At 41.4% G+C, this 122,920-nt stretch overlaps 3 protein-coding genes across 9 annotated transcripts; 1 reads left to right on the top strand and 2 right to left on the bottom strand.

Moving 5' to 3' along the window:
• Positions 1-5,873: 5,873 nt before the first annotated feature.
• Positions 5,874-36,905, bottom strand: LOC138739055 (basic helix-loop-helix domain-containing protein USF3). 2 transcript variants are annotated; one of them, XM_069890461.1, is made up of 6 exons: positions 36,464-36,905; positions 29,518-29,584; positions 25,053-25,081; positions 18,956-19,038; positions 18,407-18,503; positions 5,874-18,098 (listed from the first exon to the last, which is right to left on the bottom strand). In XM_069890461.1, the coding sequence occupies exons 2-6, from the start codon at positions 29,562-29,564 to the stop codon at positions 12,151-12,153; spliced, it is 6,204 nt and encodes a 2,067-aa protein (XP_069746562.1). In that variant the 5' UTR covers positions 29,565-29,584; positions 36,464-36,905; the 3' UTR covers positions 5,874-12,150. The 2 variants fall into 2 exon arrangements, with proteins under 2 accessions (XP_069746562.1, XP_069746563.1); XM_069890462.1 differs by having other exon boundaries at positions 29,518-29,581.
• Positions 36,906-39,803: 2,898 nt separating this feature from the next.
• On the bottom strand, positions 39,804-76,705 carry naa50 (N-alpha-acetyltransferase 50, NatE catalytic subunit). 4 transcript variants are annotated; one of them, XM_069890457.1, is made up of 5 exons: positions 76,081-76,705; positions 62,352-62,488; positions 46,899-47,018; positions 43,317-43,383; positions 39,804-40,456 (listed from the first exon to the last, which is right to left on the bottom strand). In XM_069890457.1, the coding sequence occupies exons 1-5, from the start codon at positions 76,155-76,157 to the stop codon at positions 40,285-40,287; spliced, it is 573 nt and encodes a 190-aa protein (XP_069746558.1). In that variant the 5' UTR covers positions 76,158-76,705; the 3' UTR covers positions 39,804-40,284. The 4 variants fall into 4 exon arrangements, with proteins under 4 accessions (XP_069746558.1, XP_069746559.1, XP_069746560.1 ...); XM_069890458.1 differs by having other exon boundaries at positions 62,352-62,485; XM_069890459.1 differs by lacking the exon at positions 76,081-76,705 and adding an exon at positions 75,950-76,074.
• A 484-nt stretch (positions 76,706-77,189) lies between these two features.
• atp6v1ab (ATPase H+ transporting V1 subunit Ab) lies at positions 77,190-118,737 on the top strand. Of its 3 annotated transcripts, none has more exons than XR_011341972.1 (15): positions 77,190-77,291; positions 96,191-96,278; positions 96,678-96,806; positions 99,780-99,994; positions 103,153-103,290; positions 103,670-103,821; positions 104,369-104,531; positions 105,150-105,258; positions 107,821-107,943; positions 108,559-108,673; positions 110,693-110,756; positions 111,279-111,482; positions 112,740-112,834; positions 114,365-114,462; positions 115,966-116,053. XR_011341972.1 is itself a non-coding variant. In XM_069890454.1 (15 exons), the coding sequence occupies exons 2-15, from the start codon at positions 96,197-96,199 to the stop codon at positions 116,056-116,058; spliced, it is 1,854 nt and encodes a 617-aa protein (XP_069746555.1). In that variant the 5' UTR covers positions 77,190-77,291; positions 96,191-96,196; the 3' UTR covers positions 116,059-118,737. The 3 variants fall into 3 exon arrangements, 2 of the variants coding, with proteins under 2 accessions (XP_069746555.1, XP_069746556.1); XM_069890454.1 differs by having other exon boundaries at positions 114,291-114,462; positions 115,966-118,737; XM_069890455.1 differs by lacking the exon at positions 77,190-77,291 and adding an exon at positions 90,095-90,116 and having other exon boundaries at positions 114,291-114,462; positions 115,966-118,737.
• Positions 118,738-122,920: the final 4,183 nt, after the last annotated feature.

The following is a 122,920-nucleotide window of genomic DNA, read 5'->3' as shown; positions in this document are numbered from 1 at the left end:
TGAAACATTTTTCATAAATGAATGTATGGAAGATTAATTTCCTGAAACTTTGCATTAGCTATGAGTCATTTCTCCAGCACAGAAACAGCCCCCCTTGACCAAACTGGTTCCATTGGCCTGTGTTTGGCCCATATCCTTCTAAACCTTTCCTTTTCACATACTTGTGGCGGCTCGCCACAAGGCAGGCGAACCGGTCCCACTTATAAGCCACGCGGCAGGGCAGCTGGCCAAAATGGCACCGTCGGGGGTTTCCCTTCCTTCCAGCACAGGGCACAGAAACCCGCGCTGGGGGACCACGTGATGCCCGGGTGACGTCAGCACCCTCCATCGTGGTTCTCAGCCAGGTCCAGGCTGGGAGTATAAGTGCAGCCCCAGCAGCCTGCAATATAGTCTGCTCACTGAGTTCAACTCGTCTGGTTGTGTGTGTTATTGCAGGAGCAGTGTGGCTGCTAAATATTATTTTGAACATAACAATTGCCCCTGCCTCTACCAGCTCATTCCATCCACCCACCACCTGTGTGAAGAAGTGCCCTCTGGTCTCTTTCCCCTCTCATCTGACATCTACACCTTCTAATTTTAGACTAGAACCATAGACAGGGAAAAAGGCTTTGACTATGGTTTAATGAAGAAAGCAGACAAATTCTTGAGAATCAGAGAAATCTATACAAATTTAAACGCTGATCTAGTTTTGTGCTGAACCTGGTAAAAAAAACTTTATCACATCCACTATTAGAACCAGAAATCAATGTTTTGGGTCAAATTCATCAGAGAGATTAACAAAGGGATCTTGGATTATAAGTACACAGGTAGACAGGGTAGCCTTCATTAGCTGAGTACAAGGATTGGTGTGTCATGTCACCAAACATTGGTTAGGCCACCACTGGAGTATTGTACACAATTCCAGTCACTACACTCCAGGAAGAGTACAACTCATATGAAGAAGGCGCGGAAAAGATCATCTGGATTGGTGGCATTGAGTAATGAGGAGAGATTGGATGGTCTGGCCTTTTTTTTAAATTTAAACAGAGGTTGAAGGGAGACAATATAGGGGCATATAAAATTGTGAAAGGTTAGCCAGAGAATGTTTCCTATGGTAGATGTGTCTAAAAGTAAATGGCATAAGTTTGAAGTGAGAGGCAGGAGTTAAAGAAGTTTATTTTATTGAAATACAGCATGGTAACAGGTCATGTGCTCATGTCACCCATGTGACCAATCAATCTACTAACCCATACATCTTTGGAACATGGGAAGATGAAAGCTCACACAGGTCAAAGGAAGAACATACAAACTCCTTACAGACAGTGGCAGATTTGACCCCAAGACGCTGGTGTTGTAATAGCATTGAGCTCACTGCTACACTAACCAGGTTAGTTTTACTTTCTTTTTGCACTCAGAATGTGGTTAGTCAGAGAAGGTGGTGAAGGCAGGAGCAACATTTGAGGCACCTGCACAGGTTCTTGAATGAGCAGGGCTTAGAGGAAAATGGAATTTATGCAAGTAAGTGGGCTTGGTGGTCAGCGTGAATTCGATGGGCCAAAGGGCCTATGCTGTTCAACTCTGAGCCTATGACTGGATAACAGACTGCTATTTCATAAATATTTGAAAAGATCATGAAGGCATGAAGACAAGCAGCCACATTCAAGTACTAAAAGACTTGTGTTTGTGTTAATGAAGTGTTGTCACGATTGCAAGGTTGGTGATGTCAACGTGTACAAGAAAAGTACCACCAGCACCAATATGATCTATAACTGAGCGAGGCTTTTTGGGGGCTGAATTTCAGTGTAGCATTTGGGAGAGGTGCTCTCTCTGTGCAATAAAGGTTTAATAGATCTCAAAGGTGATGTCAACTTGTCCTGAGAGAAAGCAGCAGTTATGCAAATGATGGACCAACATATCCTATAATGAAGTGAAACATGAAAGACTGCAGATCCTGAGATCATTGCACAAGCGCAGAGATGCTGGAGGAACTCAGCCAGCCTTACAGCGTCCTTAGGGTTAAAGATATATTACCAATGTTTCGGGGTTGAACCTTTCCTCAAGGTATGAGTGAAAAAAGATGTGTCTGAATTCAAGGCTGGGCAAAGAAAGAGGGAAGAATGGGAGGGGGAGGAGTGCAAAACCACAGACAAAGGGTGTTAATTGGATGTGATAAGTGGGAAACTGAGAATTGATTTTGGCTCTGTGAAAGGAGACAGAAAGGGGCAGAGCGAGAGGAATAGAGATGGGGAAGAAGATGGTGGGGGGGGGGTGTTTAAGGGAAAGCGGAGGTCAGGTTTTAATGCCATCTGGTTGGATGGTGCCCAGACAGAAGATTAGTTGTTCCTCCTCTGATTTGCTTCTTCTGCAAACACATCAACTCCTACAGCTACCCTGAGTACACGTCTTCACACTCTGTCCCCTATAAGGATTCCATTTCTCAATCCCTGTCTCCATCACATCTCCTCCTAGGATGAGGTCTTCCGTGCTAGATCATTCCTCATCATTCAATGTGGCATCCCTTCTACCACCAGCAACATTGCCCTCACCTTCATTTCCTCCATTACCCGCACATCTGCCTTGGCCCCCACGCGCAACAAGGACAGGATTCCCCTTGCCCTCACCTACTACCCAACAAGCCTCTGCATCCAACATATCCTTCTCTGTAATTTCCACCACCATTTCCTATGTTCCCTCTCCACCTCCACAGAGACCACTCCCTCCGTGACTCTGTCATTCACTCCCCCCTCCCCACCAATCATCCCCTTGGCACCTCCCTCTGTGACCATAGAAAATGCTCCATTTGTGCCCGTACTTCCTCCCTTACCGTCATCTGGGGCCCCAAGCACCCTCTCAAATGAAGCAACACTTCACATGAATCTGCAGAGGTCATCTACTGCATCTGTTATACTCCCGTTGTGGTCTCCTCTACAATGTAGAGACTGGCTACGTGCTGGGAGATCACTTTGCTGTACACCACGAGTCTGTCTGCTGCAATAGCATTGATCTCCCAGTGGCCACCCATTTCAATTCCCCACCCTATTCCCTCGCTGACATATCTGTCCATGGTCTCATGCACTGTCAGACTGAGACCACCCACAAATTGGAGGAATTGAGAAATAACACCTCATCTTCCATCTGGGCACCTTCCAACTGGATGGCATTAACATCCACCCACCCCCCCCCCCCCCCCCACCACCATCTTCTTTTCCATCTCCTTTCTTCTGGCTGTCTCCTCTCTCTCTCTCTCATTTCTCTTCCTCCCCGTCTCCTTTCATAGAGCCACAATCAATTCTCACCTTTTGTCTGTTGCCTATACTCCTCCCTCTCCCATTCTTTAATTCAGATGCCTGTCTTTTCTCACTCATACCTTAAGGAAGGGCTCAGGCCTGAAACGTCAGTGATAGTTTATTTCTTATGGATGCTACGGGACTGACTGAGTTCCTCCAGCATCTGTGTTTACTTTCCGCATGGGGAACTTTTCCCCAGAATGGAAACAAACATATGTTGCCATCTAGTGCTCACTCAGTAAAACTTCAACTCAATGAAAGGTTGTCAAACAGGAAATAATCAACACCAAAATTTCCTGAGCGAGACAATGGCAATTTACACTGAAGACTTTGAAGTCGCCAAATACATTATTTTTTTTCTAGGAATAATACAGTAAAAATTAGAAACTTACCCATTTCCTTAGTTTCCATTTTTATGCTTTATGATATCAGACTCCTGCATGAACCTCAACATGGTAAATGATTCTTCCTGTGCACTGTACCAACTGATTTCTCTCTCTCGATGTATGAAATCTCTATTGGTTTGCTCGCAAAACAACCTCAACCACTCAATCTTGGTATACGACAATAAACTCGAACTTGATGCTGTCTTGCTTATAAACTATTTGCAATTAATATTGAGTTTAATTCATTAAAGTATGCCAAGGTGCAACAATGCAGCAGGGCAAGTCAAAAACTGAGCTGTGTTGTAATTGAAGGCATTAGATAGGTGACCAAGAAATTACTTTAAAAAAAATGAAACCCTAAGAGGTACAGTACAGGGAGGAAATCCAGGTCTTGGTAGCTGTTGATATAGAATAGATGGTAATGCTGATATCCCAGACTGGAGAAGCAGAAAATGCAGTCATAAAGTCATCTACACTGCAATTCATCCTGGTATCACTAAGATACATCTGGAAATACCAACTCTAAAGATAACTTTATCTGGTGTAATGGCAATGCTACAGCTGGTGAAGACCTGTGGAGAGCAGGGACGAGAGACACATTGCTCCCTGGCATGGTCCAACTGCCCAGTCTGACTGTCATCAGCTCTGTGCAGGCTTTAAGCAGTCTGTTAAAGGAGCTGACGATGGTTTTATTTAAAAACCTGCAACCGCGGGGGTCAGAAACCAAGATGGCGGTGCTTATGATTGGCAGTAGCCACGAGGAGTTGAAGAGTCCAGGGTAGCTCCCCCTGCCCAGTTTGAGAAGCAGAGGAGACAATACACATGATGGTGACCATGGATGGCAGCGGACCCATGAGGAGTTCTGTGGCTGAGGAAGACACAGGCAGCAGGCTGAAGGTGACTCGACATGTGGAAACCAAGCAGGCTGCAGGACGCTGGAGACTGTGGTCAGTCACACCAGGCTGCAGACGACTGGAGATGCGAGAGGGTGCTAAAGGGATCCTAATCATGTCAGAGGTTCGGATGGATCTGGAGCTGAGTTGCCGATGGTTTGGACTGGAGTCTGTGGAGGCTGCAGGAGGAGACCCCATGGCTGCTCAGTGACTCTTGCTTCTTTTTCCATGACTGTAGGTGGCGCCCAGCATTTGCTGCTGATGGCAAATCTGTCTGCCTTAAGGAATACCAAAGGCTATTTTGTGTAATATTACACTATTTTATTACATGACAATAAAGGAATCTTGAATCACAGCTGTTACCCTCTAATGACTCTCAGAAGCAGGGTGTGGGGAGAGGGATAATGATCTGGCATTTGGTCCTCTTCAGGCGAAGGCAAAAAGACAGCTCAATGCTGCTCTTTTAAGTGATGAGCAAAGGTTCAGATAGCTGTGGGATGAACGCGATCTCAATCTCTCCAACCTCCCCAGATCACCACATGACTGCAGTCCTCCTCTTCCCTATCAACTGCCCTCAACTCCTTTCTTTGACCGAGCTTTTGGATCATCCTCACATGGCTTGGCATTGATGCCTTGGGATTAAACAAGAAAGTGCATGGATGCTGGGGTCGAGTTCAATGTGCAAACCTGCTGGAAAAACTCAGCATCCATAGGAAGTAAAGGATAGCCTGGCCTTTCGTCAGGTATGTCTGGGACTATGTAGGTAATGAAGTCCAAGCTCTTATTCACTTTAATTGAATGGTTCAGAAGTTGCTTCCAGCTCTATGTAATATGCTTGTCAATGTGAATAGCCCCATCCTTAAGGAAATTGCCTTGCAATTTGTCAGTTCTATATCATCCCTATGCATCTGATATTTGGAATGTGATACTGTTGGATAGCTAGTGGCCTATTTGGAATGTGATACTGTTGAATAGCTAGTGGCCACGGTGACCATTCATGCTTCCAACACAGATGGTGTTCATTCTGTTTGCCACCATCACTTCCAGTGTTGTTCATGCCCAGGTAACCTTGAGGCACTGACCATCAACATGCTTATGGATCTCTGCAAGTAGTGGACAGTGCAAGGAAAAACATGTATACCTCAGAACTGGTGGAACAACAGAACATTCCAGGATGTGGTTAGTTATTATTCGATGTAGATGAACATTGGCATTAAAAAAAAGGAAAATTCCATTTTCTTTCTAAAATCTAAATTTGTCTATTATTGACAGTAAACATCCAGACAGCAGATATCCATTCAAATTCTGAGACATCAGTGATAATGCACTTTTATAACCAAATTCAAATGTTTATTCACAAATATTTACAAAAACATTAGAAAATTTCCCCATAAAATCAACATAAATCGCATACATACAGAATCAAGTTTTAGAAATATTTAAATATATTCACAACCTGATTGACATGGAGGTTAGAGTGGTTACCATCTATTAAACATGGCAGGGCCCTCAGTGTTGTAGACACCAAAGACCAGAAAGGGTAACAGGCATTGTGTACACCAACCACTCTAATAAAAATGTCACTGTACAATTGTGCAAGTGTCAATTCAGTTCAACTCAAAAACAAATCCCGACACAATTTCCTGACTTCTCTTTGAACTCACATTGGTAATGTTTTAAATCTTTTAACCAAAGTTAATCATTTTTAAAAGGAAAAGACCGTAGTTGCTGGCAATTCCTGTCTTGTAAAGATCGTGAGGGACAAATAAAAGCCCCTTGATGCAGGCTTTATTGAAACATTCTCCTGCCTGAACAGCACAATAAAAAAATTTAAAGGTCACAAAAACATCTGCTAAAAAAATATATTTTTGAATGTTAAACCCATCTTATAGCTCTGAATATTTTGTAAGCACCAAATAGCTCAAATTTAATGCAAACCTTAGATTTAGGTTATAGTCTATTCTTACAGCATTGTTTTCAATTAGTTTTGTTTCTTTCAGATCAGTGTAGGTATTCATGGCACAATCGATCACCTTTCTATTGCTATTATGAGCAAGTGACAGTGGAATATCAAAACTTGCTTAAACAGTTCAATGACAAAAATCCTTCACAGAAAACTTTTGAAGGGACAAGGAGGAGATTTTGAACTGAAGGAAAACAACTCAGAATAGATGCTTTTGCAATTCTCACGTGTTAAACTATAAGCTTGCATTGGCACAACCAGTACTGCAATGAAAAGTGTAGACTTGACCATTATCATTTGGATCATAGGTACTGAACATTTCTCACTGGCCACATCTATTCAGAAATGCTGGTAGCTGATAAGTAAAAATATACAAAAGCGAGAACCAGAATGATGGTGATATTGCAAATCTAAAAAATGTGGGTAGTCCAAATCCAATTCAGCAGGAGTTATATTCAAGGACACAGAGTCACAGAAACCAGTAATACAGGTTATTTATCTACACCAGTTCTTGGAGAAAAAGTCATTCTTGAACAATCTTCTGTCTATAGACCACAAGCTGGTAAAACTGTTTAGAACCAGGAGAGCGAGTGCTATCCTTTAACTTCTCATCATCCCAACTGCAAACAATATTTGGTGGTCAGATGACAGAAACATTTGCCTTTTGGGTCTTGAGGTGAGATGGGATTAGTCCCTCTTTCTATTGGACGATGACATTCAAACAGGAAAACTAAAAGAGGCGGAGGGTAGATCAGCAATAAAATGTTCTTGGTAGACTAGATTGACGCATATTCCACCACCACTGCTGCACCTGACCAATACTGATGTTGGGTGCCCCGGATAGAGAGTGATGCCTCCCCGACAAGAAGATCTTTCAACTCGGACAACAATTATTAAAAAAAACTATTTAAAGGTAGTCTCCTTAGACTAATATTTGATTATATCTGGACATCATTAACTCAGTCACAGCATTATTACTTCAGCCGTCGGGGGTGTTGGTTCAAATTAGATGGAAACATTGGAATTTACACGACCTTTAATAGAAATAGCATAATACTGTTTATCTTTAAAATGTTATATATAGTGATGAGATTGTCATTCAGAATGGAAATTTCACCGACAATTCATTTGGTGAGTCTTATGCATAAAATGTACATGTCAGTATCTTCACTCAACATAATTCTGGAGAAATTCCCAGCTTTGATCAAGAAATATTTGCTGTGGCTATTGTATCTTCTATTTTCTGGGTCAATTGAGTTTTGTTTTGCTGTAGAACATGTGATACTCAAAGTATTATCATACAAAAACTCTATGTATAAAAGACAGCTTAAAAATTGCAGCTTAAACATTATTTCTGGTCCTTATTCTGTTCTCATTGGCAACATTTAAGCCTAATGACATCTTTCCTTGCTTCGAGAAAAGGTGCCCCAATATCTGGAAGGAAATTATTGCAAGCATTCTGACCCTTATTATCTGTGCATGTTTAAAGGAGAAAAGCCCAAAGGTGTGTTGGGTTCTAGAGGGGTGCCACACTGGAAACTGTGTTTGAAGAGAGATTAAGGTTTTGTCCAAGATACAGCCCTTAAAGAAGTGCAAATTGTTCGAGGTGGATGTTATAGAAACAAGGCCAGTAAAGGCTCCGCTCGCCATCAGGCAAGACAAGACAGACACATAACAGAAGACCATAAGCAGAGGACCAAAAGCTACACAAAGCCAGCCTGAAGCAGGTGAATAAAAACTAAGAATGGATGTAAAATGAGGATTGTAATCATTTTTAAGAACAAAGCCAAAGAGGGTATTCTGGTTCAATTGTCCAAAGGGAGCAATCAATGTTAGTAGAGACTATTAATCCTAAGGACATGAATGTTGTGAAATTCTGCAAAGGGGTGTTACAGGTTTAAAGTTATCAAATTCATATGAATGTAGTTGAGAAACAATTTCCACTGGCAGGGGTTCTAATAATCAGAAGGTACAGATTTTAAGATTCAGTGGGAATTGGGGGGGAAGGGGTGTTGCACCTGGAACATGATTCCAGATGCACTTTCAAAAGACAATGAAGGGAACATTGAACTCAGCCACTAGGAAAGGCCAGGAAGCAAGTCTAATTGGAGAGTTCTTCCAAAATGTTGGCAGAGTCACAATGACCTAAACAGTCTCTTTCTATGCAATGTCAAAACAATATTTTATCAGTGAGCATGAGGCAAGTTTTTCACCTCGTAGTGACCATTTTAGAAAAGGTTTGCTTTTCTTCTTTGTCACTTTCTTTTAGATTAGTAGGCATGCAAAGCTAGTTACTGATTCACTGTCAGATGTTTTATATGAATTTCAACCCCTCCCCCCCTTCAAATTCATGAGAGGAATAGATCAGGTGAAAGTCTTATGGCCAGAGTAGCGGAATTGGTAACCAGCGAACATAGATTGGGCGGGGAGGGGGTGGGGGGGAGGGAAGCAATTTAATAGGATTCTGAGGGTATTCCTCCACCTCCCCACCAGAGTGGAGGGATTATGGAATAAGTTGTCTGAGTTGGTTGAGGCAGGTACTATTGCAATGTTTCAGAAACATTGGACAGATACAGGGAGAGAATGGGCTTAGAATGGGCCAAGGTTACGCAGGTGGGGCTAGTCTGGGTGGGAGATTTTGGCCAGTGTGGGCAAGTTGGGTCAAAGGCCTTTTTCCACTATGATTCATAGGCCACCCAAATCCCAGTACATGTCACCTTGGGACTTGAAATTCCTGAGTGTAATTCAGTTAACATTAAAAGCTAAAGGTTCCTTCAATGTCACGAAAAACTACATTTAGAATGCAACATACATGAAATTCTTTAACCTTTGTCCACTTAAAGCCAGACAGAGTTGCTACCTTGTCCAGCACCCCTCACAGCACCTGGTGATCCTAGGCGGTCTCCCCTCCAAGTACCGACTAGTCCTTTACTTGCTTAGCTTCCGAGATCAGACCATCCCAGGCGTATTCAAGCTATTAGGTGCATTAGAAAAGGGTTCCTCCTGTTCCATCTTTTATTACAAATTACTATCTTCCCAATGGCCATATGAGATAAAGTTCAGGTCAAGAGGCTAGAGGATTAAGATTTGAGGAAGGGCAAGAAAATTACTCTCATGGAAGGATGGGGTGAGAGGTACGCATGCAACAAAGAAGCTGCTTTAAATGCAGGGGGTGACGAGGGACGAGTTTTAGGTTTTATTAACAAGTTGATTACCAATAGGACCTTTGGTAATCTTTTGATATCTACAATATTAATGCCCGATTTTGCAGATTTGAGAATGGTGTAATTTACAGTTAAACAGACTGAGTGGCAGCTCCTCAGCTTATTTGTCAGTTTAACAAGGCAAAATTTCTTTTTTTAGGAGCTCACATAACCTCACCTCAAACTACCATCAACAGATAAATAGTCATTGCAATGGAATTAATGCCAAATTTTAGTACAGTAAAATTAAGTTTACAGGAAAGCCTTATCCATATGCAACAGGAACAAAATGTCACTATTTCACTTCAGGAAAAATGCATTTTAAATGGTAAATTTTATTACATTGGTTCCATCAGTCAAGATGCATTTTGTTTTAGTTGATTCCAAGTTTCCCAGCAAGACTCAATGGAACCATAAACTTTCTCTCGCACTTGCTCATTTACCCAACAGGTAGCTTATATTGGTACACAAAGCAGTCAAGAGTTCTAAAATGAATGGGCGGCTCAGTTAGCGCAATGCTGTTAGAGCATCAGCAACTTGGGTTCAAATCCGGCGCTGTCCGTAAGGAGTTAGTGTCTACAAGGATTTCCTCCGGGTGGTCCAGTTTCCTCCCACCCTTCTAAACACACTGGGGTTGTAGGTTAATTGGGTGGGATGGGCCCGTGGGCCGAAAAGGCCCGTTACCGTGCTGTATGTCTAAATAAATAAAATAAATAAAGGGAAATGCAGGAGTGAGTGTACGTGAAAAAAATGTCTAAATTGACTTGATTCACAAATACCTGTGTAGAAGATTAAACTAGTTGCTGCTATTACATTTTTTAATTAAATTACTAATTTTTTTTAATTAGTGGGGATTGAAACTGTAGATTAAATGTATTAATGAAGAATCTCTGGTTTGCATATTTTGTTCAAAAGCAATAAAACTGGGTGATAGGTTTACTGTCACAAACTTCAACTTTTGTAGCACTGAGCTAATTTCTTTATGTACAATGTTGATGAATAGAAGCTTTCCTGAATTTTTAATCACAACATTTCAAGGCTAAACACAGCCCAAAATATTTGTTACCCTTTACTTCCTATCGATGCTGAGTTTCCTGCACTTTTGTGTATTTTGCTACAATCCCAGCATCTGCAGACTTCCCTGCTGTAATCCTAGTCTAGCATTCAAAGCATCAAATCCAATGCTTTTATTCGTACTGAATTCCTCCAACACTTTGTTTGGTTTTAAGTTGTGTTGGAACACTGCAGAAACTAGTAATCAGTGCCACACGTCTTCCCCATATCAAGAAGTACAGTTGCTGCTCCAACAGAGGTGAAGAAAGAACACACTAATTTATTATGCACTCTGCTCCAAGGAATTAGGTGTACAAGGTACCACATATATCCCAAAATTAGGAACACCCAATCAGAGCCAGGCTCAAGTGGTCGTACCTCCTGGCATTGCTGCATGCACTGCCTCAAATTGTAAAGTAACAGTGAGCCATGCTGATAAAAGCTGATGTTTATAGATAGTTGTGACTACAAAAGGCATTTTAACTTAAATGTTAAATGATCAGTCAGACAAATTTCAACCAGGTTCCTGTAGAGAGTGGGGGGGGGGGGGGGGGGTGGGGGGGGGAGGAAGAGGGCTACTTCCCATTAAAACACAGAATATATTAAATATATATTACAACAAGGCAAGCTAAAATACATGTATATGGAAATTAACTAGATATTTTTTATTTAAATATTTTATACAACATGCAAAATTAGGCCTTCATCCATGAAATAAACACCACATGACCCATTGCTTCTCCTTTGCCTAATAATGGGGAGCACCTGGGGGAAATGGAGGGTGTCAAATTATCCACTTTACTCAGGCAAATTTGATTTGGTTGGCATAATTCTTGAAGGGATTTACCCCACTGAGAAAGGGATTGTAATAAATCGGGGAATCAAAGAAAATATGGAACCCTCAGTTCAATATCTATTCTTGCTCCTGTATTGATAAGCAAAGAGCCAACCTGTAGGTGGAACAAAACTACAAACCTGTTCCTTGCTCCAAACATCAAACCCAACTAATATTGTTGCTGAAACAATCCAATTTCCCTCTTCACCTATTTACACTTTAATCATTCAGACCTACAAATGATTTGAACCATTAAAGTGCAACATACATCAGGAATACAAGGTGTTAATCAGTCTGCAATTTCTAGGTCTTTGCTACCAGCATGGGGGTACTTTGGTACATTGTTGAAGTTGGGAGCCAGTAACCTGGCGCTGACACCCATGACAATCCCTCACACACATCCCTACAGCCCAGTGATCTTTCCATCACCAGAACCACACAGCATCTTGTACATTTGGAAGGATCTGCTGCTTTCGGAAGGACTCCTGGGCTGCACCGACTGCAAGATGGCTCCTACAGCTGGGAGGAGGAGCAGAGTCTAGCAGCTGGTTTTACACGGCCGAGCTGCCGTCGTGGCCGAGGATGTGGCTTATGTTGTGTGCCGATCTATTGGAGTGCTGCTTGGAAACTTCGTTGAGGGCGGGGTTGGTTAAAGGCAACAAAGGTGACATGGGCATCCCCGGTGTGTCAGCCGTCAGGGGCGCGGCGGCGATCTCGGGGAATAGGGCAGTCAGGTTGAAGTTAGACAGGTGCGGCGTGATGCTGGAGCTGTTGGCCATGGGCCTTGTCGGGATATCGGGGAGGAGGGGGAAACTGGGCTGTGGGAAGCCAACTGGCCGGGGCGGCGAAAGGATGGAGCCGAAAGGGTTGCTGGCTTTCTCCGTGCTGGGGCTGGTGAAGATCTGATTGGAGAAGTAGGGAATGGAGAGGTCATTGGAGAGGTTGGGGTGAGCCGGCGAGTAGGGCGGGTAGAAGGAAGGCAGCGGGTTCTGCGGCTCCACGGGGAGGAGGGTGGGCGTCCGGTTTGTGCCCGGCTGCGTTACCGGAGGGATGAAGGGGGTGTTAGCGTTGAGGGGCGGGTTCATGGTTCCCTCGGCGATGAAGGGAAAGCCAAAGCTCTGGGACAGCGAGTGCTGCTCGGTGGGGAGGTTCTCGTTCGGCACTTGCTGGCTGTCGGCGCCGAAGCGCACGATGCTGGAGGTGCGAGTGGTGCTGACTTGCTGCCTGGCGAGGATCATCCCACCGCCCGTGGACAGCGGCAGCTGCAGGCTGCGCTCCGACGCCTCGACGCTGCGGTGGCTCCCCGAGCGCGCCCGCTCACTCTGACGAAGCTTGCTAGGCTGGGTCGGGTGCCGGGCTCTCTGGCCAACCGTGGAACTGTGCTGCAGGGTGTGACCACGCTCGGCACCGTGCGCCAGCACCGGCCTCACCCCTCCGTGCATGTTAGAGATGTGCGAATTACCGTGACACTTGTTGCCTTGGCTCTCGTTCATCCTCAGCGGGGCTTTCTGTGCCGCCGCCACGTTGGGGCTGCCGTTTCTGCTCTGGATGTCGGGCACCGAGGACGGGTTGGGGTAGGAGATGCTTCTGGGTCCGAGCGCGCCCAGGCTCAGCTCACAGTTGTCCCGACTCTGCACCTCGCCGTCCCGTCGGATATGCACTGCTTCTCTGACCGGCGCGCAGGGGTATTCAATGCTGGCGCCCGGCGCGCATTGCGAGCTCCTGGCGTGCTCCGGCCCCGGCCTCTGTCCACCGCCCAGTTGCTCGCCCAGTGGAGGGGGCAGGAGGCTTTGCATAAAAGTCTGGTGGCAAGAGCCCTCATTGTCTCTCAGCGACGCGCCGCCCGCCGTCGACATCCCTTGCATGGGGAGGTAAGGCAGACGAGCCTGTCGGTCTACGCCGGCGCCCTGAGCAAACCTGAAGCCGTGGCCTTGGATTCCCCTGTGAGTCATCTCGCTGCCCCGGGAGGACTGCACATCAAAGTTACCGACTGGCGGTGCGGACACGCCGGCCTTAAATGGAGGGCAGTCAGGCAATGCTGACACGTCAGTAGTCATGCAGTGGTCAAGCGGGAGCTTGGGCTGCAGGCCATGCACGGACAAAGGTTTGTTCATGGATAAGTCGAGGTAAGTCCGCAGCTCAGACTGCTCCAGACTGGCCCTCGGGCTCTGCAAGGCCATGCGGGACTCCGCGCTGGACGACTTCCCGATGAGCGCTTCTGCCGAGTAGCTGGAAATGCGGTTCCTCTCCTGGCGGTGGGGAGCGCATTGCATGTCGGAGGGTCGCGACACTGAGCTGGCTTTGGAAACCATCTGTTGCTCCAGCGATCTGGAGGTCAGCAACCTCTGGATGCGAGCGTGTCCGCCCATCTGCTCCGAGGATACGCCGGGCCCCTGGCCGCTCCTCCCGTTGTCCTGGTGTAGGAGATCCGGGCCGTGGAGACCTTGCGTTAGGTGGTTCCTGCCGGCCGCCGAGCTCTCGCACCTCTTCTCTGGGTGCACATTGCCGAAGTGCGGGTGCGGGAGAGGCTGCTGCTGCAGCAGCTGCTGGCCGCCTTTGTGGCGGGCCTGCCCGCCGCCCGCCGGGTGTTGCTTGTGTTGTAGGGGTAGCGAGGGCGCCTGGCCTGCACGCACCAAGCCTCGCTTCTTCTGCAGTTGCGCATCTTGCTGGGCGGTGCGGGACTGTGGCGCTCCCGGACCCTGGGCTGGCGCCGGGCCCTCCACGTGGGGCATCTGGTGCTGCAGCTGGCGTTCGCGGAGCTGACCCTGGGGGTGTTTGTAGTAGGAGTGTCCGTGTGCCAGCGGGACGCCATTGGTCTGCGCCATCCCATGCTGCTGCATTAATGGTGTCGCCGGCTCCTGGAAGCGCGTTGGGCCGCCGCAATGAGCTTCGGCTACTCTCAGTGTGTCCACGGGGCCGGGCCCCAGGAAGTTGGCTGGCGCGAACAAGGCGCCCAGGCTTTCGCTATGGCCTGCGCTGGCTGCCGGCGCCAAGGAACTGGAAGACGTGAATGGCCGGTCGCGCTCGCACTGATGGTCGGGCAAGGTACTGGCCACGGCCGGCTTCCCATCAAGGCACTGCTTCTGCCTCTTGGCGGTGGAGATCAAGTGGTCGGCCGGCCCGTTGCGCTTCGTGGCATCCTTGCGAACGTCGGAGTTCGGCTTCAAAGTGAGGCCATTCTGCGGCTCAACCATAGTGGGGAAGTCACCCGACAGACCGGCCTGCTCCTGGAATGTAGTCGATGCGCTCGGTAGGTCGGCCGCAAGCTGGCAACCGTGACCCTGGTTGATCACCGCTGGGGTGGTTGTAGGAAGAGGGGGGCACACCAGCGTCGCGCTGGTCCGTTCGCGGGCGCTGCTCCGGCCGCTCACTGTCGCCAGCCCCTGATCTGGGGCAAGATTGGTCACCGCCTCCTGCACGTTCGCACTGCCGCCTTCCACTCCGGGGCCGGTGTCTGGTTGCAGACTCGGACACGGCTCCTTTTCCCCGCACGGTGTCTTCTGGTATTTGGTTCCAGCGTCGCATCCCGCCGTCTCCGGACTTGCGCCCTTGCCCGGGCTCTCCTGCTCGAAAATGGCCCTGGCAGCGAGGGCCACGATGTCGCCGTGCTCAGTCAGCCCGCAGGCGTTGAAGGCGCCGTCTTGCCGCGTACTGTCTGGCAACAGAGAGGCCACCGAGAAGCCGCGACTACTGGCCGAGCTGGTGGACATGGGTGACTCGGTCTGTCGCTGGGCACTGAGAGGGGTTGCCTCGGGCTCCGGGGGGCACAGCTCGGACTCTCCGCTGCTCGGTCTGGCCTCCGGTTGTGACTGGCCGGGCGATTCCGGGAGCACGGCCGTCCCCTGACCGCCTGTCTTTCCCTCCGTCCACTTGCTGGCTTCGGCGCATACCTGACGCTGAGCCGCTGCCAGAGATTCCAACTGTTGGGAGACGCGGGGGATGCCAGGAGTAGCACAGGGAGCGGGTTCCTCCGGCAAACCCTCCGAGACGCTGTCCTTACCCGTCTCCGCCTCTCCTGGTCCTTGCGGGACTGCGATCGGAATGCTCGCCTCGTCTCCGACCAGGTTCACCCGTGGCAAGGAAGCCGTCGATGCTGCGGATGGCGCCGGCGTTTCGTTCGCTTCTGCCAGAGATTCTGGGCAGAGCGGTGCCGCTTCGGAGGCAGGCGGAGCTGGCGCCCCGGCAGGGAGTTTGGGGGCTGTTTTTTCAGGTGACTCGGTAGCAGTGGTCACTGCGGACGGCAGCTGGGACAAGGACGAGTGCTGAGATGCCAACAGCCCATCTGCTGGAGACACCTGCTCAGCTGACAGCAACTGGTATGGACTGCCCTGATTAGTTCTGGCCGAGTGGCTGCAAGTGGTGGCTGACCGTGGTTTGTGTCCTGGCCCAGTGGCCTTCCTGGATAGCCCTTGCTTTGAAGACAGCTTCTTCTGTGTTTTCTTGGGTTTGGGGGTGAGTGGAGCCAGGTGGGGAGGTTTGAGCGGTAACAGGTTGCTTGTATGGCTGGCGCAAGACTGGCCGGTGCAGTTAGGGCTGCTAACTGTGGTGGATGGGGTGCGGATAACCTGGCCACTGGAGGTCGAGGGACTGGTCGTCTGGGAACATTCCAGGGGCAAAGCTCTGGGTACTGCCATCTTGGAGACACTCTGACTGAGGCTGGTGAGGGCACCAAATGTATTGAGGGCCACATTAGTATTGGGATCTGCACTGGTAGTGGGCTGGATAATGTGCATGCCTCCGCCTTGCTTCACTGGCTGAAGGGCGAAGAGCTGGCCATTGACTGAGATGGTCTGCTGTTGATGGGTGGCAGTCTGCCAGCTGGAGACAGGCGGAGGCACAGGCCGAGGCAGGATGTGCACCAGGTGCTTCCCTCCCACCATCTGAGCACTGGGTACCACACTGCATGCCCCCTGACCGGCGTCCAGGGTGGGGGCAGCCCTGCTGCTGGCTTGAGCAGAGACCACAGAGACTGCGTTCTGACTGGCCGCCTGTATGATGACGATCTGCTGCCCTTGTGCCTGACTGTTCACGGCCCCTCTCACCACCCCCGAGGAGCTGGGATTAGCTGGCTGCAGGATAATCAGCTTCTGGCTGTTTGGGGAAGAAGGGTCAGCTGTCCCTGAGGGATGACCCATTTGAATCACCTGTAAGGGGGGGATCAGAGATACCACCTTGGCAGCAGGTGGTGCTGGGACACATGGCTGGGCTAGAATGGGCTGCAGGGGGTGAGGATGTGTGGAGGTCTGGAGACCAACAGGCAGCTGTTGGCTGAGCTGCCTGTAGGCAGAGCAGGGCACCCTAGAAGCCGAAGGAACGGCAGCCAGATGATTAACTGGCTGTCCAGCATCGGAAGTGGACAAGCTGTTTCTGGAGTTGACGTTTTCACTGAGCATGGTGGGCAAAACACTGCAGCTCACCTGGCTAACAGGATGCACAGTGTTGCCTGCCAACTGCAACGTAGTCCATGTGGTCCGTGTGTTACCTGCGAATGTCATGCATGTAAGAGCACCGAGGTTACTCAAGTCAGATGAACAAGCTTTGGTGGACAGCGGGCAGGGCACAGTCCACGAGCTGGCCGCAGGACCAGACAACATCAGGCTGCTGTTATACATCGTTCCAGCTTCGAAGGTTGGTGGCAAACTGCGTGCCAACATGGGCAGATTTTGGCAAGCGCTTACCGCCATCACGTTCTGCAGGCTTTGGGAAGTTGGGCACCTTGCTGACTTCGACTCAGAACTCTGGCTGCTGGTTATTTCCTGTGTCATCCCACTGGGACACTCCATGCCTGTGCACATCGTCCCCATCTGCTGCAGGTGCAATGGCAAAGCAAGGCAAGTGCTTGAAGAAACTCCAGGAACATTGGGCATAGGACATCCACCAGCAGCTTCAGAGATGCTCTGTCTGATTCTGGCTTGGGAACATTCCATCACAATTTGTGCAGAGGTGCTTGTGGGACAGGCTGCAGGAGTTGATGCACAGCTGCTCAGGGGACACTGAAGAAGAACTGGACCAGAGCTGTTGATGGAGACATTCAGCATACTTTGTACCGTGCTCATGGTGGTGGTGGTGCATGAAGTAGGGTTCAAAGATGTTTCAGCTGCAGGGAGGCATTCAGGAATTTCCTGCTGAGATATCGGTGTCTGAAGAGGAACCCCATTTGCCACTGGGCCGATATCAGGCAGTGCCATTGGCATCATTATATCAAGACATGTTTCTTGAGCAGTATTCTTCAGGGTATTCAGAATTAGCTCTGGTGAACGCTGTACTGTGGCCTGCTGGCAATTCCCATTCAGTTGGTTTCCATTTGTGTACATGAGTACATCATCCTGTGTTTGGTTGGGAGAAATCATGGTGACTTTGGTACTCTTAAATTTCCTCTTCCAGTGAATCGTAGGGTCATCGTGCAGGCAGATATCATTAGCTTTTAGTAATTCCATAAAGCGATCATTTTCTTTCTGTAGATCATCCAACTGCCTTCGTAGACGGACGATTTCTTCCCCTGCAGAACAAGACAAATAAATCAGCCCTACAACTACTTGAGCATCTGTGTGGCTCCAATGATACCAATAAGGTGAAGGACTAGTGATGGTTTCCAGGCCACAACAAGCAATGATATGCTGCCAAAAATTGGTATAATTCTTCTCAATATAATCAATATAAGATAGAACAAAGGCAATGAAGAGAGAAAAGTTATTCAGAGGCAGTAAATTTTTTACGGTGATTGCTGAGAAGTTTTACCTAGGTTGTATGAGCTCTCATCTTTTATAAATAGCAATGAAAATCATTGCACAATAATTATATGCTCACCTTGTTCTTTGGTTCCTCCATTCAAAAGAATTTCATCATTCTGTCTCTTCAGCTCTGAAATGTACTTGTATGCTTGATCTAGTATCATGTTTTTACTCTACGTACAAAAGAAATATGTAATTTAACAAAAAACCTGTTCTTTAGTATTTTTAAAGGCAGTGAGTGCAAGGGAACATGGACTGTGAAATGGCAAGGAAACAGGAGAGAAATTTCTGAATGCAAATACATATCAATTATAGCTAGTATACTATTGCACAAATGAATGAAAATGACTGTTGGAGTTATGCTTTATCTTTCGAGGCCACTTCCTGTATCAGCAATGTTAGGACTTTATTTGGGTGAATTCTCACATTATTTATCTAGTTCCATCCAGTATAACTCAAGAATAGGAACAGTGAAGAAATGTATCAGCATCTGCAATTATATGGGGAATGTTAATGTTTGGATTGATTCATAGGTGTGTCCTCATTGGATGCAAAGTTTCATTATCTATCTTATCTGTTAAATGTTCAAATCCAAAGAGATGTAAAAAAATTACAACAGTTTTACCTGTTTCAAAGCAGGAGAGCATGGAATAAGTTCTCCAATTTTGTTTATTCCAGAGTTAATCTTCTTCTTTCGATGTCTTTCCACTAGAAACATCAGAATTTTTCTTAAGAAAATTAAATGAGCTCGATTTTGAATACTTACTTTTTACATTTCTTAACTTTCCTTAGTGATCCAGTAACATAGCTAGAGTTCAGTTTATAAATATTGTGCTGGGATAGTTGGAAGTATATTCACATTATTCCAAGGTCCATCAAAATAAAAATGCTATGTTCTGTCCATTCACTCAAAAACTGACCATTATATAACCACCCTCCCCAATGGGTGATCAAATGCAATTCTCACACAGCTGATACAATTTTCCCCAGCTCTATAGCTGCTGTAGTATCTCTCAGTTTAAAGGTAGAAGTTTCTCTAATTTCTTGAGACACAGGGAAAGGTTATGCCTTAACTTCAGTAATTCAGCAAAGACAATGATTTTACTCTCTCATTGGGGAGCATCTATATGTTCTGGATCACTCATTTTATAAACAGCACAAAGTACAAAAAAAAATAATCAGTAAAAAAGGACAGAAGTGTGAATCTGCAGCAACACTTTGCTGGAGGAGCTCAATCAGTGGCAGAAAAAGAATGGTGGACAATTTGACAAATCTTTCATCAGGACCCTTCTTTTCCCTGACCAATCCATCAACACTGTTCTGGACAGAAGCAAATACTCTAAGGTTCAAACTAATGATACAGGATATTGAATTTGACTGTTATTACATTATATGTCATAAAGTGACCCAGAATTTTCAGTCACTGGTATAGTAACTGTTTCTCATTAAGGGAGAGGATGGAATAAATCAAGCAATCTCCTTGAAGAGAATTTGCCCTTTTCCATTGTCTGCCTCTATTAGTTATCAGTTCACTAGGATTCCTGATTCCCAGCATCTGTTAAATCATCAACAACTAAATAAAAAATAAAGAGCTGGAAATACTCAGTAGGTCAGGTAACACCCGAAAGGAGAGAAAAGAGTCAATATTTCAGGTGAAAGATCCTCTCTCAGAACTGAAAAATGAGAAAACGGCATTTTTCAAATGCAGAGAGATAGAGGGAGGAGTGACAATCAGAATGTCAATTCAGTGTCAGGAGAGGAAGACGATTTGTCTCAAGGAATGTCAATAAAGATAAATACGAGCACAGAAAGAGGAAAAATCTAACTGGAATATAGAACACAGCAGCCATTAGAAATCTAAAATAAAAAAAAAGAATGATGGTAGCATCCAGCAATCAGGCAGAAGCTGCGGAAATAAAAGTTGAGATGATGTTACAAGTGGATGATCTTGTATCAGAGATAATAATCAGAAGTCAGCTGACCAGTCAATCATACAAAACATTTTCTGTAGGCAGAGAACTACTAAACACTTCATAGAATCAGGTTTTTGGCCCAACTTGTACATAGTGACCAAGGTGATCCTATTTCCCTGTGTTTTTTCCATATCCATCTAAACTTTTCATATCCACATATCTGTCCAATGTTTCTTGAAATATTGTTCTCTTCCACGATTTTTTGATAACTTGTTCCAGGTACCACTGTATGAAAAATATGTTCTTCAGAACCTCTAAAACTTTTTATCTCTCATCTTAAGCCCATGCCCATGCTCTCTAGGTTTAGGCTTCCCAATGCTGGGAGAAGAAACTATGACCATCCACTCAACTTATGTCTCTTATAAACCTCTTTCAGGTCACCCCTCAGCTTCCTTCACTCAAGGGAAAACAGTCATAGGCTGCTCAATTTCTCCTTATGACTCAAGCTCTCCAGTTCAAACAACATCTTGTAAATCTTCTGTGAACCCTCTCTATCTTAGACAGATCCATCCTATTGTGTGGCAAACAAATCTGCATACAATATTCCAACTGTAATCTAACCAAAGTTGCACAACTCCAAAATAATATCCTAACTCCTTACTCAAGACTGATAAAGGCAAGCATGTTGTAGGCCATCTTCATCACCCTGTCAACCAGTGTGTTAGGTCTCTCTCTGTTTAATAACACTCCTCATTTACAGTTTCTATCCTGGTTCAACTTCATAAATTGCATCATACTTGCCCGAGTGAAATTCCATCAACGTTCCTTTGCCCACTACACTAAATGATAAACATCCTGTGGTAACCTTAAAGAACCTTTTTTTAACATATTTAAAATCACATAACATAACATTAGTCACGACATACTAATACAGACAGAATGTGATTAGTCATTTATATATAAACCCTCCACCCAACCAACCCACTAATACCCTCCCTCCTCTCCTCCCCACCTACAAAGAAAAAGGAGATCATCATCTGCTACAGTCACATTTAAACTTTTTTGGCTGCAAAAACGGTGGCAAGTGGATAGAGAGATCAAATTCTAACATCAATAGTTTTCAAATAAGGGCTCCAAACTTTAGTAAAGAAAAAATATTTATCTCTTAAATTATATGTAATCTTTTCTGAAGGAATACAGGCTTTCATTTCATTATGCCATCTTTTCATACCTAAAACTGAGTCAGATTTCCATGTAATAGCTAAATACTTTTTAGAAACAGCCAGAGAAAAATGCAAAAATTCAATTTGGTACATGGTCAATCTTAATCTTAAAGCTACCGACTTAATATCTCCTAATAAAAACAACACTGGATCAAAAGGTAAATTTACTTTTAATATCTGTTCCAAAAATGATTTAATTTGCAACCAAAAGCTTTTAACCTTAGGACATGTCCATGTCGAATGAAAAAAAAAGCACCTACTTCTTGGTCACATCTAAAACATAAATCTGAAGAACTAAGTTGAACATTTATCAATTTATACAGTCAAATACAATTGATGTAAAAAAGCAACAACCTTTTTAAATGCCCATTACACCATCAATTTTGGTGACTTCTGCAATCACACTACTTACCAATCACACTACTTACATTCTCACCCAAATCATTTAAATGTATGACAAATAACAAGGACCCAGCATTGATCTCTCTTACACACCACAGGTTCACTACCTTTCAGTTTCCTACCACTAAACCCCACAAATGCATGACAACAGATCGAACAAACTTCACCATTACAGTTCCTCAACATGATAGAAAGTCTCAAGATCTTTCACAAGCATAAAATCAGCAAGTTTTAAGGACAGTCAAGAAAAGTAAAACAAGGCTGACGGTTTCAGAAAGGAACCCTAGATTGCCAACTGAGGCAATGGCCATCAATTATACACATGGATTCTCAATCAAACAAATTTGGAACAATGCAGAGATTTGCTAATTAAAAGGCTGAATGTATTTACAAAGATAGACCTCCACCACAATCTGCTGGAGGTCAAGTAGCATCAATGGGAGAAAAAGAATGGTTGGTTTTGGGCCTGAATTCTTCATCAAGACTGGCAATACAGAGAGAGAAACTAGTACAAAGACAACAGGATGGAAGTAGTGGGAGAGGATATCAGTGTAGGATTGGTGGGCCAGGGAGAGGTGAAGCATGAGCCAGTAGATTAGCAGTTTCCAGACAAAGGGAGCGAGATGCAAGAAAAACAAAGGGGTCAGGTGGAGGAAGATGTGTCATACAGGGTGTAGAAATTAGCGTGATGTTATTACAATGCCAGTGACCCGAGTTCGAATCCAGAGCTGTCTGTAAGAAGTTTGTATGTTCTCCCCATGTCTGCATGGGTTTTCCCCGGGTGCTCCACTTTCTTCCCACCCTCCAAAACAAACAGGGTTGTAGGTTAATTAGAATGTAAGTGGGTAGCACACCCAATGATACTAAAATAAATGCCAGAATCAGTTTCTACCATGCTGTAAATAAAATTAAAAATTTAAGACCAGTGCTGGAATCTGATAAGAAGGTAACAATGGTAATAAAGAGCAGCCATTTTCAAACTTTTTTTGGCTATAGCCCTTTAAGACTCTGCTCAAAGTTTATGGGCCCCCTTCACTGTGAAGCAATCAAGTTTTGATTTCTTCCATACTTCTCTCCTACCGACGACATTAAAAAAAATTAAACTTATGTTGCCCGAGGAGAAAACAAGGCTTTTAGCACATTAGGAGTGGTGCCAGTCACTCCAATGACAATGCTCATGAGTATGAATGGGACTTGGGTTCAAATCCCAAGATCTCTGTAAGGAGTTTGTGCATTCTCCCAGTTTTACATGGGTTTTCCCCAGGGCTCTGGTTTCCTCCCACTGATCAAAACATACCAGGGGTGTAGGTTAATTGGATGTAAATTGGGCAGCACAGACTTGTGCACCTGGTACTGTGCTGTATGTCTAATCTTTTTTTTAATTTAATTGAGCGCATGCTCTGGCTAGTTAAGCAATCTGCATATGGTGGGATGGATCTCAGATGCAGGAGGAGGAGAATGAGAGTGTTAGGTGGTGGTGAGCCAATGAGAAGGTCAGAGGAGTTTGGGTGGGTGGTGTTTAAGTTGTTGAAAAATGCAGTGTGTGTCTGAACAGAATAAAGAAAGTCAATTCCATTTTGCATTTTGATACAAGTGAGTGTATTCTTTAATCCAATGTGGAAATGGGGTGGAAGGATGTGTGTCACCGATGACCAAAATTGCTCGCCATTATGAGTGGGCTCCTCCAATCAGTAGGTCTTAAAGGTCAGCAGGTGGTTGGCATTTAGCTGAACAGCAAGACCTATGGAATGCAGGTTCTTTCCCACACCTGAATTTCACCAGAACTGAAGGTCAGGAAGAAACAAAATTCTTTGCACTTCATTAGGGGCATTGTCACAACAGTTACCCAACATGGTGATTCACTGACCACCAGTGGCAGATCTTTGCCATCTCAGCAGGCCTCGGCTGCTGAAATCTCTGAGGAGCAGCTCAGCAAGATCATCAGGTTAAACAATGGAGGGCGACTCAGGAGAGTGGCATCAGGTGTCTCCAGCTATCCTAAAGAACTTCCAATTAGACAAAAGCCCCAAGAACCAGTTACATCAATAAATGCCAATGGCCCATTGAAAGTGATGGACTGCGAATTTTAAAATTGAATCATTACTTAGCCAAGAGCAATGAAGATCAGCCAGCATTGGGCACAAGTTAAAGTCTTGGGCAAGAGAAGAAACTTTTTAAAATGTACTTGCTTTCCCATGTTATTGCTTCCAAATATTTGCTGTATGTACTGATTTAAAGAAAACAAAATAATACATACAGTATGCTATACTCCTTCTGCACCAGTTACATTGCTGGCTATAAAGTGAAGTGCCTGAGAAGTATTTATGGATGAAATTACAGGTATTAGGCAGGCAATTCCTCACCAACAACAATGTGATATTGACATTGATAGGGACATATAGAGTATATAGACTAATCACCAAGTGAACCTCAGCTCTTTGCAATAGTTCCAAAGGATGTTCTGTAATACCCAAGGGGACAGAGATTCAATTCAGTGTCTCATGTAATGTTTTCATTTGCTATTCTGTATCAAGAGTGGTGGTTTGGTCTTGATAACATGTTTTCTTCCCCCATTCCTGCACTTCCCTTCACCATTCCCTCCTTCATGTTGAGGTATACAAGCTCTTTCAGCTTTGTGGTCAGTAGCCTTGTCAACACATTAATATCAGCAACTTCTACATAGAGAGCTGCCGATGAAGACACACCTTCCCACTCTATGGTGCTGTTCATAATAACTCCTAATGATATTTTTAACTTTACAATAGATAGCATAAATCAATATAATGTTCATAATGGGAGAGCTATGGGTTAATAGAATTGCTTACAAAAACACTGGTGATGAGAAAATGAGCCGGACAGATCTTCCAATAATTTTCTTTCCCCATCACTAATTACACATCACAATAGCTTCTGTGCTGATTTCTAGTTCCTTGTTCTTGGTTTAGCCTGGTATCCAACTTCACTGATTAAGAGTGATGCATAATGCATTGGTAGACTTGGAACATTACACAAGGCATTTCAGGTGCATACATTGCAAAGCACATCAACAGAGAACAAGTTATGAAATCGTGACACCCACCGCAGGATGCCTGCAGCCACAACCTTGCTCAAACTCTCGACATGGACCAAAACCAGCTTCAGGGTTCCCAATTACTCTAAAATTCAAAAATTAACAAGTACTTACCTGCATTGTGAGTTTCTCGATTTTTCTTCCTATGTACAAGAGAGAAACAAACAATTCAGGCATTCTTTATAAGTAGAAATAACATACAGAGACAATTATTCCATCCAAGTGTATCTTTACCCAACCTTAATCACCCGAGGGGAAGGGATGGAAGTATTCAAACATTGTGTTGTGGGAAGGATTTCAATCTAGCAATGACTAGATGGTGTACACTTGGAGGAGAAGCTGCAGCTTTTCCCATGCACCTCCAGCACTTGGCCTTGGTGATACAGCTCATGAGCATGCACATGTGGTTTTTGGAGATGATACCCAGCCACCGTGTGGTGAAAAGGCTGATGGGGTGCCAATAAACCAGGCTGTTTTATCTTGGATGGCACTTAGCTTCTTGAAAGCTCCAGGTGCTGCTTTTGGCAGGTGAAGAGTATTCCATTACACTCCTGATTTATATCTAATGAGTGGTGGTGAGGTCTTGGGATATCAGATGAATTACTTGCCACAGAACATCCAAGTTTGGACTTACTCTCACAGCAATTTTATTTATGTGCTGATCCACTCAAGTTTCTGTTCAATAGAGACCCCCATAGTATTGATGGTAGAGGAGTCAGCAACAGTAATAGTATTGAACCTCCACATTAGATTCTCTTGTTAGAGATTGTCACTGCCTGGCATTCTTCAGCACCAACATTGCTCGTCTTATGTTTACCTTGTTGACATTAGTCATTCGTCTGTGATATTACCTCTCAGCTCAACTATTTTTTCCTTTCCTCTCTGGGAGGGAGGAACATGCCAAGCTTATTCACATGCCAACCAGCTGGGCACATCTTTCCCCTCTCCATTTTGCAACTCCTACATTCCTTTATCTATATTTTCATTCTTTTACTGCTAATATTCACTCATTGACCAGATAACCATGATTACCCCTTATGCCTGTGGTCACCCCAATTTTACCCTATCAATCATTCCCTCTGCTACTCTTTCTGCAGGTCAAAAGGCTTCTTTTCTCTCCTTTTCACTTCTGATGAAGTCTGCGACCTAAAATATTTACTGTTTCTTTTCCCACTGATGCGGCCTGACCTGCTCAGTTTTTACAGCATTTTCAGGGAATCATAAAATAATACAACGGAGAAATTTGGCCCAACTCATCATCGCCAACCTCGATGTCTATCTCTCTCATCCAATTTGCCTACATTAGGCCCACATCCCTCCATCCCTGTCCAAACACCTTTTTAAATGCTGCCTCTATCATTTCCTCTGACAGCTCATGTTCTCAAAAAACTTAACCCTCAGAACTTCTTTACATTTTTTTCCCTTTCACCACTATGCCCTCTACTTCTAGGTTCCCTACCCTGAGAAAAAGACTGACTATCCATGTTATTTGTGCCCTGCATAATTTTATAATTTTATGCTCGGAAAGATCACTCCTCAGCCTCCAGTGAGAATAAACCCAACCTGTCTACCCTCTCCTTATAACTACAATCCATCACTGAAGGCAACATTCTGGTGAATCTCTTCTGTGCTCCTGGTATTCCTACTACAATGTTCCTGTATGTAATGTCTGGAATAAACAATACTCCAAGAGTGGTCCAACCAATGTTTTGTACAGCTGCAACATGACATCCCAACTCAAGCTGAAAGCAAGCGTATCAAATGTTTTCTCTACTACACTATCCACCTGTATTGCCACTTTCAGGAGCTATGGATTTGCACTCCAAGATCTTTGAACATCAAAGTCCTTGCCATCTGATTAGGGCCTAACAGGATTTGATTTCCAAAGTCATGTCAAGTACCATCACTCTGCCCAAAATTACAACCCCATTATATTCTTAGATATCTTTGCAATCTATAACTCCACAAAATTTTGTGTAATCTGCAAACATGTGCAACAGACCATCTGTATTCTCATCAAATTCATTTATACCCATTACAAACAACAAAACCCCCAGCAATGATCCTGTACTACACCACTTATTGCAGACATTCAATCAAAAAAAAAACCACTCTCTCCAACACTCCCATCTGCCTATCACCCAGCCAAATTTTGAGCCAATTTGTCAAAATGCCTCTGATCCCCTTTGAACCTTCTGGACCAGTCTACCATGTATTTTGCCAAAAGTCTCACTGAAGTCACTGTATACCAATCTGTTCAAACTCAGCAGAAGTAGCAACATTGATGGGGAAGTTGAGGGAGGGGGGTGGTGGGTGGTGTGGAGCAAGAAATATTTGATGTTTTGATTTAAGACCCTGCATCAGGATTGGGAATGGAAAGAGAAGATCTCAGTATAAAGATGAAATGGAAAGGGCCAAGTCAGGTGCAAGGAGGTGATATTGGTCCTATAAGATGTGATGGTTGGACAGATGGTGCCAGGTGAAGAAGGAATGGAGAGCCAGGTGAATGATAGGTGGAAGTGAGAGAAAAAATAATGGAATCGAGAGAAGGGATGGAGAGAATGAAGGTGCAGTCAGCTCTGGGGCGATATGGGAACATAAAGCCTACCAGCTTTTGAATCAGGTAAGTAAGGCAGATAATAATAGGAACCATTTGGGGAGAGGTGGGCTAATACAACCAGATGGAGATATTCAGTGGGGTAACTCTGAGGGTAGTAGGTGGATGGAACCAGGAAGGAAAAGGGATGAAAATGGATGATAGAGGGCTAGAGACAGGTTGTGGGAAATGGTACAAAAATAGGAAGACCACAGGTGGAAAGGAAAGAGAGAAAAGAATAAAAGAGGTGTGAAAATGGAAAATTCAATGCTCAGGTTGAATATGAAGTATTATGCATTACACTGGCAACAGAGATGATCAAGGATTGACAGGCTGTGTGGGAATGGGAAGGAGAACTGAAATGGCATGGAAACAAGAGGTCAGGATGACCATTACTGACCGAACACAGGTGCTTTGCAAGTTGGCCACCTTGTCTGCATTTGGTTTCACCAACATAGTGGAGGCCACATCAAGAGCACAGAGTCACGTAGACGAGGTCGGAGAAGGTGTACATAAATCACTACCTCAATTGGAAGAGCTGCTTAGCTTGCTGAATGGTGAAAATATAAGAGATGCAAGAAGAAGTGTTGTACCTCCTGTGGTGGCTGGAGTAAGTGCTAGCAGTCAGAGAGGGGTGGATAGGGAGTGATGAACGCACCCAGGAGTCATGCAGGAAGAAGTTACTGCAGAAACTGGAAAGAGTGGGGAGGGAACAATGTGGCTAGTGGTGGGATCCCATTGTAGCTGGTAGAAGTGATGATAACTAAGGCAGGTGCGAAGGCTAGTAGGGTCAAAGGTTACAGCCATGCGAACCTTATCTGTGTTTCATTTGGGCGGTGGGGGTGCGGGGGCTGAAGTCCACGAAATGTGAGTCTAGGCTCCATCGACCATATGGTACATACCACATTACTATGTTGCCTCTATCAATGTTCTTACTTACTCAAAAAGCTGGATCAGATTTGTGAAACATTATCTCACCTGCACAAGATCATATTGGCTGGCTCCTAATCGGTCACTGCCTTTCCAAGTGAACACAAATCATACCCATCAGAATTTTGTCCAACAACTTCCCTACCAAACCTGTAAGGCTTACCAGTCTGCAGTATCTAGACTTTCCCACTTTATGAATAAGGAGACTATGTCTACTACCCCCCAATGTCCTGGTATCTCACTCATCACCAATAAAGATCCAAAAATCTCTGACGCAGTTGGACAAATTAGACCCCCAACAATCTCAATTCCAAATGAGGGTGGCATAGTTGGTGTCATGGTTAGTGCACCGCCTTTACAGCGCCAGTGATCAGGATATGGGTTCAAATTTCACGCTGTCCATAAGGAGTTGATATGTTCTCCCCATGTCTGCGTTGGTATTCCCCTGTGGGGGAGGGGGAGGCAGTCTGATTTCCTCCCACTGTTCAAAACTATCAGGATTGTAGCTTAATTCGATGTAAATTGGGTGGCATGGACGTGGCTGAAAGGGCCTGTTACCATGCTGCATATCTAAATTAAATCTCCTCCCTTCTACTTCTCTTGGTATTCAGGGAGAGATTCCATTCAGCTCTGAGTATTTATCCACCCCAATGTGCTCCATTATTTCTAATATTTAAACCTTTTGGTCTTGTTTGGTAAACAACTTGGATTTTGAAATGATGAACAACATCCAATTGCAAGTTTTCAAGCTCACAAACTAACCAAGTAAAAACGTGCATCTCTGCCTCCTGAAGGTATTCCTAAAATACATTCTAAATAAAACATCCAACAATATCAATCATTGGAAATAGACACACTTATCACATTAATGTAGTGAATCTGAAGAACCTTTCAATGGCATGGTCATTCTGGAAGGGGTAGCACTAAAGATGTACTTTACTAGGACGAGAGGACAAAAGAAGCTCAACCCCCATTAAGCTTCTGACTTCAAGGGATGCATTTGAATCAGAAATAATCACCTTGTACATTTGCTTAAAGTCAATCCACACTTACCTGTGAGTTCTGCGCAATGGTGTCTGATTTTCTGTCATTTCTGGCATTGTGACTGATGACTGTACTTCTTCCACCATAGCAAATAGATTACAAAAAATAGAAGGTGTATATTATTATAAACTGGAACTAGGGCTGACATCAAACAAGGTCTGGATTTATTTGAATTTACACTGTTCTGCATCAATTTCCAATCTACTGATAGTCACTAGCAAGATTGACAAATGTGAAATGATCACAGGAACAAGGTAGTGGATAGTGCTGTACTAGTTAGCCAAGTGTCCCATAAATGTTTGGGTCAGAACTTGTTGGTGAGTTTAACAGAACTGGTGTCGCTGATCATTTTTTGATGAGGAAGACATTTCCCCAAGTCTGAAAGGCCAACAGTTTTTGGGTGATCCATTCTGAAATGCAGTTCATTCTCAACTGGTTTCAGGAAAAAATTCCATTTACATTTTAATTGCCCATTAAACTCACACAAGGATCCTTTTAGAAGAAATTCATGCTGCTGCCAAGTCACTCACCTCACCAGCCCAGAAAGGGAACAGAAACCATACAATCACATTCAACGTAGACAATTCATATCAATGTTAGAATTTTAATACATTTTAGCATTTTGCTTCTTAACTCTTAACTTTTTTTTGCCTCTCTTACATTCTGTATTTGTCTAATTAATCCAAATTAACTATATCCATCATCCAATTATACTTTCTCAAACTTTACAATTTATTCTTCCAGGAGAGACAAATTCAGTGACTCCTGATAGCCCACTAATGCTCCCATGCCATTATACGTCACACTTGCATTAAAAGCCAGAAGGGGTAAAACACAGGAATCCATTGACACATGATTAAGTGAAAAAACACACAAATGCTGGAGAAACTCAGCAGGTCAAACGGTGCCTTTTATGTAGCAAAGGTGAAGATACATAACGTTTCGGGCTTGAGCCTTCATCAAGGTGTGGGGAATCATGAAAAATATCTGAACAAAAGGGGGAAGGGAGGGGGGTGGGAGATGATAGGTGGAGAAGGGGGGAATACTGCAGGGGGGGGAAGAAGAGTCTGGGCTAGGTGGAGAGAGAAAGGAAGTAGGAATTGGAATAACTAGTTGGGGGGGAAGGAAGTTGATTAATGGAATGCAGTGAACTCAATGTTCATGCCCTCGGGATGGAGAGTGCTCAGACAAAAAATGAGGTGTTCCTTCACTCTGCAGGTGGACAGGGTGGGGTAGTGTGAAAGGCCATGGACAGTGTGACTCTGTGGTTAATGTCTGCCAAGCTGCCTGTCTCCCCTCTGGCAAGCCTTGCTGTACTAACATTGGCTGTACATTATCTCTACTGTTAAGGACGCTCCCCTTGGGTATAACTGTGTATGCACCTATTGTCTTTCATTAAATCCAAAGGGAGTAAGTATAAGACAGCGAAGCGGAGTGGGAAGTTAGAGGATTGGGAAACCTTCAAAGAGCATCAGAGGGTAATTAAGAAAGTCATAAGAGAGGGGAAAATGAAGTACGAGAGGAAATTAGTAAATAATATAATGGAGGAAAGCAAAAGCTTTTTTAAATATGTGAAGAGGAAGAAATTGGTTCGGTCTAAAATTGGTCCATTAAGAATGGAAAAGGGTGGAATAATTACCGGAAACAAGGAGATGGCTGAGGAATTTAATAAATACTTTGCAACTGTCTTCACCAAGGAGGATATAGGTTATGGTCAGTTAGGGGGTAGTGGTCATGCGGTATCAAGAGACTTGGGGAACTTTCCTGGGGAAGTAGGGGATCTAATGGATATCCGGATCCAGAAGCAGGAGGTTGTGAGTAAATTGTTGGGACTGAGGGCTGATAAATCCCCAGGGCCTGATGGGCTGCATCCCAGGGTGCTTAAAGAAGTTGCTATGGAAATTGTGGAGGCACTGGTCGACATTTTCCAAAGTTCCATAGATTCGGGGGAGATCCCTGAGGATTGGAGAGTGGCTGATGTGGTGCCGATTTTTAAGAAGGGAGTCTTTAAAACGGGAAATTATAGACCGGTCAGCCTGACGTCAGTGGTGGGGAAGATATTGGAATCTATCATAAAAGGAGTAATAGCAGAACACTTAGGCAGAAATAATAGTATAAGGGCTAGTCAGCATGGATTCCTTAAGGGTAAGTCATGCTTGACTAACCTTCTGGAATTTTTTGAGGATGTGACAAAGAGGCAGTGGATGTGGCGTATTTGGACTTCCAGAAGACCTTTGATAAGGTACCGCACGGGAGACTACTGGGCAAGATCAGGGAGCATGGTATTGGAGGTAAGGTGCTGACATGGATAGGAAATTGGTTAAAAAATAGGGTGGAGTAAGCAGGTCTTTTTCAGGATGGCAGGATGTGACGAGTGGAGTGCCGCAGGGATCGGTATTGGGTCCTCAGTTGTTTGTAATTTATGTAAATTATTTGGATGAGGGGATTATTAATAACATGAGCAAATTTGCAGATGACACTAAACTGGGTGGCGGTGTGGGGTGTGAGGAGGATGTCAGGAAAATGCAGAGGGACTTGGACAGGTTGGGGGAGTGGGCTGCTGAATGGAAGATGACGTTCAATGTGAGCAAATGTGAGGTTATCCATTTTGGGGGCAATAATAGGAAAGCTGAGTATTATTTAAATGGAGACAAGCTAGGGAGTGGGGAGGTGCAAATGGATCTGGGTGTACTTGTTCACTGGTCACTGAAGGCTAACATGCAGGTTCAGAAAGCTGTGAAGAAGGCAAATGGCATGATGGCTTTCATAAAGAGGGGATTGGAGTATAGGAACAGAGACGCCCTTCTGCAGTTGTACAGGGCCCTGGTGAGACCCCACCTGGAGTATTGCGTCCAGTTCTGGTCTCCAATTTTGAGGAAGGACATACTAGCTATAGAGGGTGTGCAGCGCAGATTTACAAGGTTAGTTCCAGAGATGGCGGGGTTGACATATGCTGAAAGGCTAGAAAGACTGGACTTGTATCCGATTGAGTTTAGAAGGATGAGGGGGGGGACATGATTGAGGTATACAAGATTATCAAGGGGATAGACAGGGTGAAGTCGGATTACTTGTTCCCAATGATGGGGGAGACGAGGACTAGAGGGCATAGTTTAAGAATACAAGGTAGGCCCTTTAGGACGGAGATGAAAAAACATTTTTTTACCCAGAGAAGTGTGAATCTGTGGAATGCTCTGCCACAGAGGGTGGTAGAGGCAGATTTGCTAAATATGTTCAAAAGAGAGTTAGATAAGACTCTAGTGGGCAAAGGAGTTAAGGGTTATGGGGATAAGGCTGGAAAAGGGTACTGATAGTAGTGATCAGCCATGATCTGTAAAATGGCGGTGCTGGCTCGACAGGCCAAAGGGCCTACTCCAGCTCCTATTGTCTATTATTGTACCATGAGTTTCTGCTAATAAAAGCCATGATTATTGTTTGACCACATCGTTTTTGTCTACTTCACCAACTGGCACTTCAGACTCAGAATTGAAATGGTTGGCTACAGGGAGGTTGCTTTTGTTGCGGAGAGGTGGTGTTGGGTGAAGCGATCTCCTTATCTGCAACCGCTCTCTCCGATGTAGAGTAGCCACAGAAGGTGCGGATGCAGTAAATTAGTTATTTGGAGGTACAGGTGAAGTGTTGCTTCACCTGAAAGGACTGTTTAGGACCTCAGACCATGGTGAGGTAGGAGGTGTGGATGCAGGTATTACACCTCCTACGACCACAGTGAAAGGGGCTTGGGGGTGGTAATTGGTGTGAAGAGTGCACAAGGGAGTCATGGAGGGAGTGGTCCCTATGAAAGGCTGAGAGGGGAGAAGAAAAAATGTGTCTGGTGGTGGGGTCCTGTAGTAAGTGCCGGAAATTCCAGCGGATAATGTGTTGAATGCGGAGGCTGTTGGGGTGGTAGGTGAGGATAAAAGGGATTCTGTGTTTGTTGCGTCTGGAGGCAGAGGGGGACAGGGCAGATAAGCAGGAAATGGAGATGCGGGTGAGGGCTGAGTTGATGGTGGTGGAGGGGAAGCCACATTTGTGGGAGAAGGCAGATATTTCAGAAGATTTAGACTAGAAGACCTCATGTAATGTAGGCAAATAGGACTGGCTCAGGAAGACAACTGGGAGGCCTAAGCCTAAGGGTACGTTGGGTACCCTTTATTCTCCATGGATGCTGTGTGACCCGCTTAGTTTCTCCAGCACATGTATTGCACTTGATCCCACCATCTGCACATTTTCTTGCTTTAACCCCATCAAATCCATCCTGATTCTCCTCCACAGAAAATTTACAGTGGTCAATTAATCTGCCAATCAGCACATCTTGCAGATGCAAATGGAAACTGGAGTAACCCAGGGAAACCATGTAATTGCAAAGAATGTGAAAATTCCACGTGGAGAGCATAAGAATCACCTCTGTGATTAGTTCACATTCAAGTTCCAGATTGTCACATTCACTGAGGTGTAGTGAGAAAGTTTGTTTTGCAAACAGTCCAGCCAGCCAATCCATACATGGTCCCACAGGAAAAAAAAAACATAGTACATAATGCAGTTACAGATAGAGACTAGTTGGAATGGAGCAAAGGCAACTTTATTTTTCTGGTGAGAGGTTTGTTCAAGGGTCTGATAACTGGGAAAGAAACTGTATTGCATTCTGGTTGTGCGTCACCTCAGACTTGTAAATTTTCTTCCCAACAGGTGAAGGCTGAAGAGAGTGTAGCCAGATTAGAATGAGAGTCTATATATGTTGACTGCTTTTCTGAGGCAACATGAAGTCTAGATGGATTTGATGGAAGGGAAGGAATTTTGTGTGATAGTCTAAGCAGCATTCACAGCTTTTTACAATTTCTTGCAGATTGAACAGAGCACACAGTACCACACAGTGATGCATGATGACCGATTACTTTCAATGGTGCATCTGCAGAGGTTGTTGAAGGACACAGGTGACATGTCAAATTTCTTCAGGCTTCTGGTGCACTTTCTTGGCCATTGCATCACATGACTAGACCAGGTCAAGCCATTGGCAATATTTACTCCTAGGAACTTAAAGCCATCTATCATCTTGGATGGGGAACAAACTCCTTCTGCCATTCCTTTGCATACTTTTCCATTGATCTGTCCTCTCATTACCTTAGACAGCATCTTTCACAATCCACCATACAAACTGTGGTCTCATCCACAAACTTACCAATCATTCCATGAACCTTCTCAACCAAACTCCTAACATGTACGACAAATACCTAGAGGACTGCAGAATGCCACTGGTGATAGGCCTTCAATCTGAAAAACAACCATCACCATCCCCCTCTGATTCCTACCACGAGCCAATTTTTTATTCAATTGACAGTTCCTATGTGATCCAACTTTCTGGACCATTCTATCTGTGGAACCGGCTAAATTCTATATTGACAATATCTTCCATCCTGCTTCATCAATATTCTTGCTCACCTCTTCATAAAAGTGAGTCAAATCCATGGGTCACAATTTTCCACATGCAAAACCATGTTGACTCTCCCTCATCAGTTCTTGCCTTTCCAAATGTCAGTAGATCATACCCCTCCAGAAACTTTCTCACCACTGATATTAGGGTTCCTGGCCTCTACTTCTTAAGCTTGATGTTGGAGTCTTTCTTGAACAAAGATACAATGTTAGCCATTCCCACAGTACCTCACGTGTGGCGAATAAAGATAGAAACATTTCTGCCAGGCCTCTATCAATTTCTTTCCTTAGTTCCCACAATATCCTAGGTATATTTGGTCAGGCCTCAGGAAATTATCTGGTTTTATGCATCTCAAGACCGCCAACACCTTCCCTTTCAAAATGATGGCAAGTTTCCAAAACCTATCCACAATAATTGCAGACAAGAAATATTCATTTTCCATGTGTCCACGCATAGACAGTCACACTGACCCTACTGGAACACATTGTCTCCTCAGTTATCCTTTTGTTCTCATAGAACCTTTAGGGATTCTTCTTTAACATGTGTGACAAGGGTGTTGAATAGCCTCTTTTAGTTTCACAAGTTGCTCCCACCCTCCCCCCTCCCTAGTTAGACTCTCTATCTATTGCTTGAGAAAACTTTCATGGAAACACAAATTTCACTCCAGCAAAGTTCTTAGCACCACAATAGATCATGAAGACATTAATACAAATTACAACAATGATAGAGTCATCATTCTGAAATATTCACTCTTTTTTAACCCACAGATGCTACCCAACCAGCTGAGCAATTGCAGAACCATCTACTTTTATTATATTTATAAAACACTTGGGAGTAAAGTATCTCAAGGTACTTCAATAAAGGCAATTATCAGAGAAAATCTGATAGCAAGCCATATGGAGAGATTAAGAGGAGGCGAATACCTAGTGAGACTGATGGATGTTAAGGTGCTTTGTAAAACATACAAGGATGGAAGAGAGGGCCATAGATTAGGTTCCTAAAAACTGAAAGCACAGTGGTCACTGGAAGAGTGAAGAACACAAACACGAGAAAAAAAACTCACATTTCTACTGTATCTTCCTCTTCCCTTTCAGAACATCCCAAAGCTATTTGCAGTCAATATCATTGGCCTTACAGAAATTGCAAGTTAACTTACAGATAGAAGCAAACACATCCATTTCAGTGAAATAAATACACACACAACAGCATAGACACACAAAGCGATTAAGAGACAAATATTAACCAGGTTCTATATAACAGTTCCTTGAAAATTGCAAGGCAACCTTTCACACATGCTCGTGGAAGCAGACAGACCACCGTTCAACGTTTCACCTAAAAGACAGCACGTCTAACAAGACAGTAAAGTGCCCAACTGTGGAGAGAGGCTTACATCCATATTATTCTTTCTTGTAAGAAAGAGTTACTCACGCCACTTGGCCAAAACATAACTGGGTAAATGTTTTAGACAGAGCAGGTGGTGTGAGAGGTGACTCCCCCGTCCGCTGCCCTCAACAATGGACTAAGCCTTACCTCAGGGTACGGTGGGCAAAGAGTCCGGTGCTGCAGCCTCCCAGCTGGTCGTCGGTGCCCACATTGCCTCGCTCTCTCGGGGAAGGTGGGCACTGGGGTAATGCAAGAGAGGGGCTCAGAGTCCAGAGCTGGCCAGGCCAGGATCTTGGTCTCTCAGCCTCCAGCTGATCACTGACACCCCAAAGACAAGTGCCCTCGGCCTCAACCCTGCCCAGCCCAGCCCGAGGCCCCACCGTCAAGAGTATGGGGTGAAAGGGATGGTCAGAGGCTCCGGGGCGCTGGGCTGGGCGGGGTGAGAGGGGAGGCTCTTACTTCCAAACGGCCGCAACTTCTAACTTCTTGTCGGGGTTTGGCCCAGGCCTTTCCCTCCCCCTCCCAAAATAAAATCAGGCCCCAGTACAGCCTAACATGCTATCCGCCGTTGTCATGGCGATCGAGCCTATCGCCAAGCCGGCTGCGATGTTCGTGAACCAATGGGTGGGAGCCGCGGGTCAAGTTCGGTTGAGAGAGCCGGAAGTGTTTGCGCGAGAAGGGGCGGAGCGATGGCGACGCATATTTGATTGACAGCTTGGTCCCAGCGCCGGCTCAAGGACGAATGAGAAGGCGGGGCGTGGAATTGACTGACAGCAGAAAGGAGCGAGGCTTGGATCAGGTATTGCTACTCCCGAAGGACGTTCGGATCCTGCCTGCAGCTGCCGGCGGACGGGAGATTTAAGACGCGCTAATAGCTTGATGCACAAGGTGAAAAGTCACTTTTTTTTCGTCAAGGGAATAAGTCTAAAACTACGATATATTTAAGGTGAGAGGGAACTCGAAGAGAGGGCGATAACTATTTGGATGAGGCAGGTATAATGACATAGTTTAAAACTTATGAAAGGGAAAGAAGAATTTTGGTCACATACAGACAATTAGGGCTAACAATATATTTATCTCCTATGGATACTGCAAGGCCGGCTGAGTTCCTCCAGCATTGTTTTTACTAACTCAACTGAGCAACTTGGTCAGCATGGACAGATATTGGGCCAAAGGACACATTTTCATTCACTACAACTGTGACTCCGAGTTTACAGTTTCAAAACTCACCCAGTCGTAGCAGAGAATAAATCGAAGGTAACTCAAGAATATAGGTGTAGGACACTCAGCTCCATTAAGCCTGCCGCCCCCCACCCCCCACCCCCCAAAAAAAATTCAGTCTCCTTGGCTGATCTAAGCTTTCTCTAGCAGTTCCCTGACCACCAATCTCTTCAATATTTATTTTAAATTTAGACGTTCAGCACAGTAACAGTCCATTTCGACCCACAAGTCTATGCCATCCAATTAACCTACACCCAAAAGGTAGGTGGAAACCGGAGCCCCGGGAGGAAACCCACGGAGACACAGGGAGAATGTAGACAGCGCGGGATTCGAACCCTTGCCCTGATCACTGGCACCGTAAACCATGCCATCCCTCTCACCACCTTAAATAAATCTACATATCTGGCCTCAACCACCATCCAGGGTAGACAATTCACACTCTAGAGGAAGGTAACAAAAAGAGAAAGATTTCATGAATTCTGAAATCTACATCTTCAAAAATGCCAGTGAAGCAGATTCAAAAGAAAGGAACTATTGGTGAGCTCCATGAAGTATGAATGTGAGGTTGCCTGTTTCCCCTAACACTGGTGGACCTAGAGAGGTTGGTAACCTGACATGTGATGACTGTGCGACTAGCAGCTTGTAGTGGCCCCGAACATTTTTAACATCTCGTTTGCAACCAGTCTTATGCTATTGTCTATCTGAAAAATTAATTGTATGTAGTACTGTTTTTGTTAAGCAGTTTTTGTAACATCACTGTGGGCTCCGGAACTTTGCATCGTTTTAATTCTGTGGCCCTTTGTGTGAAAGGGACAGTAAAGGCTAACTGACTGACTAAAACACACTTTCATTCAATACAGAAAGAGTAGGAAAGTGGTAGTGAGCTGAATGGTCACCTTTATAGCTATTTGAAACCAGGGCATGCAAGATGTGATCCCAATTTGATACTTAAAATGTGCCAACAGGTAATAGATAAATTCAGAAAAAAATCTCAATAGCAATCATGAGCTAAAAACTGAAAAGTGAATCCACCCGTGCCTACCAGATCATTCAGATTGTTTTTATCTTTTACCTTAATTCAAGTGTCAAGCATTAACCCTGTATCCCTAATCCCATTAATGTAGAGAAAGCTACTGACTTGGCCTTGAATATTTTCAGCAACTGGAGATATAAAGCCCAAAGGTTTATTACTCTCTGGGCAAAGAAATTTTTCTCAACTTAGTCCTGAAAGCTAACTCCTTGTTTTAAAACTGATTTCTGGTTCCATATTCTGTCCAGAGGAAATATGTACAGAATTTTTACAGGGTAAATACAGTACCTATCAATGGGATCACTTTCATTCTCAAAAGCATAGCTCAGTCCCTCCTCATGACAACCCCAACCAGTTTAGAAATAAATCTAGTGAATACTACTGCACTCTCTCTATCAAATATTCTTTCACTGGGATTCAGTATTCCATATTATTCTATGGTGTGGTCTCAAAGACTCATCTTAGGTTACACTTTTGCTCTTGTTTCAAAATCGTTCTTGCCAAGGTCCAACTTTCAGTTGGTCTTCCAAAAGATGAGAAGGCAAGATTGAAGAGAACAAATGCAATGGGACTAGAGATCTTGCTGATTCTGGATATTGGCCACCACAGCAGTAGCAAATCCCATACCACCACATTAGCATATGAAGTTAAAAGGAAAACCAATAGCATTCATGCTCAGCCACATGTCGAACACAAAACATAACATGTTGTTAACAAGTTTCACCAAAAAAAATCAATGATGCTTTCAAATAAACACAGCCACTAACTATATGACCTTAACTGTTATTATTTTATGCACATTCTCAATAGTTGTCATTCCTTGTACTTTTGCAAGACTTTCTTTATTCAAGATTTTAAATGGACAGAATTTTACTCGCATTTTGGCACAACCTTAAATTATTTAAACTCTAGCCCATTTCTCCCTCATTCAAGGTCAGAAGCTATTCAGCTATACAAGCGAGTTATCTTGAATTCTTATTAATTTAACTGTTTCCCACTGACCTGTTTCCTAAATCCACGTTGAGTATTTTACAGATAAAACATTTCATCTTATTAACTCTCCAGGCACAATATTGCCTGCAGCCATAGCAGAGGTTTAGGTTTTGTGACACAGATGTTAAACATCAGACACTGAGGTAAGCACATGAGCACACTGACAATACTATTAGAGCAGGATGCAACATAGCTCTAACCAACAAATTGAAGACCAACCACAACAGAAGATCTAGTCTCATCTTTAAAATTGAAATATTTATTCCACGAAATGAAAAGTGGGAGATACAACTCCAATAGGCACAAATAAGTTTGCAAGACAGTTAGTTCTTGAAAGTACCAATTAAACTTTTATGGAAAAATTAACTATGCATGAACAGGTCTTTTTTGTTTTTAAATACAAAATCAGATCACTTATTTGCACGTTTGAATTGGGAAAACCAAAATTGTTCCACCAAGGACCTAGTAAAGTAATAATAATACGACCAAACCCCATGCTTTGATTACAGTTCTGCCAGATGGGTTGCTTGTCTCAGATACATTAATTCTAACTGGTGAAGATACAGAATGCTTTATGCAGGAATAATTTTGAGTGGTTTCTGGTTAATGTGGTAAGACTATTGCCACAAGGCGTTGCAGAGAATTGGCTCCTCTCGATGCTCACCCTCCAGCGATCTGTACAGACTTTTTTTTTGGCAACAAACGTGCAAGCTCAGCCACAATTTCATTTCTGACATTCCACACTCTGGGATGGAGCAATGTATTTGAGGGTTTTCTGCAAAACATGTGCATCAGCTGGCTCTATCCTCTTGTAGTAGTTCTTTTTAGTTTCTATTATTCCAAAGCCAAATTTTCTGTAGAATTCAATTGCTGATTCATTGCTGATCTGAACGTGCCTAGAAAGGTTAAGCACATTAGTTTTAGAAACATTTCAGTAAAAAGATTAATCATTAACTCCACATCAAAATACTTTCTTCTAACTCAGCTGCTTTGTTGCATTCTATGCCTCAATTACAGCTCTGCTTTTCCATCAGATTGTCAGTTCAAGAATGAGACTCGAGACAAATCAGTGCTCCAACAGTGCAGTACTCCTGCAGGACTGCAGAAGGCCCCATGTATTCTCTCAAACTGACAGCAGGGTAGTTCTGCCATATCTAAAGCAGCATTTCTACCCCAATTATACAAATGATCTGGCCATTTATTTTATTACCATGTGTGGTAGTTTGCTGTGCATAAATTGGCGGCTGCATTTCCTTCATTAACTGTACTTCAAAAAAATTCGAGAGAAGCTGGAAATACTTAAAAATAAGGTAGAAACTACAGGTGCTCAAATTCGGAGCAGAAATAGCCTCTCAAACTGCTGGAGAATGAGGTGGAGATCCTATACCATTTCTGAAGCGGGGTCTCTGCCAGAAACATTGACAAATTCCTCCCCCATTCCAACAGATGCGTTTGGCCTTCTGAGTTCTTCAAGCAGTCTTTGTTGGTCTCAAAAACTTGCACTTTAGGATGTCCCCAGATCAAGTTCTTTCCAATTTAAAAATGTTTATAGAATGTGGGCAAAATCAGTTTTATTTCCATTTTGCCAAATTCACAGTCACCCAAGTTCTGAAGAACTTTCTATGCCTCTGCTGGTCATTTCAGAAAGTATACACAAAGATGCAGGCCTGAGCAAAGATGGCACATTCTCTTCCAACCTAAATCCACCAAATGGGTCAACTAAAAAAGTTCAACCAGTTCCGTAGCCAAAATACCAAGAGACTCATTCAATACGAAGTTTCCAATGATGAAAATAAATTGAGTGACATCTCCATTTTGAGAAATACAATTGCTTCTTTATCTGATGGTCTTTTGTGCACATCAGGGTTAGTATGAGGTCAAAGTTGTTCAAACAATGTCCATACTAAACTGGTTAGGTGTGACTATACCACTATGCGTCAGACAGAAGTCACTTTATTTTCAGTTTGGATCAGGACACTAAGCTCTAGCAGGGTTCAGATCATGTTAAATCCTAGAGGATTCCCACAGCTACACCAACACCAATCAAGAGTGCACTTATTTAATTGACACCTCCAGGTGCAGGGTGCTGCAAGCAACTGGCTCAAAATTAAGCAACAGTCTTGTACCCAGGTTTATGGAAATGAAAGCTCCGATGGTTACAAGCTGTCCAAAATATTACTCACCCACTTCCCAATTAAAAATGCACTTGTTACTATTTAAGTTGTTTTCATTCACATTAGCAGATATCAGATTTTTTTCTGGAAAATCTGAAATCTGCTACTGTGAATGTTATCACCAAATTGGGTGTGTTATTTCTGCCTGATGTGATCCTCTCCCACATATTGTTTTTCTTCATGTCCCTGAAATGGAACCCTTTCAAAACTAGGGGACTTCCTCCCTCCCTCGCTATGGAGACCCACAGGAAATTCAGATGCTGGAATCTGAGGCTAAACCCCCTGCATTGGAGGAATTCAGTGGGTCAATCAGCTCAGGGAGTTTGTTGACATTCATTATCTGTTTACAGTTCTTTGTTTACATGTTTACAGGGTTTTTTTGCACTACCAATTAATTGTAATTCTGGCATGTCTTCAAGAAAAAGAATCTCAGGATTGTGTGATGACATGGATGTACTCTTACAAAAAATCTGAATCTGAATTTATCCACTCCAAACACACAGCACTACACTCTCTTTACACTAATCTCAACCCCGTCACCAAATCTGCAGACAAGTGTGGTGCCATTGTAGTTTGACGAACTGATCTTTACTTCATCTAGTTTTCAAATACCTTTTCATATCTACCCTTCGACAATGACCCCAGCAATGAACACCCACACTGTCACAGATCTCAACACACATTATCTCCCCTCCACAACTTCCAAACCTGATCACATCCCACCCCACGCTTCCCACTTCTACCTATTGCCAAAGATCCACAAGCAGGCCTGCACTGATAGCCCCATTGTTTCCCCACTGAACTTATCTCCTCTTATCTTGACTCCATCATTCTTCCCCTTGTCAAGTCGGTTCCCACCTATATCCAGGATACCTCCCTCCTATGCCCTTCATCACTTTGACAACTTCCGACTCCCTGGTCTCCACTGTCTCTTCTTCATGGATGTCCAGTCTTTGTGCAACTCCATCCCCATCAGCAAGGTCTCAGAGCCCTTCACTTCCTGGAACAACATTCTGACCATTTTACCTCCACCAACACATTCATCACCCTGAATAATTTCACTTTCAATGCCTCTCATTTCCTTCAAATCAAAGATATAGCATGGGGACTTGCATGGGTCCCAGCTACGTATGCCTTTTAGTGAGCTATGTGGAACATGTCTTTGTTCTGAACCTACCCCCGCTCTTCCCCCAACTACTCAACCACAGCACCCGTGAAGAACTTTTCAAATTCATCAACTTTGTTCTTAGCCTCTTACCCAATCTGAAATGATTTTCTTGGCTTTCCCTTTAACAGCTGCCAATCTTCTGCCTCGCCCCAAATCACAGGGCTCCTGTCCTGCTCCTCCCACCCTGTCCCCTTTGCATTGGCTTTTCTCCTGTGTTCCTAATCTCGGTAAAGGGCTGAGCATTCTTTTCCTCCCATAGATGCTGCTTGATTACCTTTTTATTCTGAACATGTAGTAGCAATATTTGCTGAATTGCCAGTAGGCTCATACAATCTTAGACTACAACCATCCTGAAATTCATAGGGACATTGTGTGCTGAGAATGAATTGCTTTAATTAAACAGAAGACACTTACAGATAAATATTGTCAAAGGTTCCATCCTTTTCACAGATATTTAACACATGATTCAGCATTTTTGTCCCTAAAAAGAGGAAAAGGAATAAATGTCAAGCACAACACTTATCTGAAATCACAGATAGTCAGTAACTCAGCAGCTACCCAAAAGGTACCAGGTGTAATGATGCTGTTGAACTGTCAAGGGAGATTGGATGTTCCAATTTTAGTTGCATTCCATGAAAAATCTGATAGACATTTCGAAGCTCTTGATTTTCTAACAGATGTGATCTTTTTTTTTTAAGTTGACAAATGTCACAAAAACATTTAAATTATTTTAAGAATAATTTTAAGACTTTCAAGCTGGACATTATCAAAATGATATCTTTGGAGCTGTAATAATGTACAAAGGCTGTGAACCTTTCAAAGTTCCTCAGCTTCTAAATAGTGAGATGATTTTCAATGTACAATTCAGCAAAACAATTTGACCTTGGAAATCTACCGGAACAAAATTCCAGCTACCAACATCAAGTAGCCAAATTTTTCCTTTCTTCAAAGCAACAAAATACACACCACCATGTCACAACAAAGCAGTTTGCTAGGTTATCATCCCATCTGATCACACAATTTAATCTTTCTTAATCCAATGGCATGGACATTTTGTTAATGCATAGAACAGTGGAGCAGGAACAAGCCCTTCAGTCCACACCAGTGTCTGCATGGGTTTTCCCCAGGGTCTTCAGTTTCTTCCCACCCTCCAAAATGTAACAGGGATTGTAGGTTAATTGGGGTGTACTTTGGGTGTAGGTCAATTGGGTGCACTTGTGGGCCAAAAGGGCGTTAATATCCTGTACGTTCAGCATTTTTTTTTAAATTAAAAATTAAGCAACTGGAAAATACAATTATCCAGCATCTACCATTCCCCTTCTGTGCCAGATACCAGTGGTTTTACTGTACTTGAAAAGTGTTGTCTGCTATCAAGAAACCTCAACCACGACTATCGTAGTAAAAGACAAAAGTCTGCAGACACCGTGGTTGAAGTAAAAATAATGCTGGAGAAACTCAGCAGGTAAACAATGTTCTTTACATAGCAAAGATAATTGACATTCTGGGCTTGAACCCTTCATCATGGTATAAAAAATGTCACCAAGCATCCAAGTAAAAAGGTAAGGGGAGGCTTGGTCACAAAGGAAGGAGATAATAGGAGACGGGAGGGAGGGCATGGCAACAAGCAAGGGGAGAAGGGATTGGTCACTATGGAAGGCAGGGAGTGGTGGAGAGGGGAAGAGGTGTCTGATAGAGGGATCACGTGTAAGTGCTGGAAATTCAGGAGGATAATGTGTTGGATGCTGAGGTTGTAGGCAAAGACAAGATATCCAGTCTTTGTTGCATCTGGGGACAGAGGTCAGGGCACATAAGTGGGAAATGGAGATGAGAGTGAGGGTAGAGTAGGGAAGGGTAAAGAGTAGTGGAGGAATGAGCAAATGGGATCCAGCAGCGAGATCAGGACCATAGTAGGCATCTATGTCGGAACCACGTGGTAGAAGTCAATGTGGGAAGCTCCAGCCAAAGGGCAGCCAGGGCCCAGGTGAGAGTCGGTGGCCAAAGTGGCGAGGCCTCCTGGAGGATGTGGCCGGGGTCAATGTTGGAGTTAGCAACTGAGGCGTTGGGAGCTCTGGTAAGCAGGCAGCCTGGGCCAAGGCTGGAGTCAGCAGCCAATGCCTTGGGAGCTCCAGTGGAAAGGCGGTTGGTTCCACCATGAATCCTGACAGCCAGTTTCAGACACCAACCACACTGTGTAAAAAGATTTACACTACATATCTCCCTTAACCACATGACCTCTAGTATCTTGCACCTTTACCCTGAGAAAAAGATTATAACTATTTATCCTATCAATGCCTCTCATAACATGATAAACTTTAATCCGGTCCCCACTCAGCCTCCATCACCCGAACAAAACAACCCAAGATGTTCCAACCTCTCCTTATGGCTCCTTAGTCAAGCTACATCCTGGAAAATCACTTCTGTATCCTTTTCAAAACCTCCACATCTTTCCTGTAACGGGGTGACCAGAATTGCATACAATACTCCAAGTGTTAACTAACCAAATTTTTCTATATCTGCAATTATATTCAATACCCTGCCCAATGAAGGCAAACATACCATCTGCCATCTTTACCACTCTATTTACTTGCATGGCCACTTATGAGCAGCTTTGGATCAGATTCTCCTTTACATCAATGCTTTTAACAGTCTTGCCATTTTTAACTTTATACTTTCCCCTCACATTTGACCTCCCAAACTGCAACATGATCACACTTCTCCAGATCAAACTCCATCTGCCATTTCTCTACCCTTGTTTCGAAGTGATCTCTATACAGTTTGTATTCTTTGATCACCCTCTACGCTGTCCACATCTCCCCCCAATCTGTGTCATCTGCAAACTTACTAACACAAACAACAAGAGTTCCAACAATGATCCCCACAGAAAAGTACTAGTTAAACAAGAAGTTTGGAGAACTCGTGCAATACACAAAAGTGCAGGACGAACTCAGCAGGTCACCCAGCATCCTTGGTAGCCATAGGGACCAGGCCTGATGAAGGGCTCTGGCTCAAAATGTCGAATGCTAATTGCTTCCAGCTCTTTTGTACATTGTTTGAGAACACCACTGCTCACTAGCCGCCAACCCAAATAACAGCCTTCCATTGCTACCTTCATGTCTATTATGGACTAGTCAATTCCAAACTATTAATTCACCATGGATTCCATGCATCTGACTGTACAGATCAGCCAACCACGAGGGACCTTAACAATAACCTTACTAAAGTCCATGTGAACAATATTCACTGCCCTATCCCCATCAACCACCTTTGTCACCTCATTAAAAAAACAAATTTGTAAGAGACAGAGCGCTCCGCACAAAGCGATGCTCACCGTAAATAGATGCATTATTGTAGCGTTAAATATAATTTTGAAGAATGTTGGGTGAATTCCAAAAACAGCTCAAAGGAACCAGGTATAATTTTAAAACTTGTCATAATAGTAAAATCAAAATTTTCAATCCATATTTTACTGTTATTTCCACAAAAACTCTTCACAGTAAAGAGTACTGAATTATTTTTTGTGTAATTATAGTCTTCAGCAAGTAAATTTATTGGACAGGAGGAAACCAGTCCGTTTAGCCTTTTCTGCCAATAACATCTTAATTGGTCTGAATCTTAATTCCATTTAAATGCCTAATTTCTGTACCTTTTAATTCCCTTGCTCAAAAAAACATTAATCCGTTTTAAATATTTTAGTGGAGCCTCATCAACTTTCTAAGGTCAAGTAGTTTCCTCAGTGTGAAGCAATTTTTTTAAAAAATCACCCATGAACAAGCTGAATCTCGCTTGACTTCTATACTGGACCCATCTCACATCACACACCACCCAGATCAGATGAAGTAATATCAGAGATACCCTATCAAATCCTTCCATGATTCCAAACTCAAGTAAATCACCCCTTAATCTTCTATTCTGGAAATAAAACAGCCTTTACAACTGTTATTAATCAGTCATTGAGAACTCGAACAAGGCCCACTGCAATATTTCCTGAGAACTTACCTATTCCTAGTCTCCGGTACGGTGCCAGGCATCCCAAGGTCATGATGTACAATCGTTTCTGGTTTTGTGAATGATCCACTCTACAGCACACTGCACCCACTGCAATGTCATTGAAATATGCTGGAAGTAGAAGATAAAGTATCATTCAAATGCTAAAATGTTTTTTCTTTAAATGTAATTCTCTATTGTATTCATGTTATAAAATTTTAAATAAAGTCTTCAAAAAAAATGCTAAAATGTTTCCAAATAAACTGCTGTTGAGAAGAAATGGCCAAAATTTATATTATAAAATTCATTTTCCCCCAAAAGGGGAAAACTACTTTACTAGAGATTGAAATGTATATAAAAGATTAACTACCTCATGTTACATCAGATTATCAAAACACCTTTTCCATCTTAGTTGGAACCTAGACAACAATATTTTTGTCTCTCATCTTTCCCCTCAGGACCCTACAGGGTATTGTTACAATGACTACCAATGCAAATTCCAAATCTCTACTATTTGAAGAAGCAGAGACCTTGCAAAATATCCCTACATAAAAATACTGTTATTGATTCAGCCTCAGAAGGAATCCAGTTGTACATCAGCCCCTATACTGATCTATTATCCACTGCTAAAGCAGGAAGAATCAGGAAAGTTGTTGAGAAAGGATGTGATGATGAAATGGTTCAAAGCCAGAGAACATAAATTTAAAGTGATTGGGCAAAAAAAAAATTCAGGAGAACTGAGAACATTTTTCCACAAGAGTGTTGTCTGGTGGGAGTTGAAGGAGATTCCAGAGAAATTTTTCAAGAGAATTCAAAAAATACTAAAAAGCTATGAGGAATGAACAGGAAGGAATGAAAATAATTGAGAAGTTCTTTCAAAATTTGGGACAGCCACAAATGGACTAAATGGCATCCATAACGTTGGATTCAAAATTATAAATAGAGCAAATAGATCATTATCTTACAGGTCTATATCCGAGGAAGATTTTCTTGTTCCCTCATTGCTCACCCTTTGGATGCTAATAAGAACTTCTCAATTCTAAATCCTCTACTGACCCACAGATGGCCTGTGATCATAAATCTACACTTATCCTGAAGTTTTCAAGGCTCTACTGTTAATATTCCAGTAAGTAGCAAGGACAGTATAGTCTTTCACTGCCTGAAATTTACAGCTCCAATCTGTACATTCTATCCCTTGAGGAATTTGCCACAGATTTGCATTGCACAGTTTTGCCATGACTTGACACTGACCATTTATAATCTCAGTCTGAACTCTTGCACACAAAAAGCATTGTTTTTAACTATTGACAGAGGAAGAGCCTATTTATTTGGACAATTAAAAGTAAACTACTCTAGTCACAATGCAAAAGCACCAATGAGGGGGAAACAAGATTTGTAATGACACTCCAGAATTGTGAAGGATAAATAATCCAAATTTAATAGCTCAATATGCAGATTAAAATATGAAAGAATTGACAAGATTCTAGAAAGATCCTTTGTCTTAAGCTTCAAGGAGCCAAGTTAGAGACAATGTAGAATTCAGGACAAACCTTTTTCTCCAGAAAGGGCAAGAATGTGGAACTCACTCCCACAAACAGCAAAACACAAAAGTGCTACAGGAACTTAGCAAGTCTCGCAGAATCCATGATGGTAAAGATGTATCACAAACTTTTTTTTTTCTTTTTCTTCCTGTTGTAAATGTCAACCCTTCTATCTTTGGCCTTGACCGCCCGCCCATCTGAGCTCCCAACACCCCAACCACAAAATCTTGCCCCAGCTGCCAACCTATCCGAGTTCCTGACGAACCGAGTGCCCGCCCATCCGAGCTCCCAACGACCCGACTGCGGATCCTAACCCTGGCCGCCACACCCCGCCCCACCACCCCCCAACCAGAGCTCACCAAGGCCCCATTTGCAGACACTACCTGGTCCCGGCCATTCAGCTTCTCAAAGCTTTAACCAACGCTGGTATTTACTGCAGTCAAAAGTATTGTCCATGTAAAAGTCAGCCCATTAAATTTGATCCAAAAAAAAATTGGTCCCCAAAGCTCAACAATTGCACGAGTATATTGGTTAATTGGACATGGATAGGAGCACAGAAGAGGAAAGATGAGAATTGATCAGGGAAAGGAGTGACTCTGTGAATGCAGAGCTAGAGTAAAGGTGTGAGAAAGGGAAAAGGGAGAGACAGCTAGAGGAAAGGAGAAATGGGGATGGGAAAGGGGAGAGACTGATGAGGGGGCTTAACAGAAACCAGAGAGATTTATGCTAATACCACCTGATTGGAGGATACCCAGACAGAATACGAGGTGTCCTTATTTCAAATTGCGGGTGGTCTCAGTCTGGGGTGAAACATGTCGGCATGGGAAGGAGCAGGGAATGGAAATGGGAGGCCACTGGGAGATTCCTGCTATTGCAGCAAACAGAGCCAAGGTGCTCAAAGAAGCAACCTCAGTCTACTTCAATTTTCTCCAACATTGAGGAGACCACAGCTGGAGCACCTGATACAGTAGATGACCCCTGCACTAAAACGTTGCTTCATCTTGAAGGACTGCTTAGGGCCCCAAATGGTGGAGAGGGAGGAGGTTGTGAGTGCATGTAGCATTTTATGCTGTCACAGGGTAGGTGCCATGGGGTTGATAGCTGGGAAGGAAGGAGTGGATGAGGGAGTCACATGTGTCTGATGGTTGGATCATGTATAGGTGGCAGAAATGAGAGAGGAATCAAGACTTTTTAATTCAGATGCCTGCCTGATTTTTGTTCATACTTTGAATGGCTCAGGCCCAAAATATTAGTTAGACTCCTTTCGCTCCTATGGATGCTGCGAGACCAGAGCTCCACCAGCACTTTTGTGTTTTTTCATCACAGCATCTGCAGACTTTTGTTTAACACCCCTTCCCCTCCCCCCCCCCCAAAACAGCTGTTGAGGTAAATAGCAGGAGAAACTGAACTAACTACAGAGGAAAAGGAGATGATGATACAAGATTCCTTTATTGTCATGCACATTAAAAACAAAATTTGTTAACTTTTGTGTACCGTAACAGTACGCAAAGAGATGCCACGAGCCCAGCTCCCCCATCAAAGGAGAGCCTGTTCAGAGACAGACCGTCCATGGATTGACTGTAACTTGCCAGCCACACAGCTTCTTGTTTATTCCAGCAGTAAGCCCCTCATATTTCCAAACTTCTGATGCAATTAGGAAGCTGTTAAAGCCCAAAGCCATTTAGGAGCGCTGTTTGCCACCCAAACAAATCCCCGTCCAGATACCAAGTTCTCACAAGCCAGTTTCCAGCAGGCCCCAGCCTGGTGTGAGTCCTTTGGCCTCCAAGCTCTTCGCTGGTCACCATCCCTGTAGGGTTTTCTCCTCAGCCATGGTCAGGCATCTCCCACTCTGCTGTCTTGCACAGGCACACTAATCCCCCAGAGCCCACAACCCTCATGGTTTGTTGCCAAGCATAGGAGCTGGCATCTTGGGCACAGACCTTTGAAGCTTTACTGATGTTTAAATAAAAATACCACCAGCCCTTTCCTTGGGCCATTTGAAATTTATGCGTCACCATTGGCTTAACAAGTGGGCAGTATTGTGCCCCTGTTCCCCTAGGTCCACAGCAGCGCCACATACTTGAGACTACAGACGCTGGAATCTGAAACAACAAAAATCAGCCAAAGGAACTCAGCAGGTCAAAAGCAGCATCAGTGGGAGCAAAAGAACTGCCAACGTTTCAGGCCAGAACAATTCATCAGGATAGTCTAATGAGGGATTCAGTCAGAAACAAACAATTAATTTTCTCCCACTGAATCAGATTTTTGTTGCTGGTGATAGAAGTATGAGACAAGGCATGTGGAAATGAATCCTTTGATTTTATTATGTATTTTTTGATTTTCTGCAAAATTTATTTAGCATAAACACATCTCAACTGGCTAGAATCATCTTCCAAAGCCAAAATTGACATGTGGGCTATCATTAGAAATTACTGTACAGTATAAACTTGTGTAATGGTCAAAATTATTTTGGACCAAAAATTTTGGGGGAAAGGTGTCAACTTTTGCACGGGTCAAACTTTTGACCTCGTGAAGTACCTGTGTAATTCCAGGTGTCAGGAGCTCAAATGGCTGGGGTGGTAACCTAACGGTCGGGGAATCAAGAGTTTGGATAAGCGGCGCAGATCCACAAGTTGGGAGCTCAGGTGGCAGGGGCGAGGACGAGCGGCCAGGAGCGAGGATCCATAGCCGGGGGTGAAGATGGGCAGGCACATTGAATTACAAACCTAATCTCTAATTTAAACCAACTTCAGTTTCAGATCCTGAAGACATTTTCTTTTTTTAATAATTTTTTATTTTTCACACAATGAACCATATCAACCAAAATATGTACAAACGTTTCTCATTAAATTTACAGTGGTCTTTTCACCCTTTTTTCCCCTTTCCCTCCCTCCCCTCTACCCACCCCCCTCCAAAACCCATAAATATTCAACATATACAATATAATAAAACCATAAAACAATATCTTCACACAAAGGAAAATAAACAAGAAAAATGCATCATCTATTTATTACACACTGAATCTAGTCGTTTTGTCTTATCATCATTTTCATTCTCATTTTAGGGGATGGAGGTCGTAGGCAAGATCTCTCTGTTATGTTCCATGTATGGTTCCCAAATTTGTTCAAATAATGTGACTTTGTTTTTTAAATTATATGTTATTTTTTCCATTGGAATACATTAATTCATTTCCATGTACCATTCCTGTATACTCATGCTCTCTTCCATTTTCCAAGTTGACATTATACATTTTTTTGCTATCGCTAAGGCTATCATAATGAATTTTTTTTGCACTTTATCCAATTTGAGGCCTAATTCTCTACTTCTTATGCTACTTAGAAGAAATACTTCTGTTTTTTTTGGTATGTTATTTTTTGTAATTTTATTTAGTATCTGATTGAATTCTTCCCAAAACGTATTCACTTTCTACATGCTCAAGTTGCATGTAATGTTGATCCCATTTCCTTCTTACAGCGAAAACATCTATCCGATAATGTTGAATCCCTTTTTTTAAAATTTTTTGAGGAGTAATATATACCCTGTGTAACCAATTATACTGTATCATGCGTAACCTTGTGTTTATTGTATTCTTCATAGTTCCAGAACATAACTTTTCCCATACTTCATTTTTTATCTTTAATGTTTAGATCCTTTTCCCACTTCTGCTTAGGTTTATAGTTTATTTCATTTTCCTTATCTTGCAGCTTAATGTCCATGTTGGTTATAAATCTTTTGATTATCATTGAGTCTGTAATCACATATTCAAAGCTGCTTCCTTCAGGTAATCTCAAACTGTTTCCCATTTTATCCTTCAAATAAGCTTTCAGTTGATGATATGCAAACATTGTACCATAAGTTATTCCATATTTGTACTTCAATTGTTCAAATGTTAATAAATTATTTCCCAAAAAACAATTTTCTATTCTTTTGATTCCTTTTCTCTCCCATACTCTAAAGGGAATGTTGTCTATTGTAAAAGGGATTAACGGATTTTGTGTCAATACAGGTACATGATCCTTTATCCGGACATCTAAAATCCAGAAAGCTCCAAATTCCGGCATTGGGACTGGCGGCGGCAGCCGATGGACCGGTGGCCGGGGAATTCGGTTGGGGGAGGCAGCCGAGGGACTGCAGTCGGGGGAGACGGCCGGGCGACTGGAAAGGGATAGGGGTGGATACGGCAGCACAATTCGGATGGGCTTTCTGAAACCCGGAAAAATCTGAAATTCAGAACACACTGTCCCCCAAGGGTTCCGGGTAAAGGATCATGTACCTGTAATAATTTTTGTATTTGGTAATTTGTTTTTTCCTTTCTAAGTGGATCTTCTTCTATGTATTAAGTAAATGATGCAGTACTGGTGAGTTTTTAATATTGTACCAGCATTTCATCTCACTTATAAAGTATATGTTCCGGTACCTTATCCCCTATTTTATCTAATTCGATCTTAGTCCAGTCTGGTTTTACCCTTGTCTGGTAAAAATATGATAAATACCTTAATTGTGCAACTCTATAATAATTTCTAAAATTTAGTAACTGCAAACCACCTTGATTATACCTCTCTGCTAATTTATCTAACGCTACCCTTGGTTTCCTTCCTTTCCACAAGAATTTCCTTATTATTCTCTTTAGTTCATTTAAATAAGTATTGTATCCTTGGGAACACGTTCATTTTAATGCAGTTTACCCTCCCTATCAACGTTAGTGGTAATTCTTTCCACTGTTCTAAGTCTTCCTGCAATTTCTTTTTTAATGGCTGATAATTTAGCTTGTACAAGTGGCTTAAGTTATTATCTAACCTGATCCCTAGGTATCGGATTGCTTGTGCTTGCCATTTAAATTCTGTATTGTCTACGTTACTCATTGGCATCACTTCACTTTTATTTGCGTTGATCTTGTACCCCAATATTTCTCCATATTCCTTCAATATCTTATGTAATTCTTTTACTGATACCTCTGGTTCTGTTAGGTATACTATGATGTCATCTGCAAATAAGCTGATTTTATACTCCTTCTCCTTTATTTTTATTCCTTTTATTTTATTTTCTATTATCAGTTCTGCCAAAGGTTTTATTGCTAAGGCAAACAATGAGGGGGATAGTGGACATTCCTGTTTAGTTGACCTACTTAATTTAAAGTGACTTGATACATATCCATTTATTGTTACCTTTGCCAATGGCCCATTATACAATGCTTTAATCCAGTTATCCAACTGCACGAAAACCAACAAGGTCGGGTCAGATACAGCAATGAGCTCTCTGAACCCTTCTCCATTAACAATGGCGTGAAGCAAGGCTGTGTTCTCGCACCAACCCTCTTTTCAATCTTCTTCAGCATGATGCTGAACCAAGCCATCAAAGACCCCAACAATGAAGACGCTGTTTACATCCGGTACCGCACGGATGGCAGTCTCTTCAATCTGAGGCGCCTGCAAGCTCACACCAAGACACAAGAGAAACTTGTCCGTGAACTACTCTTTGCAGATGATGCCGCTTTAGTTGCCCATTCAGAGCCAGCTCTTCAGCACTTGACGTCCTGCTTTGTGGAAACTGCCAAAATGTTTGGCCTGGAAGTCAGCCTGAAGAAAACTGAGGTCCTCCATCAGCCAGCTCCCCACCATGACTACCAGCCCCCCCACATCTCCATCGGGCACACAAAACTCAAAACGGTCAACCAGTTTACCTATCTCGGCTGCACCATTTCATCAGATGCAAGGATCGACAATGAGATAGACAACAGACTCGCCAAGGCAAATAGCGCCTTTGGAAGACTACACAAAAGAGTCTGGAAAAACAACCAACTGAAAAACCTCACAAAGATAAGCGTATACAGAGCCGTTGTCATACCCACACTCCTGTTCGGCTCCGAATCATGGGTCCTCTACCGGCACCACCTACGGCTCCTAGAACGCTTCCACCAGCGTTGTCTCCGCTCCATCCTCAACATCCATTGGAGCGCTTACACCCCTAACGTCGAAGTACTCGAGATGGCAGAGGTCGACAGCATCGAGTCCACGCTGCTGAAGATCCAGCTGCGCTGGATGGGTCACGTCTCCAGAATGGAGGACCATCGCCTTCCCAAGATCGTGTTATATGGCGAGCTCTCCACTGGCCAGCGTGACAGAGGTGCACCAAAGAAAAGGTACAAGGACTGCCTAAAGAAATCTCTTGATGCCTGCCACATTGACCACCGCCAGTGGGCTGATAACGCCTCAAACCGTGCATCTTGGCGCCTCACAGTTTGGCGGGCAGCAACCTCCTTTGAAGAAGACCGCAGAGCCCACCTCACTGACAAAAGGCAAAGGAGGAAAAACCCAACACCCAACCCCAACCAACCAATTTTCCCTTGCAACAGCTGCAATCGTGTCTGCCTGTCCCGCATCGGACTTGTCAGCCACAAACGAGCCTGCAGCTGACGTGGACTTTTTATCCCCTCCATAAATCTTCGTCCGCGAAGCCAAGCCAAAGAAGAATCCAATTAATATATTTTTCTGGTGGATTGAACTTCTGTAATAGTTTAAATAAGTAATTCCACTCTTCTCTGTCAAAGGCTTTTTCTGCATCTAGAGCAACAGCCACTGTTGGTTTCTTATTTCCTTGAACTGCATGGATTAGATTAATAAATTTTCAGACATTGTCCGATGTTCGTCTTTTCTTAATAAATCCAGTTTGATCACGTTTTACTATTTTAGATACACAATCGGCCAATTGCTTTTCTAATAATTTCGCTATTAATTTCTGAGTTAAGTAGAGATATTGGTCTATATGATGCTGGTGTTAGTGGATCCTTCCCCGTTTTTGGTATTACTGTAATTATTGCTGTCTTACATGAATCTGGCAAGTTTTGTGTTTCTTCTATCTGGTGCATTACTTCCAGGAGAGGAGGAATTAAACTCTTTAAATGTTTTAAAATTCTATTGGAAATCCATCCTCTCCTGGTGTTTTATTGTTCGGCAGCTTTTTTAATACATCCTGTACTTCCTCTATTTCAAATGGTTTTATTAGTTTGTTTTGTTCCTCTTCTTGCAATTTCGGCAGTTCAATTTTAGCTAAAAATTCCTCTGTTTTATCATCTTTCCCCTTGTTTTCAGTTTGATACAATTGTTCATAAAATTCCTTAAAATTTTCATTAATCTCTATTGGGTTATATGTAATTTGTTTGTCCTTTTTCCTTGAAGCCAGTATTGTTCTTTTAGCTTGTTCTGTTTTAAGTTGCCAGGCTAATATTTTGCGTGTTTTTTGTCCCAGTTCATAACACTTTTGCTTTGTTTTCATTGTTTTTTCTCCACCTTGTACGTTTGTAATGTTTCGTATTTAATTTTTTTTGTCCCCCAATTCTCTCCTTTTCGTTATATCATCCCTTTTACTAATTCCTTTTCTGTACTTACTATCTCCTTTCCAACTGCTCTATTTCCCGATTGTAATCCTTTTTCATCTTAGCCACATAACTTATTACCTGCCCTCTAATGAAGGCTTTCATTGTGTCCCATAATACACGTCTTTCACTGATCCTGTGTTTATTTCAAAATATGTTTTAATTTGGCGTTCAATAAACTCCCTAAATTCCTGTCTTTTAAGTAGCATGGAGTTTAACCTTCATCTATATGTTCTTGGTGGGATGTCCTCCAGTTCTATTGCGAATAATAGGGGGAATGATCTGATAGTAATCTAGCTTTATACTCAGTTTTCCTAACTCTCCCTTGAATATGGGCAGACAACAAAAACATATCAATCCTTGAGTAAATTTTGTGCCTACTCGAATAATATGAAAATTCCTTCTCTCTTGGGTGCTGCCTCCTCCATATATCCATAAGTTTCATTTCCTGCATTGATTTAACCATAAATTTGGCTACTTTATTCTTTTTACTTGTCTTTTGTCCAGTTTTATTTAACATTGGGTCCAAATTAAGGTTAAAATCCCCTCCTATAAATATATTTCCTTGTGTGTCTGTAATCTTCAAAAAAATATCCTGCATAAACTTTTGATCCTCCTTGTTAGGCGCCTACATATTGAGCAAATTCCAAAATTCTGAGTATATCTAACACTTTATCATTGCATACCTCCCTGCCAGATCTATTATTTCCTCCTCTATTTTGTTTGGTACATTTTTATTAATTAATATAGCTCCACCTCTAGCTTTTGAATTATAGGATGCTGCCATTACATGTCCTATCCAGTCTCTTAGTTTGTTATATTCCGCTTCAGTTAGATGCATTTCCTGCACAAATGCTATATCTATTTTTTCTTTCAAATTTAGTAACCTCTTCCTTTTAATTTGGTTATGTATTCCATTAATGTTTATAGTCATAAAGTTCAACATGGCCATCTTGTACCTTGCATACACCTCTTTTCCACCTCTTCGCCACCTCCATCCCCCTTTTCATCTCTTAGTTTTCTCTTATTACACTTAATATACGACAACACATTTAAGACAAAGTACCCCTACAGTTCCCTCATCCACTAATACCTTAACCCCAAAAGTTGCCCCCCCCCTCTCTGAGTTGCCCCATATCCCTTGCCGGGCAACCACAATTCCCCTTTTCATTTGGATTGTGATCTTGTTCGCAGCGTCAACTGATTTTGCAGTGACTGTTATTCCCCCTCCACCCAGCCCTCTCCAGAAAACACTTTTTAAAAAAACACATAACAAAGCTCTCTTTCTTTTTTTCCCCCCTTACTCCCTACCTTCCCTTCTCTGTTCCCTCTTTAATTCTTTACATATATTGTTTTTACATCTTTATATATACTTTATCGCTGTTCTTCATTCTTGTTACATCTCTTCATCTCTTCTCCTGTCCTGCAAACATTCTGCAAATTCTCGCACTTTCTCTGGATCTGTTTTGCTCCCCGGGAATAAATATTTTAATCATGAATTTGTAACCTTTTTTTCCATAAAATCTATTCTGCTATATTAAACTCCTTCCTCCTCTTTAAGAGTTCAAAACTTATATCTGGGTAAAAAAAAATATTTTTTGACCCTTGTACTCCAATGGTTTATTATCTTCTCTAACTTTATTCCTTGCCCGTTCCAGTACATTTTCTCTTGTCTTGAATCTCAAAAATTTTACTAAGATGGATCTTGGTTTTTGATGTGCCTGTGGTTACAGAGCTAATGTTCTGTTTGCCCTTTATATTTCCATTTCTTCCTGCATTTCTGTCATTCCCAGGACCTTCGGGATCCATCCTTTTATAAATTCCTTCATGTCTGTGCCTTCTTCATCTTACTTTAGGCCCACTATTTTTGTTTCTTCGCCAACTATAATTTTCCAACATATCAATTTTCTAAGATAACAACTCTTGCGTCCCTTTAATTTTTGTCACTTCCAATTTTCCTCTCAAGTCATTTACTTCCATTTCTACAGCCGTTTCCCATTCTTCCACATTCTCTACTCTTTTCCCTATTTCTGCCTTGACCAGCTCTAAACTTTGCATTTTATCTTCTGTTCTTTTCATTTTCCTTTTAATTGCATTAAATTCTAATGATAACCATTCTTTTAGTGATCTCATTTGTTCTTCTAAAAAAAAACTAATTATATTCTGTTCATCAGTTTTACCTTCTATTTCTCTGAAGATCTTGGTCTTCTTTTTCCTCTTCTTCTGCATCTGTACCCGTGTTTGTGTCTTCTTCTCATCTTTGGGTCTGTGTCTCTTCTGTTTTTTTCCTGATGAGCTGCTTGTATCTCTTTGTTGGGCCCCTTCTTGCCGGGCCTCTTGTTGCTGGTCCTCCCCTCCTGGGCTGCTCGTCTGTTGTGCTTCCTGACGTTGAACTTCTTATCAGTCATCCCTCCGTCTATCTCCTACGTCTGTTTCATCGCTCCCTCTTCTGCTGCCTTCCTCGTCCTCCAGCTCAGCGCCCTGGTGTCAGGCGTCCCTCAGCTATTCGCTCTGTGGCAGCCCGCTCCTCTGCTGAGCCCCCTCCCGCCGGTGTTCCTTTTCTCCTTTGATTGCACAGTTGCGCACTTTTGTTTGGCTCCGAGAGCCATTTTTGCAGTCCACTGGCTGGTGAGTCGTGACTCCACAGGGGAGGCGCTGACCGAGGGTTGGGCACTCCTCGCTACCACAGCACCCTGTTCCTTCTTGCAGGTAAGGCTGCCTTCTTTCTTCTCCGGCGACTTTTCTACTTCTTTTCCAGTTGTTTTTACTTTCTCCTTCTTGGAAGCTATCTTCTTTCTCTTCTCTGTATCTTTATCTTATATTTCTTATATTTTATTTTTGTTATGCTTTGTTTTTTCCTAACTTTTTTCGGGGGCTTGTTTTCCCGACCGGCCACCACTCCATCACGTGACTCCTCCCTGAAGACATTTTCAATCCCAGGAGTATATAATGAATTACTTTAACAGTTCTCATCTTCCTACCTCAGCTTTTAATCAAGCAGAGACCCTTGCAAACCACCAGTGATGGAATCTGGCCCCATGCTTTCAACATTGACTGAAGCCAGCTCATAAGACTTTACACAAGCACATAGCCTTGTTAGAGTACTTGCTCAAGCCTTTAGACGATACCAAAATAAAAGTCATTCAGTGCAATGGTTTAGGATCCTCATGAGGATCTTCCCGTCAGTGTTTCCAAAAGTGCAAATGTTCCAGTTTTGTTTCTAGCAGCAGCCAACTTGCATTGCTCACTTTTGCTATTCTTTATAACAAACAGGTAACAAATTATCTTCTGGAGAAAAAAGTCAGAAATTTGGCTTTCTGAAGTCACAAGTATCACATAGAAAAAGAGCCCTGTCCAAACCTAATCAGGAATCCATCTCTGCCACATATGTAACAAATTTTTCAGAAGTTAAAACATCTATTATTTGTGGTTAAAAACTTGTCAGACTTCTGCAAACATAAATAATAAAATGCCAAGATCCAGAAAACTAGTTCGGCTGAATGCATGAGAGCAACATAATTAGTGAATTTTGTTCCTTGAGTTGAAAGAAAATGAAAAGATTTATCACCTTTGCTGAACCAGACCCAAGTCCTAGGCAAATAATTTTTTTTTTTTATTAAGTGCTTTCAAATGCAGAATCAGAATTTACTGTCATGAACAAGTCATGAAATTCAGTGTTTTGCAGCAATATCACAGTGCAAACATTCATATTATAACCATCTTACAACGTTACTATAAAAGAGTAAAAAATAATAGTGCACAAAATATAAGGCAGTGTCTATGCTCCACTGATTATTCAGGCATCTGATGGCAACCTCTCAAAGCATCACAGTAGATGTGAGAGCTACTGGGCAACAGTCGTTGAGGCAGCTCATACTACTCTTCTTGGGTACTGGGATGATTGATGCCCTTTTAAAGCAGGTGGGAACCTCTGACAGTAGCAATGAGAGTGAAAATGTCCGTGAACACACTGTCTAGTTGGTTGGCGCAGATTTTCAGTACCCTGCCAGGTATGCCATCAGGGCCAAACACCTTGCGAGGGTTCATCTCCATGAATAATGTTCGAATGTCACCCTCAGGGACAGTTATCACAGGGTCCTCAGCATTTGCAGGTATTCCAGTAGGCCCTGTTTGGTTCTTCTCAAAGCAGGCATAGAAGGCGTGCAGCTCATCAGGCAGTGAAGCATCACAGCTATCTATAGTGTTCACCCTCATTTTGTAGGCTGTAATGGCCTGCACTCCCTGCCAAACTTGGCACGTATCGGTCTCTAGCTTCCTCCAGAATTGCCATGTTGCTTCAGAGATGGCCTTTCACAGGTCATACCTGGACTTCTTGTAAAGATCCCTATCCCTGGCCTTAAATGCCCTTGTCTCACCCTCAGCAGGTTGCATATTCTCTGATTCACCCAGGGTTTCAGATTGGGGAACACCAAGTATTTGGGCATGGGCACAGAGTCATCCACACAGATCTTGAAGTCGGTGACACCTGTTGCATATTCATTCAAATCTATGGATGAGTTCTTGAATATATTCCAGTCCACCGTTTCAAAGCAGTCCTGCAGATGCTCCTTTGCTTCCCTCGACCACACCTTCGCCATCTTCACCACTGGTTCTATGGTCTTCAGTCTTTGCTGGTATGCCGAGTGTAGAAGTACAGCCAGTACTTACTGAAGTGCAGTCGTGGTATGGCTTAAAATGCGTTCTTCATGGTGGTGTAGCAGTGGTCAAGTGTGTTGGTTCCCCTGGTCTCGCATGTGACGTGTGGGTGGTAGTTTGTCAGAGACTTCTTCAGGTTAGCCTGATTGAAGTTCCCTACAATGATCGGGAAGAATCTGGATGTGCTGTCTCAAGGCTGTTTATCAGTCCTCAGTCCTTTCAATGCCAGCCTGGGCGGAATGTATACTTTAACCAGGATGATGGCAGTGAACTCCCTTGGCAGGTAGAATGAGCAGCACTTGATCACCAGATATTCCAGGTTGGGGGAACAGGACTAGGACATGTCTGTAACATATATGCACCAAGATGAACTGATGATGACACAAATGCTGCCCCCCCCAGTTTTCCAGAAGCCAGTGTTCATTCAGCACAAAGGTGTAGCCCTTGGGTTGCAGCGCTGTGTCCGGAATGTCCACCTTTAGCCATGTTTCTGTAAAGCACATCACACAGCACTCCGTGATGTCTCTCTGATGCTGAAGTCTGGCTTGGAGTTCATCAAGTTTGTTTTCCAGGGACTGTATGTTGGCCAGGAGGATGTAGGGAGTGGAAGTCTCAGGTCTCAGCTTGACCTGTAGCCCCCCCCCCCCCCGCCCCTCTGCATCCATGTGGTTGGGTCTTCTTTCCCTGGCTCATTGGTCCACTGCTGTTAGTTCCCATGGTGTTAAATTATCCTTGCGCTGACCCTTTAAATCCTCTGCGATGTTTAAATGTGCTGGGCGTCTGCAACTCCCACAAAGTTTAAATGGCCATTCTCCGGCTGTTTAAAACTCCTGTGTTTTACTTGCGTGAGCTGTTTTAAGGCCCCTCCCAATGGAGAATGCAGATTCTAGGGTCTGCCATCGATATTAGGACATGGATGTTTTCAGGTTAGTTAGGTTTTATGTTTCTCGGGATTCTGAGCAAGAATATTTGATTATTTCCATCAGAACCGCTCAGAAAGGGCTGCCACTGTAAGGTCCCATTTTGGCTTTTGACACACCTGAATTGCCCTGCTTTGCTTCACCAAGAATTTTGCCTGACATTATGCCATTTGTTTGCATTGTTCTGGCAGCATATTAACAGGATAAGGCAATAATTTCATATACCACCACCTCCTCTTGCGGCTCCCTGCCCACCCCTCCCAATCCCACATTCCTACACATCAATTAACAGCTGATAACCAGTACTTTGAAGGAAAGTTTTCTCTAATGTTGTGGATTTCTCCAAAACTAATACTGCTCCCCAATTCTGAAAAATGCACCTCATGAGAATTAAAATTTGTTTATGTGCATAAATTGCTGTTTGATCCTAAAAAAATTCAGTTAATCATTTATAAAGTCAGAAGACTTGGTACAGACATTTCAGCCCAACTCTCCCATGTCACCGAACCTGGCATTCTGGGATACTCCCATTTGCATGTATTTAGTTTGTATCTTCTAACTCCTTCCTATCCACATATCTATCCGAATGTCTTTTTAACATCGTAATTATACCTGGTTCTATGGCTTCCTTTGGCAGCTCATTCCAGATAAAGACTACCCTCCGAGTGAAAAGGTTGCCTCTCAGATCCCTCTCAAGTCTCGCCTTAAATCTATGTTCTCTAGTTCTTAAATTGTCTACACTAGGAAAGACTTGTGCATTCACTTTATCCATATTCATCAGGACTTTATGTTACTTTATGTAAACCCTCAGCTTCCTATACTCCAGAAAATAAAAGCCCAGCCTTTTCTTCTTTGAAGGATGATAATTTGAATAGAGTAACATTATATTTTAATTCTATTGGAATATCCCCTTGCAAAGTTAAAAAAAATACACATAAATGTTACACAAAAGTAGAAACAAAAAAAAAACAATTACCTAATTTTGCAAGTTCGCCGACTTCCAGCACATCCTTGTAGAATTTGTCATTGTAACTTACAGGGAAGATTACTTGATTTAACCTTTTCAGCTGTTTGATGTTGTGTGGAGTAACATCTCCAAGTTCAATCCGACTACTGAAACAAAACAAAGACATTGTACTTAATTGCACTTAGACTACTAGAAAAACCATTCAAAAACTCAGTTACAGAACCATAGCAACAGAAGACAGCCACTCAGCCAAGCAAGTCTGCATTGGTTCTTTCACAGAATAATCCTGTTAGTTCCATTTGCTGCCTTCTCTCATCTGGTCACCTGATAGTTACCTTATAATTGTGTCCAAGTTAACCAAACCTCATTTACTTCATCAATTGCATGCAGATCCAGGAGAATTAGTCAGCTTTCGGCCCATTGCTAAGTGCAACTGTTTCATTTGTTTTTCCAGATTCTTCTTTCAGATTTAGAAAAATATTACCAGAATTGGAAAATAATAACAATGAGGAAAGATATCTCTTTTCTTTGGAACAATAGCAGTGGAGGGGAGTCTTTGTACAGGTGTATAAATTGAGGAATTTCCCTTAGTAAAGGAATCAAAAAAGATGGAGGGACAGTGACACAGATTAAATTGGTAGAAGCCTTAAGGCCAGATAACTGTAGGGATCTAGGAAGAGACAGAAGTCCTCTCCACATTCAACTGCACTTAAGGAGCAACACATTGTACAGCTACAGAGCTGATGCTGGGAGGTATGACTAGATAGGTAGGTAATTATTAATTGACACAGGCACAAGGAGGCTCACAAGCTTCCTCCTATCTACTCAAAATAAATAGCAGATTAAAGAATAGCATTTTTGTGCAGGAAAAGTTATTTGTTATCAATAGGGGTAGGAATGGAAATAATTGGTTCATTGCCTCATCACAAATCGCCACAATACTGTCGGTAGCAGGGAATGAACATATGTACATTTGTAAAATGCAGCTATCTACCATACCACACTTTGCTAAAGGAATTAATAATCATGAGGTAGGGTTTACTGTTTTCTCTATGATATTGTAGCTTCTGTCCGTTCTACTGAACCTCCAAATTATTGCTTGACACGCAGTTTCAATCTAACATGCCTCGTATCATGACTACCATTAGATACTGTATTGATACATATAGATAGACATTTTATTCTGATTACAGAATTGCTCAAGTCCCAACTATATGGAGAATGAAAAATCAAAAATTAGCTACGAATACAAATCTCATGAAATGCTGAAATCTTCCCAACACAACTTCAATAATGCAATCAAGGCATAAGGATGTTAGGTATCATCCTGACCAATCATGTCAGTGACAAAATTCTTTTCATTTGTGGCCATGCTACATTGCTTTCTAACTCATCCAGACAACTCTTACCAACCTAGTTTTTCCACAATCTCTAAATAAAGCAATTGCGAAATAATGAAGGTAACTTTATCTATGATTATCTAATGAATATCCTTGTCAGTTCCAAGAATGGAATGCTGCTGCTTTTTATCCGATATCTGTAGTCCTTACTTCATGTGCTATGCTGCTCCAAGACCATACAACTTTCTGGAAGGGGAATAGGAGTTGAACCAGGAGGAGACTCCTGATGTACAAGTTCCAGCATTCGTCGAGGCTAATGTGCTTGCACTGTGTCACTATGCATTTCTCGGTCTCTATTCTTCCATACAACAACCACACTTAAATACTAAATAATGCCAACAGGATGTGCCAGGATGCACCAGACACATGGTTCTTGAAGAAAACAGGAAAAAAAATCAATGTGAAGAGGAGGATCTGCTCCAACTGATGCTTAGTGTCAAAAAAAATAGATGAAGGGAACGGTCACAGTAGTAGAGGCATCTAAAAAACTGCATGCAAGGGCTTATTCAATAAAACACAAAAATGCACGGAAACTGTATTGTCATAATGGCACACCAGAAAAAAAGGCAATTTTTGGTTTATTTTGAAAACCTGTGAAAACTTTACACCAACGACCATCCTGGTTTTCATTTAGTTGATGAGCTCTGCATTCACATTTATGAGCATTACTCTCTTTGAGCTTTAGCTGGTCATTGCTGGATATATACACACATAAACAGCAGTTTAACATTACAGATTTTGGAAACCGTCTGGCCATTCTGCTGACAAGAATGCTATTAGTCTTCACACATTACACAATTTGCTGTACTTGCGGTGACACTATAAAGAACTGCATTTAAAAAGTCTAAACAGGTGTTCGTGTTAAAATAGAATCATGGTATGTGATTGCAATATGTGTGACTGGCAGGAATAGGTTTCCCTCCTTTGCTTTCAAACTCAGTTACAAAATGCAAAACATTTTAAAGTATTTAAGGACTTTACAGTAACTGCTTACATTTTAGCCCTCAATTATTTACCATGTGTACAGAAAAATACTGTCTAAAGTATTATGCTGAAAGCCTGAGGGACAAAGACATTTTCAGCCAGTAATTTTCACAAAATTCAGAGTGGGGACAGAAGCACTTTGCTCTGCATTGCACAGTCCACAGATCACATCCTATTAGGAGACTTTTTATATAAAGGTATTGAAAATGATTGAGGCTTATTCTATTTTTGATCCAATGAATGGCAAAGGTTGCAACTCAGAATGGAGATTTAACTGGTGACTGTTTAAAGCCTTAAACATTGACCAACAGCTCATTTGAAATTTTTTTTTCTAAACGTGGAATCAAGTGGGGAAAAAGTGAATGGACATAATGGTCACCAAAGCAAGATGTTGGTCATAGGTAAGAGGACATCGCTATTTCTGGAATCACAAGTTAACATTAAGTTCTAATCAAGAGATGCAAGCACAGAATTTACTCTAGTATTCCAGTGTAGCATCAAGGAAATGCTACATCTCTAAAAACATTGACGTGCGGATGAGACATTAAACAGACACCAAGTCTGGTCTTTTGAGTGAACATAGAAAACCCCCAGGGTACCATTTCAACACCTTGCACATATATTTACCTCTTGAAGGGAAAAACAAAAAATTGGTCATCCTCTCGTGAGCTACCATATGGAGGGTGTCGGGACTTCTTGCAGCACTCTGCAGACTCTGAATCAGAGTCTGAAAGTACTATCTATTGAGCAAGAGGTAATTGGACAGTGCAAGTACAAAATAGTTCTATAGAGTGTAAAAGGTACATTACATAAAACCAAAATAATTCACAATTTGATGTTTCATGCAATACAACTTCTAGCAAAAGCTTAGTGTACACGATTGCAAAGATCAAACACATCCATTGTTTGAAATGACGATAACTGATTGTATGTGTCAGACAAGACTGAATAGACTCAAACTCTGGCAGTAAAAAGGGGCCTTTATAATAGTAAATCGGTTTAACCCAGTAGACATGAAATTTCCACTTGAGAGGAAGAGAAAGACACACAAATACAAAAGAATCAATAATAAATCTAACAAAAATTAAGATGGTGAGAATATGAATTTTTCTAAGTGGTCACTGGAACAGAGAATTGATGGATTTAAGGAAAAGCTGTGAGCATGAAGGAATACAATGACAGGTTAAAAGTGATGTGAAGGGGAAGGCTTGTGGGAATGTTTCTACAAATTGGAGGGCTAATTTTAAAATTACATAAAAGGATATACAGCAATGTTAAAATTTAAGTAACTTTTAGTGGATATTACACATGATCAGGAACCATAACAGCTACTTGTTTTTGGATAATGAGCAAGGATTTTTCAACAGTTCTTGAATTGTCTATTAATGTAAAGGTGGCATCATATTAACAAGAAATCCCAAGATAACTCTCGTCCCTCAACAACTTCTCCGGGTGCTGAATTGAAAGCTTGCTGGATGAATCGTAGAGTGGTACGAGATCATGCAACTCAGAACATAACATAAACCCTCCCCTTGATAGACTCCATCTACATCTCTCACTGCCTATGAAAGGCAGCCAATATACTGAAAGACCCATCACACCCCAGATAACTCTCTTCTCTCTCAACCACCAGGAAGGTTGGAAAATTAGCATTTTTTCCCCCGCAGCCTCTAGCTCCTGAATTAACCCTGTAACAATTGATCTTCCTTTAAATTATAATCCTACACTCTAAACATTGTATTTATTACATGGCTGTACGAATGAGAGTTGACATTATACCGCTAACAGAAGAACCCTTCTCACTGTACAAGGCATTTTCTGACAAATAAACAAAGCAAATTGCATGGACACAATGAAGGTATCAGAAACATGACAGGTGGTACAAAATGCAAGATCTTCCTTTAACTTGTCACCATAATTTCTTTAAATTACCTCACTATAAAATTTGTCCTCTTTCAGATCTTAAATTCACAGAGGAAGCATTATTGATATAAATCATTTAAATAAAGATTTGGTTGCTGCACAATCCAATTAGATTATATTGAATACAATCCATCTTGCAGCAGAAAAATTGTAAATGTTCAGTTGAGGAATGTTTTTGAATAAGGTTATCATTGTCTTCCAACACTGATACACATAAGTACTTAAGGATTTAAAGGCAAAGTCATTCAAAAAAAACTAGGATATTTCTAGTATTGACTTAGAACATTGTGCTAATATCAATCATGAATAGGAATACAAGAATAGGCCAAGACCATTCAGTGTTTGTATTCTGTGTATAATGGGTTATTCTGCCCATTTGTAGTTATCCAGCAGAGCTGCATTTCTAGAATCAATGAGAATATAAAACTGTAATCTTCTTGGACAATTTGCCTGCTGCAGGAAGAGGTAATTAAATATTTTTAAAATTTCAGCTTGGCATTATAACTTATATTAATCAAATCTCAGAATAAATTAAGGGACATACCTAAACAAGTACTTCTTTCCAAATTAAATTGCACTGGATACTGAAATGGTTGATCAATTTTGTTCAAGAGCTTCAAAGCTTTATCTCAGTGAAAGTGGCCACAAAAGGTTGTCAGAATTCCCAGAAGTCCCATCTGCAGGACTTTAGCTAAATGGTATAATTGAAGTGTTATATTTGTGAATAATCACAGATTAACAACAACAAAAAATTCAGGCTTAGAATATTCTACAATTTTGAGAGGGCTCTAAGCACTTCTGAAAATAATGGCAAATAACTAAAATTTAAAAGGCACATTTTTGTATCACTCTTGGAAGATGAGACAATTTTGGCTTTATTCAAAAACATTCCAACATTACCAAATTTTCTGCTGTTCTATGAAAAGAATCTGATAAAGCATCCATGAAATACAAATAAATATTATTAGCTCTGTTTCCACACAACAGAACCAAACAAACTAATCTCCAAGCTAGATGACCTTGGTCTCAGCACTCCTCTCTGCAAATGGATCCATGATGTTTTTTTTATCCTTCAGGCCATAATCAGTGAGGATTGGGGTCAGCACCCCCTCAAAATCATTCTCAACACCAGAGAAACTCAGTCCTCTGGTGTACCCCATCACTGCACAGCCAAATAGTTGCAACTCCATCAAAAAATTTGTGGATGATACCAGCATTGTATGCAAGATCTCTAGAGAGATAGAGATGGTTTGGTGCCAGGAGAACAACCTCTTCCTCAATGTCAGCACAACCACGGAGGTGGTTATAGACTTCCTGAGAAGGTGAAGAGCTCATTCCCCACTCGACATCAACAGTGCAGAGGTGGAGATTGTCGATAGCTTTCAGTTTTTTAGGGTAAAAATTTCCAGTGACTTGTCCTGATCTTCTTGTATTCATGTAATGACCAAGAAAGACCACCAGCATCTCTACTCCCTCAGAAGCCTGAGCAAATCTTACACATCATCCAGCATCCTGTAACAATTTCTCCAGATACATCATCGAGGGAGCGGAAATGCAGTGCTCCCACAGCATACAGCTGCCCAGTTGACCACCGTCAGCTTTGCATGGGTTTTGAATAACCCATTGAGGGAACTGACAGTGGTTTTATTTGAAATCCCGCGACTGCGGGTCTGCACCCAAGATGGTGGCATCTATTAATCGGCAGCAGCCACAAGTGGCTCCGGAGAAACAGAGGACTGGAGTAGACCACCCCTGTTTGAGAGGGAGAAGTGGAGGAGACAATCTGTGGGAATGGTGACCACAGCAGCAGTCCAGTGAGGGGGCTCTGAGGCTGAAGGACCAGTGCATGTGGCGGGCTGCTGGCAACTCGTGGCAAGGAACCCGTTGAAGCTGTGAACTGCTGGAGCTGCTGTCGAGAGACTTGCGCCATGCTGTGGACTGATGGAGACAGGCTCAAAATGGCTGAAGGGGTATCAAGTATCAGAACCTGAATACAAGAAGGTGCCAAGGGCGCTGAAATGTTCCTGAACATGTCGGAGGTTTGGATCTGGAACTTGGATTGTCAATGGTTTGAACTAGACTCTGTGTGGCTGCAAGGGCTGGGGAAGCAATGGGACACTCAGTGGTGGGAGGGGAAGACTCTCTTTTGCTTCTCTCCCTGACTAAGCCTATAAAAGGTACTAAGGCAATTCCTGCCAGTGGCAAATCTGTCTGCTGTGCAGCAGGCAAAAAGAAATTTCATGTAATACGACATTGTTTTATTGCTTTAATAAATTGAATCTTGAAAGCATCCTACAAATGACAGGCTTTAGGGGTAAATTAACGGCTTTGACTCTGTTGTATAATAATCAACTTATTTCTTTTTCAATACATAATCAAAGTTTATTGCATTGGAGATTTAAAGGTGTGAAAAATTTGGGAGATTGTTTTAAAGAGGGTAAGTTTTTATCTTTTAATCAGATGAGGGAAGGTTTTGGTATTGATAAGAGCTCTTTATTTCTTTATTATCAAATTCGATCTTTGGTAAAATGTGTTTTTGGTAGAGATATGATTTTAATTAAAATGACTAAATTTGAGACTTTTCTTATGAAGGTACCAGAGAAGGGTTATATTTCATCTATGTATCAAATATTACAGGATAGTATGGATAAAAAGGGTTGGGATAGGTCTGAACGTAAATGGGAAGCAGATACTGGTTTTATTTTTTTAAATGCATGTTATGCAATGATTAACTACAATTTTTTACATCAATTATATTTGACACCTGAAAAATTTAAAACATATGGTTTTCATGAATCAGATTTGTGTTTTAGATGTGGTGATACAGTTGGAACTTTTTTTCATGCTGTTTGGTCATGTATACATTTACAATCTTTTTGGAAGAAAATTCAATTGTTTTTAGAATATCTGTATAAGATTAAAATAGTTTTAGATCCAACAGTACTTTTATTGGGTAGTTTGCAACCTCTGAAAGGTTTGGGATTAGATAAGTTCCAGCTTGCTTTTGTACATTTAGCTTTACCTGTAGCTAAAAAATGTATTGCTCGTTCGTGGAAAGATACAAATATGATTGATATTAATAGATGGCATAATGAGATGAAATATTGTTTAATAATGGAAAAAATTATGTATGTTTCACGTGATAATTATAATTTTTTTATTAATAATTGGTTGTTATACTCAGAATATTTACATTTCAATTTATATTGATTAGATTTTAATATTTATATTTAACTTTTTCTTTAATATTCTTTCTTTTTTCTTTCTTTATGACTCTCCTTAAGAGAGTTGGCTGAGGGGGGAGGTGGTTCTTTTCTTTTTTTTCTATAAAAAACCATTCATGTTTATGTTTAATTGCTGCATATGTCATAGCTGTAAATGTGGTTCAATCACCCCTTTCCCTCTATTGACTTCATCTGTAACTCTTGTTGCTTTGGAAAAGCAGTCAACAATTAAAAGACTCATCGCACCCTGGCCACGTACACGTACTCCTGTCAGGAAGGAGGTTCACACGTGTGAGATAACACCATCAGATTCAAGGAGTTTCTTTCCCCACTGTTATCATAAAATATCAATAGAATACATTGGAAAGGGGGGGGGGGGGGGGAGTGTTTAATTATGATGGCGGCATGGTTAGCAAAGCATTTAGCATAACACTGTTACAGCACCAGCGACCGGAGTTCAAATTTAAATTTTATAGGTTACAGAAATTACATGATTAAAGTGAACTTCAGATAATTAAGGACTACAATACTGATTTTTTTTTCAAATTTCATTTTGCAGTCCTGTATCTTTTAAACAGTTTATTATTAATGCTGATATATTAGTTAGGCATTGTAAGAGTGAGTGTCAGTCAACCAGAAAATTTGCATAGCCGGCCTCGCAATCCTCATAGGTGCCAAATACCAAGGATTTTACTGTACCTGGGTCCCAAAAAGGAAAGATCAGGGCATTATTTCAACCACAATATCAGTGATACATCAAAGAAACCTAGAAGTCAATTTATACTGATCTTTCTTAAAAAAAATCATGGCCAGTTGTAAAGAATAATCCAAAAAGAAAAAACCTTTTATATTCAGAGTACAATCACACTCTAGAAATCTCTGGTGAGAACACATCTGGAAAATTAGTAAAAAGTCAAGCACACCTTGGGATGCATACTCCAGCCTTTGAGAGAATGCAGTATACATTTACCAAGAATACTGTCTGAACCCCAAAAGTTCAATTAAGAGAAAAGATGAGGCTCAAGGGATGAAATGGTCGAGATCTTGCAAAGATTTAAATCTTCACTGTCCACAACTGAGTCATTGGATGACTGAAGGACAAAGGACATTGTACCCTTGTACAAGGAAAATAACAGGGAACAAGCCAGTTAGTTACAGGTCTAGGACTAGAGTCAAAGGTTGGGAGTATATTGGGGTGGTGGGGAAGAAAAATCTAAGGTTGGGATTAACCTGCATACAAAAGGTGGACATTAACCAAAGATAGCAAAGTTTTAATGGGGTAGATCCTACCTGACCAATTTGAAGTTTTCAAAAGGTACAAAAAAAGTATACTGGTGAGGACAAAATGATTGAAATAGTCGACATTGACCAATAAGGCTTTCAAAGTCCTGCATGGGAGATCAGTCATAAATGCTTAAAAGCAGGGCAAATTGACACTTGGACCCAAAAATGGCTTAGCAATAAGAACAGTGTGATGGTGGCAAACTGTTTGTGATTGAAAGCCAATGAACACATATCAGTGCTGGGAAACTTAGTTTTTTTAACATATATATATATATGCATTAACAACTTGGATATGGATGTAGTGATAAGTATGGTGATGGCACAAAAAGCTGTAAAATTGTTGAGGAGAAAAGCCATGGACTATAGAACATTGATCTGACGGTAAGAGGAGCAAAGCAACAGCAGGTGGAGTTTAATCCTGATAATTGTGAGGTGATATTCTTTGGAGCACTAAAAAGTGGAGGACATATTAATAAAATGTTAGGCCCCAGGACTATTTTAGAAACAGAGGAACCTCAGTGAAGAAATCCAAGGGCCCCTGAAGGTGGCAGTGCAGGCAGTTGAAGTGGTGAATATGGAATATTTGCCTTCATTCACCCAGAGTACAAGAGCAGGTACTGTTAGAAAACTGTATACAGTTCTCATTGCCACACTATAATAACAAGGACATGAGTGCAGAGGAGATATTCCAGGATATTGCTTGGAATCAAATGTTTCAATTATCTATTCCTTGGAATGGATAGAGATGTTCAAAACCATGAAAAGCATTCGAGTTATAGGGAGTTGGAAACTTACCCCTAACAACCATATACAAGGCTAGAAGGCACAAGGTTATGGTGAGGAACAAGAGACTTAGAGGATGGTTTGTCACAAAACAAGTATTTAGATAAGCATTTCAACTGCAAGCAAACACAAGGCTAGGAATTAAGTGCTGGTAAATGGAATGATAGTAGACAGACTTGGAAGTTGTCAGGGACCCAGTAAGCCAAAGGGGCTGCTACTGAGCTGTTCAATTCTTTTGCAAAATCCAACGTGGTAATCACCAGAATTTGAAACACCAATAAATTTAAGATATGGCAAAGGGGTATAACTTTCAATACTCTATAGCAGCACTGCTGGATCTGCTGCAATGTCAGCGCTGTGGCTCGTGCAGACCTGGGAGAGTGGAGAGACAGCGTTACTCTGAAAGGTTCGACTGCCTGGTCCTTATATGACACTTCTATACAGGCTTTGAACAACCTGTTAAAGGAACATATGGAGTTATTTTAAAATCCTGCAACCTCAGTGTCTGTGCCCAAGATCGCAGCGCCTATGCCCAGCAGCTGCCACGAGAGGTTGCAGACTCCAGGGGAGCAGCTTCATCTGAAACAGGGAGAAACACCCCATTGAGAATGAGAAGCAGAGATGATGACCCTACAGGACAGTAACCGCAGCGGCAGATCTTCGAGAGGATCAGAGGCCGAGGGATCCACACAGGCTGCGGACGACTTACAGTCAGGGGACCTGCGTAAGTGGGAACCTGGTATCTGAGCTAGGATTCAAGAGGATGCTGAGGGCAAGAAGGTCTCCCAAATGCTTCCTAATAATGTCAGAGATTTGGATCTGGAGCTCAGGTTGATGATGGTTTATAAAGGAGTCTGTGTAGCTTCAGAGGCTGCAGAAGCACTGGATGCAAATCCAGTCTCTCGGAAGAGACTTTTTGCTTCACTTTCCCTCTTACTGTTAGGGGCACTGGGTGACACCTGCCTTTCAGCAGGCAGTAAGAAATTTCATGTAATATTAAATGTTCTATAGTATTACATGACAACAAAGGCATCCTGAATCTTGGATACCCTTGATGGGAAATCATAGACTCAACACCTTGTTTAAGAAAAAACTCAGATCATTCAGCAATGCAATCAGAGAATACTTCTTGCAAAAGCTGGGAGTTTGGACAAACAGATTTAAGCCATTTTAGTTAATTTGCATTTTGATTTAAAAAAGTTTGTAAATGTTTGCAAGTTACATGTTGAAAAATATAATGTTCCTGCTGTTGCCATTCCCCAATTTTTGGTAACCACCCCTATCTCATTCCACCGTTTCTATATCTTCATGAACTTTTCTTTCCAACCTTTCCCCCTCCCCTTTAGTAGTCGCCACTTTTGTCTCCCCACCTTCTTTTGTCCAGTACCCTGTAACCTTTTGACCCTTTTCATTCACTCTCCTTCCACTCCCGACATCTCCTTTCTCATTTTAGTCTCAATAAAGAGTTCCAACTTAGACTAACCTTTTGTCTCCATGGCTGCTGCCTGACCCATTGTGTCCCTCGAGCTTCTTTGTTTTCAGAGTGCCAAGGCCAATCCTAAAGCTTGCATTTCTTATATCCCAAGTCTTTAGCACACTATTCAATTACACTCTATAGTTTCTGATTTCAACGCGTTAATACACAACAGAATTTTTTTAAGTTCTTAAATAGTTACCATGTGAACAAAACATGGTAGGTTAGGACTTTTGCCATGCCAAGTATAACCACCAACAATAGGGCAAAGGAAATTATGAATGCTAGAACTAGAACATAGGATACTTAGTGAATTGTATAATTGAGACACAAATGATTTTGTTCTTTAAAAAATGCATTCTGGATTTAAATAATTCTCAGTTGTTTGGCAATATGCAAAACTCCAGTGCTGTTCATTGCTTACGATATTTCCAAAACAATGAGTATTTTTTTTAAACCAGTTTATTCTGCCAAACCATTTCCTGTCTCACCATCTCTCCTGAAACTTCCACTTCTCACTGAGCAGTTTCACAGATGATGAATACAATCAGGTACCTCATACAAATTATTCCTGAGCTCATAAATTATTCAAACTGTGACAGCATTTACAATCCACTAGATCTGAAGTGGGAAATCACTGGACAGTTTTTTTTAAATATTGCAGCCAACTTTCTCCTGCCTGACTCAGGGTTTACCATCCATTGCAACAAGTGACCCAGTTAGGACTCAAATTGTCCAGAAGTTGGGAATCTGTATGGGCCAGATTTCAATTGACTGAAAAGGGCAGACTGATTGATTAGTAAGCATCTTAATGGAAGTGCAAGTATTAAAATGGAGTGAATTCCAGAGCTTCAGGTATGGCACCAGAAGACACAAGTACAGTGATATAGCAACTGCATTCAGGGTATACATAGGAGTTCATATTTTACAGAGTTCAGATAACATTCTAAGCAGAAAAAAGATACGGGTGAAGGCGCAGAGAACAAAGATGTGAATTTTGAAATAGGTTGCTTAACTAAGCAGTGTAAGTCAGCTGCAGAGATGATGCAAGTAGTGACATGGGCAGATGAAATGTTTAAATTTAGGGAGTGCCCCATCTACCCTAAAAGGAATCTTGGAATAGTCTAAAAGGCATGAAAAGGGTGCCAGCACTAAATCTGAAGCAAGGAAAAAGATGCAGTGTATTATTAATGCAATGGATATGCAGTTCAAAACCAGTCAGGGTCATCAAACATAAAACTGACAACACCTTAGTTCAGCTTCAGTTATTTGCCAGAGAAAATAATAAATTAGTGGTTCCATTATATCCCTTCAATTTTACAGTAGTTACTGTTGAAAGGAGAGAAAAAAAAAATCAGTTTGTACAAGACAGCAAACTCTCACAAGTAACAATATTATGAAGACCAGATTGGAGTTTCCACATTTGATTAAGGAATATATATTGCCTAACACCAGAAACAAATATAGCAATACAAGAGCAGACAGGGCCTCAGTTTAATATCCCTCCCCAAAGGTGGCACCTCCTTCAGAAAAGTACCCTCTTCAGCCCTGAAATGTTGACCAAGAATTTTTGGCTCTTAAGCCTTTAAAGTGAGATTTGAGCCAACAACATCCTGACTCAGAGACAACAACCTCTCAATGAGCCACAGGTGTCAGAAGGTTGTCAATTGAATATACACACACACATACATAAAACGTTACATCTATTTAATTTGAACACAAATTACAAATACATAATTTTATTATAACAAGAGAAGGCCTCCACTTACACTACCCAAAACTCAGTTTTTAAGCGAATAAGTTTTTTTTTTAAACTCCAATTTTGTTCAACCTCCTGTTCTTCAAAAAGCAAATAAAACTTAATTTGTTTGGGGGGGAATAACTTTTTGCATATTTATGATACAGTAAGAAATGTACAACTGTACTTTCCAAAAAAGTTTTTTTCTTTCAGCTTTTGTGCAAACTTTTTCATTCCTCCCAATTTCCTCGGATGGATATTTCAATTCTGTTCTAATTTGAGGGCATAAAATAATACACAACTGGGTCGATTTTACACATGGTCGGCGTTCTACAATCTAATCGCAAGTTTGTAAGGTTCTTGGCGCTACGAACCCCCAAGAGGCCAGAAGTAGACGTTAAGACATTGACACGATCTTTAAATTAAACTTCCAGTGCAAAAAAAGCCCAGGAACTTCATGTCTGTCGACGTAAATGGGTGCAAACAACAGATGAAAACTGTTTCGACCGAACTCAGCAGGGTTGGCGAATTATTGGGAGTCCTTCGGAGACCAATAAAAAAAGCAATATCCGAAAGGATTTCCCCCTTTTTCTGAGGCGGTAACTGCACCGGTATGGATGGGGAAAACGGGTTGTGAGGCAGCGCCCGAGGGAGTCACAGCAAGAAGAGACCGGCAGTCGAGGAGTCAGAGGTGGCCGCGGCCCGAGGCCTCAACTCCAACAACTTCACTAAAAACTCAGCGCGCAACTCCCGCCATCAAGGAAAGCCCGACAGGCCGGGCCCGCTCGTCCACTCACCCCTTCATGGTGCGCGGGCGCTTGTCCGTCTTCACCTGTTAACCGAACGGGGTAGGGGAATGAAGGTGAACGCCCGACTCCACAACCTCTAACACATGCCACTCGCTGCGCTCCGCGCCACCCCCTCTCACCTCCGACCTCTCACCCCACCTCCGGGCCAATGCTCCACTCGCATCTCACCGAACGGGACACGAGGTTTCCCGAGCATAACCGAACGGGTCCCGAGGCTTTCCGACACTAGCCGAACAAAGTCCGAGGCTTTCCGAGTCCAGCCGAACAAAAATTCAAGTCTTTCCGAGTCTAGCCGAACACACCCGAGGCGTTCCCCGTCCAGCCGAACGCACCACGGCTCCCCGAGTGCAGGCGAACACAATCCTCGGCTCCCCGAGTGCCGGCGAACACATCCGAAGGCTCCCGAGTCCAGGCGATCGCAAACCGAGGCTTCCCGAGTCCAGACGATCGCAACCCGAGGCTTCCCGAGTCCAGGCGATCGCAACCCGAGTCCAAGCAAATTAAATCCGAATCCAATTCCGCGGCAGGAAACATGAACAGATCCTGTCTCCACAAGTGCCGTCTGACTCGTTGAACATTTCCCAGCGTTTTCTAAATTAATTTCAAATATCCATGATATTTTGCTTCGAGGTACCGGTTCGAGCCCAGATGGATGGAGTCAAACGTTTCGCCGATTCCGAGAGAGACCCGGGAAATCTCTCAGAAATAAACGATTCACCACAAGCTGCCCCCAGTTCTGATCTTGGTTTATGTTTATTTCACCTTGGATCTCCTCTGAACTGGCTTCGCTGCACGTATGATTCCCAAGAGCGACAGCCTCTGCTTGCTCTCACCACTCTTCCTCATAATTCCCCATCTTCACGGTGAAGCTTCAGCAACTCTTTACACGTTTCATTATTTAGAAAAACCCATCGACAGGGAGAACAAATAATCACGTGACTGGGAATTTGTTTCTTCCCCCCTTACAATTTATCTTAAGGGTCTATAACCTGATCAGCGGCTCAGAGCATCTCAGCTCTACAAATAACTATATTCAATATAACGCATTTTCAATACTTCGGCATTCAGAAGTACATTTCAGTTGACGTCATCCATTCGTATCCAAATAATGTTTTTTTTCGCGAAACGCGTGATGGCTTTATCATTTATTCTTTTTCAAGTCTTAGTTCTCGCCAAGAATTAAAACAAAAATGCACAAACCAATTGAGAAGTCACCCCCTCCCCCTCCCCTTCCCTTTCAGGAGCCCGGCGTGCGCATGCGTGGTGGCTGGTCAGCTGACTGTCGACCGACTGGATCGTAAGACGGCGGCGCTGCGGCGACGGGCTCCAGGTAGGGGAGAGGTAGAGAGGCCGGGCTCTCTTCACAATCAGGGCAAGGATCACTCGGAAATGGCTGGGCCGCGTTTGACTGAACGATTAAAAATCACCGGTTGTTTGACCAAGTTTGGGTTATGTCGATTGGTGAGGGATGCAGTAAAAGGGGGTGGAGACTCGGGGAAAGAGGACACGGGAGATGAAAGGGATGCAGCGAGGGGGAGGGAGGAGGGGGGAAGGGGGAGGGAGGAGGGGGGAAGGGGGAGGGAGGAGGGGGGAAGGGGGAGGGAGGAGGGGGGAAGGGGGAGGGAGGAGGGGGGAAGGGGGAGGGAGGAGGGGGGAAGGGGGAGGGAGGAGGGGGGAAGGGGAGACGGGGGAGGGATGCGGGGAGGGGAGACGGGGGGAAGGAGGGAGAGGGATGCAGGGAGGGGGAGGGATGCAGGGAAGGGGAGACGGGGGAGGGAACGCAGGGGGTGTGGTGAAGAAGGGGGAGCGGAGAGCAGAAGGATAGAGTGGTGAGTGTGGGACATGATGGGGTAGGTGACTGATGCAGTGAGGTGGTGGAACTGGTCAGGGATGTATCAAGAAAGGGAGAGAGGTAGTGAAGGGTTGCAATAATGAGGATCGTGATGAGGAGGGGATGGCTCAACAGCGGGGAGGGGTTGAGAGGGATTCTGGTGAAAGGAGCTGGTGGAGACATGCAGTGAAGTGTTAAGGGAGTAGGTGTGAGGAATGCTGTTGAGGATTGCAGCAAGGATAGGGGTCTAGGAAGAAATACACTGAGATGGATACATTGTGGAGGGTGGGGGCTGCCGAGAATGCAGTGAAAAGGTATCAGAGGGATGATTTGAGGGGGAAGGAGAGAGGCAGAGTGGTGATGACTGCAATGAGGGGAATGCAGGAAGACTGGGGCTAATAAGAAGGGGAGAGGAAGCCAGCAAGCTGAGGGATTTTGTGGGTGTGAGAGAGAATAGCTTCTTTTCCTCAGCCAGATTTTGATCTCTCCACTGGCCTGATTACTTTTTGTTTCACCACAACCCATAAACACTGTGGTCCCTTACCCTATTTCTCTCACTTTTAGAATCTCTTTCACCCATTGCTTTCTCATTGCCTTTCCAAACTGTTGTGTGTTTCACATTTAGATGTACTGCATCATTTGGTAAGACGATCAGTCATTCAGATAAAACAGGATGGGAGACAGGGAAGAGACAAGCTGTGCCTTGCACCATTTTGAGAAAATGAAACAGTTTCACAACTAATAAAGAACTTGATGTACTGGCCAACTATTGTAGGCTGAATATAAGGGTGTCATGTTTTGGTTAGCGGTTATCACTAAAGTATTACAGCACTAGCGACCTGGGTTCAAATCGGAGCTGACTGTAAGGTGTTTATTTGGATATTTGGGCAGCATGGGCTTGTGGACCAGAAGACCCTGTAACTGTGCTGTTTGCTAAATCTTTTTTTAAAATAAAAAATAGTAGGAACGATGCTGTACTGAACTTTTCATTTTGAGATTCATGTCAAAGCATGAAACATGAGGAGGAAACATCGTCAGTGTATCAGAGAGTCTACGGCAGTGGCTCTCAACCTTTTTCTTTCCACTCACACACCACTTTACATAATCCCTATACCATCAGTGCTCTGTGATTAGTAAGGAATTGCTTCTGGTGGTATGTGGGTGGGAAGGGAAGGTTGAGAATCACTGCTCTAGACCCATTTGTTATTGAAATATTTTGCTTGAGAAAAATTGTCATTGGCCCATTTCCTTCAGAGCTATGGAATGGTGCACATAACGAGCCAATTAGGTACGATTAAAATAATGGTTTTCAAACTTTTTCTTTCCAGTCACATACCACCTTAAGCAATCCCTTACTAATCACAGAGCACCTACAACATGGGGATTACTTTGTGGTATGTGAGTGGAAAGAAAAAGGTTGAGAATCACTGGTAAGGTATTGAGAGATTATTGACATAAACAGAGCAATGTAAAGAATTAACACTTTTGCACCATAAGTTGCAAATCTAATACAGATGTTTTATTTATTAGCAATGGGCTGAATGGCAGTATTCTTAATTGGCCAGCTCCAACGTGCTTGTGAAATTCTGCAGCAGTGTTACGGGGAGGCATTTTGTTCTGTCCAATGTGGGAAGATTGTAGCAGGATGATAATACCATTTTGGTCTATGTATGAGTTCTTCACAAAATGATGAATAACCCTGGCTTCATGCTATGGATGATATATTGTCCATGAGCAGCATGTCCGAGGTATTGAAGGAATTGTAAATACATTTAAGCATTTTTGGTTTTGCTTCATTTTTTTTTGCCCACCCTCTCACCTGTGATTCCTATTAATACATGTCCAGAGTCTGAGACAGGAGTGGAGTTTGAAGTACAAAGCCGGCCAGAGCCTGTTGTACAATTGATATATTAGGAATTGAAAATTATTCCATGATTCTGCATTATTTTACTGTACAACAGATTAATTAAAGCTACTCAGTCAAGAATTTGCCACCAAGTGTGGTCTGGCCTGAAGCCCAAAAACCTGGCTTGATGTTTTCTGAAATATCTTGCTATTGTAGCGGCAGTTACACTGCAACTGAAAGAACACACAACCAGATGGGTTGAGCAGAACTGATTTATTGCAGGCTGCTGGGCTGGATTTATACTCCCAGCCTGGACCTGGCTGAGAACCGTGCTGGGGGGCGCTGACATCACCCAGGTGTCACATGGTCCCCCAGTGCGGGCTTCTGAGCCCTGTGCTGAGAAGGGGAAACCCCCAATGGCGCCATTTTGGCCTGCTCCCCTACCGCGTGGATTACAAGTGGGGCCGGTTCACCTGCCTAGTGGTATGCCGCCACAATATATAATTTCTATTTAAAAAAAAATAATTCTTCCCCTCCATGGGAATTTTATGGCTGGGAAATAAATGTGTTGTCTTTCCTTTGAAACATTCCTCATTAACATCTGGTGACTTGTTGCTGGTTACTAACCAACAACTTAACAGTCCTCTGGAATATCTTATATTTTTCTTAAAAGGAGTTTGGTGGGAACACATCCTTGCTATTTTTGCCTCCAACCTTTAGTCTTCATGTTTGAAGTTTATGATCGAAAGAGAAAATTGCATTTATAACTGGGCCTTGAGCAATGTAAGTGAATGATATGTTGGGTCAGAGTCACCCTTGGAAAAAAAGCCACAACCCCAGGTCTTGCTATTTATTAAAACTATCACATATTTAAATGTTTGTGATATTCTCAAGTAGTTTAGAATTTTTAAAATGACACTGTAAATGAAAAACATTAAAGCCAAAACATAATTTAACAAAATTTATTTTATAGCCACTCAAAAGAATGGTCTTGCAGATCCCACACAGTGAATAACCCAGGCAAGGATCCAAGAGCAAATTCTCCAATACAAGTGCTGAGCACTGAGCTCCTGCAGACCCCAGCAGGAGACCACAGCCAGGAATAGAGATCCTAGCCAGGAATAGAGGATTTTCAAAATCAAACTTTATTGACAATTTTTTGAGTTTAAAAAGGTTAATTAACTAATTCATAATCAGCAGTAATTACAATAAATAGGAAACGATTAGCAGAATATGGGCAAATTGCTCTTGCTCAGATAGGCACCTTGATAGGCGTGGTCGAGTTAGGCCGATAACAAATTTCCATACTATGTAACTATAATGCTTTACAAAGTCTAAATCAGCCCCTCTGCTACAGCGTGCAGTTTCATATCAATGTATGTGCAGCCTTTTCCAGCAATTGGACTAGTTCCCTCTACCATATTTTGGGTCATTTTGCCCTACACTCTGGAATCCTTTTCAATTACAAAAGTAATCATTTTCATATCTCTCGCCCCTTTAACTGTTATAGTAGTGTTTGCTATCACTTCATTCGATTATTTTTGAGAACTTGATATCCACTATACAATTAAATTTTGATTGGAGCTGTATAATTTGTTTTTGTTATAAATTGTCATGTTATTCAGAAGCTTACAAGCAATGAATTTTGAGTAGAATTTCCTTTCAAGAACAATGTCACTAACGTGCACAAACTACAGGGGTAAACATCAATTTACTGAATTGTTGACTTGCACACAGCATCTACCACAGTTCTTCAATATAGGGATCATTTCTAAGATGGTTCTTTCAAGATTTTTTATCAAATTTAAGTAGACTTGCTCCGTCATAAAATCAAATAGTTAACTTTGTACTGAATGAATACACCTGAAGAAATATTATGATCCTACTCATGTTTAAAAGGAATTGGGGTTTAATTAAAACCACAAAAATGACATTGAAAATCTTAAACATGTTTGATTGTGTAAGTATCCAACCAATTAATGAACATTGTTATTAAATAACTTTGTCAACTTTAAATTGGACTTTCCACTGGACATTTTTATGCAAGTCAGGTATGTTAACTCTGCTGTTTAGATGTTACCTTTCAGTCGCTTGTGATTGAGAAATGAAAATTAATATTTCACTTACCTTAACTTGTATTCAGGAGACAAGTAGTTCATTAAAAATGCAAATAGCAAATTTTACAAAACATCCATCATATTGTGTAGGAAATGAGATTATCCAGCACAGGTCCCGGAACCTGTAATCATTTCAGAAGTACAAATGCGTGTCACTCAATATGCTTGTGTAAAAAGATAGATTTTTCTCTCACCAAGTTATTATATTTGGTTTTTTTTAATCCCCTCCTTCCCAATATAACAATCCAAAGCAAAAGTTATCTTAAGATATTCGATGTTGAATGCAATTGTCCCCTGTAAAATTGTGCCTCAGGCAAAACCACCCACTGTGACTGCAAGATGACAAACAAAAGGGAAAGAAATGAGGTTACATATTGCTAATTGGACAATGTAAATGCATTGTCAGCAGGAGCAAAAAAGTTAAATCTGAAAGTGACCTCGATAATGCTTACTTTAATCTATTGGCTTACCCCTTGCTTGTTTTTTCTGGTTTCAGTCTAATTTAGTTAACCAGTGAATTAAGAATATTTCATCAATTAGTTAACATTCTACTTTTATTCCTGTAATTTTAAAAACTTCAATGAGTGAGGAGGTAGAAATCAGATCACTTATTAAATTAATTCAAAACATTTGATTGTTGCCCTTTTGTGTCAAGTTTTCTAGATGTAACTTTAATGTATTGATTTTGAAATGGAAAACTGAGGTAGTTAAAATTATGACATTCATAATTTGAAACTAAAGGTAATAAGGTCCCAGGAGACTGAACCTTCTGTTTGGAACTTTTGAATCTTAATTGAAATGTTGGAAAGTAGTGTACCACACATTGATCCACCTCTACGAAAACTGATTTTAAACATTAATGCTGAGCTAAAATTCTCTTACAGTTTGGTCATGTGGAAATTGCAGTTATGCAGATTTCATTTTGTTGAATTATGTTATCGATCCAGCAAATATGATTGTTAAACATACTAATGAAGATACATCACTGTTAAATTTTGGTCAGGTCTGAATGTTCTGTAACTTAAGGCAAACTGGAGTCCTTTTCTTCTGTGGTCTTATCCTTTTGGCTCACTGCTTAGTACGATGATTCACTATTGCAGTTGGTCAAATCAGCCATTGAAAGTCAGCGAATGTTGTTGACGGGGCTTTGTCTTCGTGAGAAAATAATATCAAATGATCCAGTTTACAGAATGAGAAAGAGGAGAAGAAAGATAACTGAAAGTGTGTATGGAAATTAAGTGTAGTGTAAAAAGGACTAATGAAGGTTTCATTAACAGGTTGATGCAAGACAGGAGTGGAGTCAGGCAGTTTCAGAGAGATAAAAATAGTTGTCTTGTTAATATTGTAGCTATGAAGTCTTTGGAGAGTTTGGTTCAATTTCCAGTAGTTATTGAGGATGGGTGTGGAATTGGTGATGAAATGTATGATAAGGGAAAGAGGAACCAAGTGATTTGTTTTCACAGTATTTAAATGCAGACCGTCTGCTCATCAGTGCTGATCCATCAAAGATACAGAAAAGAGTTGTGAATATACGCCTGCGTGCGTATGATATCATCATGTACATGCAGGGAACCACCTTAGTTTAGTAATAATGAATGAAGCATCACGTCTCCATGTGTTAGTGTACTTCTATACTTAGAATACACGACAGATTGGCGACGAGGATCGAAAAGATCTTCTATAATTCAAACATTGGAGAGAAGATTTAAAGAGGAATCGCCAGTGACCCCATGGCGCACAAAGGAAAAGAAGCTGGAAAAACGACTCAAAATGTCGGAGGGTCAGCTTAAAAAATTCAAGAACTCAGAAGAAGACTGGTATAACTATTGTGAAAGAGTATGTAGATATGTTCTTGGGAGATAAATTTGGAAAGGTTTATTAAAGTAGATTACATAATAACACTTTAAAACATCTCATTTGAAATACTGGAGCTGGACATATCAGCTCCACAGCTTTTGCAAGAGCTTTGGTGAGTGCTCAAGACACTTCACTAATGGATTGTTGTTTACAAAAGGCAACAGATGAAAAAGCTTGTCAGAGCCTCTTCTATCTAGAGCTGTTCTAAGAGGATCATGTGGTTTTGCAAGCAGAGAGTGTCAAACAGGCTTTCACTCAGAGAGAGACACGCACACAGAGATCACTTCGACAGTGTTACAGCCAGCAGAAGTAGCTGGGACTGTAACGTGACAAGCTCGCAAGCTTGCGGAAAGCCATTTGGAGACGGCCTGGTTCATGCAAGAGGAGAGGACTGGCTGTCTAACGTTTCACTTGGAAGAAGAGAAACAAGAAGGAACTCTTTGGTGACCTGAAAGAAAGGGGTTATCATCTGGAGAACCCTAATGGGGCAAGTTTCTTTGGTAAGACCCTGAAGTGCCTGATGGAAGTAAATGTACAACAAATCTCTCTCTGAAAACTGACAAGAACCTTCCCGAGCAATATCCATTTACCTTTCAAGCACCAAAGTCTGGTGAACTTTATAAATGTTAAATTCTGTGCACAGTGTAAGAATTGCCTACAACCAGTGAACTCGGAGGAATGAGAAGTGAGATTGGACTGTGAACCAAAGAACTTTTCTGAACTTACACATTACAAACGTGTGCTTAGAATTAGAAGGGGGTTAAGTTATGTTAGTTAAGTTAAAGTGTGATTCAGTTTTCATGTTTAAAGATTATTAAGTAACATGTTGTCAAAAGATTTGATCAACACGGTCTTGCCCATAATATTAATGACTCACCAGTTTCGAGCAAAAAAAGGGCACTATTTCTAAGCCAAGAGGGAAGTAAGACGTTTAAACTGATGAAATCTCTGTTAGCACCTGAAAGACCAAGTTTAAAAAAAACTTATGCACAGTTGAGTGCTGTAATAGGAGAACATCTATGTCCTAAGCAGAAAGACACAAATTTTATTTTAGAAAATGGGCAAATCCATAAATGAATATTTGGCTGAATTACATAGACTGTCAGAAACCTGTGAGTTTGGTGCATTCTTAAACGAAGCATTAAGAGTCAGATTAGTCATGGGTTTAGCTGAGCGTAGTGTCCAACAGTATGTACAAAAGATGTAACCATTAAGTTTGTGTATGACACGAGAGGGCTGATTTTAAAAACTTGGAAATTATACAAGGCGAACCACAGCTAGCTGACAAGAATACTTCCACTGCCGAAAATGTGACCATAGTCCAGATAATTGTTATTTCAGAAAAGCTAGATGTCACCTATGTGACGAGGAAGGACACATTAGAGCCAAATGTCCAAGAAATAAATAAAGTGTCAACAAAGGGGAAAAAGGAGAAACAAAGATCAAGATATGAAAAACAGCCCTCCAAAGTAAAAACCATGGAAGAGAAGGTTGAAAGCCCTAGCAGTGAACCTAACAACTTGGAGGAAGACAAGGCACTAGAAGTAATATATACTCACAGATTAATTAATAAGAAATCAGAAATCTACATCCATGTGGTCCATCAACAAACCTCTCCAAATGGAGTTGGACACGGAGCAGCATTATCATTAATGCCAGTAAAGTTAAAAGCACAACTGTTACCTCACCCTGAAAAAGTCCAACATGGAAACATTGAAAACGGTCACAGGGGAAAAAGTCAAGGTTTTTGGGAAATGCAAAGTAAACACTGAATATAAAGACAGACACCGAACAGATTATCCCTCTACGTCATTGACACCAAGGGCCGGCATTATTTTGAAGAAACTGTTTGCCGCACATCCGACTAGATTGGATGGAAATTGGATCTGTAATGAAAGTATGTAAGGAGTGTGAGGCCAAGCCAAAAGTGGATCAAGTGCTTAAGAGGTATCAGATGATTTTTGGAAAAGGCCTGGGGAAAATCCAAGGAGTTCAGGCAAAGTGGCATTTGAAATCCAGTGTTGAAACCAAGTTCTATCAGCCCAGGATGGTACCGTTTGCAATAAAAGGAAAGATTGAATCAGAACTTAACAGGTTGGAAATCAGGAATCCTGGGAAGAATCCAATACCGTGATTGGGCAGCTCCCATCAGGCCAGTCTGAAAGGCCAATGGAGAACCGAATTTGTGGTGATTACAAAGTTTCTGTTCAATTCCTGAACACCCTATGCCCAAAGAGGAAGAATTATTTCAGGCCTGAATGGTGGGGGGGGGGGAATAAAAATCATGGAACTGGAAATCGAATTGGATGAGGCCTCAAAGAAATATGTGGCGATTAATACTCGGAGTTATTCACCTGTACCCAAATGCCATATGGAATATCAGCATCCCCAGCAATATTTCAGTTGGTCATGGACAATTGCTGCATTGCAGACCTCGATGATATAATTATAGATCGAGATGACTCGTAGCATCTATCAAACCTGGAAAAGGTCTTAACCCAATTGCAACAAGCAAACATCCGTCTGCACCAGGACAAGGTTGTATTTATGCTACCTTCTATAAATTTAGAATTTAGAATTAATAATGGAGTCTGAATGGATACCGCTGGTACCAAGGCCATCTACAGAACATCCTACCCAACAAATCGAGCTGAATTGCAGTCATTTCTAGGTTTAGTTGACCATTATTTGAAGCTCATCCCAAATATGTCAACGCTGTGCAGCCCGCTGAACCAATTGTTAAGAAAAGGACAGAAATGGTGCGGGAATGAAGAGACAAGTAACGTGGTCAATTGTTTGTTGAAAGAACTGCTAACATCAAGCGATAATGTTCTTGTCCACTATGACCCAGAGAAGAAGGTGACCATGTGGTGGATGCTTCACCATTGGGCTTGGGTGTGGTGTTGTCACAAGTAATGGAAAAGGGGAACAACCGGTGGCTTGTACTTCTTGGTTATGATTATGCACATCTGGAAAAAGAAGGGCTTGCCATAATATTTGATGTCAAACAATTTCAACAATACCTGTGTGGTAGGCAGTTTACCTTGGTAGCTGATTTTAGGCCCTAAAAAGGGGATTCCAGTGATAGCTGCAATAAAAATTCAAAGGTGGGCCATGCTGCTCACCGCATATGATTACGATTTGAAATACAAACCAGCAACACAAAAAGGCCATGCTCTTGAATACGGAAAAAAACTAACCTGTCAAAGGTCCTATATTTCACATTAAATGGGTGGCCCGAGGCTGAAACCAAAATCTTATTCTATAGGATGTAATGAATATCAATTGAAGAAGATTGTTTATTATGGGGGACCAAGATGATCATTCCTACAAAATGGCAGGCTGTCATGTTGTCGGAACTCTACAATAATCACCCAGGGATAATTTAAATTAAAGCTTTGGGGCTTATGCATGTCTGGTGGCCATCAATGGCCATCGATATTGAAAAACAGTGAGATGATGTCAGGAGATGCAACCTAAAGCACCTCAAGCTGAAGCTAATCCATGGAAATGGACGTCGTGACCATGGCACAGGATTTGCATAGATTTTGCTGGTGTATTTCTATACTCAACAAAAAGGTCAAGGAAAATGTCAATGAGATAGAGTAAGATAAAACAGTCAATTGTCTCATCGGAAGAATTATTTTTGTCACAAACACAATGTCATCTGGTTGACAATCTGATGAATCAATATTTTTGTGTAATGTAATACTACGCTGGCACTCCAGTGCACTGCTCAAAGGTAGTTCCGTTATTAGATTCACTAGCCAAGAAATTAGCACCTTGTAGAAAACATGAAAGCAGTCTGCCTTGAGGTAAAGGAGAGGGAAAGGGTGAAAAAATTATTGGGAGGTGGATGCGCCTGCAAGAAGATCATCCCACCCAGTAACCTGCTCATCTCCCCCTTCCTTTAGGTAAAAGCTACGAGTCTGAAGTACATTCTTTGTGAGTCATGGACGGCTCTTTCCTGGTGTTATTAGGACACTTCTTATTCTTGCACTACCTGTTGACCTATGTAGAACATACAAAAATAGTTTTTGGGTCTAAGTACTTATGATAATGAACCTTAGTCTCTTGACAGTTAGATAAATTTGGACTTTTTTTCACTTCTGAGAAAAAGTCTGACTGGAGCCACGAGACTGCAGATGCTGGAATCCAGAGCAAAAAAAAACTACTGGCATTTGTGGAGCCTGATGCAGAGTCCCAACCCAAAATGTCAACTATTCCTCTCCCTCCACAGGTGCTGTTCAACCCACAGAGTTCTTCCAGTAGTTTGAATTTTTTTTAAAATAGCTTTTGCTTCATACAGAGCAGTTGTTGACAGCATTGGAGTTAAAGTAGAGAATCAAAAATTACAGATGCTGGAACCTTGAGCAAATAATGAGAAGCTGGTGGAACTCAGAAGGTTATGCAGCATCCATGGATAGAAATGGCCAGACAATGATTCTGGTTGCAACCTTTTATCAAGACCAGGAGCCCTTACTCAAAATGTGGTCTGACCCATCGAGTCCCTCCTGCTTCTCATTGGATTTAAAGCATTTTGGAATGTTATGAAAGATTCCAGAGAAATGCAGATTTCCCAATGGTCTTTGCTAATTCAGACAAGTGTATTGGTTTAAAAATAGCAAAATTGGGATCAGGAAGAATTTGAAGATGATTTTTGAAAACCTGTTAGCATTGTTCTATGGTGATAAACTATCAATCATGTTTGAATATTGGGGCACAAACATACATGTTTCAGGCAAGTTCAAGTTTATGATCATCTGGCTGTACATGTATAACCAGACGAAGCAGCATTTCTCCTGAACACAGTGCACACACATAGTAGCACATAGTCACCTATATACATAAAGATATAATTTAATATATAGATATTTTGGAATAATTGACTCAGTTACAAGATACCGTTCATCATTCTTACAGCCTGTGGAAAGAAGCTATTTCCCAAACTGGCAGGCCTGATTTTGATGTTTCTGTACCATCTGATGGGCTGTCCTCCTGCTCTGTGTTTCACAACTCCCACTAGTCTTTCTCTGACTGCTCCCATTCATTCATTACCCTGATGATGTTTACTAAAAGCTAAATCCCTGGTTGCCCCTGTTTTGCTCTTCAGAAAAATTCCCCTCCCCATCCTTGCAGCATGTGTGCTGCTTTTGTCTTCTGGAGACACTGGATTGCAAATGGTGGAATCTGGACCAAAAGAAAAGCAAGCTGCTGAAGCAATTCAGCAGATAAAATAGCATCTGTAGAGGAAAAGAGGTCAAGATCCTGCATAAAGATTATCTCCTTTTTAGTTCTGATGATAGGTGTCCAACCTGAAACATGTCTTGGTCTCGTACTAAGACTTTGAGCTTTTTCTGTGTTTGGCTAATCTTGAGGCTTCTGTAGAATCTCTGTTTTCCCCTGACCTTGTCTTGAACTTCAATGAAATGTATATACTTTTGTTTTTGGATGTGGTCAAATCATTCTAGTTTTTTTTCTTCTTGCATATAATCATCCTGGTGAATGTTTAGCCTTCCAATATGTTTCAGTAGGACTGTGGACTGCTACTGGAAAGATTGAGAAGCACAGAATTGGGTGGCAACGATGTCAGCAAATGGGCTGACATTTAAGTCGTGGCTTTTCTCTTCCAGAAACTAAAACAAAGTTGCAAAATAACGGAGAAACTACTTGTCCCATTACTTGGATTGCAGAAGTGAAAGGATTTGTGTTGTAACCATTTTAAAACTATCAGCGTGTTATTTTTTTTAAAACACCATGATGATACTGCTGAGACTGCAGGAACAACTGGACAGCAGAGGTTATTGCAGGTGTTCAACACTTGGAAAGTTCATGGAATTTAATAACATTCATGTTCTTTTCACTTGCAACTTCAACTTAAGTGCTGGATTGTTAAGTCCCCAAGACTGGACAAGATATACCCAAGGTTGCTATGAGAAGAGAGCAGATAGATTGCTGGGGCGCTGACGATAGTCTTTGAGTCCTTGGATACAGGGGAGTTGCTGGAGGATTGGAGAATGGCAAATATGGTCCCCTTGTTTTAAAAAAGTAATAGGCAGAATCCAGGGAATTATGGACCAGAGAGTCTTGCATCAGTGGTGGGCATATTATTGGAGAGAATTCTTAAGGGCAGGATTTACGGGCATTTATATAAGAACAGTCTTCTCATAGGTTTGTGAAGGGGAGGTCATGCCTCAGGACCCTAATTCAGTTTTTTGAGGAGGTTGTAGCTGGCTGGGTCAACCCTGCACGTGATGGCCGAATCGCCGTAGCGAACAGCCAGTGTGGCAGGGCACGGGGCTTTCCCCCCCCCCACCACACAGAAGTTCCAGACTGCAGGAGTGCGTTGCCAGGGGAATGGCGAGGCCTCACAGCAGCATTATGACATCTCTCACCTTCCCTAAAAAGGAACGCGCGTGGTTTGAATAAATGGCAGTTACTGGTGTACTTGCTTGATGTGGAATGCATTTATTTCAGAACCTCTTCCTTTAGTAGTGCTACAAGGTTATTTTTTTTTTAAATGGAAGATTAAGCAGTAGATATGTACATGGTATATGGATTTTAGTACGGTAGTTGTCAAGATCCTTCATGGAAGACTCGTTCAGAAAGTCATGCCGCATGGAGCCGTGGCAAGATGACGTAGAGGGCAGACGTGCAGTCCTAATCCTCCCCAGCCAGTTTTTTTAAACACCCATTTTTAAACTTTAAGTATATAAACATTTTATTTCTGCTTCTAAGTACATTAGTTGTCCATAATGGCAGCTAATATTAAAAAACTATCAATCATGTTTGAATATTGGGGCACAAACATACATGTTTCAGGCAAGTTCAAGTTTACGATCATCTGGCTGTACATGTATAACCAGACGAAGCAGCATTTCTCCTGAACACAGTGCACACAGAAAAACTCCAGAAAAAACTACTTTTTAAAAGTGCTGAAGAACGGGGGCCTACTTGTCCAGTTGGAACCACGGAGTTGCCATTGGGAACTTCCAAGCCACAAAGAATTCCAGCTAGGCTAAGTATTATGCCGGCGCCGGTCTTGTCCCTGCAAGATGGCGCCGGCTTCTTGATGAAATCGACCAACGTTGACCTACGCGTTCGCGATGTCAGGCGCATGGGCGACCCGACTGAACAAAGAGCCCTTGGTCCCGCGCTGCCATCAGGGACGCGCAAGAAGGCGCTGGAGATGGCCCCTGCGCAGCCCCTGGCCCTGCCGGGCATGCACAGTGCTTCCAGGGTCTGCGATTTATTGGAGTGTGTGAGGTCTGCAGGGGGGCCCGAGCGGCGGTGCCCCAATGTGGTCGGGATGCCGTCGCCGGGTGTCCAGACCCGCAGCCGCACGGGGAAAGCCCTGACGATGTTGGAACAAGAAGATGACTTACCTTTCATGGCCAATTCACAGGAACAATTGGAGGAGGAGTTTGTAGAAGGTGGGTCTCAAGATGTGGCACTGGAATCCGGACTGAACTCTTTTTACTGTGCAGGAAGGGATTGCTTACCATATGGATACTATGTCTCATCAAATGACTCAAATGCAATCTACAGTGTTTAATGTCTCTGAAGGGAGATGTTAAGAGAGATTTTAATAAATGTAATGTAGATAAATAAATGTAGATGTAATAGAAGAAAATTTTTTAAAGCTTGAGATAGCTTTCGCTGAATGTAAAGAGTAAGTTGTACTTAATAAAGATAAAAATAGAGAAAGTGGAAGATCGGTTTGTGGATTGGAGAATTCAGAAGAGAGATTTATTGAAAAAAATTCATTGGAAAATCAAAGTCGGAGAAATAATGTAAAAATTGTGGGCCTTCCGGAAGATATTGAAGGTGCAGATCCAATATTTTAAGAACTGGATCCCTGAGATATTGGGTAAAGAGTAAAGAGTGGTTTGGTACTGGAAAGGGCACGTAGAGCGTTGATGAGGAAACCATTACCGGGTCAACCATCATGAGCAATGTTAATTCGGTACTTGAATTATCAGGATAGAGAAATGATTCTACGTTTGGTGGTACAGAAGGGAAGACAAAGTCAATCTCCAATGATAAGTCAGAATAATAGAGTTTTCTATGCTGATTTGAGTCAAGAAATTATCAGATGTCGATGTGAGTTTAATTTGGCCAAGGATGTGCTGTGGCGGAAAGGATACAAGTTTGCTTTTCGATACCCTGCAGTGTTGAAGGTTTTTTTACGACAATTATCAGTCTCAATTTTTTGAGAATGAACATGATGCATTGGTTTTCGCTAATTAGTTACTGGATTTACATGGCCAGGGAAGAATTTCACCGTCGTCACCTAAAAGAAGGGCCAATGGACATGGAAATGGACAGAATGGAATGAATGGGAAGATTGGGAAAGATGGGAAGAAGGAGGCTTTGACACGCAGTCCTAGTGATGTTGAGGATTCGAATCAATCTTTGGGACTGGAGTCCCAAGGCTGAATATATTAATGATGTTGAATTACATTGTTATATATATTGTATTTCTGGCTGGGGGGGAGGTGGATGGCACTAATATCTTTGATAGATAGTCATCTGCCGCTGGTGGGGAGTTCCACACCCAGTTTTTTTGGGAATTACTACCTTAGGGGTTTTTTTTTCCTTTTTTGGGGGGAATTAATTGTATTCCTTTTCATATTAACTTTTTTATAACATTAGGGGAGGGAGAGTAGATTTTGTTTATTAACAGGAGAGCTTTTTTTATATTACATGCTTATATTGATAGTTTATTAAAATGTCTAGTTTGAAATTTGCAACTTTTAACGTTCAGGGATTCAATAATCCAATTAAGTGAAAGAGAGTTTTAGCTTATATTAAGAAAATGAAAATTGATATTGCTTTTTTACAAGAAACACATTTGACTGAAAAAGAACATTTGAAATTGAAAAGAGATTGGGTTGGTCATGTTTTTTTATCTTCATTTAATTCTAAGGCAAAAGGTATAGCGATTCTAGTTCATAAGAATTTATCTTTTGAATTACAGACTGTAGAGGGGAATGCTGGGAGGGTTTTAAAAGTGGACTGTAAAATTTTTAATGAACTCTGGACTTTACTCAATATCTACGCACCTAATGTAGATGATGAATGTTTTATCTCGACGCTTTTTTGTTATTAAGTCAAGCTAATGAAAATATTTTAGTTGGGGGAGATTTTAATTGTGTCAGAAAAATCAAAGTTGACGATACAAATTGGGGCTTTAATGAAAGACTTAAATTTGGTAGATATTTGGAGAAGGATTAATCCTACAGAGAAAGATTTTTCTTTTTATTCTTCTAGGCATGATTCTTTTTCTAGAATAGATATTTTAATATCGGCACATTTACAGGGAAAGGTATTGCAGGCAGATTATAAGAGTAGAGTAATATCTGATCATTTTTTATTATTTTTTCTTATGAAAGTTCGGAGGTGTTACGTCCATCTTATAGATGAAGGTTTAATACATTGAAAAAACCTGAGTTTGTTGCTTTTGTTAAGAAACAGATTGAGTTTTTCTTACTGGAAAATGTTAACTCTGTTCAAAGTAGATTTGTAGTATGGGATGTGTTTAAAGGCTTATTTAAGAGGGCAAATAATTAGTTACGCTACTAAAGTTAAGAAAGGATATAAGGCTGAAAGTATTAAATTAGAAAAGCAGATTGATGAATTGGAGAAGGAATTTCAGAAGGGAGTAACAGAAGATCAGGATAGCTTTGACTGGATTGAAATTGCGATATAATATGTTACAGACTTATCAATTTGAATGTTTACTTAATCGAACCAAACAACGATATGAGTGGGGTGAGAAGGTGCATAAAGTACTTGCATGGCAGTTAAAGAAGGAGCAGACTCAAGGGTCATTAATGCTGTTAAAAAGGATTTAATAGTTTCCTATAAACCTCAGGAAATCAATTAACAGTTTTATTCATTTTATAAAAAATTATGTACTTCTGAGGGGAAACAGGATAATGGATCTATTGATTCTTTTTTATCTACATTAAAGTTACCAGCATTAGATGAAGAAGATATTATAGATTTGGAAGCTCTAATTAACAATCTTTGCTGCATTTACAGGAATGTTTATTATAGTATGGATCATTATCTGGGTTTAAAGTTAATTGGGATAAAAGTGAAATTTTACCGGTAGGTGAAGGAGATCATTCAGTTTATAAAAATGTTATTAATTTGAAATGGACAGATAAAATTAAATATTTAGGAATAATTGTGAATACTGAGTATCAATCTTTGTATAAATTAAATTATGTCCCATTGTTGAAAAAGATAAAAGCAGACTTAATTAAGCGGAAAGACCTTCCGTTAACTTTAATTGGCCGGGTTAATTGTATTAAAATGAATATTTTTCCATGTATTCAATATTTGTTTCAATCAATACAGTGTTTTCTTACAAGGAAATTTTTACAGGATTTAAATAAAGCTAGTAGGGAATTTTTATGGAAAGGTAAATTACCAAGGGTAGCATTAAATAAGCTTACTTGGTAGTACGCATTAGGCGGATTGCAATTACCTAATTTTCAGAATTATTATGAGGCAGCCCAACTTGAATTTATTAATGGTTCGATGGATTTGGATCAATCTCCAAGTTGGGCTAAAGTTGAGATGGCATGTATTTCTGAAACTGCAGTACATCAATTTATATTTCGGTGGAATATAGATTTATTACGGAAGTATAATGTGCTGATATTAAAACATTTATTGATGTTATAGACAAAAAAGAATAAGACTATAGGATCAAAAGGTAAATTATCTATTTTAGCCCGATTATATAATAATCAGCTTATTCCTTTTTCATTGTTTAATAGTCATTTAAAGAATTGGGATTTTAATGGTATAAAAATATTACAGGATTGTTTTGTAGAGGATCAGTTTCTTTACTCAATTGAAAATGTTTTGATATTGCTAAAGCTTCTTTGTTTGTTTATTATCAACTTTGGTCATTGGTTTAAAACAAATGTATGGTAGAGAGATGATTTTACCTGTATTGTCGAAGTTTGAGTCTTTGATTTCTTCTATGCCTAAAAAGGGTATATTTCTGTTATGTATCAAGTATTACAAGATAATATGGACAAGTTGGAATGGGAGAAATCTAAGTTTAAATGGGAAAATAATTTAACTTTTGTTTTTCCTGAAAATGACTGGATGTATATGTGTCATGACAGTGTTACTAGATTGACAAATGCACAATATGGAATGGTTAATTATAATTTCTTGCATCAGTTATATTTAACTCCTGAGAAATTGAAAAAATATGGCTTTAGTAATTCAGATTCTTGTTTTAAATGTGGTACGTGTGTTGGAACTTTTTTACATGCTGTTTGGTCTTGTATGTACGTACAATCATTTTGGGAAGAAATTAAGTCAATTTTGGGGAAAAATTGTATCAGATTAAGTTGCCATTAGATCCATTTTTTTTAACTGGGTTATGTAATTCCTTTAAAGGGATTGGGATTGGATAAATTACAAATCGCATTTGTATATTTAGCATTGTCCATAGCTCGAAAATGTATAGCAAGTACATGGAAGGATAATTCAGTGATTCGTATAATGCGATGGCATAATAAAATGAAAGCTTGTATTGTTATGGATAATATTACTTGTGTTTTGCATGATAATTATTCTTTTTTGTTAATAAGTGGTCATATTTGGAAAATATGCATTTAGAGGTATTTTGATTTTATTCCTCTTTTTTTTAGTTTGTTTTACATATATATTTCTTTGGCTCTCCTTAAGAGAGCTGACTGGAGGGGGTGTGGGGTTTTCCTTTTTTCTTTTTACATATATAAAACTTTTGTTGTGAAGTGTATTTTGTATGTTTATCAATAATTTTTCAATAAATAACGTTTGAAAAAGAAAGAAAGTCATGCTGCAAGAATTATTGGTTGTGTGGATACAGAATTGACTTGCCTGTAGAAAGCATAGAGAAGTAGTCGATGAAAAGTATTCTGTCTGGAGGTCAGTGACAAGTGGAGTTCACAAGTTTATATCGTAAACTATATAGCAAAAAATGGTAGAGGGAGGAGGCAGTAAGTTTGCAGATGATACAAAGGTTGTAGGTGTTGAAGGCTGTCGTAGATCACATCAGGACCATAGGATGCAGAGTTGGACAGAAAAGTGGCAGATAGAGTTCTATCTGGATAAGTGTAAGTGATGTATTTTGATAGGTCAAACTTGTGGACAGTGTGGAAGAACAAGGAACCTTGAGGTCCAAATCCATAGATCTCTTAAGGTTGCCATGCAGGTTGATATGACATATGCTGCACTTCATTAATCAGGGGACTGAGTTCAGGAGTCGTGAGGAAATGTTGCAGCTCTATAAATCTCTGGTGAGGCAATTGTTAGAATATTGTGTTCAGTTCTGGTCACCTTAATATTAATTTCTTTTACTTTCTCATTTTCAATGGATCTTTGATTTAATACTTCTGGAAGATTTTTGTCTTCTGCGACATGCAAATTATTTAATTCCTCTGCCATTTCCTTATTCCCCCATATAAATTCTCCCATTTCTGCTGGCATACATTTCCTTTGATTATCTTTTAGCTGACACTAGTTTTTCTAATTGTATACTGATAACAATGAAATATTTTCAGATTAAGATGGACTTCAGTAAACTTATCAAAATACAAGATGTGGACCAGGAGACTATGGTTGGATATGTTCATGGTGTTTCTGGGCCTGGTGAGTATTTTGTTCATTTGCAGATTGCTTGTCCATTCTTCAGCAATTATTTAGTATTCTCATACATAAACAAGTGTCTAAATCTGACAAAAACAAATAGACTTTGATGCAATTTTGAAAGCAGAAAGATGTATTCACTGGAACTTTGCTAATCAGGTTAAATAAGCAAGCATCTTTCTTCAATGCTGCTTTTCTCAGATTCTTTAACATAATATTTTAGATGCTTCTTAGCTTATTAAACGAAAATGAACAGTTCCTTTAAAGCTTTGAATTTTTTTTAAAAAACGACAAATGTTTTGTTCTGTCAATTTCAGAACACCGATTTACAGCTCCACAGGTTATTTGCAAGAAAAATGTTTATCTTTATTATCTAAGGTTTGTTTCCTTTGTGTTTTCCAGTTGTCACTGCCTCAAATATGGCTGGAGCAGCGATGTATGAGCTTGTCCGTGTAGGTCATTCTGAGCTGGTTGGTGAGATTATTCGCTTGGAGGGAGATATGGCCACAATCCAGGTCTATGAAGAAACCTGTATCCTTATTGCTTAAATTTACATGGTTAATCAGTATGATTATAGGAGTACTTTTCTCAGATCCATATTCCTGCTGATCAAACATTCCCTCCAATCTGCTGTTCCTTGCTGAGAGTCCGGTTAATCTCTTGGGATAGAAAGTAAAAATTAGGATTAGTAACAGGAAATAGTTACTGTTTGTTTAAAGGCAGTCCTGTATTCCATGAAGCAGCTGTTTCTCTATGTGAGGACTGAATGTAGGAACAACTAATTGAAGCATTTTGAATGTTGAAAGGCATGGACAGAGTAGATGTGGAAAGATTGTTTCCCATGATGGAAGAGTAGGATAAGAATGCACAACTTCAGGATTGAAGGGTGTCCACTTACAACAAGATGCAAAGGAATTTCTTTAGCCAGATGGTGGTAAATCTGTACAATTTGTTGCCATGGACAGTTGTGGAGAGAAAAATTGATGCATTCTTGATTAGCCAGGGCATCAAAGGTCATTGGGTGAGGGGTGAGTGTGAAATGAATCAGCTTATGATTAAATGGCAGGGCAGGCACGATGGGTTGAATTGCCTGTTTCTCCTATGTCTTATGGTCTAACTGATGAAGTACTTCTGAATTAGTTACAAATATAGAAAATGAAACAACAATCTTGACTTCATTAGGATCCTGCAAATTGTAATGTGATTTAGTAATGTTGATAGACAAATAATTAACATGCTTCCCTGAAATTTCACAATAGTTTACTGGAGTCTCACATGTCCACCTAAGAGATTGACCTTTGTTTATTTTAAATTTTATTTTATTGACACCCGTCCTGGATAAACTTGGACCTCTCATTTTGATCGTTTTAGATTGGTCACAGTGTTTGAGCTACCGAAAGAAAATAGACACACACACCGAGAGCAGTTCAGTTTATACAAATGTTTATTACAAATTCGAAAGCTGATTTCAAACTACAATATGCTAGCCCTTCCCAACTATACTTATCAACGCCTGGACTGGTCCCAACTGCCGAAGCGAGGCAACGACTGCACACTTGTAGTAGGTTGTCGGGGCGCCGGTAGCAGCTTCTCCACCTCCCTCGAACAGGATGTAAGCTGGACTCTAGAAGTTCTTCTTCTTGCTGAGAGATTTTGCCACCTCTCGGAGAGTCTCAAACTTCAGCAGCGGGACCATGGCTTATATTACCCAAAAACTGCTTACCCAAGCACCTATTCCCAGCACAGCAAGAAAGATAAGCAAGCAAGCTAGCATGCTAGGCTTCTATCGAATAATGTAATTTTCAGCTTATCACTTTGAATACAATGGTTTATTTTGCATCAAGGCTAGGCCTCTGACAGTCTGTGACCAAAACAAGCAGGAAGATTAAATGTTCTTGGTACACAGATGTCCTTTCGTCAGATAACAGCATCTCTGGCCCCTAAGTGGAATTTAGCTTATGTCTGCTGATTCTAAAAACAAGCAGGTTCTCAGCCTTGGAGATGCAAAGGCTGCAAAAGTAAAAAAACATGGTTTAAATCTTCCATTACAACACCTAATCAAATTAGATACAAAGCTATAACTTAATCTAGCTGAAATCATACATGCTTTTTTTTAATCATTTCTCCCCACCACTCCCTCCCACAGAAAAAAGCCAAGAAGTAAAGGAAAAAGAAAAGAAAAAAAAAAAGACTAAACTACTTTAACAACACTTCTGGATATCATTATACAACTACAGGTCCTTTATCTGGACATGTAAACTCTGGAAAGTTCCAAAATCTGGCAAGTGGGGACCGGTAGTCGGAGTAGGCGTTGGGGGAGGCGGCCTTGGCACCGGCGGCCGGGGGAGGCGGCCTTGGCACCGGCGGCCGGGGGAGGCGGCCGAGGGACCGGCGGCCGGGGGACCGGTGGTCGAGGGACTGGAAGGGGGTGGTGATGTTACGGCAGCAGAATTTGGGTGGGCTTTCCAAAATCCGGAAAAATCCGAAATTCAGAACACATTGTTCCCCAAAGGTTCCGGATAAAGGATCGTGTACCTGTATATAATATCCTAATTATTCTAACATTATGTCTATAAATATATAATACATAATAAAAAAGAGAGAAGAAAAAATAATTACACTATATCCTTTAATAAATTCAAAAATTATAGTAAATACAAGTATACTTAAAATATTGAATTAAAAAAGTTAGTGTTACATCCTAAGGTGAGGCCAGGGAATGGCTAAGGTTACATCAAATTTAGCCAATTAACCTAATACAGTTCCTTGTAAAGTGACACCATCAATCTTTTGCATATATGGGAACGAAAGTTTTAAAATAATCTCCATATTTATTCTTTAAATTTTATGTAATTTTTTTCCAAAGATATACAACTTTGGATTTCACTATGCCATTTCCATGAAACTGAGATTGACCTTTGTTGACAGTCAATGCCTCCTTGGAAGTACAGCAATAGAAGAATCAGCCTAGATTTTTCTGCTCAGTCTCTGGAGTCTAAGGGGCCAAAGAGAATCATTTCACTTGAAGACAAAAGTGCTACTTGTTCTTTTAATCAATTCCTCAGGATCAAAGATGGCTTGGTTCATTGGATTCTGAGGTAACTGATGAGGCCATTGTGGGAATTGCACATTATTTTACAAAGGAGGCAGAATGTGCCTGATGCATCAGTGAGGCGGGTATTTAGTGTGGTGGTCCCAAACATTGGTTCAGATATTGCATATCTTTGAAGATTCTTTGAAAATATCCTCAGTTCATTTTCTTGTCACCTCTGAGTAATGTCTTCCCATGTCAGAGCTCTGGTTAGAGTGCCAATTTCGGGAATCTGGTCTCTGACGTATAAACAACCTGTCCAAAATAACTGAGTACCTGGGTTGCAAGTATTGATGGGCTGGGATTCTTTACTCAGCAAGTTTAAAGTCATTGATGGTACCTGGTTTCTTGATTACACTTAATTCGGTATTGGCAGTATTTTAATCCTCATTATCCTGAGCCACCATCTCTAGCTGGTGTATCTGTTGGAGACCCTGTGTTACGAACAGGGAAACCCCTTTCTGTGGAGCTGGGTCCTGGCATTATGGGAGCCATCTTTGATGGGATCCAGCGACCTCTAAAGGACATCAATAATCTGACACAGAGTATTTACATCCCCCGTGGTGTCAATGTGAATGCTCTGAGTAAAGACTTAAAGTGGGAATTTACACCTTCCAAGAATATGCGGGTAAGAACTTTCAGTTAAAAAAAGGTTTAAGAATTGTGATGCCATCTTTCTGCCAGATATTTGTGTGTTTCTTTGTACCTACTATAAACCTGATTTGAATCTATTTAACTTGAGTGTCATTAGTTGGAGAATTTGCATTAATAACGTTCTTAATGAACATCTTGAGTAATAGAGACTGAGGTTATTGATTTTTAAAATATTTTATTTTTGGTTTTTTTCCAAAAAATATACATATTAACATTTAAATATACAATATATTAAACTTTTTCTCACAAATACAAAAAAACAAAACAGTCCCTCCCTCCATTTCATACATACAGATTTGTTCACAGTCAGAGCTTACATATATTTTAAGTATATAGAGTACAATCTCCATCGGGCACACAAAACTCAAAACGGTCAACCAGTTTACCTATCTCGGCTGCACCATTTCATCAGATGCAAGGATCGACAATGAGATAGACAACAGACTCGCCAAGGCAAATAGCGCCTTTGGAAGACTACACAAAAGAGTCTGGAAAAACAACCAACTGAAAAACCTCACAAAGATAAGCGTATACAGAGCCGTTGTCATACCCACACTCCTGTTCGGCTCCGAATCATGGGTCCTCTACCGGCACCACCTACGGTTCCTAGAACGCTTCCACCAGCGTTGTCTCCGCTCCATCCTCAACATCCATTGGAGCGCTTACACCCCTAACGTCGAAGTACTCGAGATGGCAGAGGTCGACAGCATCGAGTCCACGCTGCTGAAGATCCAGCTGCGCTGGATGGGTCACGTCTCCAGAATGGAGGACCATCGCCTTCCCAAGATCGTGTTATATGGCGAGCTCTCCACTGGCCACCGTAACAGAGGTGCACCAAAGAAAAGGTACAAGGACTGCCTAAAGAAATCTCTTGGTGCCTGCCACATTGACCACCGCCAGTGGGCTGATAACGCCTCAAACCGTGCATCTTGGCGCCTCACAGTTTGGCGGGCAGCAACCTCCTTTGAAGAAGACCGCAGAGCCCACCTCACTGGCAAAAGGCAAAGGAGGAAAAACCCAACACCCAACCCCAACCAACCAATTTTCCCTTGCAACCGCTGCAACCGTGTCTGCCTGTCCCGCATCGGACTTGCCAGCCACAAACGAGCCTGCAGCTGACGTGGACTTTTTACCCCCTCCATAAATCTTCGTCCGCGAACCAAGCCAAAGAAAAAAAAGTACAATTGGAGAAACTACATTTTTGTATGCAAGTTACTTTTATACCCTTTTTTCGTTCCTTTTTATTACTGTATCTGGGCACCTATGGATTGAGGTTATTGATTGATAGTATCAACAATATGTGGTTACTGGGGGGCGTGGCTTGATGCCGTAGGAGAAAGGCGTGGAAAACACCTGTCCTGACAGAATTAATTAATGCCCAAATTTTGAAAAATCTTATCAACTTTATTTACTTAAAAATCTGCTTCTAAAAGTTCCTAGAAGATGGGAATGAAGAAACCTAAAACTCAAACATCAAAATAAACAACTACAACTGAATTAACACTATTAGAAGAACCAGGGCCTACCTTGAAAACTCAGCCTCCGATCTTGATTCCTCTTCAGCCCAGGAAGACCTCACGGGTAAGGATTCAGGCACCAGTGTTGCCCTCCAGGGGAGCTGTGGAGGACAGCGCTGGAGCTCATAAAAAATATTGTGACCCAGCTCCGGAGTCAGTGCACATACGCGGGATTTCGCGCATGCACGTTGGTAAAGTTGCCATCAGGGAAGTGGAGGACCCGACTGCAACAGTGGCTGGACACACGAGGGCTAAACAGAAAACCCGTTCGGAATTCCAGCCACTGACAATATCTACAGAAGAAGAAAAGGAAGAAATAGAAGTGGAAGAAGAAAGTTATGTTCAACAATCACAAGGAGAAGAGACTGAAGATGAAGCTGCGGACCAAGAAGCTCAAGGTAAAAGGGGGGTATACTATGTTACCCCACTCCCCTTGACCCTCAAATTTTTGAAATTTTTAAATAAAATTGAATTAATAAGTCAGAAGATGGATGCTAGATTTGATGTTACTAATCATCTGGATGCAATTAAGGAAGAAATAACTGCAATAAAAGTAGATGTAACAAAATATAATAAATCAGTGGATAAAATTAAAGTTCAGAAAATTGAAGACAATTTTACAGCTTGGGAAGTTGTGAAAAAGAATTTGACACAGAAAATTGGCATGTCTGCCAGAAGATATTGAGGGTAATGAACCTGTAAAAAAATTTTCAAAAATGGATACCCGAAATTTTGGGTGTGGAAAATTTTCCAAATGGTTTGGAGATTGATAGAGCACACAGAGCTTTAAGGAAAAGACCATACCCAGAACAACTGCCGTGCTCTGTTTTGATTAAATGTTTGTGTTATTAGGATAGAGAAATGATTTTAAGAATGGCAGTCCAGAAAGCGAGAGAGCAACGAGGGCCTTTAACAATCCAGAAAAACAGAGTGTTGTTCTACGCTGATCTGAGTAATGAAATTGTCAAGAGAAGAAAAGAATTCAACCCAGCCAAATCTGTTTTGTGGAATAAAGGTTATAAATTTGGATATCACTATCCGCCGTTTCTAAAGTTTTCTATGGTCAACATCAATTTCAATTCTTTTCCAATGAATTTGAAGTGTTGGAATTTGCTAATTCACTACCTAACATTAAGCACAATGGTGAATTTACATCTACATTTCAAAAAGAACGGGATCAAGAAAAGAGGAGATTTCATCTGGGGGCTGGAAACTGGAGAAGAGCAAGTAGGTTTGGATCTTGCAGAAGCACGTCTTACCTGATTGACTTAATATCTTTTGTTTCTGCTTCTTTCCTCCGAGGCTTTGTGCTACTAGTGGCGAGAGCCACTTCTCATTAAATAAGGGAGTTAGAGCCGACCTAATCGGCACTTCTGGGATTTTATTTATTTTTTTTTTCTTTTTTATTAATGTGAATGAGCTCAATAACCCAATTAAAAGGAAGAGAGTTTTGGCTCATCTTTTAAAAAAAATTGAAGACAGATATTGCTTTTTGCAAGAAACTCACTTAACAGAGAAAGAACATAAAAAATTGAAAAGAAAATGGGTAGGCCAGGTATTTTAAAAAAAAAATGTGGTTACTTTTGGAACTGTAACATGTTCATTTTAATTTTAGGTTGGTAGTCACATCACTGGCGGAGATATATATGGCTTTGTGTTTGAAAATTCTCTTATTAAGCACAAGATCATGCTTCCTCCAAAAAACAGAGGAACTGTGACATACATCGCCTCAGCAGGGAACTATGATGTCTCTGTAAGTATTTGAGATTGTTTGTTCCACAAATCTAATCAAAAATATGTCCAGATGTATTAGAAGTGTTTCGTGAAACTGAACAATGCAGACATCTAGCTTTATTTTGCTTCAGTGCTTATCACCTTTATAACTTTGATTTATTATTGTGTTCAAGTCTTAAGGAAAGAAATTATGAAAGTTGTCCAAAAGGGTATTAGGAGTAGCTAAAGAGGTGGAAAACTTAGACTGTAGATTCTAGATTATTGGGGGCTGTGGTTTTGAATCCATCTCTGGTGAGATAAAGAGGGGACAGTGTGGGTATGAACAAATGCAGTCCTTTTCGAAGGTGATAGTGGTCAACTCAGATTCTCAATTGTATTTTTCTCTTCCCCCTTTGAAGGATGTAGTTCTGGAGCTTGAATTTGAAGGAATTAAGGAGAAGTTTAACATGGTTCAGGTGTGGCCTGTCCGCCAGGTCAGACCAGTCACAGAGAAGCTTCCAGCAAGTCACCCTCTGCTGACAGGACAACGAGTGCTGGATGCACTTTTCCCGTGAGTTCACCTTCAGTTCAATATTTGAAATGTTATAAAGCATGACCCCACTCATGGTAGGATTCCTTTGGCTGCCATAACCCCATCAGCTGGTGTGCAGAAAGTGATTGCTTTTTGCTACTGTCACTGTGTTGTGAGCTCTTTGTCTCTTGTCGTGACTGATTCCAAGATCATTTCTGAAGCACCTGCTGCAATTCCACAGGAGGATGCACCAGACAGACTCTTGTCTTGAATCTTTGTGTTCATCTTGTGCTTGAACACAAGTGTAGACTTCTCTCTCTTTCCTTTGTTCTTCTCCCCTTGGATGCACCCACCCTACTTCACACCCTAGTCACACTCTCCAATGTTCTTGACTCTTGCAAAGAGTTAAAATAAGGAAAACATATTTTGGCCTCATGTAATTGGTGGTGGGGTGGGGGGGGGGGGGGTTTGCATTTAATATTACTGCTATTTTAATTAATCTAGTGGGGAAAGAATAGTCTCCTACATCTACTTGGATTGATTGGAAAGTTGATTCATTTACAGTTTTTTATCTGTTATGTTTAAGGTGTGTGCAAGGTGGAACAACAGCCATCCCTGGTGCCTTTGGATGTGGAAAGACTGTGATTTCTCAGTCTCTCTCAAAGTACTCCAACAGTGACGTCATCATCTATGTTGGATGTGGGGAGCGAGGCAATGAGATGTCTGAAGTACTGAGAGATTTCCCAGAGGTTGGTTTAAAGAAAAAAAAATATTTAAGAACTGGAAGGGGACACTATGTATACATACTCTTCAAGAATGATGCAAAATATTCTGAAAATGTGGCATCAACTCGGTGAGTTCAGCAAAATCAAAGTCTAAATGAAAAGTTACTTTGATCTCCTAAGCAATTAATGTCCCAGAAACTAAAATTTAATCAACTGAACAAAACTCATCCAGGAACATCTCAATGACCAGAGCAGAGCTGTAGAGAGGCGGGCAAGCTTGTTTTGCAACCTTCCTCTGCTATAATATGAGACTAACTGGGAAGATGCCTGGCTGATCTTTTAGCATTTATAACTTCTCATCAAAGTTGAGGTTTGTAATTGCTGACTGCTCAGTTTTGGACTGTGGACTAGTCCAAGAATATTGTGACTCTCAACATTCTTCCTGTTTTAAAGAAACCATGGTGGTTGAATGAGAGAAGCACACAAGGATAGATTTTTTTTTTACTGTTGCTCTGTTTAACCTAGCAGTACTTCAAGCTATTGGTATTGTCAGGGGCTGCATGTAGAGAACATTTGAGCTGAATCTCTCTCAGCGTTCTTTGGATCAGTGCTAATAGGCCTCATTTATTTTGCCTCTGGTAGCTGACGATGGAAGTTGATGGAAAAGTAGAAAGCATCATGAAACGAACATCTTTGGTGGCTAATACCTCCAACATGCCTGTCGCAGCCAGGGAAGCTTCCATCTACACTGGTATATCTCAATTTGTTAATTATGTTGCTGAGTAGGTTCTGAATTGGTTAATTTGGCTTTCATTATTGGAGGACCACAATTGAATACGTGTCATGGTGGGCTATAAATGAAACTCACCTAAAGATGACCTATAATTTCATGTCATGGGATGACAGCTCCTGCACTAGCCTTTCCCATCCCATTCTTCAGTCTGTTTGAACTTGGTTGTTCTTAAAATCAGGCTTATAAACTCTTCCAATTTTCCACAACTGGTGTCTTCAAATTCACTGATCTGTCACATCCTTTAAAAATATTCCCTTGATTCTTTAGTTAATTCTATATCGGACTATCTCTGACCTCTTTTGTCTCCCTTGTAGGATGTGCAACTCTGTCCCATGTACCATAAAAGTGTGTTTTAATCTCTTAGATCACACATGTCAAACTCTGGCCCGCAATATAATTATATTTGGCCCGCAAGATCATATCAAAAATGTATTAGAGGTGGCCCGCTGGCCGCCGTGCCAGCGCATGCACAATAACCACTATGTCCCAGGGTGAGAGAGAGAGAGAAAAATCCTGGTCCTTGAAAAGTAGTGGTGGGTGGTTTTATAAACACGCTGTCGTGTCCCCCCGCCCACCCACCCCCACCGCAGCGCGGCCTGGCCGGTGTCAGGGGAAGCCAAGGCCACTTCCCAGCGCCCGGAACCCCAGTGGCACAGCGTTTCTTGGAGCTGCAGATGGAGTCGGGACGCTGGAGGGAAGATGGGGGCTCCCCGCCGGGCGATGGGGGCGCCGGCCGCCCTGCGCCTTCCCACCGGACCAGTGGCGGGTGCCCGGAGTACACGTGGAGAGCGAGGCTGGTCGGGCAGGTAGGGTGGAACCCCCCCCCGCCAATCTCGGGAGTGGCGTGGGCTGGATCAGGATTAGCCGCGCTCACCTGCTCCTCCACCGCTTACCGGGATCCCAGCGCGGTCCTGAGTGCGGAGATTGCCCTGGAAAGGTCCTGGGACACCGGCACGGAAAGAAGAGCAGGGTCCGTAGAACATTACAGATCAGAAACAGGCCCTTCGGCCCTTTGACTCTACCTCGTGAAAACACAACACTGGAGAAACTCAGCGGGTTAAACCGTATCCTTTATCCAGCAGAGAGATACCTGACAATGTTTGGCCCTTGATCCCCCTCATCAATGTATGAATGAAAGTCTGTGGTTCTCGTAAAAACACCAGAAGGGAGAAACTCAGCAGGTCAAAGGGGGTCTGAGAGAAACTCAGCAGGTAAAAAGGGGATCCAGGAGAAACTCAGCAGATCTAGGGAGGACTGGGAGAAACTCAGCAGGTCAAGGGGGGTCTGGCAGAAACTCAGCAGGTCAAGGGGGGTCCGGGAGAAACTCAGCAGGTCAAGGGGGGTCCGGCAGAAACTCAGGGGGGGGGCCTGACCTCGCCAGGACTGTTGCCCACTCCCCCTCCCTGCCGCAGGCTGACCCGCGACTCACGGTGACGGGGCCGCTGATCCGCCGAGATGCCGCCCTGCAGCGAGAGCCGATGCCCCCGCACTGTCGTTGTCCAACCCGATCGCCCGCAAACCCCGCCCTCCCGCGCACAGGTCTGAGTAAGTATTATGAACTTTAATCTCAGGATAAAACAATCTTCCAATAGTTTCATGTCACAGTGATAAATATATTCCTGGTTAAAAATGGTCCTGCACCTGGATACAAGCTCATTAGGCAAAAACTTGAAAAGTGTGTAAATCAAAGGATATCTGTACCAATGGAAAAAGAGCATGGCAAATAACCCTGCTAGAGTTCATGCCCACAATCAGTCACCCATTTGATTGTTTCAGGAATCATGTTATTTTCCCACATTCTCAATAGCCCTCAGATTTTACTATTCGACAGCACACTAGCAACATTTGACAAATCCTCTATAGAGAAATATTATTTATTGAATATTTTATTTCTCATTTGTTAATGCTTCTGGAAAGAGTTTATCCAAAACTATTGTTAAACATTTATTTTAATAAGAAAAGTTTAACATTACATATGTTGAAAGAAGAGAAAACATGCAGATGTTGTTGAAAATTTTCAATAAATATTTAGTTCGGCCCTCAACTTAGTCCAAGTTTTTAATTTTGGCCCTCTGTGAATTTGAGTTTGACACCCCTGTCTTAGATCAAGACTCCCACTTTTCCAAATTGTCAAAGTTGCCAACAGCTACTTTGAAGCAGTCTTGCACTACACCTCTCCATGATGTTTGACCTGTCTGCAGCAAATAATCATTCACAACACAATTTTCTGTGTGCTACTGCCCATTTGTAGATTTTCTTTGCTTGACCCTTTGCTCCCTGTATTCATAATAAAAAGCAACACTTTAACATTTTTGCACTATTCATCCTTAATATATTTCCCTTTAATACCTCATGCTGTGGGCTGGTATACACCCACCTCCCTTTCTAGCTCTTTGCATGACTCCCACTGATTCCATACTTCTCCTCACGACCTTGATTTCACATGCTTGTAACAGAAAATGTCTCACATATAAATTAAATCTAATTTTTTCCTCTGGTTGGGCATCTTGTTTTAAAAAGGTATTACACTTTCTGAATATTTCCGGGATATGGGTTACCATGTCAGTATGATGGCAGACTCCACTTCCCGATGGGCAGAGGCCTTGCGAGAAATCTCTGGACGGCTAGCAGAGATGCCTGCTGGTAAGTTTTCTATGTACAGCATTGTTAACAAATCAAGTCCAAGTATCAGCATGCGGATTCAAAGCAAGTTTCAACTATGGGTTTGCTGGCAGTTTTCTCACAATATTAACTGATGTGGAGAATCTTTGACTTTGTTTGACTTTCATAGTTCTGTTTTAACTAGTTGGATATTGAGAATTGTGATATGTACTAGCAGTCTTCCTCCAAAGGAGAGAAGGCTTGGTTTGAAGAAGAACTATAAACCCAGTATTTCAATGCAAAATGTCTGCAATTCAAATTGAAGAAGCTTGTGAAAAAGTGAAACCCATTGAGGTTGATATTCTGGCTGCAAACTTCTGATGGCAAGGCGTGAGTTACTTAGTGATGTGAGGGCATCTTTTACCCAAAAGGCAAAATTGTATCCAAAATGTGCAGCTTGCATATTCAGTTTTCCATGAAGCACCCATTCCAGAGAAAGTGCCCTGGCATCCAATGGATGCTGCATGACCTGCTGAGTTTATCTAGCCCAGAATACTGCAATTGAAGCTGTTTGTTGCAACAGACTGTTATCCCGATATTTAATGATGCTCATTGCTGGGAGAATTATTGAATTTAACTTTTTTCCTGTCTTCTTAGACAGTGGTTATCCTGCTTATCTGGGTGCTCGTTTAGCCTCATTTTATGAGCGTGCAGGCAGAGTCAAGTGTCTGGGAAACCCTGAGAGGGAGGGCAGTGTCAGCATTGTCGGAGCGTAAGTATTTTCTCAGAAACCAAAAGTATCTAGCCTATAAGTATTCATCTAAAGCAGTGGTCTTCAAACTTTTTCTTTCACTCACATACCTCCTTAAGTAATCCCAATGCCATCAGTGCTCTGATTAGTAAGGGATTGCATAAGGGGGGATGTGGGTGGGAAGGGAAGGTTGAGAACCACTGCTCTAGACCCAATTGTTACTGAAATATTTTGGTTGAGAAAAATTGTCATTGGCCTATTTCCTTTGGAGTTATGAAACCATGCACATAACGAGTCAATTAGGTACAATTAAAACAGTGGTTTTCAACCTTTCTTTCCCTTCACATCCCACCTTAAGTATCCTTTTCTAATGACAGAGCACCTATGGCATAGGGGTTACTTAAAGGGTTACTTAAAGTGGTTTGAAAACCACTGATCTAATGGGAACCTGTTTGGTTTTATTTTGAGGTTGATTAAATATGAGAAGTACATTTCTTCATGACCATAATTGAATTATACTTTGTATCTACGCTAAATGAAATTGGCCTTGGTACCGATCCGTAATGTAGGAATTTCATAAAGCTTATCACTTAAATCAGGGAATAATGGGCTTTTAATTAAATGTAGAGATACAACACAGTAACAGGGTCTTCTGGCTCATGTACCTGTACTGCCCAAATACTGTAATTAACTTACAAACCCTGCACATTTTTGGAGGGTGGTAAGAAACCAGAGTACCCGGAGTAAACCTAAGCAGACATGGGGAGAACGTACAAATTCCTTACAGACAGCTGATGATTCGAACCTGGGTCGCTGGCTCTGTAATAGCATGGTGCTGACTACTGTACTAACCATGCCGCCCAACTTTTGGCGCATTATATCATTTTGTGTTTGAAAACCTTGCAGTACATCAGCATCTGTTCAGGCATGTAATTCTACATTCATGTAGTGTGCACTTTTTAAATTAAGAATACAGTCCTACATTTACATAAACAATGCACCCAAAATATTTTATAAGAGATTATATTCTGCATGTTATATTTATAGTCTTGACTCTGATGTATTGGCGACATTATTTTTTACTTTTAAGAGATGAGAAAGGCAGTGTCTAAATCTTGCTCCATTAGTAGGAAAAGTTCTCCCCCTTCTGACTGCTATGGATATTATCTGCCAGTCACTTATCATTCCCTCAGAATTCATTCCCTCAGAAATCTGTCACAGAAATTAGAGTTATGGTATAGGACATTCTCCCAATTTTCACCATGATATTAGTCCATGTCAGAGAGCATTATTCTTTCTTATACCTTCAGTATATGTATATTCTAACACACCATACCTAAAGCTGACTTCTCAAACTGAGAACATCCAAGTTGTAATGAATAAACCTAATTTTGTTCTTTGAAATGTTTCAGAAAACCCAATAATTTGCTGTTTATATATTCCACTCATGTTCTCTGCCCTCTCTTACACTCATGTTCTCTGCCTTCTCTTACACTCATGTTCTCTGCCTTCTCTTACACTCATGTTCTCTGCCCTCTCTTACACTCATGTTCTCTGCCTTCTCTTACACTCATGTTCTCTGCCCTCTCTTACACTCATGTTCTCTGACACTCATGTTCTCTGCCCTCTCTTACACTCATGTTCTCTGCCCTCTCTTACACTCATGTTCTCTGCCTTCTCTTACACTCATGTTCTCTGCCTTCTCTTACACTCATGTTCTCTGCCTTCTCTTACACTCATGTTCTCTGCCTTCTCTTACACTCATGTTCTCTGCCTTCTCTTACACTCATGTTCTCTGCCTTCTCTTACACTCATGTTCTCTGCCTTCTCTTACACTCATGTTCTCTGCCTTCTCTTACACTCATGTTCTCTGCCTTCTCTTACACTCATGTTCTCTGCCTTCTCTTACACTCATGTTCTCTGCCTTCTCTTACACTCATGTTCTCTGCCTTCTCTTCAGCTTTTGTTACAAATGGTATGATCAACACTTGTGGAAATAAGTTGACTGCTAAACCTGACTAACCCATTGTTTTGTTACAGTGTGTCGCCCCCTGGTGGTGATTTTTCAGATCCTGTGACGTCAGCTACTCTTGGCATTGTACAGGTAGCAAAACTCATTTTAAAATGTCTCCTCTGTTATACAGTGAATTATAGCCATCAATGAAGCAGAATTTAATGGCTCTATTTTTATCTGCTGATTATAAATATTCAAATGCACTCTGAGTAATTAATTAGGACCCAATATATACAGTAATATATCTGTAACATTATCAGAGATAGGACCTCTTTTAACTCGTGCACTTATTCTGATTGAATGCCTTAATGGTATGATTATTATATAGACTGGAGAATTAACTGTGTGTACCTATCTTGCACTGGATAAAATGTCTCTGTAGCCACATAATCAGGAACAAATACAGTGGTACAAGAGGGATTGAATTATCTGAATTATGGAAAATTAGATTTTCTCATTCTCTTAGTTTCTTAGCCTGTTGTTTTTGCTTTCTTCCCCCACGTTTGCACATTTTATAAAAGTGAGGACCATTGGGATGGTGAGCCTCTGTATTAATAGGCTTTTCCTCCATGACATCATGAAATTTTGATTTGTTTGCTCTCTTGCCTTGAGGTATTTTGGGGCTTGGATAAGAAGTTAGCTCAACGGAAACATTTTCCTTCAGTCAATTGGCTGATCAGCTACAGTAAGTACACCCGTGCTCTGGATGAGTACTATGAAAAGCACTTCACTGAATTTGTGCCATTAAGGACCAAAGCTAAAGAAATCCTGCAGGAAGAAGAGGACCTTGCAGAAATTGTCCAGCTTGTTGGAAAAGTGAGTGCGTTTCTCAAGTTGTTTTTGCAGGCTTCAGTGAAAGTGGGAAGTATCAGAGTGCACAAACCAATTTTCCCCTGGCAGTTTATTCTTTTCGAACTAGGTACCAACATAGGATGTATCATACAGAGCTCAGCCAATCATTCAATTCAAGCCGCTTCCCATCCTTCCACCACTTGAGTATCATATCAACACTCTTTTGTCCTTTTCAGTCTCTTAAATTCATCACACCATTTGCTTTAACCACTCCCTGCAGCAGGTTCAGCAGCACCAGGGAAAGAAGCAGATAACATTACAGACTGATGACCTTTCACTGCAATACTGATAGAAAGGTTATCAACTTGAAACATATGTTTTTCTTGTCATCCCTCCCCATTCCTACTAGTTTAAAGCCTTTGCCACCTACTCTTTTCACAAGAACAACAGGTCCTCTAGTTCACATCATCCTGGTACCAGTTTCCCAAGAAAAGAAAACTCCCTCTAACCAGGTGTTCGTTCTCATGATCTCTTTGCCTCCATGCTTTGACAGTAATCCAGAAATCATTTGCCAGCAGGTCCTGTTTTGTCAATTAGAGCCCAGCTTCTGAAACTCTTGAATAGAATGTCAGTCCTGTTGCTACTTCATTTATTTCCAAGGGGACTGCAATAATTGCATTCTCTCTTCCCCATTTCACTAGACTCACCCCAGCCACAGTGGGATGTCCCATATCCTGCATGAACTGTAGGCTGTGCACACTCGGAGGTTCTCAGTGACTAACGGTGACTCTTTGTCTGCCTTATTCTGTCTATTTTAAAGTGACTGGACAATTATTTTGTAACTGGCAAAAGATTTTTTGGTAATTTTGTTGCTCTTTACATGTTAGAAAGGAAACTAAAATCTTGGCGTTAAACAGGAAAGTTTGTAGCTGTTGTGATTGTAGTGTAACACAAAAGTGCTGGAGAAACTCAGTAGTATCTATTGGAAGCCAAGGATAATCCATTATCATCTATGACATTTTGCCATTTGGCCTGTGCCCTTCCGCTGCCCCTTCTGCCCTCTTCTCCTCTTCTTTCCTCCACCTTTGTATTCCGGCTCCTGCTTGCTTCTAAGGAAGGTTCAGGTCTGAAACTTTGGTTACACTTCGATGCTACGTGACCTGCTGAGTTTCTCCACCACTTTTGTGTTATTGCACAAAAATCTTGGGTCGTGATTAAAAGGGATGATGCCAGATTTTCTGAATTTACTTGCTCATTTCACATGTCAAAATTCTTATGCAGGCGTCTCTGGCAGAGACTGATAAAATAACGTTGGAGGTGGCAAAGTTGATCAAGGATGATTTCCTACAACAAAACGGATACACTCCATATGACCGGTAAATGTTTCCTGTGTTCTCCTAATCCTACTAAATGCGGTTGCGTCGAGACGAGATTTAATTTAGAATACCCACTACATTTATCATCCAGCACAAAAACAAAAGGCTGAAAATCTGTAGTAGAAACCAGATTCAGGTACAGCAGGATGTCTGTTGGATGAAACTGAGTTAATGTTTCACTTCATTTGTTTGTCTGAGAATTAAAATGTTCACCCTTCTGTTAGGTCTGATTTGTTCATGAATGAGTGAGTCAGACACCAGACTGAGTCGAAATCAAGGTTCTTTGTTCTTTATTACCGGATTGTAACGCTTGCAACTAACAGTGTTAGTTGGAGAAGGCGCATTCTGCCGTTATCAGCAAGTGGTGTTTTTTTCATACCTCAGGATACGTACTTAGTAAATTATCATACCATGACATTGTCCAATGAATAAACTGTTGCTATCCTTCTCTGTTAGTCTGCTGCACATCATTCTTGTTAGTGCAAAGCTTATCTTGAGTGTACAAGGTCACATCTGCATTCTGTTACTCCTTAGTACTGGGTGACTCCTTCTCCGGTCCCATCTCATGATGTTTTTACCTTACACCTTCTATGGCAGGTGCTGCCTGCCTTGAGTGTTTTCAGCATTTTCTATTACTCTGTTTGAAAACTTGCTTCACTATTTAGAAAAATATGAGGTCATTCACTTTGGTACCAACATTATTAAATTACCCATATGATGGGAGATTGAATAAAGTGTGTCCCCAGCCATCAGGATAAATGTGATTGCAAATGATTGCAACTAACAAGAAATTAAGCTTTTATTGCAAGAGAATTTGAGCACAGAGCAATGCCAGGGTGCGTTTCAACTAGAATTTTGTTTTTAGGCCTGCACTCCTGATCGAAAGGATGTACTTGTTATGGGAGTACAAGAAGATTCACTTGATTAATTATTTTGTTATTCTGTATGGAGAGACCAAGCAGATGATGCTTTGTGCTTCATATTCAGAAGAATGAAAAGTGATTTTATTCAATCATCCAAAATTCTCTTGGGCCCTTACAGGAGAGATGTCGTTTTCCCTGATGGGTTGACCTCATTAAGGGTGCGCAATCTCAAAACAACAATAAGCCATTCAGGACTGAAATCAGAAACAAGTTTACTTAAATGAGTGTGATTCTACCCAAGAGGGGTGTGGCGGCTCGGTCACTGAGTTTGCAAAACAAACTTTGATAGATTTTTGAATAATAAGAGAACCGAGGGTTATGGGGTAACTAAAATAAACTGGCACTAATCAGCAATATGCAAGAAATCCAGTGGTCAACTGCTACTGTTCTTATCACACAATTGACCATGATTTTGGAAGTCTTCACTAAGATTGTTGAATGATGTTGAAGTCTTACATTTTTTTTTGTTTCCTTGCATCCCCACCCTCTTTCCACCCACCCCCCACCCCCCACCCCACCATCCCAAAAACAAGATTCTGTCCTTTCTATAAAACTGTTGGTATGCTGTCAAATATGATTGGTTTCTATGATATGGCTCGTCATGCAGTGGAGTCAACAGCGCAAAGTGATAACAAGATCACATGGTCAATTATCCGTGAGCACATGGGAGAGATTCTATACAGGCTGACCTCCATGAAGTTTAAGGTAATTAGTTACAATATGCTTTCCTTTAACCACTTTGTTGCTTGCACAAGGTCTGCTAGTTACCCATTTCTTACAACTGATCATTAAATCTGAAAGGCAATGCTCCAGGCCATTCTACAAAGTGTAAAAGTTTTTTTTAAACTAAAGCTTAGAAGATCAAACACACCAAATTCCCCAGAGTCAAGAAGATGGGCATATTGTTCCGTGAGCACTCTCAAACTCCACATGTTCATCATTACGCTTGGGGAATCTTTCCTTTTATGTGCATGTCTCATCAGGGAGGAAGATTAGGACACAATCCTACAAAGAACCTTACATACCACTTTAAGTAGTCCCTATGCCATAGATGCTCTGTGATTCTGTGAAAAAGTTTGAAAACCACTGTTTTAATTGTACCTAATTGACTCATTATGTGCACGGTTTCATAACTCCAAAGGAATTGGGCCAATGACAATTTATCTCAAGCAAAATATTTCAGTAACAATTGGGTCTAGAGCATTGGTTCTCAACCTTCCATTCCCACCTACATCCCACCTTAAGCAATCCCTTACTAATCACAGCACTGATGGCATAGGGACTATTCAAAGTGGTATGTGAGTCGAAAGAAAAAGGTTGAGAACCACTGGTTTAATGGTTCTTTTAAAAGTTCTTTGAAATTACAGTTATTGGTCAGAAAAATCTGAACAGGGTTGGTGCCAATGTTGGGTATCATTTGATCTGGGAACCAGATAGACTCTGGGACTATGGGAGTGAGTTGGGTGGTGAGAGAGATGAGGTTTTTTAAATCTTCGGCTTTCATTTCTTTAATGACCTTTTGGATAATTGTCTGTGAAAGGCATTTGCCCAGAGTTGGGGAATCAGTAACCAGAGGACATCAGTTTAAGGTGATGGTTGGGGAGATGGAGAGATTTAACAGGAATCTAAGGGGTAATGTTTTTTTACCCAGAGGATGATGTGCTGCTTGAGAAGGTGGTTAAAGCAGGTACAATTGCAATGTTTGCATGGATTGATGGATAGGATGGATTTAGAGGGACAGGCAGTTGGGACTTGTGTGATTGTGATCTTTTGGTTAGCATTGGCAAGTTGAGCCAAAGGGCTTGTTTCCAGCTTTATAACACTATGGGAAATCCTTTACAATATGGGATTATTGCAACTCTATTCTGGCATCATAGATTCTGGTAAAGAGGAGCCATTGGGGCTTTTACAACAACCAGAGTTTTCATTATTGGTGATGCTGGCTTTTTATTCCAAATTTAGTTCACATCATAATTGTAAATATTCCAACGACAAATGTAAAACTCTCTTCTCAAACAATATTCATGCCTCTAATACCAGACTAGTAACTTGACCATTATGTTACCGCACCCTGGTTTGAAACCCAAAGTTAAAGGAATAAACATTAACACGCATGTCATGAAGCGTCGTTTCACTGTGGCTTGCTGTTTACAATGTCGTAGCCTCTTTCATTACAGAAATGACACATTAATATGATTATTCTTCCAGGACCCAATGAAGGATGGCGAGGCAAAAATTAAGGCAGACTACTTACAACTTTTTGAAGACATGCAAACTGCATTTCGGAGTCTCGAAGATTGAAATGGGTTGAGTCTGAGAATACTTGAAGCAAAACCCGTTTTCCCCAGTATTTATATCTTTGTATGTTTTGTTTCCTCGGATTTATTTTCTACATCTAACAAATATTTTGTTGTGTTCAATGTTATTAATTCACCACTCAGACTAAGGTAGCTATAGTTCGTTCTGGATGTCTTTGTACAAGTGTGTGGTCCTGCTTACCAGTAGTGAAAACCAGAATCAGTATTCCCTATCTACCATATCTGGTATTGTGTGCTTTTGATTTTCTGAAAATCACAAATCAAGTTCACTTTTAACCACTGTAAATGTTAATGTGACCACCTCACTTTTTTTTAAAGCTCTGGCACATATGAGCTAAGGTGTCCAGATCTTATTAGGCTATTGTATGTATTAGAATAGTTATTGGCACTTCTGTTCTCATAAAGCTTTAATCTTGCCTTGAAGTCTCATTGGCTGAAATCAAAACATTCAGAATTAACTTTTGGTATGAAGTAGTTCATGAGGTGAAACAATCCTCAAAGCATGAGGAAGCCTTTTATGTGACATTTTCCCAGGATGAAGCAGTAAGCAAATGTACCAGCTCCATTCCCAGCATCATTGACAATTGATGTTAAAGCAAGACATGGGAAATTTCGCCCTGTTAGGTTTTTCGTTAATGGACAAAGCTTGATGGCATTGAATATGAACCATGGGGTTTAGCATTCTACCCTGACTTGAGCTGTATTCGCACTAAGTACTTGGCCAACTTTCAGAATCTGATTTCCTGTGAAATTCAGACCAGTTTTCTTCAGTAAATGCAATGGACTTTTCTATTCTTGGAGGATTTTCAATAGAAAACTTTGTTAACTGAATAAAAAGTAACCTAATACTAAGTTGTCATTAAAGCAGGTCAGCTCTAGATGTGGAGAAACCTCGCCACCAATTTGGAATAATCCAGCTTTCATTGCATTGAAAGAATCTGATGCATGTTATTTGGTCAAGGAGGTTTTGGAAAACTGTTTATACTGAATACCAAGTTAAGATATGGAGTAAGAGTATTTTCAACCTTGAAAGTTGTTTTTCTATCGAAAACTAGTTGAGTTAGTTATATAATAGTCACTGATGTGTGGCACAAAATTGATTTTTTTTTTATAAATTATCAGTGTGAGGAGGAATACTTGAAGCCAAGATTTTCTTGGTGAGACAAAATTTCAAATGAGGAAGATGGATTTGAGGAGTTGTGGAATAATTTTTTGGTTCATTGCAGAATATAGCTGCTGCCATAACCAGTTTAAATATTGGAGCTTTTACCTGTGTTTATGTAACTCCTTAAAAAAAAAAAATTTGTTTTGTGACCACCATCAGAATATCTCAATTGCATCTCCCAAGAATATATCCTTTCTCATGTGCACAGTTAATTTTGGTTCATGAGGTGTTACTGGACTGTGACTAAACACTATACTTCAGGGGAAGAAGTTGGTGATAGTTGAGGCTGAGTGTCGTTTTCGGGTTTGTTGGTATAGTTACAGGATTTCTAGTTCTACTGTAGGTTATTATTCTGGAGATAACTGGTACAATGTTTCCAGAAAGATTAGATTATTTTAATGCTTTTATCTAGTGGAAGGATTACACACTTGCTGAACTGTTCCCTCAAACTTGATGTTTGTAACTGTTAATTATGCTCCCATGTTCTTGACAGTTTAGAGGCAGGTTAGAGGATTTCTCTTCAACATGAGGAAAAATAGTGAGCAGAATTTGGAGTAGAAAATATCTCTGCTGGTGAACTAAATTGTTTCAGTGCAGTTAAAGTAAATTTAATATTTTGAAGTTCAATAGTCCCAAAGAAGGTTACCAAGAGATTGCAATCATTAATATGTAACTATCTAGTGTTCCTTCAATGTGAAGAGCCCTGCAATGCATTGACACTCATTCCAGTTCAATAAAATCATCCAATCAACTAATTTGTATTTCTATAAATCTACTGTTTGGGAAAGTAATTTGAGAATTGTCAATTTAATTACTTTCAGACCAGTTTTAGCAACTACAAGTAGTTTGTATTTTTCAAAATAGATTAAGCAAATTTCCTTAGGACCAACTTTGAAAATCTGTTTTTAAATGTGCAATGCTTATAATCATTATAACACTTTGAATGTATTCTACATGTTTACAGTGTGATTGGAAGTATCTAACAAGATTCTTTCATTCATACACATGTTAAATTCAAATGTCCACAATTCATTTTGGCCCTGGAAAAGCAAAAGAAATAAGATCCATTTTGTCAAGGAAAAGTAAGTGCAGATAATGAATATCTGCAGCAAATTAAAACAAACCTTCCTCACACCTTGCAGGTGGTTTCCTCAGATTACATGGGGTTTTTTTTAAGCAGAAAATGCATGTAATTCTGATTCCTGCTATGTGAAAACAGGCAGTCACTGCACTTCATTCATTCCTGCTGATCGAATTAATGTCAAAAACCTAATGTAGCAAATAGGTGAATTGTAATTATATTGCTGCAGTTGGATATTAAGAATATATTTTGAATTTAAAGTAGTGATTAAAATATACATTGTGATTAATGTATTTTTTCCAGTTCACTGCTCAAGAAATTATTTCTGCGTGCACAGGATGGTTGGTTTTAAAATTTAGTCATTGTTTGAAATTGTAAAAATTATAAAGTAATAAAATTATAATGGTGTTCAATGATCAGTAGTGTTTTTCTTCTGTGCCCAGGGGGCTTTATTTTCCACAAATAAGAAAGCTGTCTTGCAATAAAGTCTCATGCTAATAACATAAGAATATAACTAATGGAAAGCAAATAGAAAAGAAAACACTACAAATAGGTGTGCTTTCATTGGATTGCGCCACATGTTGTAGCAATTGCCATAATGTATGGAGGGATGGTTTATCATACTTGGCTTGCCATCACTAGGAGAGGCAAGGAAATCACTAGATGTAGCTCATTAAAAGGCCATGCTAGATGGCTAAAGTGGCCCCTTGGAGCGGGGAAATTGATATTGGGTCATGAGGAAATGGTTGAGGTTTTGAGTGACAATTTTGTGTCAGTCTTCACAGAGTACACATTGACCATGCCAAGGGCATGTGATGGGAGGTGAGGACCTGGATGCAATAGCTATCACTAAAGATATAGTACTGAGCAAACATGTAGGTCTAAAGATATACAAGTCCCCTGGTCCTGAGGGAATGCATTGCAGGGTACTGAAAGAAATGGCAGAAGTTGTAGTAGATGCTTTGTTGATAATTTACCAAAATTCTCTGGACAGGTCCTGACAGATTAGGAACATATGAAGTAGGAACAGGAGTAGGCCAAAAATGGCCCATCGAGCCTGCTCCTCCATTCAATATGATCATGGCTGATCTAATTTATGACCTAACTCCACCTTCCTGCCTTCTCCCCATATCCCCTAATTCCTCTATCATGTAAAAATGTATCTAACCGAATTTTAAATATGTTTAATGAGGCAGCCTCAACCACTTCCCTGGTTAGAGAATTCCAAACATTCACTACTCTCTGGGAAAAACTATTTTTCCTCATCTCTGTCCTAAATCTACTCCCCCGAATCTTGAGACTGTGTCCTCTCGTTTTAGTTTCCCCGGCCAGCTCAAAAAACCTTCCTACATCTATCCTATCCATACCCTTCAAAATCCTATATATTTCTATAAGATCTCTCATTCTTCTGAACTCAAGTGAATACAATCCTAGACGATTTAATCTTTCATCATAAGTCAATCCCTTCATCCCAGGGATCAACCTAGTAAACCTCCTCTGGACCGTCTCCAAAGCCAGTATATCCTTCCTCAAATATGGAGACCAGAACTGGACACAGTACTCCAGGTGCGGTCTCACCAGTATCTTATACAGTTGCAACATTACCTCCCTACTCCTGAATTCAATTCCTCTAGCGATGAAGGCCAACATTCCATTTGCCTTCTTAATAACCTGCTGCACCTGCAACCTAACATTTTGCGATTCATGCACAAGCACTCCCAAGTCCCTCTGCACAACAGCATCCTGTAGTTTTTCACCCTTTAAATAATATTCAGCTCTTTTATTTTTCTTGCCAAAGTGGATAACCTCACACTTACTAACATTGTCCTCCATCTGCCAGACCTTTGCCCATTCATCCAGCTTAACTATATCCCTCTGCAGACTCTCCACATCCTCATTACAATTTGCTCTTCCACTCAATTTGGTGTCATCCGCAAACTTGGCTACACCACATTTTGTCCCCTCCTCCAAGTCATCAATGTAAATGATGAACAGTTGTGGGCCTAACACTGACCCCTGCGGCACCTCACTTACCACTCTCTGCCAACCTGAAAAACTCCCATTTATCCCGACTCTCTGCCTCCTGTCAGACAACCAATTTTCAATCCAGGCCAATATACTTCCCCGGACTCCACTTTCCTGTAACTTACTGAGAAGTCTCTTATGTGGCACCTTATCAATCGCTTTCTGGAAATCCAAATATACAACATCAACCTGTTCCCCTCTATCCACCGCACCCATTATATCCTCAAAGAATCCTAACAAGTTTGTCAAACAAGACCTTCTCTTTCTAAAACCATGCTGCGTCTGCCTGATTGAACCCTTACGTTCCAAAAGTTGCACTATTTCATCTTTAATGACGGCTTCAAGCATTTTTCCAACTACAGACATCAAACTAATTGGCCGATAATTTCCAGTTTTCTGTCTACATCCCTTCTTAAAAAGCGGTGTGACATTTGCTGTCTTCCAGTCTGCCAGGACCTGCCCAGAATCCAAGGAATTTTGGTATATGACCACCAATGCATCAACTATAACTTCTGCCATTTCCTTCAGAACCCTTGAATGCATATCATCAGGACCAGGTGATTTGTCTGGCTTTAGTCCCATTAGTTTCTCCATCACTACTTCCTTTGTAACAATTATTTTATCAAGGCCCTCCCCAACATTCGCATCCTTAACTCCATACTTGGGCATGCTGGACATGTCTTCCACCGTGAAGACTGACACAAAATATTTGTTTAATGCCTCGGCCATTTCCTCATTTTTTGCTACCAGTTTTCCTTTCTCATCCTCCAAGGGTCCTATGTTAACTCTGGCCACCCTCTTCCGTTTTATATATTTATAAATTTTTTTGCTTTCTGTTTTTATATTTTGTGCCAATTTACTTTCATTATCCTTTTTCCCATTTCTTATTACCCGCTTTGTAACCCTTTGTTATCTCTTAAAGTATTCCCAATCTTCCAGTTTCCCACTGCTCTTTGCAGCTTTGTACACCTGTGCCTTCAATTTTATACTCTCCTTTATTAACCACTGTTGATTTTTCCCTCCCTTGCTGCCCTTTTTCCTGACCGGAATATATTTTTGTTGAGCATTACAAAATATTTCTTTGAAAATCTTCCACTGTTCCTCAACTGTTTCATCAATTAGCCTGTGCTCCCAGTCCACTCTGCCCAATTCCTCCCTCATCCTATGGTAGTCACCCCTGTTTAAGCATAATATATTAGTTTTAGATCTAACTATTTCCCCTTCCATCTGAATGAGAAATTCAATCATACTATGATCGCTATTTCCCAGATGGTCTCTGACTAATACATCATTTACTCTACCTATCTCATTGCACAACACTAGATCCAGGAGAGCATTTTCTCTTGTGGGTTCCTTAACATGCTGCTCAAGAAAGCTATCACGGATGCATTCTATGAAGTCCTCTTCCAGACTCCCACGACCAACTTGATTTTCCCAATCCATGTGGAAGTTAAAGTCCCCCATGACTACTGCCGTATCATTATTACATGCCTCACTTATCTATTTATTTCCTGTGCCACTAAACTATAGTTATTTGGTGGGTGATAGATAACACCCACCAATAATTTTTTCCCTTTGTTATTCTTTATCTCTACCCAAATGGAGTCAACATTATGCTCTTTAGATCTTATATCATTCCTCACTACTGCCTGGAGCTCATCTTTGATTAAGAGTGCAACTCCACCTCCCTTACCATCCTGTCTATCTCTTTGCACCACCTGATACCCTTAAAAGTTTAATTCCCATTTAGGGTCACCTTGTAGCCATGTTTCTGTGATGGCTACCAAATCATAGGCATGGGTACCGATTTGCGCCTCAAGTTCACTAACCTTATTTCTAATACTGCGGGCATTCAGATAAAGTGCCCTTATGCTCTTTGTCCTTTTAATATCTAGTGACTTCTGTAACCTTTTCTTTTGATTTTTCTGCCCACTATTTTTCTTTGTAATTTTCTTAACACTATCATTGACCCGAAAACTCACTGCACCATCTGATTTTTTACTTTCTCCTCCCAAATTACTTTTCCTGGCCATTACTTTTTCTTCCCTATCACTCTGGTTCCCATATCCTTGCCAAATTAGTTTAAACCTTGCCCCACTGCTGTACCAAACATACTTGCCAAAATGTTGACACCTTTTGGATTTGGGTGCAACCCGTCCCTCTTGTAAAGATCATGCCTTCTCAAAAAGAGATCCCAATGATCCAGGAAGCCAAATCCTCACCTTGTACACCAGCACCTCAGCCACACGTTCATTTTCCTTATCCTTACATTCTTTTCATCACTTGCATTTGGAACAGGTAGTTATCCCGAGATCACCACCCTAGCATTCCTGTCTTTCAGCTTTCGTCCCAGCTCACTGTAATCCATTTTCATTACCTCCTCCCTTTTCTTGTCAATGTCGTTTGTACCCACATGTACCAAGACATCAGGCTGCTCTCCCTCTCCTCAGAATATTTTGGACCCAATTTGTGATATCTCGTACCCTTGCACCAGGGTACCCGCACACCATGCGGGTATACTTATCTGGCTCACAGAACCTCCTGTCTGTACCCCTGACAATGGAGTCTCCAATA

Source organism: Narcine bancroftii, chromosome 7, assembly GCF_036971445.1.
Source record: "Narcine bancroftii isolate sNarBan1 chromosome 7, sNarBan1.hap1, whole genome shotgun sequence".
Taxonomy (NCBI): Eukaryota; Metazoa; Chordata; class Chondrichthyes; order Torpediniformes; family Narcinidae; genus Narcine; species Narcine bancroftii.
Note: the sequence above shows the minus strand (reverse complement) of the source record. Positions and strands in the feature narration are given on the sequence as shown.

Excerpts from the sequence above, each read along its gene's own strand:
- LOC138739055 (XM_069890461.1), bottom strand. The coding sequence starts at position 29,564 with ATGCCAGAAATGACAGAAAATCAGACACCATTGCGCAGAACTCACAG. Across the intron at positions 19,039-25,052 it reads TCGAGAAACTCACAATGCAG|TGGAAAGACATCGAAAGAAG; the intron begins GTAAGTACTTGT and ends TGATGTTTCTAG. Across the intron at positions 18,504-18,955 it reads GCTCTCCTGCTTTGAAACAG|AGTAAAAACATGATACTAGA; the intron begins GTAAAACTGTTG and ends TTTTGTACGTAG.
- naa50 (XM_069890457.1), bottom strand. The coding sequence starts at position 76,157 with ATGCTCGGGAAACCTCGTGTCCCGTTCGGTGAGATGCGAGTGGAGCAT. Across the intron at positions 62,489-76,080 it reads GGTGGGGTGAGAGGTCGGAG|TAGTCGGATTGAACTTGGAG; the intron begins GTGAGAGGGGGT and ends GTTTTGTTTCAG. Across the intron at positions 47,019-62,351 it reads CGGCGAACTTGCAAAATTAG|CATATTTCAATGACATTGCA; the intron begins GTAATTGTTTTT and ends TTCTACTTCCAG.
- atp6v1ab (XM_069890454.1), top strand. The coding sequence starts at position 96,197 with ATGGACTTCAGTAAACTTATCAAAATACAAGATGTGGACCAGGAGACT. Across the intron at positions 103,291-103,669 it reads CAGGGAACTATGATGTCTCT|GATGTAGTTCTGGAGCTTGA; the intron begins GTAAGTATTTGA and ends CCCCCTTTGAAG. Across the intron at positions 111,483-112,739 it reads TTGTCCAGCTTGTTGGAAAA|GCGTCTCTGGCAGAGACTGA; the intron begins GTGAGTGCGTTT and ends ATTCTTATGCAG.